Source organism: Diceros bicornis, chromosome 22, assembly GCF_020826845.1.
Source record: "Diceros bicornis minor isolate mBicDic1 chromosome 22, mDicBic1.mat.cur, whole genome shotgun sequence".
In the NCBI taxonomy this organism is placed as follows: domain Eukaryota; kingdom Metazoa; phylum Chordata; class Mammalia; order Perissodactyla; family Rhinocerotidae; genus Diceros; species Diceros bicornis.
The window spans coordinates 49960220-50104398 of record NC_080761.1 but is presented as its reverse complement, the minus strand read 5'-3'; positions in this window follow the sequence as shown (position 1 = coordinate 50104398).

The window sequence follows — 144179 nt, the reverse complement described above, 5'->3', positions numbered from 1 at the left end:
CCTTGAATTCTTGTATGATATGCTTTTGGATGGCTGCCTACTGTACTTAGAGAAATTGCTTAGTATTTAATCTGGTAATCAAGGTGCTTTTTAAGTTTTAACTCTGAAATCAAGGGTTCGTCTCAGTCACCCTTGGGATAGAGGTGTAATTATTTTGACGTTAGCTGACACGTCAGCAGCTGGCAGGTGGTGTGGAAGGCACCGTGAGTAACTCTGCGAGAAGTCCCACTTGTCCTTTTTAGTGTTAAATGTAAATAAAAACTCCCTAAGGAAAGCTTGGAAGAAAAAAAGAAAAAATAGCATAGCAACCCATATCCACTGAAAGTTTTAGACTCTTCTTATAGTTATATATCCAGTATTGTGAGAGTATGTTTTGGGTTTTTTTGGTATTAATTTTTGCCAAAATTCTACCTGGCTATTAATTCTGGGCCACTTATTTGTGTTCCAGAGTTATTGTTATTAAGATGAAACTGGAGGGAGGACTTTGTAGTTAAAGCAAGCTGTTATTTGAAGACATTCTGTCAGGAAACTATTCATTTCAATGAAAATGTAGGTGTTTTGCCTGTTATACTTTTTCTAGATGGGAATAATTTAGTTATAAATAAGTATTTTGAGGGCATTTTATTAATTTTCTTTCACTGGTACCTTTCTGGAGTTTTTCAATCAGACCCAGCTGTCCTTATATACATTCCACAATAAACAAGTAACCCATCCTTCAAAAACATTATGACTTCAATTTTTTTTTTTTTTTGGTGAGGAAGATCAGCCCTGAGCTAACATCTGTGCCAATCCTCCTCTTTTTGCTGAGGAAGACTGGCCCTGGCCTAACATCTGTGCCCATCTTCCTCTACTTTATATGGGACACTGCCACAGCATGGCCTGACAAGCGGTGCGCGCCCGGGATCTGAACCCAGGCCGCCAGCAGCGGAGTGCACGCACTTAACTGCTACGCCACGGGTCCGGCCCCTTATGACTGTAATTTTTTAAAATTTTATTTAATTTCTAAAAATATGAAGAATCAAAGAATTTTATTCTAAATGCTTATAAGTAGTTTCAGAAAACCCTGCATGACAAAGGCTGTTAGTCTGGTACCCTTAAAAGGAGAGCAAAAACCAAAACCAAAACCACAAACACATACACATATTTTCTATAGACATACCAAATTTTGAATTTTAAAGAGCTCTTAAATTGCCATACCTAAGCCGATATATGCCACAGATTGTTGGAAAACCTCATGGATTCAATTCCTCATTCATGGAGACTGCCGAAAGATATCTCAGTTGAGAACTGCTGTATATATTTCACCTTTCATAGCTACTAGTAAAACAAGAATTAATTTAGAGTTTCAAAAATATGGTCATGACCTGGCAATTTAGGATATTAGGCAATATTCAATCACATGGATCAAAAAGTTAATTTCCGGGTCTTTCAAACTTTAACCAAATTGAAAAAGCTGTAATCTTATGTTTTGTTATAAATTCATTGTGTGATAACCTCTCGCTATAAAAAAATTAGATATGTTCTTAAGGATCTCAAAAACCAGGGAGAGAATTAAATGATGATCTTTATTTTTATATAAGCAGTATAATTGAAGTGTAGATAAAACACTGTTGGAGTTTAAAGGATGGAGAGTTTAGTTGTGATTGAAGAAGTAAGAGAGGGAGAGGTCAAATAATTATTCAAAAATAAAATGTCAACTTTGAAGGATGGACCTGAATTGCAAGGTGCAGATGCCAGGGCTGAGAATTCTGGGAACTAGAACAGCATGACTATACACTTAAGTACTTGCAATTGCATATTATAGCTACTAACTCTTGATTTTGGCAAGATAAATTCTATGAGTTTGAGTAATATCTCCTTAATTTTCCAACATGAAGCTCAAATTATATAAGATTATGTAATCTCTTCTTTTTTTAAAAGTATACTTCCCTTTTAAAGACCTACTGACACCTCCAAACTAGTCTTTTTTTTTTTTTTTTCAGTTGTTCTAAGGACATTTAACGTGAGATCTACCTTCCTAACAAAATGGTGTAGCCAATATGAAGAACAGTATGGAGGTTCTTCAAAAAATTAAAAGTAGAACTACCATATGATCTAGCAGACCCATTTCTGGATATTCATCCAAGAGAACTGAAATCAGGCTCTTGAAGAGATAGTTCCCCCCTCCCTCCATGTTCGTTGCAGCATTGTTCACAATAGCCAAGATGTGGATACAACCTAAATGCCCATCGATGGATGAATGTATACAGAAAATGTAGCATGTATGTATATATATATACATACACACATAGTGGAATATTTTTCAGCCTTTAAAAAAAGGAGGAAATCTGGCCATATGCAACAGCATAGATGAACCTTGAAAACTAAATCATTTTTCTAGTTCTCTTTTATATTCTATACTAGGTATAGGCTACACAAAAATACTTTCTCTTATATGCCACATTCTTTCCACCAATACATTTTACTTTTTCACATTCAAAGTCTAGTTCAAATCATGGTTTAATATGCAACTTCTCCAAGAAAACTTTCTTAGCTCAACTCGTCCTATCTACTTTGCACCACCTCAGCTTGATTTATTTTATTTATTTAAAAAAAAATTTTAACATGATATCTCTGTATTACATACTTGCTTGTATGTTTTCATGGATGAACTCTCTCTAATTTATGGATCCCTTTGTTACCTTTAGAGTATAAAGTCTTCAAGGACAAGAACTGTTTATTCTTCTCTTTTGACCTCATTTGCCACATGCAGTGTTTCACAACTGTGAACACAGAAAAGAGGTTTATGATAAGCGTGAAATAGTAGTTAACGCCCATTTTCTCTTGATGCTATGGCAAACTGCTGTTTTGAAGCATTTATAATTTTGCTGCAGGTACTAAATGAAAGCAGGAAAACAATTCCTTGAAAACATCTTTTGGTGCTTTGAAATAAATTTGTAAAAGATCAAACAACCCAAAGCATATACAAACTCCAAAGAAACTTCTGGGCATAAAGAACATTTTAAAAAATGTGCCAATGCCTTCATTCACTTGGAAGGGACTCTGAAAAAGCAATTAACCGGTCGGAGGTGGTGTTTGAAAAGATGTTGCTAAGAACGATGTCGAAGAGCATATTGCCTATGTTTTCTTCTAGAAGTTTCATAGTTTCAGGTCTTACATTCAAGTCTTTAATCCATTTGGAGTTAATTTTTGTGTATGGTGTAAGGTAAGGATCTACTTTCATTTTTTTACATGTGGCTATCCAGTTTTCGCAACACCATTTGTTGAAGAGACTTTCTTTTCCCCATTGTATGTTCTTGGCATTTTTGTCAAAGATTAGCTGTCCATAGACGTGTGGGTTTATTTCTGGGCTTTTGATTCTATTCCATTGATCTGTGTGTCTGTTTTTGTGTCAGTACCATGCTGTTTTGGTTACTATAGCTTTGTAGTATATTTTGAAATCAGGGAGTGTGATACTCCTTGTGCACACCCTGCCCCGCTCAAGTCGGCTCAGTTGCCAAAAAGCAGAGAATCCAGTCACCAATCTATACTGGCCCACAAGTTGCCTGAGGGCTTGTTGTTGGGTGGGGCCAGTCTCTAGGGTGGGCTGCCTGCCCTGGCTGAGCTGGATTAAATTGGTGCTCTAGCGGGTGGAGCAGACCCTGGGCTAGCTGGCCTCAGGGAGAACTCCAATGGCGTCTGTGTCAGCACGCCCACACCAGGCCACAACAATGGCCGCCGCCAATGTCCCAGTCCCTGGAGAGGTCTCACCCCTTACCGAGATGCACTCAGGGCCTATTAGGTGAGTCTCTTGTCACCAAAGCACTGTGCACCTTTCTTTCTGGTGATTTTAGGATGCTTTCTGGAACGGGTGAGTTTGTGCGCGGGCCCTTTAAGAGCCAGTTTTAGTTTCTTTGTGAACCGGGTTTTCTGGGGGTCCTCCCCAGTGTTTTAGTAGCAGGCACAGTCAGATATTATGCCGCTGGTCTCGATTGTGCTGGGTCCACAAAATGCCCACAGCGGGGGCGCTCCCCGGCTCAGGGCCCCGCGCCTCCAGAGAGGCTGCGCACCTGTGCGCTGCTCCCGGCGGCCGTGAAGCTGGCGGCTTGTGAAGGCGGCGTTTTTCCTCTCCAGAAGGGAGTCTCTGCCTCTTCCCCCTCAGTTAGGATTGTCCGTTGTTGCAGGAGTTCCTCTCATCCAGTTTTCAGTTCTGTCTCAGGGGTAATTTTTCCATGAGTAGTTGTAAATTGGCTGTGTCCACGGGAGGAGGTGAGTTCCGAGTCTGCCTACGCCGCCATCTTGACTCCGCCCCGGCAATAGGTCATCTTAAGACTAATTATTTTGTCTCATTTTTCACATTTAATGCTTGATAAGTTGGTGAATGGAGACAGCCTCAAGATCCAGACTCGTAGCACCAGTGGCCCAGGTCGGAAAAGGTGTTAATTCCACATCAAGTTTGTCACTGTTCCAGGCAGGAGTTTGTTCAAATGAGAAGTGCCTTCCGTTGCTGGATGTTGACCAGGTGAAGAGAACCTCCAAAAGAGAGATGTAACACGCCATATGTGACTTCAAAAGAAACGAAAGACAACACATTTTGAATTTCAAAATATTAAATGATTTTTTAAACACACAGGATTTCTTCAAAGTTAGAGTTCTGAAAATGAATCATTAGCTTTGTATAGCAAAGAGTACTGGAATTTTGCTGACAGACAGTGCACTGCTCTCCTCCCCTGGGAGATGCTTATCATATTATGGCAGGGCCTTTATTATACGTGTAAATATGACATGATTACTCTCTATATTTCCAGAGCAGCAATGATCCTGTTGCCAGAAATTCTTGATGCTGGTGTTGAAGTGCTTTAGTATCATTTCCAGCCAGCACTGGTCTTGGTTGCTAGATGGATGAATGAAAGAGACCAGTGTGAGCCCCAGGTCCTCCATCCATAGAAAGGGATTTCATATTCCATAGTTAAGGTATTATAAGTAGATTCTTCAATTATTTATTCATGAGGACGCCAAAATATCAGTTCTATGGTTTTGTATTAGGTAGAACCATATGAAATTGCCATTTTTGTGGGTTGAAGATTGTCAAACATCAACAATTTCATATAGTTCAATGAAATGTTTGGTATGCTGTAGAGGAACATTATCTTTAAGATTTTCAAAGTCCATAGTCACACACATGTGCTTATTATGTGCCAATGCTGTCCTAAGCACCTTCCAAAGGTTTTCACATTTAATCATGCCAGCAATCCAGTTAATGATATTATTATTCCTGTTTTAAAGATGAACAAATTGAAACAAAAAGATGTCCAGTAATTCCAGGTCATACAGTCGGTGAAGGGTGAGCCAGAATCTAAACCCAGGCTGTCTGTGTCCAAAACACACTCAATGCTTTGCAATAGGACCTCTTATGTATTCTGTGTTATAAATATTCTTAAGTTACGAAACTATCTCCTGAGCTTCATGTAAGAAATTTGCGAGAAAAGCTTTCAGAACTGCTAATGTAGAAGTCCTAAAAATATACAAACAAAACACCTCTTAGGAAATTAATGATGTAGGTCCATAGAAAGTATGGACATGGGGAAATAGATGAGAACTGAGAATTGTAATTTTTTTGTGTTTTGTCTAGTCCTTGTCATAAGAACCAGCACAGTTTAATAAAAAGACATTTAGTATCCAACACTGTCCATCTGAGAACAAAGCAAGAGACACATGTTAAAAGGAGCTGTATGTCAGATATTACAACTTAATGATAGTAATCGGCTGGAACCACTAACTTCTCTCGCTGTGTATTTCCTTTTACCACTGATTCAAACTCTTCTCTAAACTGGGGCTTAATGCTAAAAAGTATAAAATTGTTATTGTCACAAGTATCAGTGGGAGAAAGTCAATTACTGTAACATTGCTGACAGCTTTGAGGGAAAAATATATCCACCACCTACCGTCTATTTAAAAACGATAAAAGAAGTATCTCATGTTGTGAAAAGTGATGCTCCTTCTACCTTATGTTGCTTCAAATAATACACACTCACATCCACAGCTGCTCACATACAGATGAACATATGTATACACTTTGTGGAGCTCCCCCATTCCCGCTCACTCCCCATAGGTTTCTCAAGGTTTTCTGGTTTATTCTTTCCATGTTTCTTTATGCATCAAACGAACAGATACATATTTGTTTCCTTATTTCTCTTTATGTCTTACCCAATAGGCAGCACACTATCAAAAATCTTTTGTACGTTCTCTTCTTTTTTTTTTTTCACTTAATAATATTATCTTGGAAAATACTCCATCTCAATTCATAGAGAGCTTCCTCATTCTCTTTTTCCAGCTCCATAGTACCCCAAGGTGTGAATGTATTGTAGTTTATTTAGTCACTCTCCTATTTTTGAGGATTTAGGTTGCTTAAATATTTCGCTGTTACAAACAATCTACTGTGAATAATCTCCTGCATATCTATTTTCAGAGGTATTTCTTCAGTAGAAGTTCCTAGAACTAGAATTTCAGGGTCAAAAGGTGAAGTACATATATTATTTTGTTAGATATTGCCAAATTCTCCTATAAAGTGATTGTACCAGGTTACAGTCCCACTAGCAGTGTAAGAGAGTGATAGGCCTTATTTTCACCAGAACTCTTAAAGCATTGCATCTCCTTTGTTTATGGCGTTTAAGCAGAGTGTTTTTACAATGAACTGTGTGTATTGTTATAGACTAATGAATTGCCAAGTATATAGACTCATAAAATAATTCCTTGAAAGAACAAATGAGTGGTCTTCTTTTCCAAAGTGTACACCTCTCCTACTTGCTTAGCTTTCCAACTTTCATGTCCTTCATTCATTTATTTTAATTCATAAACTATGTAACACATTTTATCATCCCCATATGTATTTTAGCAGTATTAACTCATTTAATTCTCAGGAAAATCCCATAAGGTAGGTAATATTATCCCAATTTTTAGGAGAGAAAACTGAGGAATAAACTTTTAAGTCACTTGTCCAAGTGCCCACTCCTAGTAAATGGAAATACAGGATTTGAACCCAGGCATCCGGAAACCAGTTTCTTTACCACTGCTTTTTCATTACAGACAAAGGAAATGCAGGGGCAATTGCTGGTAGATGAATTGGACAGAACTCAGGTTTCCTGTATTGTCCTGAGTAGCAGTGTGTTGTTCATCGTGCTGAGCAAAATTGCAATGAATATGGTACCTTCATACATCATTTCCAATCCGTCTTATATATATATATGAGATCCTGTATGTGTTACTTCAGATGATTCATTTCTGGTTTTCACTAAATAAATGTGTGTTTTAGCCTACCACAGAAGAAATAATAAAGGGAGGTTAATCTGTAAAAATATCAAATAGTGTTATCTGTCCAATTTTATGACTATCATGTAGTTTGCATAACCTGGAAACCCCTTGCATGAGAATCCTATTTCATGAGTGGCAGGCAGGCACTACTTACTAAGAATAAAATGCTTGTCTATAACCAGAATCAGCAAAACAAAAAAAAAGAAGAAATCTCAACACATACATGTTAGAACTGATTTAGAAGTTCGAATATTGCATGGAACCCAGCAGCTCTCAGCATTCAGAGGTCTAATTTAAAGTGATTTTTAGGGACTGACTCAAATAGTCTTAAAGTTTGGTCATCTAATCTAATCACGGACCCTGTTTGTAGTCTTCTAGATTCACAGAAGAGGAAATTGAGGTCCAGATAGCCAAGTTACTTTCCCAGGTTCTCACAAGTGATAAATGGGACAGAACCTAAGTTTCTTAGTTTCTGTGTCGGCACTTCTGCTACAACATTTGCTTAAATTTCCAGCCAACAGCTTCATTACTAGCTCTCTTTGTATTTGATAAACAGGGTTGAGAGAAATGATAATGTAAATTGGTACTCTTCTTCCATGGTTTCTACTTATGATCATGTTTGTTCAGTCTACTTTTTTGCTATCGATTTTTTTAAATTAAACTTTTTGGTTTGAGATCATTGTAGATTCACATGCAGATGAAAAATAAACACAGAGAGATTTGTGTATCCTTTACTCAGTTTTCCCCAATGTTAACATTTTGCAAAACTACAGTGAAATGTCACATCCAGGGTATTGACATTGATACAGTCGGGATACAGAACTTTACTTTACAAGGATCCCTCATGCTGCCCTTTTGCAGCCACATCCACCACCCTCCCTCGCCCGGCCCCCTGCCTGCAACCTTTGGTAGTGACAAATCTATTCTCCATTTCTGTAATTTTGTCATCTAAAAAAATGTTATATTAATGGAATAAGATAGTATGTAACCTTTTAGAATTGACTTCTTTTTCACTCAGCACAATTCCCTAATTCCATAATTATCCAAATTGTGTATCAGTATTTCATTCATTTTCATTACTGAGTGGTATTCCACAGTATGGGTGTAGCACATTTTTAATAATTAACCCATTGAAGGACAGATGTGGTGTTTCCATTTAGGGGCTATTATGAATAAAGATGATATGAACATTGATGTATAGATTTTTTTGTGAACATAAGTTATCATTTCTGGTTAAAATGGCAAAGTATGCAATTGATGGGTTGTCTGGTAATTGCATGTTTAGTTTTGTAAACTGTCTTCTGGAGTGGCTGCATAGACCAGCAATGTATGAGTGATCTAATTTTCTCATATCTTTTCCAGGATGGGGTGTTGTCATCATTTTTTTTAAATTTTAGCCATTCTGTTAGATCTATAGAGATATCTGACTGTGGTTTTAATTTGCATGGCACTAATGGTTAATAATGTTAAATATATCTTCATGTGTTTATTTGCCATTTTTATATCCTCTTTGGTGACATGTATGTTTATGTATTTTTCCCATTTTCTAAATGTATTTTTTAACTGTTGAATATTAAGAGTTCTTTACATATTCTAAATACTGGTCCTTTGTCAGATGTGTGATGTAAGAATATTTTCTCATAGTCCATAGCTTGTCTTTTCATAAGCTTTTGCAAAGCAAAAGTTTCTAATTTTGACGAGATCCAATTTATCAAGGTATCCGGTTATGTATTATGCTTTTAGTCAAGAACTCCTTAGCGATCCTACTTTCTGAAGAAGTTCTTTTATATTTTTGCTAGAAGTTTTGTAGTTTTTAGTTGTTTTGCATTTAAGTCCATGATCCATTTTCAGTTAATTTCTGTATAAGGTGTGAGGTTTAGGTTGAGTTCTATTTTCTTGACTATGGATGTCTAATTGCTCTGGCACCATTTGCTGGAAAGGTTATGTTTTTCCATTTGATTGCTTTTGCATCTTTGTCAAAAATTTGTTGGGTATATTTGTTTGGGTCTATTTCTGGCTTTTTTATTTTTTTCCATGGGTCTATGTGTGTATTCCTTTCCAATACCACACTGTCTTGATTATTGTAGATGTAAAGTAGGCCTTAATACTGGTAGAGTGATTTTTCACACTTTTTTCTTCTTCAATAATGTTTTAGCTATTCTAGCTAGCCTGAACCTTTCTATATAAACTTTAGAGTAAGATTTGTGTGTACAAAAAGCTGTACTGGGATTTTGATAGGAATTAATTAAACCTATAAGTCAATTTGGAGAGAATTATAATATTTAGTATGTTGAGAGTTTCAGTCCATGACTATGGTATGTCTCTTCATTTATTTATATCTTCTATTTCTATTGACTTTTGATGTATATACGTTTATCACTGCAAGTATGATGAAACACAATTGGTGTATCTAAGTTCTGACTTTGCTTAAAATGAGAATCTGTATTAATATGTGTTCCCTAATTAGTAGGTCAACTTCAAATTCTTTTATTATTTTGAAAATAATAACATATAATAAAAGTAAATTTAAATTAATTTCTATTTTGAAGGAAGAGCAAACTGATCTTAGAATGAATCAAAAGATATTTCAGAGAGCTGTCTTAGGGAACAAATTATTAACAGATTCAGTATCTATGTTAATGGACTCAGTGCATAGCAGTTCTGTGTCAGGTATAATTTTATATAACTTGAATTATAATCTATTATACTTGTATTATAATCTAAATCTATGGTTACACATATTTTCCTATTATTTGAAACTAATTGAAAAATAAACTTATCTCTGCTTCTTGGGAACTATTTTTTAGGACTTGTGATTTTACCAGAGCAAATTTGTAAATAAAATCCTAAATAAGTTAAATATGCCTTCTGCTGATTTTATGGCATTGTAGTAAACCAGCTAAAGCTATACTGATTTATCCTTTTTATGTTTTAAAACAACTTTCCCAAATGACATATGTTAGGCATTTTGGAAAATATGTAAGGCTTATTTATGTCTTGGTTTTTTTCCAAAGAAGCATCTGGAGGATTTCCCAACCATCACACCTCGAAAAGAACCTAAGTTCTGATATGAACATTGGGAGTACATACCTAAGTATTGATATATGAAAAGAAAATGCTATTATGCTGTAAATGGATTTTCTGGGATGTACCCCGTTTTACAAAGGAGATGGTTATTGCAAACCTATGAAATTTCTCTCAGTTAGCTGTTGGTGTAATATACTCACATCTACAGGATAATTTCAACTCATAATTTAATGAATATAAGGATAATAATAATTCAAAATTTATATTTTACCTTTATGCTACAAAAAGCTCATGGTAATTTTATCAATTCAGAAAGTTTTTTAGCCACTACTAAAATTCAGCAATCTCCGTAGATGCAATCACATGATAATATAATAGATAGCCAAGAAAATTATATAACAGCTTAGGAAGAGAACTGAAGAAAGAATATCATATCCAGTTGAAGCCATGACCAGAATTAGGTAACCAATACTGTAATTTTTAAAATTAGCGTTTTACAAAGATATGAATTTCAGAAATATTTCCATAGAAATATGGTTCCAAATTAAAACCTTAAAATGAAACTGTTGACCCTTTCTGTTTTGGAGTTGAAAAGAAGGGAGGAAAACATGAAAATCTGACCAAACAACAAAAAAAATGGCAGTGTAGATATCAGTTGAAATACTATTAGAGAACCTAAAATAATTGTGCTAAATAAGTAATTGTCAGTGCCCATCCACTTTTCACCATTCCACTCACCTGCTAGTCTCCATCTTGGACCAGTGGTGTGCACCTTAGCCAACTGCAGCCAGTCCAGAACTGGCCAGGTGTGCTGACATAACCAGGCCTGTTCCTGGAAATGGGTAGTGAACCTGAAAGTCCATGGAGTAGACTTAGAGTTAGAAAGACCAGGACAGCCATGGGCAAGGCAGAGTTATGAGGAAACAGAGGGTATAAATGATCAGAGAAAATGTAAGGTAGAAAGATAGGGAATGATTGGGTCCAACAGGAGAAGACAAGCCTCCATGCGAGGGAGGGAGATGGTGCTGTCTGAGTGCTGCCTCAGTTCCCAGGGAGCTTAGTGTTCTGCTGCACATAGACTTTCTGCAACCCCCTCTTTACATTAGTGACTCGTCACTGAAATGAAAGCACCCTAATTAATACAAGGGGACAATACAACAAGCACCCTGTTGAGTTTTGTTTTTTTCTCTGAGGAACATTACCTCGTTCTGCTCAGCAGGCTTATACATACACACAAAGACTGTATGTTTCCATTTCCCCTTATTGTAGATCCAAGACAAACTGGAATCAATTTAGACCCATACTCAAATTTAGGAATCTCTAAGATATGTATTCTGAGCAACAGTGGACTTTGGGTGTGCATACCAGTTCTGGTTGGTGCCACATTTATTGCACAAGCCCAACTTAAGATGTTTCAGACTCACAGAACCTGGCTTAATGCACCTGTATGAACTTGTACCAAATTGTACAGCTGGTTGGTCTCCTTGTTTAGATCAACCTGCCATGACAGTCTATAATACTTTCAATTAGCACTTACTAATGATTATTTAAGTAGTCACTGACAGATACCTGACTAATGTATACTTAGTTAAAAGCTAATGAGCAATGACAAGAAGGTTCCTGAACATTTCATAAAGCTGGTAGACAACATTTATATTCACTATTGAGCATTTCCTAAATTAAAGCATCTTAACATCTTCAATTTCCTCTTCCTTCAAAATAGAAATAGTTCACTTACCGTAACTCTATTTTCTGAGTGTTTTTTCAAATACCAAAAGAATTTGAATTTATAAATGACAATATACAAGTAAAAGATATTACCCACCCTCAAGATCAAATATAGGCTTTATATTTTTTCATGTGCTGCTTCTGATTAGTGAGCTTTGCTTAATTCTCTTGAGATGTCATCCTTAACCAGTTGCCGTGGACCATTTGTACTTATGCTGCTGAATTCTGATCAGTGTATACATTTTATTTTTTCTTTAAGTCAATGTAGATCAGCAAATTCTATTAGCTTTCATGTGGCAAGAAGTCTAGTGTGCTGCAAGGAAGAGGTAAGAAACACAGAACAATGGCATTCAGGACCAACAGAGATTGAATTTATCAATCATATGTAAACAGTTCCTTCAGTGTAAGCAAATATTTCCAATTAAACAGTGACAGTGCTGAAGACAACCGTAGGGATATGTGGATAAGTGTGAACACTGTAAAGGCATGTTGAGATAGTTACACCACAATAGTGATCATGTTATAATTGCTGCTGATTTTTTTTTATAGTTCTTCAGTGTCTAAGGCTTTCAATTAAACCATCAAAAATTATGTAATTAAAAAATATGCAGCAAATAGAACCAGTTTAAGAACTCAGACTTAGGATAGTTCCTTTAATAGATGAATGTTTTTCTTCATTGCACAAGATTAGTGAGAACCCACAAAGACACAGGAATCTGAAAACCATGTTAAGCTTTTTTTGTAAATTATCCCAACTAGGAATTCTTATAACATTAAATTTATAGCTCTAATTTCTATATATTTCTCCTAAATTACAGACTCCTAAATGATAGCAAGGCCAGTAACTAAACACAACATTATTAATAACAAACAACCTTTTTTTTACTCCTCAGGGTTTATAGTTTGTTTCTTATTTTATTTATAACTTGTGTAGGAGTTAATTGGATGGTTTTTGGTCAATGACAGACTTTGTTAAATGCAACTGCTAACACTTTTAAACTATATGACTTTAGACATATTATTTATCTTCTCTAGAATTCAAATTTTTATCAACAAAGTAGAATAGCATACTTAACTTGTCAAATTATTTTCAGGGCTATGTGAAAAAAAATTTAAGTGCTTGGCATAGTGCCTGGCACATGCTGTACATGCAAGGAAAAGTAGTTATTAATGTAAAGAGGAGAATTAACCTGAGGATCTTCAAAATGGCTCAGGTGAGGTTTGTTTCTGTGTTATAGCCACTCTTGAAAAATCAATTAGGGAAAAACAGAAGTGAGGCAAAAGGGAAAATTTATGAGAGGAATTCTTTTTACTTCCCATGTTGACTACAATGTAGTCATACTAACTGCTAAACTGATACTGAATTTATTTTCTATTTAATAAAAAAAATTATAAAGTAAAATTTAAGAGAAAAATAAATAAGGAAAATTAACAAATTGTATTGAAAGGGGTTGACAGATTAAGAAGTAGTACTAAGATTTTAGCTTTCAGTAATGCACATTGGTAAATTAGTCCAAACTTTCCAATGAGGAACGCTGGAAATATTGAACAAAATAGAAAATGAAAGTTTGAAGACATTAAAGAGCTTACAGTGCAGTGAAGAATTAAAGAGCCAGGATCTGAGAGAAGTAAAAAATTCAGAGATGATCCAAGAATCGGGGGCCATGTTTCCCCTGAGGAATTTGCTATTTTCAGAAGAGACTGCTGAGATGATGGATAGTTGAGCAGCAAATTTGATAGTCACTAAAAGTTACAAGGACAAAAGTGTTAGGCCAGGGCCTGTCAAAAGTGAGGGGGGGAAGTAAACTCGCTCAGTTGGTTGAGCCTAGATACAAGAATAGACCAGAAGTTAATTAACACTCCCAGGGACTGAAGCCCTGCCTTGGGGCATGTGGGTGGCCCAGGAAATATATAAATTTTTGAAAATGGATTAAGTTATTCCTGTTTAAAGGTATTTTAGAGTAACCATACAAAAATCCTCTCCGGATAAGGAGAATGTTGTCCTAAGCCTCAAATTATTTCTACAACATTTTTTCAACTAGAGTGCCTGGCACACAAGCAAACAGAACTAGGCACATAAGGAGACTATTCACCAGAACCAGCAGAAACTCTACAGAAACAGAATGATTTATTGTCTGGATATTGGAATGCTGAGATCTAGATGTTAAATAACCATGCTTACTATGTTATGGAGATAAAAGAAAACATTGAAATTTTTAGCAGAATCCTGAAAACTACCAAAAGAATGACACAACAGATCTGAAAAAGAACCAAATCAAAAATTTATAACTGAAAAGTAAAGTACATAATTGTTGAATTTCATAGCAGGTTAGACATAGCTGAAGACAGATTTGGTAAACTTGAAGGCATTTTGGAGGAAAACATACAGAGTAAAGCATGGAAAGACAAAAGGAAAGAAAAAAGAGAAAAGAGTAAAATACAGAGGATGCAGTGAGAACATGTGGCATATATGTAATTGGAGTCTTGGAAGAAGATGAGAGAGGCAATGGGGCAGAAGTAATATTTTAAGAAATAATGGCTGTCAAATTTATAAAACCGAAAGGTGACTAGTTTCATTAGTTATGAAGGAAATGCATACTGAAACCTCAATAAGAGTACTACACACATTCCAGAACGACTAACGTTTTAAAAGAGTGACAATGCAAAGTGTTAGCAAGGTTGAGGAAATAGAAAAGCTTCTGCATAATGAAGGTTGTGTAAATTTTACAGTCACTTTGTAATAATGTTTGGCATTATCAAAATTTAACAAACGCAGGGGCCGGCCCCGTGGCGTAGCGGTTAAGTGCACGCCCACCGCCACTGGCGGCAAAGGTTCGGATCCCTGGTGTGCACTGATGCACCGCTTGTCAAGCCATGCTGTGGCAGCATCCCACATAAAGTGGAGGAAGATGGGCACTGATGTTAGCTCAGGGCCAGTCTTCCTCAGCAAAAAGAGGAGGATTGGCATGGATGTCAGCTCAAGGCTGATCTTCCTCACACACACAAAAAAATTTAACAAATGCAATTCTGTTCATAAGAATATACCCAATAGAATGCATGTTCTCCAAAAGATGCATATAAGAATGTTCATAGGAGCATTATTTATTATAATCCAAACTAGGGAAAAAATATCCTTCAACAATAGAATGGATAAATGGTGCTATATTCATATAATGGAACACTGTACCAGAAAGAAAATGAATGAATGAAAGCCACACACAATACAAGGAGACATGTACAAGACTATAGCAGCATTCTTTATAATATTCAGAAACTAGAAATAAACAAAATGTCATCAACAGTAGAACAGATAATAATTTATGGAATATTCATACAAGGGTATACTATATATTAACAAATCATAGCTCTCTGTCACAAAATGGATGAATCTTTCCTATAGGGAAATAATAATTTTTCTATTAATATTTTCATAAGTTAATACTTATATAGTACTTTCTATAGACTATGTGCTCTTCTATATATTGTATATTTGTTATATTATTTAATTTTTCACAATAATCCTATCAAGTGAGTGTTTTTAAAATCCCTATTTTACATATGGGAAACTTAGGCATAGAGAGTTTAACTTGCTCATAGAGCTTTTTAATATAACCAAGAAAATAAGTTAAATGAACAGATTCCTACTTCTATTACCAATATGCAACCCATAAAACAGTAAATGAAATAGTTTAGTTCTTGGCTGAAATGGGCTGAAGTGCACTCCAACTGGACATTATTTTTAACTTTCTTATAACCCAGAAGCATATGTAGAATAAAAATGTACAACACTACTCAGGATATGAAGTGTGGCATCTTTGATCACTGTGAACTTTTGTTTGACAATCTCCAATAGTCTTGAAGAATTCTTGATCATACCCTCTGTTCCAGAAACTGGAATCTATTTTGTGAATATCTATTTTACACATAAGTGAACTATAATTAAGTCCTACCCAAACTGTGATTATCATGTAGCAATACACATAACATAAATTTATATAAGAAACTACTTATTAATAACATATTTAAAATTCAAATTAACAAAATTGCTAAATATTTAGCATTCGAAAATTCAGTTGACTCATAGTAAAACTATTGATCCAAAACTAAATTGATAAAGTGCCTAAGCATTAAGACCTTGTAGTTAGTGTGTTAAGAAAATAACTCCAAAAATAACTGCTATGAGTAGATAATTATCCACACATTTAAGGATAGCAACTTTAAAATTTGTGAGAATAGGCCAGTTACTTACACAGGGACAGAGAAAGCAAGAGAGTAAGCAGAGAGAAGGTGTAGAAGGAAGGTCATGGGAAGATGTTAATAAGGGAGAATTATTTAATATAAGTAAATAAAAGCAAAACAGTCATTTCAAGCCTAACACACATTGCTACAACAGATCCTTTTTGGTACTCATAAAAACCTTCATAATTCATTTTTAATTCATATATTTTGTTGTGTATACAATTAACAGTTTTATCCTTCTCAAATAAACCTTTATTGAATTTAAAGTTCACATGTGAAAAAACCAATATAGATTTTGTCATACTAAATGATGGATTGAAAGGTCAAATCAGTTTTTCAAAAGTCTGTCTCTGAAACTTTCTGTAGTAACATGGAACAAGATAAACATTTTCTTTTAAACAAAAAAGTCATTTTTTTGATCAGAGAGAGTGAGTGATAATGCTTAGAAATGGACTCATAATGAAGCTCATTGTCTTGCTTCCACTCCAGCAATATTTCTCTTTCAGGCTCTTCTATGCTGACTACAGATTGTGTTACTACATGCGGTATGTCCCCTGGCTAGCATTACAGCATTGCACTTTTCCAATTTCCAGTCTCTTTTTTTGTGTGTGAGGAAGATTAGCCCTGAGCTAACATCCGTTGCCAATCCTCCTCTTTTTTGCTGAGGAAGATAGGCCCTGGGCTTAAATCCGTGCCCATCTTCCTCTACTTTATATGGGATGCCGCCACAGCATGGCTTGATGAGCAGTATGTCTGTGCACGCCCGGGATCCGAACGTGTGAACCCCAGGCCACCGAAGCGGAGTGAGGGAACTTAACAGCTATGCCACTGGGCCGGCCCCTCCAGCCTCTTTTTAAAAAATGTCATCCCAAAGTCTTCATTTTAACCTCTAATACCTCTTTGGTAGTCCAGGTCTACATTGCTACAATGTTTCATTTGTATTTCCTCTTTGGATTCTCTGAAGACTCTCAGCTAGTTTTATACTTCTAAAATATTGTAAACCTGTCGTAAATTAATCCGTCCCAAATCTCATAGGAATCTTTGACTAAAAAAAAAATAATAATAAATGCTGAAAAACCCATTCAATTCTTACAATAACTTCTGTGCTATTTTTAAGGTTAATTCATTTAACTCTGAGCTTAATATAAAATGCTAAATGTGCGAATGCTTTGAACCAGATAATATCTGCTTTTCACCTCTTAGTGTCAATATTTATAAATTAACACTTATGGTTTTAATTTGGTCACTGAATCCACTTTCATTGTCTGCTGTAATTGTATGGAGAATATGTAACAAATATTTCTTAGCCTTCTAAAAGAGGCCAAGTATCCCCCACCATTCTGTGATGTTGGGATTCCATATCCCTTTCTTATTTGGCTTCCCAAATCTTCTCACTGAAAGCTTCCATACTTTCTTTGCCTCAGCTCCATAAAGATTTTTCAGTCATTTCAGCATTTTTCCTCCTTTTTATATATCCCCCACTTCCATGACATCTTACCTGCCTCTGTGTTTTCGTTCCTCTGAGGACAAATTGGAACTAAAATGCTCATGATTATTTGAGAATAGCTCAGTACAGCTTACAAGACCCTGTGAGTTTTCCTCTTCTTCCTATCCAGCCTCATTTATCAACTTGCTCTTTTTCCCATCCCTGCACCAGCCATACTGCGTGTTGTTTTTTTCCCAATGTACCTTGCTTGGTTTTGCCTCCAGGCTTTTTTGCATATTGACCCTTTTTTTTTTGTTTTCAATGAAGATCAGCCCCGAGCTAACATCCATGCTAATCTTTCTCTTTTTGCTGAGGAAGACCGGCTCTGAGCTAACATCTAGTGCCAATCCTCCTCCTTTTTTTTCCCCAAAGCCCCAGTAGACAGTTGTATGTCATAGTTGCACATCCTTCTAGTTGCTGTATGTGGGATGCCACCTCAGCATGGCTGGAGAAGCGGTGCGTCGGTGCGCGCCCAGGATCCGAACCCGGGCCACCAGTAGCGGAGCACGCTCACTTAACCACTAAGCCACCGGGCCGACCCTGCATACTGACCCTTTTACCTTGTTTTCCTCCTCTCTACTCTTCCGTCTCTGCCTGCCAAGATATCAGCTTAGCTGCTGCTATAGCCAGTAAAGCATATTTAACCAAGTTGAGTTGAAGAAATTAATTTTTCTTAATAGGATAATGTATCCTCTAGAGTTTTCAAGCCAGGAAGAATATTGTTAAACCAAATGAAAAGATATTGGGTATGTCAAGAGCTGAGTCACGTGTATTACCACTTCCATCTTAAACAAGATAAATGACCACAGTCTGTGTGACCTTCATCTCTTGGACCACGGTTTCTTCATCCTAAATCAGAGGTTTTGCTTATGAGTCCTCCGAGGGCCTTTCTAGTTCTAATAAGTGGTGATTTAGTAATTTTTAAAAAATATCAGACTATATATTTTCTACATATTTACATTTGATGTGTATTCTGTACAGCTTTTGTGGCTTTATTATTATCTAAAGGGGCTTTAATAATGCAGTGAACTTGAATATTTGGTTTCTCCACTTAAAAATGAAAATAGTAATGATCATAGTTACCATTTATTGAGGCCTATGATTCCAAACACTTTATATGTGTTATTTCAAATTGACTTTTGTTTGCCTTTTCTTTTTTTTTTTAAATTAAATCAATACTACCAGCTTTTATTTTTTATGCAGTTCACATTTTCCTTTTTTTTTTTTTTAATTTTTTGTTTATTGCAGTAACATTGGTTTATAACATTGTAAAAATTTCAGGTGTACATCATTGTACTTCTATTTCTGCATAGATTACATCATGTTCACCACCCAAATACTAATTACAACCCATCACCACACACATGTACCGAATTATCCCTTTCACCCTCCTCCCTCCCCACTTCCCCTCTGGTAACCACCAGTCCAATCTCTGTCCCTATGTGTTTGTTTATTGTTGTTATTATCTACTACTTAATGAAGGAAATCATGTGGTATTTGACCTTCTCCCTCTGACTTATTTCACTTTGCATTATACCCTCAATGTCCATCCATGATGTCACAAATGGCTGGATTTCATCGTTTCTTATGGCTGAGTAGTATTCCATTGTGTATATATACCACAGCTTCTTTATCCATTCTTCCCTTGATGGGCACTTAGGTTGCTTCCAAGTCTTGGCTATTGTGAATAACGCTGCAATGAACACAGGGGTGCATGTACCTTTACAAATTGGTGTTTTCAAGTTCTTTGGATAAATACCCAGCAGTGGGATGGCTGGATCATATGGTAGTTCTATCCTTGATTTTTTGAGGAATCTCCATACTGTTTTCCATAGTGGCTGCACCAGTTTGCACTCCCACCGGCAGTGGATGCGAGTTCCCTTCTCTCCACATCCTCTCCAACACATGTTGTTTTCTTTCTTGTTAATTATAGCCATTCTGACGGGCGTCAGGTGATATCTCATTGTAGTTTTGATTTGCATTTCCCTGATAGTTAATGATTTTGAACATCTTTTCATGTGTCTATTGGCCATCTGTATATCTTCTTTGGAGAAATGTCTGTTCAGGTCCTTTGCCCATTTTTTAATTGGGTTGGTAGTTTTTTTGTTGGTAAGATGCATGAGTTCTTTATATATTTTGGAGATTAAGCTCTTATCAGAAGTATGGTTTGCAAATATCTTCTCCCAATTGTTAGGTTGTCTTTTCGTTTTGTTGATAGTTTCCTTTGCTGTGCAGAAGCTTTTTAGTTTGATGTAGTCCCATTTGTTTATTTTTTCTATTGTTTCTCTTGCCCGGTCAGAAGTGGTGTTTGAGAAGATGTTGCTAAGACTGATGTCGAAGAGCGTACTGCCTATGTTTTCTTCTAGAAGTTTCATAGTTTCAGGTCTTACATTCAAGTCTTTAATCCATTTGGAGTTAATTTTTGTGTATGGTGTAAGGTAAGGGTCTACTTTCATTTTTTTGCATATGGCTATCCAGTTTTCCCAACACCATTTGTTGAAGAGACTGTCTTTTCCCCATTGTATGTTCTTGGCTCCTTTGTCAAAGATTAGCTGTCCATAGATGTGTGGGTTTATTTCTGGGCTTTCGATTCTATTCCATTGATCTGTGTGTCTGTTTTTGTGCCAGTACCATGCTGTTTTGGTTACTACAGCTTTGTAGTATATTTTGAAATCAGGGAGTGTGATACCTCCAGCTTTGTTCTTTTTTCTCAGGATTCCTTTAGCTATTCGGGGTCTTTTGTTGTTCCATACAAATTTTAGGATTCTTTGTTCTATTTCTGTGAAAAATGTTGTTAGAACTTTGATAGGGATTGCATTGAATCTATAGATGGCTTTAGGAAGTATGGACATCTTAACTATGTTAATTCTTCCAATCCAAGAGCACAGAATATCTTTCCATTTCTTTGTGTCTTCTTCAATTTCTTTCAGAAATGTTTTGTAGTTTTCGGTGTACAGATCTTTCACCTCTTTGGTTAAGTTTATTCCTAGGTATTTTATTCTTTTTGTTGCAATTGTAAATGGGATGGTATTCTTAATTTCTCTTTCTGCTACTTCGTTGTTAGTGTACAGAAATGCAACTGATTTTTGTATGTTGATTTTGTATCCTGCAACTTTACCATATTCGTTTATTACTTCTAAAAGTTTTCTGGTGGATTCTTTAGGGTTTTCTATATATAAAATCATGTCATCTGCAAATAGTGACAGTTTCACTTCTTCCTTTCCAATTTGGATCCCTTTTATTTCTTTCTCTTGCCTGATTGCTCTGGCTAGGACTTCCAGTACTATGTTAAATAGGAGTGGTGACAGTGGGCATCCTTGTCTGGTTCCTGTTCTTAGAGGGATGGCTTTCAGTTTTTCACCATTGAGGATGATATTAGCTGTGGGTTTCTCATATATGGTCTTTATTATGTTGAGGTACTTTCCTTCTATACCCATTTTATTCAGAGTTTTTATCATAAATGCATGCTGTATCTTGTCAAATGCTTTCTCTGCATCTATTGAGATGATCATGTGATTTTTATTCTTCATTTTATTCATGTGGTGTATTACGTTGATTGATTTGCGATTTAAACCATCCCTGCATCCCTGGAATAAATCCCACTTGATCATGGTGTATAATCTTTTTTTTTTTTTTTTTTTTTTTTTTTTTTTTTTGTGAGGAGATCGGCCCTGAGCTAACATCCGCCAATCCTCCTCTTTTTTTTTGCTGAGGAAGACGGCCCTGGGCTAACATCTGTGCCCATCTTCCTCCACTTTATATGGGACGCCGCCACAGCATGGCTTACCAAGCAGTGCGTCGGTGCGCGCCCGGGATCCGAACCAGCGAACCCCGGGCCGCCGCAGCGGAGCGCGCGCACTTAACCGCTTGCGCCACCGGGCCGGCCCCGGTGTATAATCTTTTTAACATATTGTTGTATGCAATTTGCTAGTATTTTATTGAGGATTTTTGCATCGATGTTCATCAGTGATATTGGCCTGTAATTTTCTTTTTTTTGTGTTGTCCTTGTCTGGTTTTGGTATCAGGGTAATGTCAGCTTCGTAGAATGAGTTAGGGAGCTTCCCCCCGTCCTCAATTTTTTGGAAGAGTTTGAGAAGGATAGGTATTAAGTCTTCTTTGAATGTTTGGTAGAATTCACCAGGGAAGCAGTCTGGTCCTGGACTTTTATTTTTGGGAAGGTTTGTGATTACTGTTTCGATCTCCTTACTGGTGATTGGTCTATTCAAATTCTCTACTTCTTCTTGATCCAGTTTTGGAAGGTTGTATGATTCTAAGAATGTATCCATTTCTTCCAGATTGGCGAATTGGTTGGCATATAGCTTTTCATAGTATTCTCTTATAATCTTTTGTATTTCTGAGGTGTCTGTTGTAACCTCTCCTCTTTCATTTTGTTTGCCTTTTCTAAAATAGGGATGATAAAGCGAAGTTCATGTTGAGTTCTTCTTCTATTTTAGAATAAGATCAGAGGCGTGTTCATTATATCACTGTCGGTAACTGTGGTGCTGAAGGCAGCAGACGTGAAGGATGAAGGACTTACCACAGGGTTGCTATAAACCGAGACCAATGTTGGGAGAAGGACGATATTCCTTCTGAATTTCCTCATCTCAGTAATGCTTGATAATGTTCTATTTTAATGATTAATGATCAAATGGATATCTTAAAATAGCCACTGATACATGCACTTGTATTTAGAGCAAAATATTGATCAGAGCAGTGGTGAAAGTAGTAGTCTCAGGCTTTTTATTTCTTTTTAATGGAATGAGGAAAATCCCTCTCTCTAAAAAAAGGAACAAACTAACAAAATCATGGCAGAGATGAATTTACACTTGGTGTCTTTAAGCTGTGGTTTGCAAACTCAAATGCTTTCAGTGGGCCAGGTTGCTTGCCCAAGGTCACATAATTGGTTAATGACGAAGCCTGCTCAAGCCTAGGGTATTCAAATATGGAGTTTCTAAAGTTAAATACATCGTGATATTTATGTCACATAATATAATGAATATCATACTATATTAAACACCCTTTTGGAATAAGGTAGGATTTAAATCCATGAAATATATATGTTTTTATAAGTATATTTATATAATATGTATGTTTATGTATATTTATTGATTTAAGAAGACGTTAAAGTCTTAAACAGTTTAGAGTCAATATGTATATTCCTTTATCTATCCATCCATCTATCCATCCATCCATTTATTTAACAAATATGAAATGATTATTATGTCTTTGATACTATGCAAAGTGGTAAATTTACAACATATATAATGAACTCAGGAAACCAGAATATTAAAGTAATAACATTTCTATTTTCTAACACTTCTCAGTGAGCAGGTATTTATTTATACTGGCACTTCACCCTCGCATCTTCATTAAGGAAGGTAGTACAGGTAGAATTATTTTTATTTTATCAATGAAGAAGAAATCATGGAATGGATTTAGAGACTTCATCCAAGTTTACAACTCAAGTTAGCACCAAGACCAGGAGTTAAACCCATATCTTTTGACTTAAATCTTAGTGATTCTTCTGAACAACAGTGTAATAAGAATGATGCTTACAACTATTAAAAAAATTATTTGAACTCCATCCATTTGTCAAATGGCAGTCACCAAAAATAATGGTCTTATAGTAAAGCAGGTTTACATAAATTACACATTTGAAAAACAACCAAAATCAGAAACTTTTTTGCATATTTTCCTGTTTCACATGAACGGGGTTGGAGTAACAATAAACGAAACATTCAGAGCTCCAGGGGGGCAAAGTTCTCTTTCAGCATGACCTCACATGAACCTTGGAAATGTGTGAAAGCATAATAAAGCATTGGAGTAAGTTGTTCACCCACATGAGACTGTAATTTTAAGTAAGAGCCAGAAAAGAATGCAATGGCAGGATAAGAAGCTGTGCCAATTTAACGGCAAGGCAAGGAAATAGCCTGAAAGAGTAGGATGAATGGTGTGTGAAGAAAGCATTCAAGTATGAGTCATGAATTAAGATTAGAGTTTTCTCCTCATCTATATGACATATTTTTAATCAAATCCATTCTACTCATCCCAAGGTTGGGTTAATTAGGCGAGGTTTAACATACTGGTCTTAAATCTCATGTTAAGTGCATGAGATAGTTCTAGAGGAGGGCTCTTTAGCAGAACTTTTTGAAATGATGGAAATGTTCTGCGTATGCCTTCTCCAATACAGTAGCCACAATCCACATGTGGTTATAAAGCACTTGTAAAGTGGTGGGTGTAACTAAGAAACTGAATACTTAATTTCATTTAATTATAATTGATTTAAATTTACACAGTCATGTGTGGCTAATGGCTACTTTTCCATTAGGTGCAGTTCCAGAGCCTTCAGCATCTCTTTCTAAACTGCGTGGGTCAAATGCTCATTTGATGTGATTTGGCTTGTACCACAGAATCTGAGGCTAGAACCATTCTTAGAGATGATCTAATCCAATGGCTTTCAGACTATATTGACAGTAACTCCCAGTAAGAAATTAAGTTAAATTGAAACATCATAAACATAGACGTAAAAATGCATACATTTACAAAAGCTTCATAAAGAAAACAATTACCTGGGCCAGCCCCAGTGGCCTAGTGGTTAAGTTCAGTGTGCTCCCGTTCAGCGGCCTGGGTTCAGTTCCTGGGCATGGACCTACACAACTCGTCTGTCAGTGGCCATGCTGTGGCGGCAGCTCACATACAAAAAGAGGATGATTGGCAACAGATGTTAGCTCAGGGTGAATCTTCCTCAGCAACCAAAAAAAAGAAAAAAAAAAAACTGTTACCTTTAGTATGTGAGTTGCACACTAATATTTTTATTCTATTCCATTCCATTTTAAAAAGTGGTGGTCTAAATTTCAAAACAGTTTGCTGTTTCCAATTACTTCATTTTTTAGGTGAAGGAACTGTGTTCCAGAAACACTGAATGAACCTCCAATTACACCAGGAAAGTCAGGCTGAAAACTGTTGTTCTGCTGCTGGCAGATCACCTTAAAAATAGACATTAGTTTCCCTTTGTCTTCAATTTAGAAGTGTATACTGGTAGCTGTAAATAAACCACTGAATATGCCTACTGTATTAAGCTTCTTCCTGTATGAAGCATATTTATGGATCAAATGCATTTTTTTATTTGGAAATATTCAGAAAGTATGAAGGTTTATGCACCACCCTACTCAAGTTTCCCTCTTGCTGTTTGCCCAGTAGAAGACTAAATAGGAAACTATAACTTTGATTGCTAATCTATGTTAGAACCCTTCAGACAGGAAACCATCCCAGGACCAAAAATTCATAGCACATCTGAGCTATTTGCCAAATGAGATCTTGATCCCCACCTAAAATCTGGGTTACCTTCAATTCAAAATTTTGCTACATGATTGATATAAGAATTAAAATTAAAAGAAATCACAGTCTTGGGGCCAGCCATGTTTCATAGTGGTTAAGTTCGCATGCTCTGTTTTGGCGGCCTGGGGTTCACGGGTTTGGATCCTGGGCGCAGACCTACACACTGCTCATCAAGCCATGCTGTGGTGGCGTCCTATATAGAGGAAGATGGGTATGGATGTTAGCCCAGGGCCAATATTCCTCAGCAAAAAGAAGAGGATTGGCTTTGGGTGTTAGTTCAGGGCTAATCTTCCTTACAAAAAAAAAAAAAAAGAAATCACATTCTTTTATTTAACTCAAAGACGCTGAATAAAGAATAAACATTATAAAACAAAGGTGCAATGGTTTATCACTTAGAGTTCATACTTATTGGAAGAGCTATTTTAGACCAACTAATGCAATTTTAAAAATTATATATCGTTTTTGTGTCAATATAAAAAAATATAAAAGAAATTGATTAGTTAAGGCGTTCCCAAAACTTCTTCAAGAAAGTTTGGGTCTGACATTTGTTAATTACATTTTGGTCTGACATTTGTTAAGTACATTTTCACTATGTCACAGATATAGATTAAAAAAATAAAACAATGCTCTATTGCTCTCCATGCTATCACATTCATTGAGATGCAGCGTATCATGAACGGGAGCCCATCTTACCTACTGGATTTTCTTCCCAGCTCCTGACACCTATTCTGTTGTTTTTGTTGTTGGTACCTTCTTGATCTTCTGAGGCAGTGTCAACGGAAGGTTTTCATATGACAACCAAGATTCATAGTCCTGCCTCAATTAATCTATAAATGGCTTGTTATTTAAAATGTGCAATGGTAGTCTTTGTCCAGTCATGACACCAGAAATAAGGAACAAGTTTGATCACACACAGACAGTGACAACCACCATGACTGCTAACTGGCTGATAGCAAAAGTGAGGGATCATCAATTTTAAGATGCATCTTGATTACGGGTATGTTAAAATGTTTTTTAAAATGCACATAGTAATAATGCTGCAGATAAGGTGCACCGATGATTGATAAATTTAGTGGGCAAAAGTTTAAGGGGAAACAGGAAATGTGCCTAGTCTCAAAGTGTCTCCTCAAAAGATATTTATTAATTACAGGGGAAAAGTCTTGACAGTATGGAAAGCTCACAGATACCACCCTAACCAAGTGAACAGTGTTAACATCACCATTTGTAAGACATAGCAACATCATGAACCCCTTGAGATGGACTGAGAAGGATCTAATCATGGGAAAACAGACAAATACAAATTGAGGGACATTCTACAAAATACTTGGGTGATAATCTTCAAAAGTGTCAAGATCATAAAAGACAAAGTAAGAGTGAGAAACTATCATAGGTGGGAGGAAACTAAGGAGAAAAAAACAATTAAATGTAATATTGGATCCTACATAGGATCATGGAACCAAAATAAGATATTAATAGAAAAACTGATGAAATTTGAATTAACTTTAGGGTAAGCTGAGTGAAGGGTGTATAGGAACTCTATTATTTTATTTAGACTCATTTCAATAAGTCTAAAATTAGCTTAAAGTTAAAAATAATAAAATTATGCATTATGGAATTTTAGGCCAATATTTCAACGTAGAGACATTTTAAATCATTCAGAATTTTTTCTATGATAATAATAATTTTCCTTAGAGAATGTCAAAAGTCTTTACAAACGTGCCACAATTTAAATCATATGTGACTATACTAGGCAGTCCTAAAATAGGGCTCAGATGAACTTTATATATTCTTTAGCACATATGAATTTATATCAGCATTTTATAAAACACCGAGCAATCTTTCACTTTTTTTCCTGACAGATAACACATTTAAAGCTTATATTCCTAACACTAGTCAATCCCAAGTTTTGACTTTTGTAAGTGGCTACATGTGATCATAGCAACTGGTGCAAAAACATTTCCTAAACCAGTCTACTGATTGTAAATACAGCCCAGAAGTTCTAGGAAATGTGCATAGAAAGTGTGCAGATCACTGTTTCAGGAAAAAAATCAGAGCTTGTTTTCAGTAGGACTTTTGCATCCATTCAGATGCTGCATAATCCAACACTATTTTATGTATTCAAAGTGACATAGTCTTGGAGAATAACTGAGGCAGAAACTTGTGTGAGGAAATGGGAGGATCTCACCCCTCACTCCAGTCCACCTCCTGGTGTGTGTACAAATAGATTAGGTGGTTTTCAGCATCCACTGGTTTTCTACATTTGTCTTTCAAAGTGCTGCATCCTGGTGTTTAATGTACTGAAGTAAATGAGCTCAAAGATGTTAGGCTGACAGTCTTCATGTTTACATCTATCACTGTTTTCCTCATCCTCAATCCAACAAGTAAGTAGCCATTCTAAGCATGACTAGTCAAATAATAGTGAGTTTTCTGAGGGTTATATATTGAATTCTATAATTGTAGGGCCAGAGATGATGAAGACCACAGAGTTCTCCGCTTGCCCACTTTAAAGGTTGATTTTGTCAATACTTTTTTGAGCATGTAATAATAATTAACATAATTGTGCTTACTGTGCATCAGCATCCGTCATTATGATGGTGCATTATTCAATTTAATCCCTATTAGGTAGATAGCATTATTATCACAATATTAGACATTATGAAACTTGAGCTTATAAACATTAAGCAATTTACCTAAGGTCACTCAGGCAGGTAGATTAGGAAATCTAATCTCAGAGCCCGTATTCTTAATCCCTGCGCCCCACTACAAGCAGGAGTTGAGCATTCAAAGATGGATAAAACAATCATCCAGCCTTTAAAGAGTTTAGACATGAAAGGTTAAATCCTCTTGTTTCTGCAGGACAAGTGTCAAGGAAGTAATGAAGACTGAGTGTTTTCAGTTAACCCTGAAATTAGCTAGAACCTTCGTTTCTTCCCAGGTCATGCTATAAACATCAGACCATGTATCTAGCTATTGCCGCATAACATACTACCCAAAATTCATCTTCAAATAATAAGCATTTATTATTGCCCAAGAATCCGTGGGTTTACTTGGGTAGTTCTGGTGTTCTGAACTAGGCTTGACTAATCTTGGCTAGCTCACCTATCTTTCTAACTTCTGCTAACAGCCATTCTGGGTGGCTTCCCTCGCATATCGGGCTATTGACTAGGCGACACTTGGGACAAAGGGGGTGACTGGCTCTCATGTCTCTAATTAATCATCCAGCAGGCTAGTCTGGCCTTGTTCACATGGTGAACAGGACTCTAAGAAAGAGTGCAAGACTGTTGAGACCGAGGTTCAGAACAGGTACATTATCATTTCTACCACATTTTATTAGACATGGCAAGTCTCAAGGCTAGCCTAGATTCAAGAGGGATAAATATACTCCATCTGTTGATGGGAGGAGCAGTAAAGTCACATTTCAAAGGAGATATGAATAATTGGGGATATATTTGTGGTCAGTTTCATAAACATACACATACACACAGGTACCCACCTGCATAATGTATCTGTCTTCTACATAGATAATTCTATGACATCATCACTTGAAACACTCCCTCAATAGCACAAATTTCGATCTCACATTTGTCTGTCCACACATATCCTAGATGTCTCTTACTTCTGAGAATCCACTAATACTAGTCCACCTTCTTGACACAGATGAAAGGATTCGATCTGTAGTTGTAACTTTTATGTGGGTAGCTAGAAGATAGGCTCTGAAAGATTGATTGATTTCTACCATAGTCTCAAATGTTCTTCAGTGTAGCAGGTTTGTGAGTTTGCTGAGAGCAAGAAGGTCTTTTTGGATGGCTGTGTTTATAATGCACTGCCCTCAATGGGGAGGGGTCACGCTTCTGGTAAGCCTTCTTTAGTATTAGAATGATTTACAATTCTGTTTAAGAAAAGCAATATGTAAAGTCATCTCTGCCTTACAGATTCAGAGATTTTAATATTATAGTTGAAAGCAATGCTTCATTGGATAATGGAACAGTATTCTTTTAATATTCTGATAAATCTAGACATCAACTTTCCAAGTCAATAAGTTGATCTGTTATTTACCTACTTTTTTTGTCTCCTTTCATTTCTCCTGTGTTATTTTTTGCATATTACATATAGTGTTATCATAACTAATTTTTTAATCCTCTTTCTAGATTTCACATTTTCTCCTTACAAACTAAACACTGATTTATAACACTGGTTGAAATATGACATAACATTTTTACCTTTATTGAGAAATCTCACTCCTTGAACATTAACATACTTGAAACATATTATTCTTGTTTTGTTGTTTTGTGGTTGTTATTTTGTTCAGTTTCGATATGTTCTTGCTAAATGGTGGAAAATATTCTAGCCATATCATCCAGATACATGACTGGTAATGACTTGGTTTATTTTGGATGAGTAATGTGTGATTTTACAGGAAACTAAGACCCAAAGTCTTTTCCATAGAGGTGGTTCGTGTAAGAATGGGTGCCTATCACAGCTGAGATGGATCAGATCAATGAGAATTATAATGAGATGTCTTAATAAAAGATTTTTTTCTGATTACTAAAGTATTACAAATTAATTATAGAAAAATTGAACATTAACAAGAATTAGAGTGAAAATAAATTCCAGAGATCCAACACTCAGAAATAATTCCTAATATTTTGGGACATTTCCTTCCAGTATTTTTGTATGATTTTTTAAATTGCATAGATGACATCATACTCTCTATAAATGTATATTCTGTTCATTCTACATATATATAGAATAAATATTTTTAAGCATAAATAGATTAAACACTAAGAAATCAAGGAATGAAAAATGATAAGTACATTGTGTTAAGATCATCATTAGAATGAAAATTTTCTAAAGATCATTTATTTAATGATTTACCAAAGGATCATTTATAGAAAGCCTAATTTTTAGGTATTGTACACACATGGAAATGTAATCCCTATCCTTAAGAAACTCAGGCTGGTACAATTACAATTTTCTGATAGAACAGTACTAATAGAAGTATCTTTAGTGTTCTGTGGGTGATACAGAGAAGAGAATATTGCCTGGGGAATCAGTTATTATTATACAATTGATGAGACTTAGAATCCTCCTTGTGATTTTGTGTATTATTTTTCTTTGACATTTAAACATACACGCATTTTAAACATGAGTCCTCACTGTAATACATAATATTTCATTAAAGATCCAGATATTTTCAAGTTTTAGTATTTGCAAAGGGAAGCTATATCATGCAGTGACCTGGAATTGCTTCCTCGCTGTGTTTATGAGATTCATGTCATTCTTATCTTGCTTCTTATCTCAGTAATCAGGGGTTTCCAATTTATTTCTTGTTTTCTATTTTCCTTTTTTCTCTCTTCTAGTAAGCTCAAACCTTACAAATGTTTGAAAAACAGATGCCGTCTGTGAAGAGAACATTTTCTCATCCGTTAGTGGAGATACTATGAATGGGCCATCAGGGAACTGTAATTGGTGTTCTTTTAATATAAGGACTCTCTTTCTTGGTGAACAATATGAGTCATTGTATGGCTTCAGTGAGATAGGAGGTCATCTATTTTGCCACCAGACAGGTTTAATACAACTAAAGGCAACAACAAAGTGGTAGAAATGAGATTTATGGTAAAGTCGAACTGCAGTCTTGCAGATTGAAACACACATTTCATCAAAGTGGATTTACAGTTAAGCAGACATCTCAGCAAATTCCCACAGCTGTAGTAGGAAAATGATCATAATGTGTATCTCAATGGATTAGGGGTTATGGCATTACATAGCAGACACATTTTAATAACACTGTTCCTTCCTCTCTTCCTCTGCCTCTCCCTCTCCCACTCTCATCAAGCACCAGATTGTTGAAGTAGATTTTCTAAAACTGAGCTTGTCTCTATGGATAATCTGCTTATTAAAATGATAATCAGCTATTAGTGAAAGGTATTTAAAGGTACATGGGGAAGACTATTGGCCCAACTATAGTCAAATTAGTGGTAACTTGAATGGGAAGTAAAGTCATTAGTTCTACATTTAGCTGTAATTAACATTCATACATTCAGCATTTATTTATTTATTTATTGTTGTTTAAAAGTCTTTTTTTTTTTGTGAGGAAGATCAGCCCTGAGCTAATATCCATGCCAATCCTCCTCTTTTTGCTGAGGAAAACTGGCCCTGAGCTAACATCTATTGCCAGTCCTCCTCCTTTTTTTTTCCCTTTTTCTCCTCAAAGCCCCAGTAGATAGTTGTATGTCATAGTTGCACATCCTTCTAGTTGTTGTATGTGGGACGCCGCCTCAGCATGGCTGGACAAGCAGTGTGTCAGTGCGCGCCCGGGATCCGAATCCAGGCTGCCAATAGCGGAGCTCGAGCACTTAACTGCTGAGCCACAGGGCTGGCCCCCTCAGCATTTATTTTGACAAACATTTATTGAGTACTTACTATGTACTCAAGTCTAGAAATGAAATGATGAATAAGACACAATCTTTTTCCTCAAAGTTTTATCCACCCAAGGTGCTGTGAATATAGGTAACTTATACTATGGTCATAATCCTATAATAGATAGATTACAAAATTCTAAGAAATCACGCGCGTCACTTGAAGATACTAAGGAGTTTGGCTTCCTGTAGACAATGATATTGCACTGAAAACTGATATAATTGGACTTGTGCTTTAGCAGAAAATTCTAACAGAGTGTGGAGGGCAGTGTAACGGGGTTTATTGATACAGGAATTAGGGAGACTGGTAGAGATTTTTGTTCCAATTGCAGCAGGGCAAGTGAGGGTTGTATTATTAGTGGGTAGAAGGAGGGTGTAAGTCTGTAACAGAACGGAGTATTTGTATTTCTCTGGACACATTAAGGTGCTAACGTTTAACAAAAGAAAAAGTAGTGCTTCATAGGGAAACATTAATTTTTGTTATACATATTATTTTATACCAAGGATATAGGCAGCTATCTTAATATATAGCTTCATACCTAAAGGTCTGATGTAATTTTTTAATCATGACCTTAGATCACAAAAATTTCAGGTACCACGTGGTATATATACACAGTGGAATACTACTCAGCCATAAGAAACGATGAAATCCAGCCATTTGTGACAACATGGATGGACATTGAGGGTATTATTCAAAGTGAAATAAGTCAGAGGGAGCAGGTCAAATACCGTATGATCTCCTTCATTAAGTAGTAGATAATAACAACAATAAACAAACACATAGAGACAGAGATTGGATTGGTGGTTACCAGAGGGGAAGGGGGTAGGGAGGAGGGTGAAAGGGATAATTTGGCACATGTGTGTGGTGATGGGTTGTAATTAGTATTTGGGTGGTGAACATGATGTAATCTATGCAGAAATAGAAGTATAATGATGTACACCTGAAATTTATACAATGTTAGAAACCAAAGTTACTGCAATAAACAAAAAATTAAAAAATAAGTAAATAAATAAATAAAGTATACTTAGAAGTTTAAAAAAGAAAAAAATAATTTCAGGTATTCCAAATTACTTGCCTTCAGGTTGAGAATTTGATTGTCAGATTTGTAGGCTTATGTGTTCTAGTGGAGTTTAGACTAAAAGCTATATAAATATTTCTTTTTCTTTTTTATTGCATAAAATGAATGCAGGTATTTATTGATTTGAATTTTTAGACTAAGACTTCTTTTTAACATTGAGATTAACATAAAAGTACCTTATAATTTCATACTATGTCAGGATAATTTTGTAACTATTAGATCTGTATTTTAGGTATATTAAAGATTAATTTCAATAAGATCATTTAAATAAACGAGTGGTAACTAAAGCAAATGAGTATAATATTCATTTATATTTATTGTGTAATTTCTAAAATGATAAGATAATTTTTAGGCAGATTCTGTTATTGCTATTGTTGAAAAATAAATTTAAAAAAAATAAAAGAATATACAGTATGTTGCTATCCTCAGGTTATTAGACATTTGTATTATACTTTATCATAAATGCCTTCTTTTCCTTCATTTTCCAAAATAAATTCCATATTCATTTGAAAAGAATTTATTTTGGAAAATGAAGAATGGATACTTTTTTGTATGTTGTCTGTTTTCAAACTTTCAAAGCTTAGATAATTTGATTAATCAGAATCTTTTCTTTCACCTTGGCCATACAGATGTGTCCAGGTCTGTTCTGGTCATGAGGCCACTCAGGCTGTTTTATGCTTAATTAGTGAGCCAACAAGTATTTCTTTGAATGCTATGTAGGCTGCATGGTTACAGTTACTAAAAATGATGTAGTCTATATAGAAATCAAAATATAATGATGTACACCTGAAATGTATATAATATTATAAACCAGTGTTACCTCAATAAAAAATAAAGAAAAAAGAAAAAAAGGAATTTTATGATAATTTGTCTATATTTTTTGGTTCAAAGAGAATAGTTTGACCTTGGTTCACTGACTGTTTGGGTTCACTTATTCAGAAATGTATGTTGTGTACCTACCAAGTACGAGGTAACATGCAAGATACTGGGAATATAAAGACGAATAAGACTGTCTTTAGAACCCACTGTTAGTAAGGCAGAATGTTCACAGAATAACAAGGCCCTTTGATAAGCGATGTTATATTGCAATGAAGAGAGTACTGTTTGACACCCAGAGAAGAGACTGAATAACTTTGTCTAGGAGGAGAACGTGTCTAATCGCTTGATTACTTTGATGTAGTAAAAAATCCACTACGATACTTATAAAAGGCCAGTGTATAATGAGTCAAGGTCCAGTTATGAGCATTGTTTCAGGAAATGATATCTGAAAACTCAAAGTCAGCATTTAAAAAAAAATCACTTTTTTACAAGTGTCTTGAATTGTGAGACCAACTATAAAAACCCACTCAGAATGAGTTCTGTATTGATTGAATTAATTGAATTTCAATCATGGTCTTGAAAGAAAATTGACCAACAGAAAGAATCTAATGAAAAGTCAGACCCCTCAGTTGTCCTAAAAAATCCAAAGAAAAGACATTGATTGGGAAATCATACTATGAACACTAACTATTCAGGACCAGGCCCCTCTTCTGCATGAGTGTGAAAGACGCCTGGCTGTAATCCTGTGGTAGGCAGAGAGACGAAACACTTTACTAGGGGCTAGCTGGTTTAATTATTGTCGTTGAGCAAGATACATGACCACTGGGCCTGGGTTTTTTTCCCTTATAAAATTGAAAATATTTTCAAGATACTTCCAACTCCAAAAATTTATTTTTCTCATTCTACAGAGGAGAAAATCAGGTTTCAGAATCTTTGTAGTGTGAGAAAAATGTGAAAGAAAATCAAATCTTCAGTAGCAAAATCACTGGTAATTTAACATAGCAGGACAGTATCCCAAGTTTTGAAAAAAAAACAAATAAATATAAACATAAATATTTTTTCCTTAACTGCTCTATCTTCACTGCCATATGCAACATTGATTTCACACTAATATTTGTTCCACTTCATGATAAACAAACTCTGTCTTCTGACAAAGGTATATATTATGTTAATCCGTTTAAAACTTTTATTTGAAATGTGCTCCATATTGAGACCAGGGAAATAGATAGTTTGGGAAATATTATTTAAAAACAAAGCAAGGAAGCAAACAAAAAAATTCATTTTTTTGATCTATAGTAAAAATCATCAAGTTACTATTTAAGGTCAGTTAGACTAATCTGTTGGGTAAGTAGTCTAATATTCCTCCCATTTTATAGATGAGGAAACGGAGGCACAGAGGCACTCAAATATTTGCAGTGATGGTTTCGTTGCTTCACTAATTATCTTGATTTTGCTTATGGATTTCTGTAATTATGAGTCTCAGGTGTCAGTTTTATCATCAATAATGTGAGTGAATTGGACTAGATCATATCTTAGGCCGTTACGTTTTTTTCTCCTGGGATTTACATAAACTATGCTTGCATATACAGCTCTAATGTAGCGTAGATTATTGAAAATATGTGAGAAGAAGGCAAATTTGGCTCAAACCCTTGGAGTTCTGTTCCCACTGCCACATTAGCTTCCGTCATCTCACGCTTAAATTATACTATCAGTCTTTTTTTCCTCCTCTTTCCCTCCCTTCCTCCCTCCCTTCTGTAATAATGCATCTGGAGTTTGATCTGAACACAGAAAAGCATTGTGCTGTTGTTGGATTAGAAAATCGTTCCAAATATTCTCTGTCCTTGTGCAGGATACAGTCTAGTAAAGGCCACAGCGAATAACTGCACATATGCCAGTGTTTGAACGAGAGCCTCTGAGATAACTTAATTGATGCTCTTTCAATTCACATAGCTAAGCTAATCTTCCTTCTAAAAAAATCACTTCCTTGCTCTCATGCCCCTGCCTAAAATCCTCATGCTCTTTGACTTTTCTTAAACTAAATTTCAATTCCTCTGCCTTACCTTAAAGCTTATATATTGCCTATTGCAACCCTATTTCCCATTTCCTCCCAACACGCCCTTTGCTCAAGTTGCCCAGTCTCCTCACTCCTCACTGGCTTCCTTAATTCCCATTGTCACACTCACCTCTGTGCCATTGCTCCTGTTGCTCTTCCTTTCTTTTCTTGTTGTTAAATTTTTTGTTTATTGCAGTAACATTGGTTTCTAACATTGTATAAATTTCAGGTGTACATCATTATACTTCTATTTCTGCATAGATTACATCATGTTCACCACCAAAATACTAATTACAACCCACCACCACACACATGTGCCTAATTATCCCTTTCACCCTCCTCCCTCCCCCCTTCCCCTCTGGTAACCACCAATCCAATCTCTGTCTCTATGTGTTTGTTTATTGTTGTTATTATCTACTACTTAATGAGGGAAATCATACGGTATTTGACCTTCTCCCTCTGTTCTTCCTTTCTCACTGAAAGATATGCCATTTCTTGTAGGTCCAGCTCTGTTCCTACTTTTCCGTAAAGTCTTCCATGACCAGAGTCTGCCTTCTGGCTTCCTGCAGCCAAGTACTGCTTCTAATGATGAATATTGTTTCCATGTGAATTGGCTTTCTCCCTTTCCCAACCCTTTAGAAACTTAAGAATAGGGCTCACCTATTAATAATCCCATGGTCTAGAGCTTTTTTTTTTCCTGCTAAGCCTATACTTACTATAAACTGACACAGTAAATAGAAAGGAATACTTTCTGTTGAAGTAGACCCACCTGATAATATAATCATTATTTCTGGGACTGGATTATGAAGTAAAAAGGATTGAGGTTGTCACATATGTTGTTGGTTAAAAAAGTAGCCCTATTTTTTACATTTACCTGTATCAGTACTGTCTGGCATATTTGTGTTTGACTTCTGCCTCCATAGTTCGGTCCATTAATTCCAGTGCCTGGATTCCCTACTACATTTCTTTGCAAGAGATATATACATGCCCACGAAGATGAGTGTCTAAATCATTTTGAGCATATGTTAGCCATTTCTGTATTTTACCTTAAGCACTCAGGTGTAAGTGGATTTTATTTTGGATCTCCCGTTAAACTGTGAATGCGAGCAATCAGCAAAACATATGGCCGTTAAACACACGCCTTCAGCCGTCATGTGCTACCTCTCCCTTAAGTTCATTCTTCCCTTTATATGCATTGCTGAATTTGCAACTTCTGTCTCAGGGATTTTTTATCATCCCGGCGAATCTGCTGAAAATATCCCCACTGAGCATTTTTGCTTAATTCCATAGCTTCTTTGATTAAATATGATTCAACATGTTTAGTATGGATTGAGCTCTTCTGATTCTTAAGATAAGGATTAGGAAGGAACCTGGTAATCAGTGCTTAGAAACGTGACTGTATCCCCCAAAGTTCTTTTTTTTTTGGTAGTGACCATTGTTTGCCTTAAGCCAGTGCCACTAACATTTCCCGAGCACTTATCATGGTCAAAGTATTGTGGCAGTCACCATGGAGTAATAGAGATGAGAATGACAATGTCTACTCCTCAATAAGCAGAGTAAGTGACAGACTTGGGCTGAACTACCCAATTTCACTAGACAAAATGTGATCACTTGGAGAGGAGACCATAAGAGGAAGTAATTTGTTCTGCTAAAGCATCCCTTGGTCACCTTTTCATCATGCCACCATGCACTAATGGGGAATATAAGTAACAGAAGTGTGCCATAAGGTTAACCAATAAACTCAAAACTGGAATGCCTACTCTCTCCTAAGAAATATAAACTCATGTATTTGCAGGTGTAACACATATCATACGTGTGGCTGCATCCCTTAAAGAACTGGGGTATTTCTCCCTTCACCACAAACACTGAAAAATATAGTTTGGAGTCCAAACCTTAACTTATTACTATATATCATTTCGATGGTAGTAAAACATGTGCCCTATTATATGTTGTGTTCTTCTTTAGTCCTGAAGCTTTCTTTACATTGCTTAAATGGAGCAGAGTATCAGGTTATTTTTTATTTAAAAAATCTGAATTAATGTGTGGAAAGACAGCACAATTGTTGAGATATAGCGAAATCCGTGGAATTTTTAAATGTATTTAATACTTTTCAGATCACTTTTATAGCTGACTTAGTCTAAATACAGTTAGTATCCGAGTTAAGATGACCAATGAAGATCAAGTATTTCAGGGAGTAACAGTTTAAAGAGCTTCTTCAAGTCTTTTTGCTCATACTAGTCCCACTTAAGTCTCTACATGGTCTCTGCAAATGTTGCTGCTAAGTTGTCCCTTGACTAGAGAGATGCTTTAAGAAACCCTTGATTACCCTTGCCTTATACAGTTGTTGCTGGAGATACCCTTTAGTACACCCCTCAGTCCTCTACGTAAGACCTCAAGCATTTCTTCAAATCTAAGTGAAGGAGGTGCTATTTAATATCTTTGGATGTTGACTGCCCTAGTTCATAATCTCATTTCAACCGCTTACTAGCTAAGGGACCTTGAGTAAATAATTAAGCTTCTCTGTTCTCTAGTCCTCAGTTACCTCATCTGTCAAATGGGGATAATAGTGACTACTTTCTGGAGTTATTGTGAGGATTAAATGAGCTAATGCATATAAGGTCTGCAAAACAGTGACTGGTATATAATAATATTCCATAATTATTATTATTATTATTATGACTACTGTCACTATGAAATGGCACACACTTCTTTGCATTCCTTGATAAACAGTACATTTCCCTGAAGAGCATTGACAATGATGTTTCTGTTTTGCTTTGACTCTAGAAAGCTGACAGTCAAATTATGAGACAACTTTAGTAACTTGAATGAGGTGAGGGTCTTACGTGTCTGTTCTTGAATTTCCCTCTCATTTAAACCTTCAGTGTACATGTGGATTTTCTCTGGCTCTCTTTTTATATATTTATTTATATAAAATTTTATCATATGTATAATGCAACTCAGATTCTTCAAATTAAGTAGTATGGTAAACAAGCAACATACAAAGAAATAAATAAGCAAGCTATTCAAATTGGTCCTGATTAATTTTTAAAACAATATATTTGAAAGCTAAAACAAAATGTACATGTTTTGAATGTCCAACCTTCTATTCTTAAATCTTATTTTACCACAAACTAAATAGAGAGTGAGGGCATAAGAAATGTTGAGAGAGGGGCTGAAGTATAGTGTCAACTGTTTGACTTAATTTTGTATTCCTGGAAGATTCAGGTCACGAAAGCTATATAACCAAACCACAGAAGAAAGCACAGAGACACTAGTAAGTGGCAGCCTCTAAAGAATGATGTCATATGTAGGAGGGCTAAATGGTTGAGTTTTTGGGCTATTCAGTTTTACTGGTCAATTGTTGCATCCATTTTAATATGAAACCAATTCTGTTAACATTTTATGCCATTTAAAAAATTAGATTTATGAAAAAATATATCCCTCAAAAATAAATTGGGAGACATTTATGAAGTGGCTGTAGGTGCTTTTTTTTGGCCTGAGAGTTTGGGTGAATGTAAAAATTTTGATATTTGTTAGCAGGTTATGAATCATAGGATTCATTACTAGTTGGTGAAAATCACTACACTTATTTTCTCTCTTGCTGAGAGTTTTACTTGAATAAAAGTATAAAATACTTTGTTGGTTTATATATTTTATTTCCATAGGGATCTAAGGTAGAGGGCTGAAAAAAAGCCACTGTAATTTCAAACATTTAGGCTTTCTTGGGAGAGCCTAGTTACCTGACTGAGGACTTCCTATGCCAGAACCAGAAACTCTGAAGTATAATATTTTAACAAGAATTACTGATATGCATAGGTTAGGCGTGGCACAATATTAAGGATCGGGGAGGTGCATATAGGAAGAGAATAAAGAGCTGGAATTTAGGAGAGCTGAACTGACTATTGTGTATTATAAAGGTAATATGGTGGCCATGCTTGGGAAGATGATGAGGGGGCTTGAGGAATTCTTTTGTGTGTATTAACATATGAAAGAATAAAAAATTCTAGATTAAGTGGAGAAATTTCAGAACTATGAGATTCTAATAAAGTAAATGGTAATTGGCACTTCCAATTGAGAATGGTGAACATAAGCTGGCACCTACCCTCAGAAGCCAGAAATCAGTATGAGACTGATTCAAATAGAGGAGGATTCCAGACCTTCTACAAGCATTAATCTATTTTTAAAAAATCTATAGTTTGTCCTGATGGAGAAAAATGTACTGTTGTTGGCATTGACTTTATATACACCAGCAGTCAACAAATTGTGGTCCATCAGCCAAATTTGGCCTGCCACCTGTTTTGTAAATAACATTTTGTTGAAACACAGCCACACTCATTCTTTACATATTGTCTATAGCTGCTTTTGTACTGCAATGACAGAGTTGAGTAGTTGCAATAAGGACCTTATGATATGCAAAGCTTCAAATATTTACTATCTGTCTGGCCCTCTATAGAAAAATAATTGCTGACTCTTGATATAGACAGCAATGCAGGAGGTATGTGTTAAATGTTCAAACACACATGCAGAATTTAATATTTTGGTAGACTTTTCAAGAATTATTAAGCCCAGTGGACTCCAAATTCTCTTGCTGATTCTTGTGGGTTGAGTGATATTACCAAAACAGACCAGAGAAGCATCCTTACTAGACAGTTGAGAAGTTGAGAAGTGTAGCAAGGGTGTAGTAGGGGGAGCAGTGAGGCACACTCGTTTTGTTTTTTTAAATAGTTGGTCTCCAGAACTTATTTATTTTGCAGAATTGAAACTGTGTACCATTTGACCAACACCTCCCCTTTTCCCCCACCCACTAGGCCCTGGCAATCACCACTCTACTCTCTCCTTTTATGTATTTGACTACTTTAGATTCCGCATGTAAGTGAGATCATGCATTATTTGCTTTCTGTGTTTGGCTTATTGCACTTAACATGATATTCTCCAAGTCTGTTCATGCTGTTGCAGATGGGAGGATTTCCTTCTTTTTTAAGGCGTAATAACATTCTAATATGTTTATATATCACATTTTCTTTATCCGTTTGTCTGTCAATGGACATTTAGGTTGTTTCCATATCTTGGCTACTGTGAATAATGCTGCAATGAACATCTGAGGGGAGCACATTCTTGAAAATGGTTTCCTTTTGTTTCTTTATGATAATTTGAGTCACAATGATTGTTAAGACTCTGATTAAAAGATGTTAGAGATATAAGGTGAAAGCAAGAAGTTAATCAGAGGGTCATGACGTTTGTTTTAGTTATTTTATTGAGGTCATATTAGCTTGTAACACTGTAAATTTCAGGTGTATGTTATTATACATCAGTTTCTGTATAGACTGCATTGTGTTCACCACTAATAGTCTAGTTTTTATCCATCATCATACATATGTGCCCCTTTACCCCTTTCACCCTCCCCTCACCTCCTAACCCTCTGGTAACCACTAATCTGTTCTCCTTATCCATGTGTTTGTTTCTCTTCCATATATGGGTGAAATCATGCAGTGTTTGTCTTTCTCTATCTGGCTTATTTAGCTTAGCGTAATACCCTCAAGGTCTATCCATGTTATCGCAAATGGCACAATTTTGCCTTTTTTATGGCTGGATGGTATTCCATTGTATATATATACGATATCTTCTTTATCCATTCATCCATTGGTGGGCACTTGGGTTGCTTCCATGTCTTGGCTATTGTGAATAAGGCTGTGATAAACGTATGGGTGCATAAATCTCTTTGAATTGTTGATTTCATGTTCTTTGGGTAAATACACAGTAGTGGGATACCTGGATCATATGGTATTTCTATTTTTAATTTTTTAATAAATCCCCATACTGTTTTCCATAGTGGCTGCACCAGTTTGCATTCCCACCAGCAGTGTATGAGGGTTTCCTTTTCTTCACATCCTCTCCAACATTTGTTATTTCTTGTCTTGTTAGTTATAGCCATTCTGGCAAGTGTAAGGTGATATCTCATTTAGCTTTGATTTGCATTTCCCTAATGATTAGCAATGTTGAACATCTTCTCATGTGCCTATTGGCCATCTGTATATCTTCTTTGGAAAGATGTCTATTCATATCCTGTCTCCCTTTTTTGATCGTGTTGTTTGTTTTTTTGTTGTAGAGTTGTATGAGTTCTTTATATATTTTGGAAATTAACCCCTTGTTAGATATACGGTTTGCAAATATTTTCTCCCAGTTGGTGGGTTGTCTTTTCAATTTGTTCATAGTTTCCTTTGCCTTGTAGAAGCTTTTTAGTCTGATGTAGTCCATTTGTTTATTTTTGGGTCATAACTTTTTTTTACATGCATACTACTCACCCATGGTACAGGGTCTGCTCCCTCCTTCCTCCTGAGAAGTACGACCACAGTACCAAATCTCCACTCCACCTCTCGTCAGCTCCCCTGATGTGAGAACATGACTGTCTTGATAGTTCCTGTTCTGTTATATCTAAGTGTTGTTGTGTAAATCAGATACACAATAGCATTTTATTAGCAACATTTGACCAGAATTTGGGTCGAGGCCATAATATTTATTAATTGGGTTTTGTGCGTCACTTATTCTTTTTTGCTCTTTGTTTCCTTGTGTAAAAGATGGCTGTAATAGTTAGGATTTTTTTTCCTCTGAATCACTTACTTTTCCTTCATAGTGTTATGAATAAGAAATGAGATGGTATGTGTAATAGTGTTTTGAAGAATATAAAGCACCATTCAAATACAAGTTGATATTACAGTATTTATTATTACTTTACAGCAATGACACCTAGGACTAGAGGAGTTCTAAGGTGCTAACCCAGAATATTCTAATGCAGTGATGTTATCTGATCCAGCCTGACCCAGTGACAGTTTGCTCTGGGGAGTCTTTGCGACAAGAAATATCAATTATTTATGTCCATTTTAGTGTGGCTTAGACATCAAATTTGAATTGCTCGTCAGACATGGTGGTAGTAAAGACTCATTCACATGGATTTAGCTGCACTGCATTTTCCTATGATCGTCTTTAAAGACGTGGAGGAAATAAGAAATGTAGACCACATAACATATGTGCTGCATAGCTCATAGTAGGTAGTCAAGTTTATGTAGGGAATGACTGGGGAAAAAAATAATGGATTTGTACTTACATGTGATTATAGAGAGAGGGGGAAATTGAAAGCAGAGAGAGGAAATGAAGAAAGAAGCAATGACAGAATGTTAAATCTCAGGAAGTCAAGTAAGCAATAAAGATTTTTGAGGAGACTATAAAGGAAAATTAGTAAGGGAATGAAGTGACTGATAAAGAATAAATATTAATATTAAGATGTCTAGATAGTTGAGAATGTATTAATCACTACATATAAAATTTGCCTTTCATAATATTTTCCTTAGTGAAAATATATTATGGACATCCATACAAGATGTTGAAATTTCTGTTCTCCCACTAGAAATATGATGAGATTTAATTTTTGTTTATTGATGAGATTTATTTAAACACAAGCCAATAATTTCTGCACTTCAATAAGGGTCTGATAAATATGTTAATTGAATCTGGGGCTGAGGCCCTTTTCATTTCATCAGCCACTGGACTACAAGTTAATTAGGAGTTTTTGTTGTGTTCCTACAATAAAAGCAAAGTTCTCATAGCATTATATGTCAGATACATCTAGCACTCAGGTGGCTATATTTGCATGTTTCCTAGTCTAAGGAATTGCACCATTGTTGAAAATCTTTTAGGGTTCTTTACATTACTGTCTTGGGATGCTCTGTGCTAATCTAGATCATTTTATAGCTATAGCAACTAAGGAGCTATAAAGTGAGCCACCAAGAAAAACTTATAATAAAATATTAAATTAGATGCTCCCCCTAAAGTATAAGCTACATCTGAAAAGTGGGTTGGGGACTTTGTTAGGTACGTGCATTTTCAGAGCTCACTGGGGTATTGTTTAGCACATTGGAGCAGTTCTTGCAAACTTCCCAAGAGGTCTGAAAAAGTGAATGAGTTTCTCAAAATGCCTGTTTTTTACTCTGGGGAACAATTGACATTAGAAGAATCTGGCTGAATAAATGGCTTCTCCCTCCCTGTGTATTAACAGAACAATTGCAGTCAATTTGGGATTTTCCCATTCCACCAACTAGAGTGGGGAGAAGTAATCTAAAACCTGTGTCTAAGTCTTCCCTTGCCAAAAGCTCTTTTAACTGTAGTCATCTTGGGATAGCTGAAATTAAAAACTTTTGGGAAGCAAGAAAATGAACTGTCTGGATGAAATGTAGAGATTTTATCCAGAACATAAAATCTTTCACTAATAGAAAAGACCTTTTGTGACATCCTAAAATTACAGATGGTTTCCAGAGGGTCAAGGTATAATATGGATAGATTTATTCACTCTTCCAAAGCAAACGTACAAAAGATAGCTTCAGGTGAATAAAATAAAAGTGGATATTTTGTTACAGTTCTTTCAAATAAAAAATTCCCAGTTACTAGATATATGTGAGATTGCATTAAAAAAAGAAAACTTTCATGAAGTTTGTTTTTGTTAAAGCTGATATTGAATTTCTCTATTTTTTATACTTAGGAAAGGTCCTAATTATGTCTTGGTTACTATGAATAGTAATGATAATGCTATAAATATTTAATTTTATTTACCATTTTTTTATTTAACAATGTTGCAATAATAATATCTTCTAACACGTTAAAAAGAATGACAGAGCTCAAGTGGAGATGTAAACTGGAGTGGTTAACAGTGCAAATTCTGGAATTGGTTCACCTGTGATGAAAATCTGGTTCACCATTTACTGTCTAGTTGAACTTCGGCAATTGTTTCAGTTCTTTAATTCTGTTTCCCTAAGTATGCATGATTATTTAAATAATATTTCTTAAGTTGTTTTGACCATTAAATTGAATGATGCAGCCAAAGTGCTTATCACAGTGTCTGACACATAATTAACACTGATAAAGTTGAACTAATATTGTCATTCCTACCATTATTTATTCTTGTCTTTCTTCCCTACAGATTTTCAGCACTGTTTACAAATTGTGCCATTGACATTTATGTTGGTTGAATTCATTGAAAAATAATTTCCTGTTTCTTAGCTAATGAATAGATGTTAACTAATGCCTTTATATGAAGAATTAGTTCATGAGATATGATGTTACTTACTCTTAAAAAATGTGGCAAATGAATGGTAAAATGCTAAGGGAAGTCAGCCTAATTTGTTCACAAAGTATGGACATAAAGTATGACTGTGTAGATGATGGATGATAATTTAAAGGTCTGGTCAGTGATCAATGGCCAAGGGGTCATGGCCAATTATTCAATTCATTTGTATTTTCAATGTTTTGTGAAATCGATAAAGCCTTGGTGATTTTTCTGTTGTTTTAGAGACACATTTGCTAGAATATTTCCGTGATCATTACTTCTTGAGTGATTTTGTTCTGTTTACCTTTCACAATTGTACGTATCTTGGGATAGACCTAGAGAAGACAAGATTCTTCTCACTGAGTTGAATTGAGTAAAGCTTGTCTCTTCTAATGACTAAGAGGGTGAAGGTAAGGATGCCAATTCATAGACCCTGGAGATAGTGATGAATGTGTCCCAGTAGGTGCCAGACGAAGGTATAAAGATGACACATGACTGGGACGACTGAAGAAGAAATCCATTCACCTACAAATGGTGCTTACATTCAGCTGCCTCTGGACATAAGGTGCTCTTTGGTTTGCATCCACTTATTGGGAAGCATTTAATTTTGCTTCTAATATTATATTTCATGTATATACAGTAATATAAATTTAGTGTACTTATATGGAAAACATAGTGATGACTTTGTACTTCAGAACTGCAGAACGTTCTAGATTAGAAAACCAATGTTTTAGTTGAGTTTTGAAACCAGTGTGAGTATTGTGAGGATAGATGCTGTTTCCATTTTACAGATGAAGTGATTAAGTCTTAGGTAGGTTACGTAATTTCCTTATTGCCACATAATTACTGAGTGGTAGAATTTGGGCACAAAATCGCAGACCCTTCCTCCTTTTGCATTACACCACTTATGACTTATAAAGCTAGTAGTTTCATTTGAATTTTTTGATCATGTAGATCACACTGTTCTTATTTTAAATAATTCAGTTTATTCTAAAAGAATAATGTTTACTTATGTATTTTGCTTCTATTGTCTGCATTTAGATACCAATTTCACCACTTAGCTGTGAGGATTTGCATAATTTAATCCCTCTGAGACTCTGTTTTGTTTTTCTCATCTGTAAAATGAAAATTCTCAGGATTCTTATTTAAAATGAGGACTCCTTGTTGGACCTCTTGAAATATGTATTCATATATATATATATATGATTTTTTTTGAGTAAGCTTACCAGATGATTCTTATGTACATACAATTTGGAGTTAACTGTATTTATCTCAACTTTAGCTTCATGCATTCTCTAGTGATATCCATTTTAAAGAAATCTAAATATATATGGCTTATAACTTAATTCACAGAAAAAATTCTCTAATTTTATATTGAGTAGTAATATTAGATTATATAATAAGTAAGAAAATTGTTGTGGATTTTAGTGAAAAATTTTGATATATTTTAGCTATTTTTGGAGCATAAAAATTTACCTGTTTCATTTTTTATATATCAGGAATATATGTGCATTTTAGAAAGTTTGTAATTTACAGAAAAGTAGACAAAATACAGGCTGTTGTGTTCGGGTACTCTTGTTGCTTCATTCCCTGCTTCTTCTCAGTCTCCTTTGCTAATTCATCCTCATCATGCAGACCTGTGAATGTTGGAGTGCTCAGGGCTTAGTCCTCAGAAGTCTTCTCTTCTCTCTCTCCAGATGATTTCATCAAGTCTTATTGGCTTTCAACTTACCTCTGAATACTGACAACTCTTAAATTTACATCTCCAGCCCTTAACTCTTAAGAAATTCTGGATTCTTATGTCTACCTGCATATTCTACTTGTTTACTTGGATTTCAAATAGAGCTTAAACTGAACATGCCCATAATCAAATTCCTGAACATTCTGTAGCTTCTCTTATCTCCTGCCATCCAGCTACTGAGATCAGAAACCTTAGGATTACCTCTGAATTCTGTCTTTCCCACCTCATTTCCACCCCATTAGCAAATCCCATTGTTCTGCCTTCAAAATGTGCCCAGAATCCTGCAGGCTCTTCTCAATACTGCGAGAGTGATGGTATTAAAACTCAAATCAGATCCTATTCCTCCTCCTATCAGAACCTTCTGTGGCTTCTCATATCTTTCACCATATACACAAAAGTCCTTAAGCTGTCCCTACAAAATATTCCCTGACTTCCTCTTATTACTCTCCTTGTTTACTTCATTCCAGACATCTTGGTCTTCTTGATGTTCATCTAAAACCTCAGCAAATTTCTGACTTAGGATGCTTGCATCACTGTTTCTAAGCCTAGAACATTTCTTATACCAACAACACTCACTTGAGTAGTCTGTTCATTTCCTTCAGTCTCTGTCCCAATATCATCATATCAGTGAGGTCTTCCCTGGTCATCATACCCCCATTCCCCATCCTCTGCACTCCCTTAACTTGCTATCCCTTTGTTCTCTCTCTCTCTCTTTCTATCACACACACACACACACACACACACACACACACACACAAACATGTCTGCACTTCCTTCCTTCTTCCTTCCCTCCCCTCCTCCTTCCTTCCCTCCCTCATTACTTTTTTCTTTCTATTTTTATCCACCAGAATGGAAACTTACATTAAAGCTGTGACATTTTGACAATTTTGTTGACTGCTGTATTTCTAGGTACTCGAACATACAAGATGCTTAGCAAATGTTTATTTAAAGAATGTAGAGGCACATCGTCTACATTTTGGTTCTTCCAGAAGCAGAATTAGAGTGCAAGTCGTTTATTTAGAAAGTGCATGGAACTGGAAGAGAGGTAGAGAATTGGTAGAAGGGAGGGATGACAGCCAGCTTCCACAGTGGTGACTGAAACTCAGTCCCGCTGGGACATGCTACAAAGTGCGTGGCTGTGATTTATCTACTTATAGCAAGAGCAGGCTGGAGAATTTACCCACCAGATTCTGGGAATATTGGTTGAGGGCTGCTCTCAGGGAGGTGTTAATTGTCCTGTATTTCTGGCCTGCCTCTCTTTCCTAGCCTTCCAAGGTTCCAGTAAAAACAGCTTTCAGGTATACAAACATAGATCCCCTGGAAATGAGGTGAGGGAGCACTGAAGTGTCTGATATGGTGTGAGTCGTGCCAGCATCTGCTACATATATTAAAACGCATCTTATTTTACAGGTATCGGAGGGTCCTTTAATTATCCAGGCCTATATTTTGCGAAATAAATATATAACAAAGTGCAGAGAACTCCAAAATGAAAATTCTTGTAGTCTAAAAGTTAATAACTGGGTGTACTGAATAAAGTATCTTATGAATGGAATTCAACAGATGGCCCCAACATCTCATTGGTGACTAGTAAAATTCCTCACATGTGACATAACTCGTAAGAAGTGTTCAGCATCAAGTACCTATCACTACAACTTTGTAGATCTTTCAAAACTTTTCTGCCATTACCTTTCACAAAGTCTTTTTAAATGATAAATCAGTTGAAGATTTTATCACTGCTAGTATCAAATTAATTGCATTGATGATGTTGCAAGCAAAATTAATTCTCCTAAGTTCAACATTCAGAAATCTCATGCTTAATAAGATCTCTTTTGGAGAGTTTAACCGATGCTGCTGTAGAGTTGCCAGTTGAAGTGCCATGAGCAGTAGAATTCAGCATTCATCTGTGGTGCCTGATGACCATCCCTACTTCCGTAGCGTTTCACAAAGCTCATACTGCTAATGCTGCATCGGAACAGCTGGTCCTCAACCTCTGTTTTATGGATGATATTTCTCATTCATTTATCTTGGCCTTTCCTATGTCTGACTTAGAGTCTCTGACTCATTTGATCATGTAAGGTGACACAACTCTACTCTGCTTATTGTTGAATATTTAGTCAGTAAGAACAGTTAAGAAAACCCACCTCTACTCAGTTAAGGTCCACTACTCTGTGCTTTTGCTGCAAGAGAGAAGAAAAAAAAAAAAACAGGAAATGTAACTGAAATGAACCAAAGATTACTTGTCCATTAATGGTCCAGAGGACATTCCTGAACCATGTGGCCAAAGGCATTATTTCCCTTTTACTAAGAATTTTTATGCATCACTGGTGAAGCATATCTGATGAGATACAGGTACTGGACTAATCCTCAAAGTTCTTCTTAAGGATCTGGATGCCAGACACTTAGGGACATTTTGGACTAAATCAAGAGATGGATAATTCGGTACAGGTGTGTGGTGATGGGTTGTAATTAGTATTTTGGTGGTGAACATGATGTAATCTATGCAGAAATAGAAGTACAATGATGTACACCTGAAATTTGTACAATGTCATAAACCAATGTTACTGCAATAAACAAAAAATTAAAAAAAAAAGAGATGTATAAATTATATGGCTCTTCACTGTAGATGAGTCTTTCTTTAGACTGAGAGTAAGAACAAGAATTGATATATATTAGTATTAGTTAGCATAGCAGTTGGAGCCCTGAATTGGCAATTTACTTTTTTTCCTGAAGGAAAAGAATGTGGGACAAGAAGCACGGCAAAGGTATTATCAAATAGCACCCCCTGTGTTTGAATGCCAAATAATGGAGATTCTGTCATTCTTGTTGATATATATGTCATAATTGCCTTATGAGCTACTCAATAAATCCACTAAATGTCTACTGAGTATTGACTATGTGCGAGGCACTATACTAGGCATTAAAAAGTATAAGATATATTAAAATAATAGCCCCTTTTGAATATAATAGCAATCATTTACTGATTGATAGTCTGGGCTGAAACACAGAAGGACAGAAACTAGGCTAAATTCAAATCTCCTAAAATTGTGCGTAGTTTCTATCAATCTACGTAGCTTCTGTAGTTTTCCCATAGTTTTTTTTTTTCATTTTTTAGTGTATGTATATATGTTTAAAGTAGTATTCTACAGTAGCTGATGTTTGGAACATAACCCTGATTTATTGTTAATTCTTTATAACTGAGCCTTTATAATATATCTATGCTAAGAAACTCTGTGGAGTAGGTGTTTTTTGCTGTATTCATATGTAGTGCTTTGACTCATGAAATCTTGTGAAAACAATGCATTTTATACTGACGATAAAATTGGGCACTTTGCATTTTGTGGTTTATATAATCCTTATCATGATGACTCTATGATATACACAAGCAAACACATAAATATTTATGTTTATGTCAATAAACTAATACTCACAGCTTATTGCAGGTGTATGAATAAGATCATACTAATTTTTACACTTACTGTGTGGCAGGTACTTTCAAAAGACTGTAGATATATTAACTCATTTAATGTTTACAACAGTCCTCCAAAGAATGTACTGTTATTAACCCCATCTTATAGATGAAGATAGTGAGCCACAAATAAGTTAATTAAGTTGCCCAACGAGACATGGAGCTGCAATTTGAATCCAAAGAAACTGACTCTTGAGTCAGTGTTCTTAATCATTGGGCTCTGTATATAGTATGTGTGTATTTGTGCGGTGTATGTGTGTGAATGTTTACTGTGCATCTGATGGTAAGATGGAAGACTAGAAACAGCATAGACTTGCTGTCATATAGACCTGAATTCATATTTCAGCTTTTTCTCTTGTTAGTTCTATAGCCCAGGAAAGTATTTGCATTCTCTGTGTGTCAGTGGATATAAACACATCTATCTGACAAAGTAAATAGAATTAAATAATACTGTGTGTGTGGTAGAATGTGCACAGCATGGTGTTGTGCTATATAATAGTCAATAAATGTCCTTTATTTTTCAGTACGCTGTCTAAATGTTGATTTACCAAAAAGTTCTTGAGGAGGGTGTTCATGGCAGGATTAATGAAGTTTTTAATTCTGGATTGGTAAATCAAGTCTGTCTTTTAAATATATGTATATTTCTTTTAAATACGTTTATATATACACACATAAAATACCGCGAATCACAAATATGTTATTGGATTACCTTTTATTTTTCTTTAGCTAAAATTATTTCTGTTAAAAATCAAGGATAAAGAATGAGAGAGAGAGAGAAATCACATTAAAAAGGTAAAATGAACATGTAATCACATAAAATGAAATTTTAAATGAAAGATGATAGATGTAAAATATATGCTTGGAATAATTTCTCTCTTTTGAGAGAAACTACTCAGTTAACTAAGTAATTTAATTAATACCTTAATTAAGTCTTTATGGGCAATCTTTATTTTAGTTAGTACTTTAGGGGTAATAAGTCAGGTTGGCTTTTCTCAGCTGATAAAATGAGGCATAAGAAGCTTGAGATGGAAGGGGAAGGGGAGATAGGAATGGAGCCAATTGAAACTTTGTAGATCATGAAATAGATACTTGGAACTACCAAGGAGATTGTTCCAAGGGGAAGTCTTCTAGGCAAATGATAAGGAATACAGTAAAATAAAACCTAGTGAGGGCGAGTTCTCCTTCAGATGACTGAGCATTCTTTTCCATATGTCCTGGCATTGACCTACACAGTGCATCACCAAGATTGACTTAGAGACTAGAGAACAACAAAGGCTTAGAGATTCTATGGAGCTGCTGCTCATAACCTCTCCTGCTTGGCTCTAGGTTAGATTCTGATGAAACCATAAAGTGATGACAGTAGTCAGAAATAGCCATGATAAATTCATTATTTTACTTTTTTTTAAGAACAAAACAGTATTGTTATCTTCCTACACACACACACACACACACACACACACACACACATAATATTAAGGGCTACCACGGTCGAATTTAAAAGAAGGTAGAGATGTAAGGACTGGATAGGCAATGAAGATACTGGAGGATTCTGTGGGATAGGAAGACCTCTCTTTGCGACAGAAAATGCAGTGGAGACTTTAATGACATTGTCTAGTATCTTCCCAGAAAGAGGAAAGAGAGGGAACATAACTCAAGCAATCGAAAAGGTGCAATAAGTACCAGTATAAAAGAGAAACATGAGTTATGCCAAGACAAACTATAGAAGGAATCCCAAGCCAATTCCAAGATTTAACACCTGCCTGGATAACCCTGGAAAGTTATAGGGCTAAATAGCGAAGGAAGTGGATGCTCCTTCTCAGAGCCAATGGAGAAAATAAATAAAATCCCACTACCACATGGTGGGGGAAATAGATTTGCTATTTGAGGTTGCCAAGGAAATCTTACTATTTATTTGCAGTCAGTTTATGTGTACTTAGTGCTTGATATATATGCAATAAGGTGTTTTTAGTTATATGATAATGATCCTTATCCTTAGGTCACATTCATGAATAATTGTGTGGATTGAGGTAATGCATATGATTAAAATCTACTTCATTTGAAAAGTTTATTTGACTGTCTTTGCTGTTACTTGACCAAACAGCCTCAGTAGCAAGGAAGTGAACTTGCTGATCATGTGAGATATTAAATCTTATGTTGAGGTCAGCTCCTACTGTAATTAAAAAGAAGATTCTCATTTTTATGATCTGCTCGTGAATGCAGTGAGCTGTATTTTTGTTTAAACCTTAAGAGTAGCACGTAGTTAAAAAATAATATAAAAATAGCTGCATAAACAAAATAGGCACATGCACTATCAAAAAATTATATTACGGCATGTTTAGCCATAGGAGGGAAAAGCTAGCTGTCACTATATTGGATTATAAAGAAGGAGTATGACTTTGGATACGATGATGAAGTAGACTTCACCATTATGAAGGCTGCAGCTGGATCTCATTTCCTGTATTAAAGTGGCTTGCAAAGCTTTTTGATTACAATCCAAAGTAATGTATTTCATATTGCAACCTACTACACATACATACACACATACTAAATCGAAAGTTTTATTGATCAATAATTACCCCTTACCCTTATACAGTCCTCTCTCAGTATCCAAGGGGTATTGGTTCCAGGAACCCCCCACGGATACCAAAGTCCATTGATGCTCAAGTCCCTTATATAAAATGGCAGGGCCATCATGCAATGAATACAATGGATTCTCTGCGTTCAATCTGGTTGAATCCATGGATGTGAAACCCACGAATACTGAAGGCTGTCAGTGTATGAAATGCTCTCTCTGTTTTTTTTTAATTGTGTTCTGCTCTAACCCATTCCAGTCCATTCCATGTTTTGAGAAATTCTGCAATTATTCTTTAAATTGCTTTCATAACCTATTACTGGTTCACACTACAACTTATAGTTTGCAATGCACTGCTCTACACATGCTCAAGAGACACGGAACATGACATGCACACTTGTGACTAGTCTTCAAGCTTAACACAGGCTGTTTGCACAGCAGGCACACAGAGGACAATCAATTATACATTTGAAAAGGGTGAAGGGAAATGTAACTAAGGGAAGAAGAAAAAGGAACAGGTTCTGTGGAGATTAATTTTTTAAAATCGGTGGGAAACAAAGGTAGCATATATACTTGAGAGGAATAAAAGCTGTGTGTGTGGATTCCTTCATATCTCTGATGAAGTTGCTCTTGCAGTAGGAGTCAGCATAGGGGTATTTTCAGAATGCAAGAATGCACACTAACTTCATGACTAGAGTTCCAAAGCTCTAATCTTTTCTAATTTCTAAGTAATTTTGTTTTCAGTAGGGATAAACTGTGTAAACTAATTAAATTCATTTGCTGAGGATAATTGGTGCTCAAATTTCATAAAGGTAGTTTAAAAATACATATCGTATACATAGTGTGTGTGTGTTCATTCTCCCGAAAATTCTTTCCTGAAAGATGTGAAATTGGAACTATATACATATACTTTGGGTATTTTTAATGCAGTGTGTAGTGAACTTACAATTACTATTGTCAGTTTTAAAAAAAAATATTCCCACAAAATTAATAGAAAATATAAGCACATAGATCAGTTGAAAACTGGGACCAGATTAACTCACAGCAAGAGGAGGTATGTCATGTTTATAGGGCTGCATGCAAGAACACTTATCATAATGCCTAAAACTTTGAGATTAGACATATACATGGGTGAGTAAGCAACTATCCTGAAAAAGAACAAAGACTCTTTGGAAAATTACCTCATTAATCATGCCCACATTAATGGAATTAGGCAAAATCATGCTGCTTTCTTTCAACATGTAGTTGAAATAAGCTGCCTATAAGAGGAATTTGGAGAAGAAGTTAGAGAGACGGGTGTGGTACACAGCATATGAGGCTCTTGGATGCCTGAATGGAAGCCAGAGAGAACCTGCACACACTTATACAGGAATGTATCAGAGGATTAGAATGTATCAGAGCAGTAAGAGGAAAGCTTCACATTTGCAAACTTTGGTGCAAATATTTTCCCTTGAGAACCCTTCTCTTTTTGAAATCTTTTTTTCTTTTGTAAGTTTGCTTGAAACTGTTTATAATGTACATCAAGGTGCATTTATCAATCAAAATTGCCCTCAGTTTTTTCCTAAGCATGCACACTCTTACTTCTTTGCTTATATTTGTAAGTTATTGTATCAAGTATTTATGAGTAGATTTTGGAGGTTTTAACAGGAATATGGGCTCCTTAGCAGATTTCCAATCCCAGAAACGATAGAGGTTGAAGGAAGCAGGGGAGAAACTCTTTTCATACATTGTGCCATTATTACAAGAATTTTGAAATAGTTATGTAATGAATAGTTTATTACTCAAAAATAATTATTGAACTTCTTCTCTATCTAATCTCTATACTAGATAAACAGATAAATAGAGAAAAATCAGATATTAGTTCTGTTATCCAAAAGAATCACAACCAGATGAGCAATTTCCAAGATATGCCACTATGTTTCTCTGTTGACTCCTTTGACAATTTACAAGCAACCACATCACCCCTGGAGGAGTGGCACCTACACGTCTGACAGAGCTAGACAAACAGAATCAGTCATGTGTTTGTCTCCAATCAGATAGAGTTATCATTGTGCTGACAGCAGATTCCTGGCTTTGTGTTTATTCCTGAGTAATGTGATTAAAATCTTATGTACACTGACAACGCAGTATATCATAATTAAGAATCTTGTTCAAATGTATAATTCTGTCTACGGTACCCTCAGGAATAAATGATCACTGAAATTCATGTAACTGCTGGAACAAAACTCTGTTAAGAACCATGGGAGTCTGTGTATATCATCATAACAAGCTCTGTGTCTGACTTCTGGTAGGATTGACTAGCATTTGTTTCATTTGATTTAAAACTGTTCTATAATAAAATTCAAATATTTCATAGACATCCTAAAATTGTAGAAGTGACAGAAAAATGTCATCTTCATTGAGTTTAAAGCTTGGCACATGTCTTCCCTAGACCTGTGCTATATAGGAATAAAATGGTAACCTGAGAATGAACGTAGTGGAGTTTAAGAATTCCCATTAAAAAAAAAGAAACAGTGATTCTGATGCATCAGTTTATGACTTGAAGGCCCCTAACTGCACTGAAGAGTTATGTAACCTCACGGTGCAAAGCCATGTTGAAGAACATCCATATCCAGTTTGTGCTGATTCTCTTTGCAGCGAGCTAGGAAACTAACAGCTGAAACTAAATTGTCAATGTAAATATTTCTGTGGAATTTTTCTTGTAACGGAATTGTTTCATTTCAAGAAGGATATTTTCATTTCCCCTCTTTGTGTTCTCTGAAAAAAAAAATGTTGCATTCAGATTAGACCAACATACTGGATTGTGTTTGGTGGCAGGGCAGTCTGGCTGTGCTGTCAGTCAAGTCAGTAAAGTCTGTTGTTAGCCCAATTACTAACAAGCTAATCAAGAATAAACTCCTAGTGTTAAAAAAGGGAAAAAATGAATTAAAGCAAACATAGCATTTGAGTCAGATCTCAACTCCACTCTTCTAATCTCACCAATTTTAAGCATAACACATATTTCCACCTTTCTTCCTTCCCATCCTCACATACTGTTTGCATGGCATGGCCATGAGAGGTAGAGTGTTTCAAATATAATGTCGCTTATGGTATTTGTGCTGTTACTCCTTCAATCCATGCCCGTAACAGACATGAGTAATAAATCACAGCATTCTTTGCTGTTGAGTAGGCCAACATCCTCAAAATAATGTCTGATGCTGCCTCTTCTGATTTTCCGTCCCTAGCTCTTAAGCCTGGGCTTTGGAAATAAGGAGGCCTGGATTCAAATCTCAGCTCTGCTACTCACTAGCTTCATGGTCTTGGGAAAGCTGTATAGCCTTTCTGATCTTTATTTTACTCTCCTAGAAAGTATGGTAATAACAGCTACTTCATAGGGTTGTTGGGAAAGGCAGAATGAGCTAAGATTTGTGAAGCATATAGTGCATAATGCATAATAAATGACAAATAAATGATAACATTTATTATTTAGGAGACCCTCTTATATATTACCAGGGCATTCAGTTCATTTCACTTCATGGTATTTAGCAAACTGTTTTATTTTCCTTGTCAATATCCCAGTAGCATTTAATACCCATGAGAACAGAGACCATATAATCCTGTTCTAGTATTTATCACAGTGCCTGACTAGTGCTTGATACAAAGTAATATTTATTGAACAACTGTCATGAGCCTACCACCATTCTTTCCCCAATATGGTTAACTGAATCCCCATTGTGAATCCCCATTATGAATCTCCAATATGATTTCCCCATTATGATTTAACTCTTTACTTCCAAACAAAATTTAGCAGGCATTTCAATGCATTGGTTGCAATAGTAATATAAAGTACTTTCAGATAATGAATTAGGCACATTCAAGATCTCTATTACCTAATTTGCAATCCTTGCCTGACTAAGGTGAGGGAATGCATTTTAGTAGATGGAAGCTTTTAAAAGAACATACATAGAATCTCCTTCACTTTTGATGGCTCAGTAAACTTAGATTTAAAATTGTCCTCTGTCTACTCGTAAAGGTCTTTATTTTGACCAATTTCCTTGCTTTGTTGTACCATAAGTTTTCTTCCATCCCAGAATTTTACATTTTATTGTAAGATACCAATAGGAGGTATCTTTGAATTATAGGATATAGATGAAAGTAAGACATGGTGGTCACAAATCCCTTCCTTCATACACCTTAGAATACCTGAATCAAGTTGGAATTCAGAATTAATACATTAATAAATATCAAGAGACAACAAAACAAGAAATATGATATATAGTTTAACTTAGAAAGTGTAGGTGTTTCACTTCTACTATAGCTGCCTTTCTCTGACCCTGGCCCAGAATCTATATTTCCTCTGCTCCAGGCTGCAAAAGGCAGTACAATGTCATAGGTGGTTTATCTAGCTCATAGCTTTTTTTCCATATGGCAAGGTCCATCTTACCACCTAGAAAAATGGTATGCTTCCTGGTGTGTAGTGGACCTGGTCTTCTTCCTCACATTTCTGAAATTCAATTACGGAGCTGAACATTCTCCACTATTGATACAATGAATGGCATCCTCAGCCCTCAGTGACACAATATGCCCTACATTCAGTATAATTGTGCTACTTACTATAGTCTGAATGTGTGCATCCTCCCCAAATTCCTATGTTGAAATCCTAACCCCAAAAATTATTGTATTAGTAGGTGAGCCTTTGGGAAGTGATTAGGTCATGAAGGTGGAGCCCTCATAAACAGGATTACTGCTCTTAAAAAGGAGGCTCTAATGCCCTATGATCCAGCCATCCCACTACTGGGAATCTATCTAACGAACCTGAAATCAACAATCCAAAGAGGCTTATGCACCCCTATGTTCATTGCAGCATTATTCACTATAGCCAAGAAGTGGAAGCAACCTAAGTGTCCCTTGACTGATGATTGGATCAAGAAATGTGGTATATATATACAATGGAATACTACTCAGCCATAAAAAATGACAAAATCATCCCATTTGCAACAACATGGATGGGCCTGGAGGATATTATGTTAAATGAAGTAAGCCAGAAAGAGAAAGACAAACACTGTAAGCTCTCACTCATATGTGGACTATAAACCAACACATGGACAGAGAAAACTGTATTGTGGTTACCAGGGGAAGTAGGGGTGGGGGGTGGGCACAAGGGGTGAAGGGAGACATATATATGATGATGGACAAACAAAAATGTACAACCCAAAATTTCACAATGTTAAAAACTATTAAAACATCAATTAAAAAAAAAAAATGAGGCTCTAGAGAAATCCCTAGCCTCCTTCTAACATATGAACACACCGCAGGCAAGTCTCGGCTATAAACCAGGAAGAGAGCCTTTGCCAAAATGCAGCCATGCTGGCACCTTGGTCTTGGACTTCCCGCCTCTGGAACTGTGAGAGTTGAATTTCTGGTGTGTATGAGCTACCCAGGCTGTGGTGTTTTGTTGTGGCAGCCTGAGTGGACTAATATCCTGGTTAAGGTAGTGCTATCTATTATAACAAAAATACTGACAATTTCAGTGACTTAACACAATAGAAACTACTTCTCATTCAGGTCATAATCTTAGATGGGTTTGGTCAGGGGGCCCTCCTCACACAGTCCTTAACATGTGGTCCAGGTCATCATGGACTTCTCCATGCCAACCAGCTAGCAAGTGGAGGATTTTATGGGCACACATCGTATCCACTCATATTCCATTGTGTAAAACACAGTCTTATGGTCACATATAATGGCTAGTGAAGCAGGAAATATAGTCACCATGTGCCTAGGAAGAAAAGGCAGTGTATTTTGATGAACATTTTGTAGTCTTTGCCACAATAACTAGACCTTAATACAAAGGACTAGAATTTAAATGTATGATCTATAGAATAAGAATTACACACACATGTTAACAGTGGATGAGTCCATAACAAAGACTCTAAAGGTTAAGTGGCTGCCTAAAATGATACAGCTAATTAGTGGAAGATTCTAAGAGATCAAGGCTGTAGTCTCCAGTCTACTACTCTTTCTAATATGTCATCTGGTAATAGAGGTGTATTTTGTTGCATTCAATCACTCCCAGAAGCAGTTCTGCAGTTAATGCATAGTGAATACATATAGTTTTATTTAGACTATTTTGCATACACTGTTTTCTCCTGATTCAATGCGAACATGGACACAGCTGAAACCTATTAGTTTAGTAAGAAGTCATTTAAACATCATTCATTTCATTTTTCTTTTATTTGTTGCTAGTAATTAAGATTGTGAGCATACTAGATGGGAAGTAAAGTTAATTTAATACATTTTCTAGCCTCCTTTGAAGGTACTGCTGGTAAATAAAGATACTTTAGTTATAGTATCCATTGCAGTGTCATTTAAGTGCCATTTATATTGACTGCACTGTGTAAATATGGTAAATATACTTAAAAAAAATTTTCATGACAACCTTGTATTAGGAATCCCTCTTTTTCATTTCTATTTTTTAACTGCTTTTTAAATTTTAGGTGAACTTTTCTGTTTTAATGACTAAAAAAAATAGTGTCATTCTTTTCATTTCTCATATCCTAGAAAGCATCCAAATGGTACAATAGTAATTTATGGCCTTTCAAGTTCCATGTGACCCAATTAAATCCCTGTGCCTTCAGATTCTAATAATTGTTATTTTTGTATTATGACTGCAGGGTTTTCAAGTATCACAAATGAGAGAGGTAAGAAAAAAGGTGATAGAATTAAATAGTAAAATATTTTTAAGTGAGAGAGGAATCAGTTTTAGCATTAATCCACTGTAGAACTTTTAGCATTTTGAGCAGAAATTTATGCCACCATGGGAAGTCTCCTATGTTCATGTTTCTTTTTCCTAAGCATTCTATGCCCTTACAAAAAATTCAAAAATCCCTAACTATTACCCAACTAGCCCATATTCTTCCCTATAGCTGAGCCAGGGGCTCAGAGATTTTGTATCATCTGCTAGAACATTTTGACGTTAGGCAGTATAAGGTTACTACTGACATAACTGAAAAATTCTTTGGATAAGAAAAATGAGAAGAGACAGAAGACGGGATTACGGTATGTGCGTGTGTGTGTGTGTACGAGTTTGCTTTTTACTTTCTTCTCAAAAGAGTTCTTACAGTTGTACTAAGGCAGAAGTGAATATGCCTGTTGGAGAAAACTCAAAGACTCTGATGGACTGAGGAGTAAGGTGTGAGTGTTAATGTACAGTTCTGTCTTATTTATCAGCATTATTAAGGAGCTGATGCCACAGTAATGAAAGCCACACTTTGAACACTCAGTTTTTTATTAGAGTGAATAAGAGTGAAGCCCTCATTTCATTTGTTCAGCAAACATTATTGAACTCTAACTATGAGACAAGTTTTGGACTAGGTCCTATATATATGATTCCTGCACTCACAGCTTATTATAGACTTAATCACGTTCTTTCACAAGCCATACTCATAATTTTGTAGTCATTCAGGTTTATTATTATTATGAGGATCAGTTATTATAGTTTTAGAAATATACTGATACTTGAACTTGTTAAAATTTTGTAGATATTTGTCTGTTCGCGAAATGGCCCCACAACTTTCCATTTTATACTTCTTTAGAATCTTTACTTCTCATCACTATCTCCTATATTCCTTCTGATCTGCTACCTTACTTTGTGTTAGTTTTAGTCCATTATATCACTCTTCTGAATTCCACAATGAACTTCTCAGTCTTGTTAATGCAAGGCAAAGCAATTTACTTACTCACTGGATTTTTATAGGGTTTTTCATATAATATAACAAAGGAGTCATTAAACATTTGATGCAAAGGGCCATATAGTAGATATTTTAGGCTTTTGGAGACATATAAGGTTTCTACTGCATAGTCTTTGTTTTTCTTTGCAACTCTTTAAAAATGCTGAAACTATTCCTAGCTTACCAGTAATAAAAATCTTGGCACACAAGTTGTATTGTCGACCCCTAGTTATAACCTATCAGATTAGCAGTATTTAAAGTTCAACTGATTGCTGAGTTCAGATGACTTCTCCTTTGTGCACCTCCAGTTACAAAATCCTAGCGAAAATTAGGAGAGAGAGAAACGTGGGCAAACAACCAAATGGATGGTCAGTCTCTAGCAAACCGAAGACTCATATCTGAACAAACCAATGGGCACCTATTTTAGCTAAAGTGTAATTGACTTATAGATTTTTCAATAGTGGTGAATGTGCCGATGACCTGTATATTATTAATGGTATCTATAAGTTAAAGTTTTCACTTTCAGAATTATTTTATTCCTAGATGTTAAAATACTCGGAATTCCATTGGATAAAACAACCTCCTTCCTTTGTTATATTTAGTAAAGTGGTAGCTACATGCAATCCTTTAAAATTACCCTATATTTTGGTATAATGAATGTAAGACATGATATGATACTTATTGTGAAGTCTTTATAAAAATAATCTCTAAGGGGTAGTAACTAAATTTTTGTTTTGTTATAACATTATACACTATCACAGAAATAACCATGATGCCTCATTTTGAAAATAAAACTTTTCAAAATTGGTTGAGCCTTTCACCTTGGGAAATGGATTTAACTACTTGGGTTCTTAGCTGGTTTTCATAATCAAGGCAATTCTCCATAGCACTTAGAATGCTAAATTTAGCTGTCAACTTCTGATCTTGACCTGCATTATAAAAGTTGTCCAAGTACACATAATACAAAACTTTTACCAAGAGCAGAAATGTCTAAACTCTCTTCCTGAGCATCTCCCTCCATTTCCTACCCTCAAAGGAATTTTTCCATTATTACTGAAAAACTTAAAGAATAATTTGCTTTAGTTTAATTGTCACATTTTTCCTTAGCTCAGCAGTTGTTAAACTTTACAATGGAGATGAATCACCTGGAGGACTTGATTAATATGTACATACCTAAGCTCTGCCCCTATCACACAGACACTGATTCAGTAGTTCTGGGACGATGCTCAGGAATTTGCACTTTTTAAAGTGTTTAATGCCATTTCTCACGCAGATAATGCATAGCACCATATTTTGAAAAAAAAAAACTTATAACCTATATAATGTCTAGATTCCTGATTTCTGAAATAAAATTAAACTTTATTTTCTCTATACTTCCATACCAACTTCTGTTTTTCGGCTGTGACACTTATGCCTGCCATTGAATGAAAGTGTGATCTTGAGGAAGGGAAAGTCACATCTGGGTTTTCAAATTTTGTTCCAATGCTCTTTGCAATATACCATGCTGCATTTCCCAGCACAAGTCATCCTTAGATGTTTATAAACTCCTTCTGGACATGGAGACTGCCTTATTAATCTTCGTATCTATTCCTGAAGCTCTGTGCTTAGCATTTAGTAGGAACTCAATAAACAAAGTGAAGTTCTTGAAAGCACCATTCAATGAAGTACTGTTTGGAGTGGCAGACGTGGTAGTGATGTCAGGAATCCCTACCTTCCAAATATGTTTGGATTCAATGCCATTTGAATTTCTGCAGTGACAGCCACGTGTCTGCCACTCCAAGTAGTTAGTGCTTTTTGAGTGGTATCAGGATGGCTTTGTCAAGACAGGAATACAGTGAGGCTTGCTTAGTGCTTTCATTTGAAGACTGTGTATAGGGGAATATACCATACCTTATAGCAGCAGAGAATTAAACAGGATGATATGGTTTTAAATAAAAACCAGTGAAATTTCATGAGTACATAAAAAAAAAAAAAACCTCTGTTGTCAAGCTGATAAACACTATATACTTTTGAACATGGTTTTAGAATCTCTCTAAAGAGAGAAAAATATCTTAAAGAGAAGAAAAATAAACTTGATTTTGTTTCAAATGATGTAGGTATTCCTGACTTAAACAGAAGTCTAATCCCAGACTCTGTCACTAGATGTGTGATCCTTGGTAAGTTATTTAACCTAACTGAATCCAAATTCCTCTTTTGCCAGAGATGGTCCTATATTGCTCTTAGAGTTCTTTGGAGGTTGATCTGAGCGATGCATATAAAAGCACAACACATTTGTGTATTGTTGTTTGGGAAGCTAGCCATTTTATCTCAGAATAATATCTATTTCAGTTTGGTCATTCGCTTGATGAGAAGCAATGTGTTGATTATGGCAGTAAAAGAAATATGGTTCCTAATGCCAGTGCCTCTGTGTTATCAGTAACGTCCAGGGCAGCACATCCTGTCTTGTCAAATTACAGGTTCTCCAGATTTACCCCTCCTTTCTGAATAATCACTTCACTCATGCAAACATATTTATTGAGCATCCTAGGTACTGAGGAGACAAGAGTGACCAAAATGGCAAAAAATACTCATTCTCATGGAGTTTACATTCTATTAGGAGAGGACTATACTGATAATAAAAAGGTAAATGAATAAAATATATAGTATGTCAGATGGTAATACATATGGTATAGAAAAACAAATCAGAGAATATGGATAAGGAGCTGGATGTCTAGAATTTTAAATGGGATGGAGTTGGAGGAGTTCACCGAGGAGGTAACCTTTGAGTGAGTAATGAAAGAAAGGAGGAAGAACTGGACCATATAGAGATAGAGGAAGAACATTCCAGGTAGAGGATAGCAAGTGCTGAGGCCCTGAGGTACATGTGTGCCTAGTGTTTTTGAGAATAGCAAAGAAACTAATGTGGCTGCAATGAAGTAAGCAAAGGGGACAATAGTAGGAGATTAACGTAATCTCCTCCAGAGAGGTCAGGGACGGTGGAATTGGGGACGGGTGTAGATTCTATAAGGCTTTGTAGGCCATTATAGAGACTTTGAGTCTGAATGAGATGAGAAGCATTGGGAGGTTTTGAGCAAAAGACTGATATCTTCTGATTTAAATTTTTAAAAAATGACTCTGGGAGATCAGTTAGAAGGTTCCTGCAATATTCCAGGTGAGAAATGATGGTAGCTTAAACTTCAGTGCTTGTGATGGAGAACTATCAAGATTCTGGATGTGTTTTGAAGGTAGATTCATGTAGTTTGGTGATAGATTGGATGTAGACTATGAAAGAAAACAGGTCATTGCTTTTTGCCTAAGGACTCAGAAAAAGGAGTTGCCCTTTTAAATTGGGAACAGCAGGTTGGGTTGGGAGGAGCAAAGATCAAGAGGTTTCTTTTGGTTCTGACTGGGTTATGATAAATATTATATTTCCATGTGAAGATATCAAAAAGGTGTTGGCCGTACAGTATAAAGCATTTAAAAATAAATATGGCTGATACACAAGGCACTAGTGTTTTGTCCTTACCCTATTTGGACCCCAGCATCATGTCATGTTTTCATTGACTTGACATTGAGCAGCTGGCTTTACATTTGAACACTGTCTTCATATACCATCAAATTTGACAGTCATTACCAGGAAGCAATATATTCTTTAAGTTAGAATGGGAGCATTACGTGCATTTTGTCCAACATACACATGTATTTATGGACAAATCCATAATGTGACCAAAATTATTATCATGTGCGTTGTTGTAACTGATGGATTTGCTGGGTTTTAAAAGTTGTTTTATAGAATCAATGTATACATTTTTTCATATTAGTAGCACACAGTCCCATATATGTGCTAAAATCAATATATATTGTTCGATTAACCTGCTAGATATTACAATACAAATCTATTGAAATATTCAAAGGCTCCTTTTATATACAGACATAGATACTGAAATATAAATATATATATAGATATATATAAAAATGTCCCCATATAGCCCTATATGAATGGCATATATTTGGATATGGCTGTATATTGAAGTGGACACTTTCGTTTTGCTAACCTAGTATGAGTTTTCTCTTGGGAAATGATCTCTCTTCACCTTTTCCACCAATCATATGGTTACCTTGGAAGTTGCAATGTGGTATACTAGAGAGATCTATGGGTGGGCATCTGCCTTTCACAATCCAATGGTCCTTAACTGACAGGAGGTTACTGAAGTTGATAAATAGAGGATAGTGTTTCCCCCGGAACTTTGCTTATAAGTTAAAAAGTAGAGAGCTACAGAAAGCATTATGTTTACAATATGGCTCAAAGAAGCAGACAAAAAAGAGAGATAGACACTAAGACAACCAGAACAGAAGGAAGAGAGAGAGGAGATTAAGAACAAAAAAGACAGACGTACAGAGTAGAAGACAAAATAACAGAGATTCCTGATAGTGTTGGAGTTGCTGATTTTTAGTGCCCAGCCTCACTTCTGCCTTTGGAGTCCAGTTACTCCCATATCCTTGATGTAAATATATCATTTGGTTAAACCAGTTTGTATGATTCTTGGAATCAAAATAATCCTAATCAATGTATGACTGAATGCTTGTGCAGACTAAAATGAGATATCAGTTCTTTATATTTTTAAAGAAAATACCCAATTTATTCAACACTTTCCTTTCAGAATGTCTATGTTGGGAAGCATTTTTTCCTAAGGTAAAATGGAAGAATAATTTTGTTTCATTTGTTATCTTGTTTGTGTTCTTTGTGTTCTAAGAATTAGTTGAAATCCCTGGCATTGATCAAAGAAGAAAAGCCTTGGGGAAAGAAAAATTGGTACTAATAAATTCCACTGTGGTACCCAACATTACCATTTTATTTCCTCCAAGTTTAAAAGCAAACAAAATACCCTCAACATTTATTGAGTACTTAATGTGTTCAAACACTGTACAAAGTGCTTATTCTACTTTAATCTCATTTTCCTGTCAATAATCTCCAAGGTGTTATTTCTATTTTATAGAAAGAGGAAACTGAGAATTAATTGGGTTTCTTCCCCCTAAGTCTCTCAACTGTTGACTGGAAAAGAGGTGCAGGACTCCAATAACCACCACAATATACCTTATCATGGGCACAGAAATTTCCAAGAAATTTTGTGGCATGAATATACAGTTGGTTAACTGTTAACACAGCCCCAAAGTACTATTTTCAATTACAATTGTACCCCTTCCACCCCAGGAAGATGAAAATTAATTTAGTCTGCCAAAACAGTTGATTTCACATTCATCTTAGTAATCCATTCCAATATTTGACAAGGCAATACATCCGACATTTAATGACCTTGGGCTTCAGGAAGCTTTGATATTATTCTTAATTCCCTAAAGAATTTTTTGTTTTGTTTTGTTTTCAGTTATGTATATAGTGGAAATGGAAAAGATTTGGTTACCATAGTCTAAATAACACCTTTTCACATCAATATGACATAAATGAAAATTACACATTCTGCCGTCCCTAACTGAATAAAATCAGTTTCTTCATTCTTCCAACCGTTCTGGTTTCCCAGCTTCGTGATCATGGAAATGGCTCCGCCTCCATCTGCTCCATGTCTCCATAGTTCCTGATAGTTGGGAAGCCAGAAGTCTTCAATTTCTAGACAGCTACATCATTATACTACTCTGCCAGAAATTCAGCCCCCAATGAACCTGGTGTCAGACTTCAGCTCAGCTCAATGTGCCACAAGCAAATTTTTGACACTAGAATATCAAGTCTTCAGAGTCAAGGTGTAGTTGGCCCAATTACATTCTGACTGGGACTAAACTCACTAATGTCCATCCATTGGGAAAAAGAATAGTGTCTTAAGATGCCATTTTACATATATATAGAGAGATGGATACTTACACACAAACTTATTTTAGTTAGAACTCTGATTTAGCCATATCTTAATGTTTAGAAACATGCATCAGGGCAATAGAGTAAAACTGTGCCCTAATACTATTATGTGATGTCCATGAAATTCAAGAGCATAGACTATAGGGCCCTATGATTACAAAATTAAAGAAAATCAATATTTTTCAATCAGTCTATGCTTTCAAAAAGCATAAATTAAATATAATGGACCTATACTGTACACACGTATCAGTATAGACCGTATACTGAACTGAGAAAGTCCCCAGTGATCATTAAGTGACTACTTCTGAAGCCCACTTTTTCTCCCTGAGACATAAGAACTTTGGCCTGTGTTGACTGAGGAGGGGACTGATGCAGGACAGGAACCAATGTCCAGTTGCATTATAGTCTAACCAAACTCCCCTTATCAAATTGTGTATTACATGGATTGCATTCTTGCTGGCCACACTCTTGCTAGGCGAGATATCCCAGGATTTTATGCGTATTTGTAAAATTCTTTTCTGTTCATTGCATCTGAGTCTTAGGAAGATTGGTAATTTTATCTAATAAATTATTGATATAAATTAAAGAACTCCTGATCAGCAAAAGAGGGCAAGTTGACCCATGTCAAGTTTTCGATGTTAGCATCTTTTTTTAATATTTATAAACACTAGGTGAAATGACACCATATCACTGTGGTTATTTTCCCCTAACAAAGTATAAATTGCTGCTAAGCCCTAACCCACATTTTCTGACTAATTCAAACCATCTGCCAGTGAGTCCATCAGATATTTTTATATTGTGGGTTAATGAGAATTGATGGACTGTTAACATTCCTTTCCTCCTCAGAACTTGAGAGTAAACACCAACTTCAGATGGGAGCCTTTTTAATTTTTTTAGCCATGCAGACCTCCATGGACTGCAACTTAGAAAATATTAGCGTCTCTGTGTATTGGCTTTTTTTTAGAGCTCAGCATTTTTATAACTTAACGCCAATATCTTATATAACTTATCTCCTATCAGTGATTTGAAATGGTTTCTCTATAGATAACGTAGTGGAGAAATTCAACGCGATGCTGCCTTTTTGTCACAAAATGTACTTTGAATTTCCGTCTGGTAAGAAGCTTCTAAAAATAGATACAATTTCCATTGCTTAGTACTTGAGAGTCTGTTGTTGTGCAATGTTGAGTGTGTTTACATTCCTGTGTGGTGGGCTGCTTATCTGTATCAATTGGCATGAACTTCCCCGAGTGCAGATTTTAGATCCAATTTTCTCCAGATCACAGTGCGAAATTGAATGAGCTAAATCTTCATTGCCTCTGATATGGTTTGGGAATAATGTTTACGTTACACATAAAAAGTAGAGCTGAGGTTGGCCGTTTAGGGTTCTAAATTGTAACTTTAAAAAAAAATGTATAGCTTAAGTACTCTCAAAGGCATTAAACAGGGACCCTTGCTTATGGGATACTGAGACAGCAGGCTTTTGACCTTTGATAATGTCTCAGTCCTACTATTTATCCTCTGATATATGCATTTGGACTTGTCAAAGGAAAATCAGAGCCTACAGATGATGGGAGAACAATGGAATATATTTCCTTGTTTGACAACAATTCTAAGAAGAATCTGGAAGAAATTCTATTGAAAAATTAACTCAGGCTGAGCCCAGTAAAAAACAGTCACCGAAACTGTTCCATAACTGATATGGTGAGTCCTGAAGACTTAGTTACTTAAGTGATTTATATATGATCAGAAAAATGGCATCAGTAATCTATAATTTCATGTCCCTGTTGCTGAGAGTAGATTATTAGCAAATTCATGGTAAATACTTTTGAAATTTCTAGGAAGCTTGCTGGCTCACATTATCAACTTGTGTGATTCTGTAGGACAATGGAGTTCCTAGAGTGACAGCTATAGCCAATCTAAGCAAAAACCTAATCCTGAAGTCCTTAAATGGAGGAAGAACTATTGAAGCCAATGAATGATAGAATATAATTCTGTGTAATGAAACCATAGGTTGTATATGAGCCCCATTGGATTGGATGCTGCAGATAATTTTAAATACCAGACCTGTCTCTACTTTTGTGTGTAGGAGGCAGTGCCATTTCATAACCATATGGCACGGAGCAAGTGGCACTGGGCACTGGCAAGTACCAGGCCTCAAGGCAGAATTTTTAAGGCCAGTAGCCCTTTCTTCTGAAATTAAAAATTTAGGTTATGCCACAGTCATCCTGGCAATTCCCTATTACTCCTGGATTTATTTTGCAATCAGTGTCTGAGTTATTACCTGGGCCTGAGGTTCAGAGATCAGTGGAAATTTCAGCCTTAAAATATAAATTAAATTAGAGTCTGTTACATTTATTGAGGGCATTACCTTTCCATTAGCTTAGAGGCTGTAGACTGGTTTTTTTCTCTACCACTCCTAGGATTTTCTTTCTTTCCTTTTGTTGTAAAGCACACGAGTGGCTGAGAAGCCAGCATCTTAGACCCATCATTCTTCAGCCTCAGACCTTTATCTTCCACCTTGATCTGACTCTTTTCTTTCATCCTTCCCCAGAAGTAAGAGAAGTCTTACTTTGTGCCTCTTGCTGCCCATGCCCACCCTCACAATCGTCCTTCAAGTTGATAGCATCTCTCTTTACAGTTGAGGGAACCTAAAGCCCCAATATTTCCAGTGACTTATTGAGGTTACCAGATCCTTTATAGCAAAGCAAGGAATACAACCCAAGAAATTCTGACTCCTAGTCCATTGCAAAAGGATTCCAAACCTGAGTCTGTTACTCACTATCTGTATAGCAATGGAAATGTCATATAATCCCAGAGTCACGGTTTTCCATTTGTAAAATAAAGATAAAAGTATCTAAGAACTTTGCAGATGAATGGCTAGGTATGAGATAATACAAATACACATAACAGGTCCTCAATAAAAAGTAATATTTTTTGTTCCAGTTGTTAGTGTTATTATGACCATATTGTATTTTGTCTTCTTTCAAGACTGAAATTTGCTTTTTCTTTTTTTTCCCCTAACTTCCTCCAAGACTTTTAGTGCACTTGTTTTAACCATCTGAAAAATCCTGGGAGTAATCTGACTGCTTTCCAAAATTGGGACTACAGGTAATTTTTTTTCTAAAAAATAAAAGTTTATATATGACAGGTAGGTTATATAAATCTGATTACTATTGCATTTCTAGTACATTATGAGATAACTATGTTTTTATATATTGATGCTGGAACCTAAGAACTTTGGTTTTGATAGGAAAAAATCTACTCATTCTACATGTCCAAATAAAATGACATGTTTTCACTTTGCAGATGAGTGCTTCATGAGCTAGATATTGCCATTAGCAAAGGTACTACCCCAGTATTCTCCTGTGAAATCCTGTAGTCTCTGTGGGCTTGAAATGCCTAGAATATTTTAAAGTTCTCAAGTGAAAGTTAAGTTTCAAAATGGCCAATGAAGGGGCCGGCCCCGTGGCGTAGCGTTTAAGTGCGTGCACTCCACTACTGGCGGTCCGGGTTCAGATCCCAAGCGTGCACTGACGCACTGCTTGTCAGGCCATGCTATGGAGGCATCCCATATAAAGTGGAGGAAGATGGGAGCAGATGTTATCCCAGGGCCAGTCTTCCTCAGCAAAAAGAGGAGGATTGGCATGGATGTTAGCTCACGGCTGATCGTCTTCACAAAAAAAAAAAAAAAAATGGCCAGTGAAGTGGCTTCCTTATCCTAGAAGCTCTTTCTTCACTTAGCTTCCCAGACTCCAGACTCTCCGGTGACCAGTCTCATTGGCCACTTCTTTTTAGTCTCCTTTTCTCCCTCTTCCTCATCTCTGGATCTCCTTACATTGATGTGCCCTCAGGCTTAGTACTAGGACCTCTTTCCTTGTCTTCTCTGCTTTTCACTTGCACCTCTTCCCTTCCCTCCTCTTCTCTTCTCACCTACACTGATTTCCTCAGTGAGCACATCACATCTTTTTGTAAGAAATCTCAAGTATATGCTGATGACTCACAAATACATATCTCTAGCTCAAAGTGTCCCTTGAACTCCAGATTTCTAAATTCAACTGCCTATTTAAATGCCAACTCATTGCATACAAACTTGAACTTCTAAGTTTCTAAAGAAAGAAAAGAAATGAAAAGAAAAAAATCCTGCTTTATATGCTGTCCACTTTATCTCATTTAATGGCAACTCCGCTCTTGGTTGCTCCAGGTCAAAATCCTCAGAATCATTCCTGAATCTTCTTTTTCCTTCATACTCACATCAATTCATTAGCAAATCCTTCTAGTTCTTGGAAAACCTATCCAAAAGCCATTTCTCACTGTTCCTAGGGCTACCAGCCTGGTCCTCACCTGTGTTATCACAGCACCTTGCTGACTGGCCTTGCTGCTTTCCACCTTTCCCTCTTTATAGTCTTTTCTCAATATAGGAGCCAGAGTAATCTTGTTATATCTTAAACCAGCTCAGAATCATCTAATGGCTTCCATTTCTCTCAGGTCAAAAGCCAAGACCTATGATATTCTATTACCTTTTAGACTTGAGCTTCTACTTTTATTCCTCTTGCTGACTCCACTTCAGCCTCAATTGCCTGCACTGAGGGTGCTGCCTGCCTCAGATCTTTACATTTCCTCTTATTTTTGCTTGCGATGTTTTCCTCGGGTATCTCACTTTCCTTTAAAGACTTTGCAAGAATGTTGACTTTTCAAGGAGGCATATACTGACCGCTCTATAAAATTGTGACTCTTCTCGTAGGACTTCCAATACGCCTCAATCTGCTCTGTTATTTTTACCATGGTGTTGGTCTTCTTTTAATGTGCAAATAATTTCCTACTATGTTGTGTTTATTATTATTTATTTATATTCCCCCACTAAAATGTGATCTCCATGAGGGCAGGTATTTTTGTCTTTCTCCATGGATGAATAAAATCCATATGTAACTCTTGATTGAATGAGAGAATGCGTGTGTCATATCCTTGTGCTGCCACATTCTCTTCTATTTCTGACTTGTGACAAGAGTCGCCTGTGTTCTCTTGGGAGGACGTGTCTACAGGAAAATGTTGTTAGCCACAGGCATACATCTTCATCACACTCTGTTCTGGTTTGATAATAATAAAGAGCTGACTGCCATGTCCAGTTTTATTTTTTTCAGCATATCATCAGCTTTACTAATATTGTGCTTTATAATTCAAAATTAATACAAGTACCAAAAAACATAAGGATAATGTATATATATTTTGAAAATGAAACTAGTTATATCGTCATAAGATCATGAAGCTTAATAACTAAAAAGGCCTTCTAAGATCTAATCTATTCCCTGAATTTATACTTGAATAGAGAGGTCTGATTCATCCAGAAGTCATATATTACCTGCCTATTATATGCTAAGACCTGCTGTGTCTTTGAAAATACAAAAATGAGTGTGACATTATTTTTACCTTCAAGAAGCGTCTAGTCTTGTAAGTAAAACAGATAGGTAAGCGTTAATTTCGTTGCAGTGGGATTTCCACTTTAAGAAGAAACACTTGAAGAAGCCTTACTTGAGAATTGGCCCTGGAAAAGTCACTTTGGACCAACTGTGCTTCTTCACATCCTAGTTCATTTTCACAGGATGAAAGGGGATCCAGGCTTTGTAACAAAGGAAGAGAAGAGGCAGCCCACCCACTCCGGTATTTGACGGGGAGTATCTTCATAGTCAACTTCTAGATCAAAAACTCAGCATGTCTGTTTTCTGTAACTCTAAAAGAGGTTTTGATTCAATTAACCATTTATCCATTGCATATCAACAGCAGTTCTGTAATATGTGGCATATCTGATAAATGTTGCAAATTCATTTCTAATTTTATAATATTCTTCTGATTTTATTAGTCTATTGTAATGTTTAGGTAAAAGTATGACTGAAAACACTATTTTGAGTTGTCAAAGTAGTACAAATGAGAGCTGAATCCAATGTTGAATTTGATGAATGTGATTTCATTAATACATGTATATTATTTGCGTAAAGCAAAGCAGTGTATACTTAAAATAATTGTAGAGTTTTGGTAAAGCTTCTTACTAAAACTTATTGGAAAATGATCAAGAAGTTGTGTAAGTCCTCTAATTTCTCTCTCTCTCAGCTACAGAGGTAAAAAAGAAGAAACAGATTGTATGCCACACATCTTACATTTTGAGTGATATGAAAACACCTGTTCCCTTCATGTCTATCAGAAATAAATCCTAACCATGTCTGACAGGACTATGTGCATGGGTTATAAGCTTTTTCTCTTAGGTCTCCACAGTCAACTCAGACTAATAGTCGATCTTGTTGCCAAGGGGAATAGAAGGTGATAAAGCATAACTGGGTGATGTAGGCGGCAAGAAGTTAGGAATTAAATAGTAATAATATGATCTGCCCCTGCAACGGACTCCTCTCTCTGAAGGAATAGGTGACTGCAATGGAGAGGAATGTCCCAGGGCACATTTGGTCATATTGTTCTCACATTTACTTCCAGAAACGAAACAAGGATTCTTTCCTTTGGCTTCAGTTTTCTCATTTTCTTCAGTCCCCTGGGAACTGGTTCTTGATGTAGTGGTGAATAGTTTCTATTCTCCAACACTGATTTTCCTTCCAATATTCTTTCAGTTAATTTCTTTAGGCTCTAATTCATGCCATTTTCCTAAGTTAAAAAATAATTATTTGGGAACTGTGTTGAGTATAAGAACTAGGCTAAGCCCTTTCAACTTAGAGTATGAAATTAGGGCACTGAATCCTCAGAATTGAACAAGGCAAGTTGGAACAGGACCAGGCTCTGAGGTGGTGGGGAGGGGAGTCATGGAATAGAAGATTTTCGTTGTAAGGTGGTTGGCATTGGCAAACGGTCCAGTTCCACAGCATGCAGGCTGTATAGCCATAGGCAAAATACTCTCTGAGCCTCAGTTTTCACCTTGTAAAATGGTAAAATCTTGAAGAATAATGTTGATAAGAAGCATTTGGCACATACTCAACTCTCAATATGTGTTAGTTCCTGTATTCCTTAAGGACAGGGGAGGACTCAGTGTAATGAATCAATAAATGGGTGTAGTTAAAAGTGTGCCCCCATCTAGATAAAGGCAAAAACAATATACTCTATTTCTTTTTCTTTCCATATCATTCTGCTTTTGACCCTTATTTTAAGAATTCTTCTTAACATTGAAAACAGTTCATCCTAAGGATTCCTCATTACCTTTATAGAATACATAAACTCTCTCATGAGAAGCAGTGTCGTATACTGGAAAACACACATACACACTCAATACTACAAGTCAAGATCCTTAGATTTTTTAACTCTAACTTTGTTACATACCAAGCAATTTAAGTTACCAATGCCTCAGTTCATTTATCAAATATGAATGATACTATGTACTTCCTACACTGACGATGTAGATTAATACATAATCAGCATGTGATGACTACTCCATGCTAAATGCGTAAATGCTTAAATGCTAGTTTTGTCTCCAGCCTTGCTTTATCTGGGGGAAAGAAATAATCTCCTCTGCCTACCTGACAAGATTGATGTGCAGATCACATTAGATAAATGTACAAAGCATTTGGAAAAGAATGCATCTAAAGAATAAGAACAGCACTACTAAATACTAAATATCATCATGTGATCCTCTAACCATTTGTTCATAGTCTTGCAAAGGCAAAGGAGCCTTGGTTCTTATGCTACTTCTCAACCTCTCTTATACTTTTTTCCTGAACCTTGCTTTCCACACTCTAGTCATGTTATTTGACCTCTTGATTTCACAGGATAAGGACATTCTGCAGAAGCTTGAGAGAAAATAGCCTTTCAATCTCAATTTTTATGTCAAGAAGTCTATAAGGCTTTACCAACCAACTTTCTCTGGCCAGACTTTGGAGAAGGTGCTGAAAGGGGTTTTCCATCTATCCAGAGATTACCTAAATCAATAGGTCTGTGGATTTGAGCTCCTATAGACACACAAGTGGGATAAAGCTGGAGTCATTCAAATTGGCTCTGGGAGCTTTCAAGTTTTACTTCACATTAACATCCTGTCTAAAGAAATTCATACTTAAACTTCCCCCATGTAACCCTTATAAAGACAAATTTAGGCCTGGGAATTACTCTGCCAAATGGATATATTTATTTATATTTATGTTTATTTTTTTCTTTTATGTAGTTATTTCTTATTTGATCAAGGGAGGGTGGTCATTACTCCTAGTTGGTATGGACATTTCATAAAGATTAAAGATGTTTTGAGGTTTATAAATCAAACAAGGGAGCCCAAGTGATTAAAAAAAAATGGTGTCTGCGTTGCTCTCATTAATTAATTCAATTAACCGTAGGTTTAGCAGAAAAACCTATTGTTTTGACCCTCATTGAGTAAGCCTTTTTCACTGTATACTTATAAATTTTCTTTCCTTAGGAAGGATAACATAGTAGTAATAATTAAGTCATCTCATTACAAAACTTGCAATGACACAGAATCGTTATTCTGGACATTAATCCTCAGTGTCCAGTGATTTAAATATGCAGGAGATTGGAATGAATGTTTCCTTATACTTAGATATACTTTGGAAATTGCTCTTCTTTTGACATTTTCTTGAAGTAAAATCCTGATATTACGTTGTTTCCTGGAAAAGGAAGAGGTCAAGAGAGGTTCATAGTCTCATTAATTGATTTGAATATTCTGATTTGAACACTCTGGTTTGAATAAAAATATTCAGATCACATTTTTATATAAATAATTTATTATTCACTTCACCTAACTGAGGCAAATAAATATTGTCAACTCTTGAATTTCTATATTAAATATTGATTTAATTAAATAATCATCCCCAAAAGAGAGATGATTTAGCTGTCTTCCACTTTATTTTTAAATTTTGTATTCTTGATTGTCTTAGTCCATTTGGGCTGCTATAACAAAATGCCATAAACTGGGTGGCTTATAAATAGCAGAAATTTACTTCTCACAGTTCTGGAGGCTGAGACATTCGAGATCATGGAGCTGGCAGATTTAGCGTCTGGTGAGAGCCCACTTCTTCACTGATGGCTGTCTTCTCAGTGTAACCTCATATGGTAAAAGGAGCTGGGGATTTCTGGGGGTCTTGTTTAAAGGGCACTAATCTCATTCATGAAGGCTTCACTCTCATAAGCTAATCACCTCCCAAAGTCCCCACCTCCTAATATCATCACCTTTGGGGTTAGTCTTTCAACATATGAATTTGGGGGGGCCACAAATGTTCAGACCAGAGCATTGGTCGTAAGTGGGAAGCACAGCGGAGATACCAGTGTTCGTGAGAAATAAAAGTCCCCAAACTGCATTGGAAATACTTTCTTCTTTCCAGTTGCTTCCTGCCCTATCCCAGACCACTCCATGTGCATAGTTATTAGCATCTCTACTCAATTTACCTCAAACTAAACTTATCTTTTTCTGTAAACTATTAAACCTACAGATTACACCGAAACCAAATCTCTCTTGTTTCTCTACTTTATTTCCTCCTATCCATCCCAATTTATACTCCTTTGGTTCAGACCCCCAGTATCTCTCTCATGGTCTGTTGTGAAATTATCCTAACTAGTTTTCCTGTCTCAACAATGATCTATTTAAAACAAGAATCTAACCATGTCAATCCTCGCTTAAAGCCCCTCAGTGGTTTCTCATTCCTATGGAACAAAGTCCAAGCTCCTTCGTAGAGCATACCAGGTTCCAAATGATCTTGCCCTGCCTATTTATCTTTCACATCTTTCTTATCTCAAACTAGATGAGAAACATAGAATTGCTTAGAGTTTTCATCATGATGCTTCTTGCCCCCATATTTTTGCTAAAACTCTCCCTCTGGGAAAGTCTCCCCATACCTTTTTCCTTGGTCAGCTGCTACCTAGACTTTAAGCCTAGGCTCACACACCACTGTAGGAAGCTTTCCTTGGCATATTTCCTCTGCCATTCACGGGTGCTGGGGGCTGGGTTAGGTGCCCCTTTCTGTTCTCCATTATTAACACAGTGCACTTCCATATAACTTCCGAACTGGATTGTATATGTCACTAATCTTCCTTCACTGCAAAAGCTCCTAGAAAGAATTTATTTACCTTCACATCTCTAACACCTGGAAGAGTATCTGCATAGAGTAAATGCTGAAGAAATGTGTTGACTGAATGAAAATAAGAATGTGAATGTTCCTAAGAAGCCTTCAAATGAGTTGTGGACCACATTGGATCATCAGTTACCTATGCTAATAGGTAGGATTTCTGTGTGGATTAGGACAATGGATGAGTAGCACCCACTTTGCTTTCCAATTTCAGATTTCTTCATATTCCCCATACTGGAGGCGTAGAAGCAGGTAAGGGGTGAGAACACCGGCCTTCGCCCCTCGCAGTCTTAAGAGCTTTAATTATCTGAAACATTACTTATGCATATTATAATAAATGTAAACCTTTCACATTCATAGCAAATGGAATAATTAGGATTTGTTGATACTTAGCTAGTGTTTGTTATGATCCTGACTCATTATTGAAAAGATTATAGTAATATAATGACAATAATAATCCGTTATAGTCTCGCTCAAGTCCTGTCTTCCAGGTCAATGTCATTATCAATATACAGGCATTTGTGAGTCATCCTTACGTCTAGGACAGTACCAGGAGTTCAAGTGTGTAAATTCCAGGAATAGGCCTGAGCATGGCCTGATGAGTGGGTGGGTAAATCTCTTTAAGGAAATTACATAGAGTGTGTTTAGGATTAAAGTAAGACAAGATATAAAGTAAGATAAGGAGAATGGGCCACATTAAGGAACGTTTAGAAGGCCTGGCAAACATTTAAAATGCTGTGTTGCTGGACACAACACAGAAATTCTTGTAATGAAATACTAACAGAAAAAAAAAATAGGAGAAGGACACAAAATTGTATGTCATGGATGGATAAATTTGTGATAAGCAAAATCTAGTAAAATGTTAATAGTGAAATTTAGTTATGGTATATGAGTGCTTACTGTAAAAATTCTTTAACTTTCCTCTATGCTTGAAACTTTTCATAGTAAAATATTTGAAAATTCGCATGTACATGATAATTTCAGCTATATACTAAGTACATATTGAAGGGGAGGAAGACTATCCTCTACCTACTCTGGGTCCTTTCTGGCTGGGCTACGAATTAAATTGACATGAGACCGAATAGCAGGAGAAAATCAAACAAAGTTTAATAGCATGTATACATGGGAGAAACCAGGGAAACTGAGTTTCTTGACAAATGGCAGAGGTTTTCACCTTAAAAAGCATATTCAGATAGACAAAGGAGGAGATTGGGGTAGTGGTTTGGGATTTCAGAGGGGAAGAAGACAATTCACATGGAGATGGAAATGCAAATATATATCAGACAACTCTTTACAGGGCCACCTATAGAGAATGTGGCTGGAGAGACAGAATTTTTGATAAGATGGGCTTGTTGGTGCCTTTCTTATTGCACCTATTTTACATTACACTACAGCTGTCATATGGTAGTGGCTCCTTCCTGGAACAGGCCTTCTGTGTTAAGTTCTTTAGGCAGTTTGAGAGGGGAAGGTCAAATGACCTTCAGATAAAATAATCAAGGTAAAGAGACATATTTTGAGGTGGCCAATTTTGATCTCCCACAATATGAAAGAAAAACTGGAAGGAAATGGCCTGAATGGGTATATGTGCTAAGAAAAAAAGTTAGGCATATTTAATGCCTTGGTTTTTATAATTTAAGAACATTTAGGAAGTAAAGGCAAAAAAGTTTAAACTAAGTTTGGTTTGGAAATAAGAAATTATTGATCAGAATATAGGAGAGTGAAGACTTGGACATTTGCATGTATGACTTTTGATAAATTGTTTAGTCTTAAATTCTCTAAACCATTTTAGTGAACGATGACTAACAATACTACCAACTTGTTGTGAGGATTGAATGGTTTCATACAGGTAAAGTACACAGGATAGGGCTTAGTACCTGGTAAATATTGGCAAATATTTTTAGGAAACTGACATTTTAGAAAATAGTTATTACACAAACAGCTCTCCCTCCATCCCTAGTATTGTGTTTGTTTCATAGATTGTACATTCTTTAATCCTGGGAACCAGATGAACCTTTTTTTTTTTTTTTTAATGAACTATATTTTTTTCTTAAAGCCTGTTAAGTATTTTGAAGTGTTTGGGAAAGAGACTCCGAAGTAGCATCAAAAGTTATGGTAGAGGGTTAGCAGCCCTAGGAGGAAGTCAGAAGTAGATTAGTTTCCACAGAGCACCCTTTGATCCTGCTGGTTTAGAGAACAAAGCAGACTTCTGTAACTGTTAGCCTATTAGCACTCCCTGGGGAGAAAACTTGATCAGGAATGAGACACTCTATGGAAAAGCAAAGAACAGAGAACGAGGCATCTCTCGAGGTTCAGTGGCTGATTTTTGTTCTGTCATTGATTTCTTCACCTTGTACAATGGTTAGACTCTGTGTAAATTCAGCACAGAGCTCTCCATGCTGTTGTTTATAGCTCCAACTTTCAGACTTTTCGTTACAGAAGGCTCATTTTCTCTTTCTGGGCTACATTTACACTGAGATGATAAATAGCCCCACTGAGGTGGAGGAGGTTCTAAGATTATCAATTGTGGTTTAAGTATGTAGCCTATCTTTTCCTTAGCCCAAAGGAAAGGACATGGATGATTCCTTTACTCCTTGTTAATAAACATGCAAAATACAATCATGGGCTATCTTTTATGGATGACTTTATAGGTATTCCCTGGCTATAAAATCCTGAACCTGATATATCCCAAATACAGAAATTGCCAGCCTGTGCCGCAGGCAGGGGTCTGCCTCAGAGTCCTTATTTGGCTGCTGGGAGCTAGAAAGCCAGGGCTGTCTGCCAGGATGAGAAAATGGGGAAGGGGAAGACAGACCTACATGCACTGTAGTGCTCAGATCCATTCTTGCCACAGACTGGACTCTTGCTGGGGACAGTGTGGTTGTTAGATTGTACTGCCATCTAGAGAATTGCCTGCCCCATTTATACCTAACCTGACAGTGTATAGTTGGGTTTGTACTCTTGGCAATATCAGAATGCTTCCTAACCAGTATATCTAAAAGAGCATAATCTTTCTCCATCATTTTCTGATTTCTTGGCTTTCCTTAAAGACAGGAAATGCTGCTTCTTCCATTTTTGTACACCTGGAGATTAGTGATTGACTGCATAATGGTCAATGACGGACCAACCACATATATGATGGTAGTCCCATAAGATTAGCACCATATAGCCTAGGTGTGTAGTAGCCTATACTGTCTAGGTTTGTGTATGTACTCTCTATGATGTTCACACAATGACAAAACCCCCTAATGATGCATTTCTCAGAATGTTATCCTTGTTGTTAAGGGACACATGACTGTATTACATCAAGATGTTGTGTGAATGAATAAATGAATGAATGAGGGGATTAATAAATCTGTTTCAACTATTATATCAATATATTCCAGAAATATGGGCTGTTCTGATAATTCAGCCACCATTATTTTACATAAAAATGTTTTTGGAATACTGAACTTAGAAGTCGTTTTCTTATAACCTATTTATAAGTTAGCTTTACCTATATATTTTTGGAAATAACATTTTTCCCAATTATAAATGTGATATATGCCTACAGCAAAAAAAATTTAGGTAACATAAAAATGTTTTTAAATGACAATTACACATTTTTCCTATACCCACAAATGACTGCAAGTTAGCATTTGAGATATTTCTATACTTTTTTCTTTACTTTTTCACACACACATTTTAAATAATATAATTTTCTAAGTTATAAATGTGCCATGATTCATTTTAACCAGTCCCCTATTGAGGAACATTTAGGTTGTTTCTAATAATTTATATCTTTTATAATTAAAAGTGAATATGATTTTAGTCAAATTTCTGCATATATTAGGGATAACTTCACTAAAGTAGAATTTCTATGTACCTTTTTGCTCTCAAAAGACTATTTCTGTTACTTTTTACTCTGAGTATTTAGAAAAACGTGATTCACTTATGCTGAATATCTTAATAACAGTATTAAAGATTTAAAATTCAATTGTTGCAAACACAAAATGTAGCACTGAAAGCATCCTAGGAGGAACATTTCTTTTATTATCTTTGAGGTGTACACCATATTTACCCACATAGTTAACAGCATCACATAATTGCAGCTTTTAGAGTTTGGTATATGTTAAAAGGCTAAACTCCAACAGCCAAAATGTCTTTCATGTTTCACTGTGTCTGGATGACATTTAAACTCTCTTCCAGCCTTTGAAAATTGCCATAAAGCAGTAGCTATTTGTAAATAAATAGTCACAGAACTCTGTTGCTAGTCAAAATTTAACAGAAATATATATATATATGAACTGTTAGTCTACTATTCCACTTTTGTCAAATTTTGAATAGCAACAGAGTTTTGTGACATATATATGTCACATGTATATTTATAGGCATAGAAAATGGCAAGATAAATATAATAGGCTGAATCTTGGGATTCATTGTTCAGCATGTGTGAGAAAGAGACAGACAGACAGGGAAAGGAGGGAAGGAGAGAGAAGGGAGAGAACATGAATATAATGATGAGGGAATTTAATTCCTTGTCTCTTGAGGCATTTTTGCCCCTTTGGTTCTCCCACCCAGATATCTCTTCTTCCCTTTCACAGTTGTCCCCCCTTGTCCGCTGGCGATATGTTCCAAGAGCCCCAGTGGATGCCTCAAACCGCAGATGGTACCAAACCCCATATATACTGTTTTCTCCCTTACATACATATCTGTGATAAAGTTTAATTTATAAATTAGGCACAGTAAGAGATTAATGACGATAATAATAGAATAATTATAACAATACACTGCAATTAAAGTTGCTGTAGATCTTGGCACCCTCAGCACATGATTTTTTTTCTTTCCTTATTAAGTTGAGAACTTTCACCTCTTCACTTAAAGGAAGCACTTTACAGCTGCTCTTTGGCATGTCCCAATCGCCAGCGTCATTACTCTTGCACTTTGGGGCCATTATTTTTATTTATTTTATTTTATTTATTTATTTTTTTTAATTTTTTGTTTATTGCAGTAACATTGGTTTGTAACATTGTAAAAAATTCAGGTGTACATCATTGTACTTCTATTTCTGCATAGATTACATCATGTTCACCACCCAAATACTAATTACAACCCATCACCACACACATGTGCCGAATTATCCCTTTCACCCTCCTCCCTCCCCTCTTCCCCTCTGGTAACCACAAATCTACTCTCTGTCCCTATGTGTTTGTTTATTGTTGTTATTATCTACTACTTAATGAGGGAAATCATACGGTATTTGACCTGCTCCCTCTGATTTATTTCACTTTGCATAATACCCTCAATGTCCATCCATGTTGTCACAAATGGCTGGATTTCATCGTTTCTTATGGCTGAGTAGTATTCCATTGTGTATATATACCACAGCTTCTTTATCCATTCATCCCTTAATGGGCACTTAAGTTGCTTCCAAGTCTTGGCTATTGTGAATAATGCTGCAATGAACACAGGGGTGCATGGATCTTTACGCATTGGTGTTTTCAGGTTCTTTGGATAAATACCCAGCAGTGGAATAGCTGGATCATATGGTAGTTCTGTCCTTGATTTTTTGAGGAATCTCCATACTGTTTTCCAAGGTGGCTGCACCAGTTTGCACTCCCACCAGCAGTGTATGAGAGTTCCCTGGGGCCATTATTAAATAAAATAAGAGTTACTTGAATACAACAGCTGCGATATCACGACAGTTGATCTGATAACAGAGACAGCTACTAAGTGGCTAATGGGTGGGTTGTGTATTCAGCATAGACCCCCAGGACAAAGGGATGATTCTGATCCTGGGCAGGGCAGATGGAGCGAGATAGGGTGAGATTTCATCATACTTCTCAGAACCATGCGCAATTTAAAATTTATGAATTGTTTATTTCTGGAATTTCCCATTTAATATTTCAGACTGAGATTGACAGCAGGTAACTGAAAGCATGGAAAGCAAAACCGTGGATCAGGGGGGACTGTGTTTTGTCCACATCTTCTGTTCTTTAATTTACTCCTATCCTTCTAGTCCCATCTGTTTGAATTATTCTAATGGTATCTACACCTCACCTCTGATTTTTATCTTTTTTACTTCAGCTCATTTCTTTCCCAGTTCTTTCTTTCATCCACCTTATTGGCCTCAAGTGACATTAAAATATGATAGCTTGCCAGAGGGAGATTTTATTTTCTTCTTCCTATCTTCTAATGTTGGGACCGTTTCTTGTTTTTCTCTCTGAGTACCATCCCAGTACCACCCCCCAGTCTCACTGGGTGGTTTTTCATTTCCACTCCAGTGATTTCCAAACCTATGCAACAAACCAACTCAGCAAACCTTGATGACTTGAAACTCCACCGAAGGTGATGAACATGAGTGCCAAGTAGGGTAGTGAGCAGCTACAAAAGCAGTGGGGCTTGGGGGTGGAAGCCATCAAGCTCTACCACCGAGTTCTCCAAGTAATTGTGTCAGACCTTGTCCCATGTGCCGTCCCTGCTCTTTCCCTTTGCTTATTCGCAGTTCTCATATTATCCTCTCATTCTTGGTTATCGTGAGCTGAGACTCTGAGATCTTGACATCCTCTTTGGTCTGGTTTTCCCTCACTTAGCATTAGTTGCTCTGGCCACCCTCTCTCTCTCAGTCTCTCTCCAGTCCCCTCTCTGCCCCTGCCCTCCACTCCCTTCCTGTCTCCTCTCTCATTTGCAGCACATCTCACAGCAGTTCAGCATCCCTGAGGATTAAAGGCGGTATAATGAGCAGGCCTCATTGTACTGCATGGCAAGGGAGATGTCAATTTCTGGAGGGCTGTATATCCTCTCAGATCCAGCCTGCTATTTTTAAAAACATTCTCCTCACACAGGGAGGCTGTTGGCGTTTTGCAAAAAGTGCCTGTACCTCTCTCTCCAGTACCTTAGGAGATTTTTCTAGGCTCCCCCTGCTGCTATTTGCAACCTACTTTGTTATCATTGTATCTCCTTTGCTCCTATTGTCTGACCTCATTTGTTGTCTTCTTGCCTGGATCTGGTGGATAGATGCTTTTTCATCATTACAGTTTGGTTCTTTATTGTAGGGTCACCATTAAACATTATCTTTAGATTTTTCACAACTCTACGTTCTACCCGCTGAGGTGAATCCTATCACGATGCTTAGACACAGTGGTGGCTCTCAGAACCCAACCCAAATTAGATGTGGAGAGTTCAGACAGATTCCATGACATGGGCCTTAATGTTTGGTCATTTTTTTTTGCTACTAGGATTGTGTTGCAGCAAAAAAATTAGCAATGGAACAGCATCATTAAGAATTCAGACTTTGGACTCAGACAAACCTAGATTTAATGATAATATCCACCACTTAAAAGCAGCGTGACTTTGAGAAAGTTTATGTAACTCCTCTGAGTTTGAGTTTTTCCACTAGTAAAATGGATATGATAGCAGCACCAACTTCGTAGGCTTATTCATACGCTTATAGCATTAAGGCGCTATAAGTAAAGAACTTAGTGCATCGTTTAGAACATAAAAAGTGCGTAATAAATGATCATTAGCATCTTTATTTCTTTTCAAATTGTTGAAATTTAGTTTGTAGTTGTAAGTGGAAATTCTAAGGCCAAGTGATCTATGAATGCATTTTCCACTAAATTCAGCTATAACTAAATGTTAAAATCTTTAAGTAAACTTTATTTTCCCAGATCCACCTCTTTTATGGTGATTCTGGTTTTCTTCACATAAAGTGATATAATCAATGAAAACAACAAAAATGTCAAGAAATGTTTCACGTCCTGAAAATAGAAGCCACTGTACTTGTATGAATTCAGAGTTTATGTGCTGCAAATTAGGGATATTGGGAGATCTATAAGTATGGCCTGTATTTCTGCTACCTGGAATTGTGAGGCCTCACCTGTAAAAGACAGACGATAGTCAAACAAGAATCATAAAGTTTAGGAGAATCTAGGGAATGCTGCTCTAAAAGGAGGAACATATCCATAAATTTTTTTTTTATTTCAGGCATGGCGTTTTCATTCTGGTTCTCCTCCAAGGTAGAGCTCGCTAGTTCTACCAAATTTCACTTACATGAGTTTGTATGTTGCAATTTTGCATTGCGCTGCATGGGAGATGGGTAGCTAGTTCCTGTGACTTTCCTTTTCTTTCTTGAACTTTCCAAAAGAAAGTTTCCCCTTGTGCTCATTGACCTAAAAATGAAGTGGTGGGAAGGAAATAATACCTCCCAGGGACTGCTTCACACACACAGCATTTTAACGTGATGCTTACTGCATCCGGAATCTGAATAATAGGCCATTCTCCATGGCCCTCAACCACTGGGCTCCTAAATTTGCTTACTCCCAACACCTGAGATACAGAGGGAGCAAGAGCTCTTTCAGGGGACAATTCCTTATGCTGCCACTTGGTCCTACCATATTAAACAGCTCCTCTGCTTGGAATTACAGAATCCTGGAGTCATAAGGGGTTTTAGAGAGCACCAAGTTCAGGATTCCTCAAACTGTGATTCCAAAGTAATTCTGTCATCCCAAGAAATGATAATGTGACAAAAAGGGGAGGAGATTCTGTGGTCAAAGAAGTTACTTAAACATTTTTTAAAATTTTTATTGTTGGATCCTTTTATAATCTTTAATGATTATAGATTCCTTTAATCTATAATGTTAAAGGAACTGTGAATCTCAAAAGTAAATGCATGCAGTATGTTACATTTTGCAAATTTCGCTACATAACTTGCTTTAGCATCTTCTGGTGCGCAAGCATTAGGCAGAATAGTTCAGGAAATACCATCGTGGCTCCACCACTTCGTTTTACAGATAAAGTAGCAGTGCCACTGTCAAGGCAAAAGCCTGTAACTTTAATAAAAATCAGGGTCCAGTTTGAAAAACTTTACCAGAATTGGCAGGAGCACACAGACAGCTCATCTTTCTGTTTGGCATCATAACAGCTGGCACTGGTAGCCCTTTATGCTCCCAGTGAATTTTCTCCCCTCTCTACCCAATGTTACATATAACTTCATACAGCCTGTGCTGTCTGCAGTGGGACCCAGTGCCAAGTCACCTTTTCTTTGCATAATGGAGAATAGCAGCCCAGAACTTCCATTTTCTTGTCAATGACTGGTTTGAGACCTAATCATATTCACCATTCGCCACATGCTCATCTCATTCAATGTGAACACTAATAGTGACACACTGATAGTGACACAGAGTCATTTCACTTTTTAACCTGTTGCTTTAATTGTTAGCTTACAGTGAATATAGCATTGTGTCTTTTCTTATGTTTCACAATAATGACTTGAAGATTTAGGAATTAGTTGTTTCTGGTTTTGTATTTAAACGCACAGTGGGTCTTTGCTGTGTGTTTAAAAATGTGGACATGTATAATGTATGGTAGAAAGGACCAGTGGCAGTTCAGATTAGAAAGAATTAATGCTTTGTCCATCTCAAACATAAGAAGTCATGCACTATTATGGTTAGATGGAAAATTATGTATTGAAGTCTCTTTCTGTTTATATAAACTGAGTTTCTCCAGGCCTTACTGACTGGAGTGTATAAGTGTAAAAGTAGAAGTATTGACAATATATCTCAAGCACCATGACTGTCTCTAAGCAGATGCAAAAACCTGTCTTCTTCAAATGCAGGGCATCCCTCACCACCTCTGTCAACAGTCAGTGTGGCTTCCAGGTCATGGCAGAAGAAAGGGTGAAACCCTTTATACTACACACAGGCACACATGCACACAGATTCACATTAAACCAACCTCTCATGAGAGAAAAAAAATCTTCTTAGGAAATGTGACTCTTTGAAAACTATGGCAAAGCAAAGATCTTTCTGTTTCCTTCCTTTGGCAATCTAATGCAATATAGACTCTCATTCTCTGTTTCCTCTTTCTGTCTCTCTCTCATTCTCTCTCTCCCTCGCTCATTGTGCATCTCTGACTCTGTTTCTCTATCTTTTTGTCTCTCTCCCTCCACACTTCCCTCCTTCCTGTAGTATATTTCTTTATCAGTCTATCTTCTTATCTCTGTTTCTTCTCTTCTGTCAGTCTTCATGTTCTGTCCCTTGCTCTGTCTCTGTCTTTCTCTGTCTCTCTGCCTCTTTTGCCTGTTCCCTCAGCTAACATAGAATTCCCGACATAGGTTGGGCAGGAGTCATCAGAGTTCCAGCTATGGAGTAAACAGTTGTCCTAACAAGCAACGATCATCAAGATTCCAGACAGGGGCAAGCCTGTTTCCTATGTCCCAGCTCCAGATTTTTTAATCTTCAGTTAAACCCATATAACTCACCATAGTGATGTCACTGGGGGTGGAGAGGGGCATCTCCACCCTGTCCTAAGGAGGGATTCTATACTCAAATCCTAGAAGTACTCCAACACTTCAGGTATTGTTTATGCCTCACTGTTTGATAAATGGTTCTCAAAATTTTGGCCCTTAGACCATGGAGTTCCCAAGATATTTTTAGAGGGTCTGCTGAGGGAAAACTATTTTTAAATTAAGACCAAGATATTATTTGCTTTTTCACTGCGTTGACAATTTCACTGATGGTGCAAAGGCAATGGTAGGTAAAACTATTGCAGTCTTAACACAATTCAAGGTGTTAACCCCAAACTGTTACAGGTAGTCATTGTGTTTTTTACCATCACGTATTTGAAATAAAAAAAGAAAATCCAGTTCACTTAACAATGTTCTTGATGAAGTAGTATAGATTATTATTTTTATAACATCTTCTGGATAAACATTTTTTTAATATTCTGTGTGATGAAATGTGTAATATACATTAAGCACTTTTGCTGAAAACTGAAGTGTGATGTTGTCTCAAGCAAAAGGACTTGTGGGATTCGTTGAGTTGCCAGCTGAACTAACCACTTTTTCATTTAACACCATTTTAATGTGAAAGTTTGACTGACAGTCCAATTAGAGTATTGAGACTTAGATATCTGGTGTATATTTCTCAAAAATAAACAAAGCAACTTTGTCACTTCAAGGAAAGCAACCATTTTGTATTTATATTTGTTGCCAATGATCAAACTTGAGCTTTCAAGTGAAAATTAAAGTTTTGAAAATCTTTTCTGTGCCACCACAAGCTTCATAGCTTCCCAATACTTAAAAAATTTTCTGATGAGATTAGTGGCGATATTAACAAATGTAATTTTTTTGGTATTGAACAATTAAATCTTTCAATAATATGAAGATGTGCATAATTGCACCGCTGACTTAGTACTCAGACACACTGTTCACATTACAGTTCTAGGGCTCACGAGATGTCTAAAATGTGTCATATAGTTTAACCTCAACTTCAATTCTCCATCCATAAAATGGATCTAACGTACTCCCTTTTCAGAAAGTTATGAATATTAAATGGAATAATATATGTAAAGATAATAACACATTGTAGGAACTCAATAAATGTTATCACTCTTTTTATTAATGTAAATAATTGTAATAACCATACCTGTTTCATAGGACTTTTTTGGAGGGTAAATAATAAAATAAAGGGAAAATATCTCGAAGAATGTTAGAGTCTTCATTCTCCTTCTTCTCCCCTTTCTCCATCCTCCCACTTCTAACCTGGAAATAAAATATACATTCTATAACAGAGTCCAGTTGGGAAAACAGAAACTACATCTCTTGTTTGAACAAAGAGGATGTAATATAAAGGATAGGTTCAACAGCTGTTGGAAAACTAGAAGAGGAAAAAGGGGCCCACGAGGTTGTACGGAGATTGTGGCCGCAGGAAGCAGCTCCACCCTTAGGGCTTAGAGGAATTAAAGGAAGAATTGGTGTTACTAGGAGCTTGAAAGAGGAATGCTGTAGTTCTGAGGTCCATACTTCTTGGAGGTGGTGCTATGCAGCTGGTGTTGGTATCTAAGGAGCTTGGTGCAGAGGCCTTAGGGAGCTCAACTCAAGAACTCTCAGGAGGGGGATGCAAGGAGCCCAGTGCTGGTACCTCTGAGAGGGCAGAAGGAGCTGGTTCTGGAAGGGCTTGAAAAATCTGTAGACAGACTGATTTCTGCTAACAGAGTAAAGGACGATTGTGAAGGCAATGCTGGCAGCAAATGAAGATGGATGGATAAGCCCCTTGCTCCCCTTCTCCTGCCCGCCCCCCGTCGCCAGCCTCTCTCCAGTGCCCCCTATGGCAGAACCTAACAGGAAGCCAGCTGGCAAAAGAGAAATGTGGTGTGTGCAGAGACCCAGCCTCCAAATCTCAATGCAGAATATAGAAGCTGGTTTTGGGGCTACGAAATGATAGCTTCAAAACTGACAAAATTCTTACCTCGCATCTATTGAGAGGGAAATTAGAGAGGCCTTCTTTGTTCAAAGTCTGTACCTGAAGCAAAGCTATCAAGAGGACTTGAGATGTCAATATTATTTGATTTACCCAGTGGACTCATTTTCAAATCTTGTTTTTGGGAAGAGAGACTCACTTGTGCCATTCAGTACAATTGTAATTACTATTTTTGCAGAATAGAAATCCAGGAAGCCACCAGGAGAGTGAACTAACAGAATTGTTCTAAAGTGACTAATTTAAAATTGATCACTGTGACATGCCTCCTTAAGCTTGAGATGTTTCACACAATCAGATTTTCAGTATCTTCATTAGTGTGATTTGCATACCCAAGATTTTATTTAATTTTTTGGTAGAAGAGTCTATTGTAATGCAACCAACATAGCTATTAAAGGGTGTAGACCTGGGCTGATGAATAAATGTGATTTCATTGTATTTTATGTGATTGCAGTCTAGTTTCTTGCAATAAATTTGACTTGTAAGGGATGTGTGTGTGTGTGTGTATGTGAGACAGAGAGAGAGAGAGAGAGAATGTCTAACAACCACTAAAATTTCTAAATTTTTGCAAGAGAGCATAATATCTGATGAACTTATGAATGACATTTCAGTTCAGCAAAATTGTCAAGGCTAGAATATACATATAAAGATACATTTTTCATAATAATTAAAGTGATCAAAGGCAATAAATATGTTTCAATGTCATATGATGGTTTTATTTCATGCATTTGTCTTATAGAAGGACATCCACAGGCATCTTAAAAAGGGAAAAGCTGTAACATTCAAATTATTTTTCTTTCTCTGGCAACTTGATTGCTCTCATACTTTCATCATTCATGTGCTATTACTGATATTTAGATCATTTAATTCAGTTTGATGTGGAAGTTGTCTTATACCCTAATTATTATTTTCTAGTATCTATTTAAGAGTACCCATTGACTTACAAAAATAAATAGAATGAAATTCATTATCTGAAAATGCAAGCAATAGTGTCGTCAGGGATGAGTACATCAGATGGGATTGTGAATCTGCAGCCTGGAAATACATATGCGAGTTTTTTTTCAGAATGAGAGCAAAAGCAGCCAGGCGGAAAATGACACGAGGAGTCCGAGATGAGCGCTGTTGGAAGGAGCTGAGATCTTTTCCCACGTTCCCAAGAGTTTTTGTTTCATTTCATTTAGGGAATCCGTTGGAGATGATTCCAAGATGCAGAACCCTTATACATGAGGTATCCCAAAGGAAGTTGGAGCATCCGCGTTGAAACTGCTTCTTGTTGTGGTAAGATGAAATGATTCTTAACATATTGACCTTTGGAGAATGTGATGAGAAATGTGTGTGTGTGTGTGTGTGTGTGTGTGTGTGTGTGTGTATAAATAAAAATTATGAAGGTTTGTAACCCAATACATAAATCTGAGATTCAAAAACAACTCTTTTTTATTCTTTTGCAATGATTATTTTCCGGTTCCTTAAGAGGAATGGGGCACAATAGGGAATTCAAATTTGTTATTATTAATTTCCTACTATGTGTATGTGCATTATTTATGTTAGTCAGTAAGTCAACACAACAGCCTCAGGAGGTAGGTATTGTTACCCTCACAGTACAGATGTAGAAAATGGAAGTTCAAAGAAATTAAAGCCTTGTCCAAGATCATGTAGCTCGTAAATGGCACAAGAGTGATTTGATTCTATGCTCCACTTTTTCTGCTGCCATGCTACCTCTAGCATCTGTGATATACGAGCAGACAAAGAATTAATCTCGGCCGAGGGCAAGACCCTCAAGTTGTAAACTGTCATTTAGAAAAGAGTCGTAATCGCCTTTCCTCAGATAGAAAATCAAAATGAAGGAATTTTCTTTATATTTTCACTACTCTTGAAAAGAGAAAGATTTCTGTAAGTCATTGACTGGTTACATAGATGATGGTGTTTCAAAGAAATTGAAAGTCTGAGAAAAACTGACATAGGAAAATGTGTGCTCTAATTTTCCCATTCACATTTGCTGTAAAATGAAAATCTGTAGTTGGCTTCCTCCATACCCTGTCATGGCTGACAACATAGTTTAATGAAACTAGTTCCAATCCCCCCTTTATGGCTGACTGGTATAGGACTCAAGAAACTTGAATCTCATTTCCGTTTTCTGTTACTTGTGCCACCAGGTTGTTGCAAGTTTCCATTGAAATAAGAGATAATACCTAGAGAGCACCTACAATTCTGCCTGGTACACAGTAGATATTCAATAAATAGGAACCATATCAAAGACCTTATAATGTAACAGCTATTAAAATATGTCATTTTTCTGTTGAAGGTCTATCCATGAAAATTTTTAATTAAATAAATGTTTATGTAAAAGATTCTCTCCATTCAACATTATGTAAAGTTAGGCTCGAATATATTTTATTTAGATACAAGACATTTGTCTGGGACAATTACTGATTGAAACCTTTAGAATTCCAGTACACTTTAGGGGCATTAGTTTATAAATAGCGGAACACAGGTTCTAGGGACTCAGCAGTACCATTGGATTTAGTTGATCTAGCTATCCTACCTGAAAATCTTCAAACAAATCTTCCCAGTAATTGCAAACAAGATACCCACTCTGTCCTTGTGAGTCAGATTTGCTTGGGTTATTCACCTTGGGTGTCTATAAAGCATTCTCTCAGCGGCCTTTGCACTTACGGAGTCTTACTTCTATGTTGGTAATAATCAGCAACATTTCTGTGGGAGCAGATACCACACTGCAGTTGAAGATTACATTTTAACTTTCTATGTTGTGAAATGGAAAAAAAAGCTGAACTTTCAATGTGAGATTCTGAGAATAAACTTTCAATCATCCTCGAGTTCCAATGTGAGTTTTCACTTTTTTATGGTGGAGTAAAAGCCTGTAAGATTAATGAATGCAATGAAGATATTAAACTAGAATCTCCAACGTAAAGAGACAAAGCCTCCCCCCAGAGCATTGTGGGAAGGAATCTAGGCCATTCTTTACTGAAGCTATTTTCAATTAGTTTACATTCTGCAAACACCTGCAAAATTGTCCATATCCCTCCTCTGCTGTGTGTTACTTCTCAATTCAAGAGTTTTGCATTTGGACAGAAGCTCCTAAACAAACAATCCCGAGTTTCCACTTTACATCCAGCTTGAGATTGAGTTAAAAAGTTGTTGTTCTTAGGGATAGAATTTTCTTTGCTTAGGCCCTTGTTTCTCTTTGCTTTTTCTTGTAATAACCCTATATTTGCTTCATGTTTTACTAACTCTAAGATAGTGATCAAGTTACTTAACCTCTGTTAATCTCAGTATTCTCATCGTAATATGAAGATCCTAACAGTTCCATTGCAGACATTTTAAGGATTACAAAGAAATGTGTAAATCATCTACTGCTTGGAACATCGTTGATAATTTTAAATGGTAGCTATATATCTGGATTTGCTAGTAGGTTTGATAACATGTGAATCCCTCAAATATTCATCAAGAATTCCTTTGAATCTTCCAGAATAAGGACAAAATTGGTTCAGAAGATTGGGATGACTCACGAAGCAGGGGAGGGTTGTTAAAGGAAGCCTCAATTTGGACAGAAGTGCCTAACCAGGAAAATAAGTATTTTATTCATGAATTATCAGGCCAAGGAAAACAGACCTTTCCCTCAGATTTGTTCGTATTACCTGTATGGTATTGTGCCTTTATTATGAGCTTTTCCTTTTTTCTTTTTATTTAATTTAATTTATTTATTTTTCCCCCAAAGCTCCAGTAGATAGTTGTATGTCATAGCTGCACATCCTTCTAGTTGCTGTATGTGGGACGCGGCCTCAGCATGGCCGGAGAAGCGGTGCATCGGTGCGCGCCCAGGATCCGAACCCGGGCCGCCAGTAGCAGAGTGCAGGCACTTAACCGCTAGGCCACGGGGCCGGTCCCTATTATGAGCTTTTTCATATTCGTAACTCTAGGCCAATAGTTGTCAAGCTCTAAAGCGTTCACAATAACCTGGAGAGCTTATTAAAGATATAGGGTACAGGACGCTATTCTTGGGATCTCACTTCCATAGGACAGGTTGGGATTGAGTCCCAAGAATCCACATTTTAAACATGATTATTTAGAACAAGCGCAATTCTGGTAAATACAACTAACTGGGGCTTAATATTTTTCTTCCTTGAAGCTTTAAGTTTTGCACAATCTAATTCTAGAGATTTATTGTTATAGGTCAAATTGAACAACTTCATTCAGTAACCATTAAGACAGATAACTAAGAAACTGATAAGCTTCCATAACGATTCTCTACATTTATTTGGCAATAGAGTAACTTTGCAAAGATTTTGGTTCCATCAACATATAAGAAGTTGATAAAACACATAAGTAAGAAAAAAAACTCGTGTCCCAGTTAATAGCAATAAGAGTTCTGATTTGGCTAATGTTTATTGAAAACCCTCTAATAACCAGTTGCTTTCATAGGCATTAGTTTATCAAATGTTCGTTCTAGCCCTTCTCAGTATCTCATATCCCTAGTCTACAGATTAATAAAAATAGATTTTACAGAAGTTACTGGATCATCAAGTTATGAGGTTAAGAAATGATAGGGCCAGGACTCAATCTTGGCACCAAATCAGTGTGCAACTGTTACATCTGCTTCCTAATCCTTGGATAATTCAATTTTCCAGTCAGGAAAGGTTTGGTTTTATGGCAGCCAACAGCGTAAGCACATACGGGAACAATCAGCCTATATTTGTTTTGTTTAAGCTCCTGAACACTTAATTCACCATCACCTGCTGAGTTAGACTTTGAAAGGCATCAGTAGAGTAAGCCTATTTCATCTGCTTTGTGAAACTACTCAGAAAGAAATTTTCTAAACAAATGTCTCAATATCTTCTGCAGATTCTTACTGGTTTCCGCAAGTGTGCTGGTTGATCATCAGCAATTTGGCTAGTCTCCTTTGTATCTAGGTTTGGCTATGTGTCTAAGTCTTAGCGAATAAGATGTGAGCTACAATTATGTGTGCCACGTCCAGGTCGTGTCCTTAATCATGTACGTGCTTCTCCTTCTTCCTCTAGTAACTTGGAAAATGGATGTGGGATGGGATGTCCTGCTGAGCCATCTTGCATCATGCAGACAAGAACAACTGTCTGAAGGGAGCAGAACAGCAGCATAGACGGAACCTGGCTTCCTGGCTTAATTTATAGAGCGAAACAGTCCAGGACTGCTTCTCCGCTGAATGTTATGTGACAGATAAATAAGTTTCACTTGTTTAGACATTGACATTAAGCCGTTATATATGGCAGAATATATACCCTAACGAATTAATTCATTCTTCCGTAAATGTGTTACCCATGAACGCCTGGCACACTGTGACTCCTTGGGGAAGTCCATCTTAGCCTGAACAGAAGCACAGGCCTTTAAATAGAGAACACCATGGGAGTTACCTAGATTGTGTGTCTAGACTTTGAAGCATCTCACCTCACCCATCTTACTTCTTAGAATGTTCTCCTGACCACTTTCCTCTAGCTCTGTTTTCCTTTCACTCCATCCTCTGCCAGTTACTTTTTTCAGCTCTCCTTGCTACTGCATTTATCTTTCATGCATTTACAGTGTGAAGACGGCAAATATGAGACAATAGGAATAATGAACCCTGAGATGAACTTCAGAGTCTGGCCCTGGTTAAAGACATTTAAAGTGAACTTGAAAAAAAAAAAAAAAAAACACATCAGGCTATCCAAAGAACACTTATCTACAGACTACATTAAGTGGGCTTCTTGAACTTCTGTTACCTAGATAACAGTGTCCAAATCTACACAATCTATAAGATTTTCTTCATTGTTCCTTGCCTTTCACCCAATCCCTCACCTGGTCTATCCTCATTTTGCTTACAGGACAAAGCTAAATTTTATTTTTTTCACATTTATTGATCTTTAAAGATCTTGAATCTTGATTTTAGAGAAGACTTTAAATTTATAGTTATTTCCATCATAGCCAAAGAATGCCTTGGTGTCATATGGATACGGTGTTCTCCTAGCTGCTTAATATAGTCCTGAGTTATTATTTAGCTGTAGTTCTGCTACAGAGCATGCTCGCTACCAAATGACTGGTTTTATTATTACATTGGCACTCTGGGACCCAGCCTGAGGTCCCCTGGCTCTTTATATTGCCCTGTAATACCATGGTTTATGCACCTTCTGATTAGCAGAGTGCGTGCTTAGCATGTACCTTAAGATATCTCCTGATTGGGTGGCTACTACAATAGCAGTATTTCATCATTCTATGTCACTCCCTTGATGCTTCTTCTATCTCTGAGCATACTTTCTGGCCCTTTCACCTCAATGGTCTACACACAGTGTCTCATTTAATTCCCCCAAACCGCTAAGTGTAATGACTGCACTTTAGTCACTGACTCGGCAAACATTTACACAGCATTCCTTTTGTGCCAGACATTGCTTGAGGCAATGGAGAGGAAGACATCAATAAACCCTCCAGTTGCTCCCTGTCTAATAGGAAAGATAAATAAGTTTTAAAAATCCCACGTTTTAAGTATAATAGTGCAAAACTTAAATCGTAGGGGCAGGGAGCAGAGGAGAAAAGCACTGTTTTACTGGAGGGGGAAGAAGGGCTAAGATCAGGAAATGTTTCACGGAAATTCTACTTCAGTTGAATGTGGAAAGATGAACAGACAGGCTCAGGAAGATTAAGTGATTTTTCCATAATATCATAGCTAGTTAATGCAAAGGATGGACAGGGATTCATACCCAGGAACTTTTGATGTCACAGCCCATGCAATCAGCAATTCTTGCTGCAGAGTTCTTTGGTTCTTGGCTATTTCTGTACTTGAATGCTATTCACAAGTTGGTACCTCTCCTTGTCCCCCCATCACTTATTCCACTTGCTTCTCAGTTATAGTTACACGTTAACTTAGTAGTGGACATGGTATACAAATTCAGATGTGTTTCAAGGAAACAACTTTCAAATCTTCAGCTCCCATATGTACTCTTTTCTAAAAGTGATCCAAATGAGATTCCACTGATGGTCTGCCAGTTCTGCTTTCCCACCTCCCCTTTCACAATTGCTCCTTTTTCACTTTACAAAATAGTCATGCTTCTCACTCTGGTCCTTACTTCCCAGAGTATGCCATCCTGGGGGTAAAAACTTCAGTGATGATCAACAAAGGGAAGATTCAAGAATGAAATGTAGTTCCCAGAGGGAGGGAGTGCACCTTATTTCATTCAGATGGAAAACTTACAACAATGCTACTTACTTAATCTGCCTGGTGTCTGCCACTTCATCAGTTTCTATTCATCGACTCCTCCCTTCTTTTTTATAAGATGGAAGCTTCAAATATCTCTATACCCAAGGTTTTAAAGAACATATGTTTAAAGCATATATAAAGTATATAATAAGACAGAAATTATATGCTTTGGAACTATACAAACATATACTAAAATTGTTTATGATGTCAATTTTAAAAAGATGTGGGAGTATGTATATATATATATATGTGTGTGTGTGTTTTTCAAAAATATTTCAAAGGAAAATATATTTGCAGACCTCCTCCCAAGTGCTCTTGTTTCTCTAGGAAGCTGCTGAGGGAGGCTAGGGGGATGTATATCCCTAGGTCTCCATCATTCCCAAGGCTCCCTACCTCCAAGCATTTTCAGGCTTATTCTTGAGATTGTTGGATATTTGCCTTTTGGATAGCTCAAACATTAGTGTCAACTCTTCGAAGATAAATATCACCCAGATATTTTGCAATGCTATCATTTTCTAGTTAATTTGACCACCATTTTTTTCATTGAAGAAATTACTAGAAAATATATAGGCCATTAACTTTTTCTGAGTTAAAAAAAAATGATGCATATGATAGGTTTCAGGATATAATATTATATGAACGAGTAAATGAGTGAAAGATTTATCCTAATGTAGAAAGCAAAAGAAGAGTTTTAGATATTTCTTGAGAACATGAGAGCAATTATACTATTATATGTTTAAGCATTTGTCTAGTTTTGAAGATTTATATTCTGATCTAGTGAGCTTACTTTATCTTGCTTGGGCTTATCACACAGTACTAGATAATTTAATTGCACAGTATCGTTACCATGTAAGTGCCAAGGAGGCACTTGTGGTGTTATTATATGTTGCTCCAAGCTATATCACACAATCACTGAGAAAGGAAAAAGAATAAAGCTTGTTTCTTCTCAATCTTGAAGAAAGACAGTAAAATTGTGATTGCAGCATAATTAAATCTGCATATCTAGCTACTAATAAATGACCTGCGGTCCTGGAATTCAAAAGAAGTGTCAGGCCTCTCAGCCTTGTCTGGCGCTGGTCACAATCTCTAAGCTTTTTTATAGCTTTTGCGGCAAATGACTAGCTTGAGAATTTTCAAGAGAATTTTACCACTTTATATCCCATATTAAACTCCATTATTGAATCAACTTATTTTCCTTCAACTTTATTTTTTTTCTTTCTTTCTCTTTCATTTTAATTTTTCTTTCTTTCTTTCTTTTTGTGTGTGTGGTTGTGTGTGTGGGGGGAGGGAGAGTGGTGGCGATTTGGGGTGAAGAGGTAAATATGAGTGTTCCTTTTAAGATGCATTAGTCAATTTTCTTCTTTTCAGGGGCATTTAAAGCAGAAAGTGCATAAATAAAATTAATTGCATAATTCTCTAGACATCTGTCAAAATCTTGACATGCTCAGTCCCTATAATTGGCATTGTATATTCAAAGTAAGTCTTGCAAACAGCAGGAGCACAGGCTGCGTGAGAACTGCCTGTTAAGCAGGGGCTATCTGCTGTAATGGAGGGTCTGTCAGCAGTCCTTCAGAGCTATAGCAGCCACTAGCCAGAGTGGCACAAACCTGCCTTCCCTATTCTCATTTCTTACACATATACACATGCAAAGTTTTAGGGCCTGTTTTATGATTTCATAGCCACTGCAATCTTGTCAAATGTCTTGACATATAACCAAAGTAAAACAACTATGGTAGTTAAGATAATATTAGCTTCTATAACAAACAAACCCCAAGATGTGTAATAGCTTAAGCACAATAGAATTTTATTTCTTAGTCATTTAAACTCAAAAATAAGGTGGTTGATACATGATCAACTCATTCAAATAGAGATTCAAAGATCTGGGCTCCTTCCATCTTGTGGCTTGCTATTTTCAACATTTGTCTTCCAAGAGCACCCTGATTAGTTTCATTTAGCTGGTAGAAGGGAAAAAGGCATAGAGAAAACATGTGGGGGTTTTTGTGGGCCAGGCTCAGAAGTGGTGTCCCACACTTTCACTCATGTTCCATTGGCTAGAACTTACCATTGCAATGGAGGCAGGGACATATAGCTGACCTGTGTGTCCAGGAAGGAAAAAACACAGCTAACCTGTCTCTGCACAGCAACATGTAAGATTTTGAAGCTGCAGTCACTAATAATTGTATATAGAGAAAGAAGATGACCAAAGGTGGAGGCAGACAAGGAAATGGAGAAATTGTCAAATGTGTAATAGTGCTTCATAAATGATTTTTATAATTGTATTGATCGTCTCATGCAGAGTGAAAAGTGCTGATTTGTTTTGCACTTCTTGACAAGTTAAACACAGCCACAAACAATGCTGGGCCCCACCGATAGAGAGAGCTTAATTCTGGCAAAGACTGAAAGAGAAGTCGGTCCATTTATTCTGCTTCTTTTCCAGACTAGGTTGTAGAAGACTACAGGTCTTAATAAAGGTGAACACTACCTTTTCGCTCAGAGGGAATTCAGGAGGGTGGGGATAGAAATGCACTGCAGCCATTCATTCATTTAGCCCACATACATTTATTCACTACCTTAGATATACTTGGTACTATACTTAGCCTTGAAGATAGAGAAATTAATAAGATAGAACCTCTGCTCTCAAGACCTTACATGTGGGTGGGAGAAGCAAGCCTGTAAACTAATAACTAATGATATTATCACAATTACAATTCTATGAAGGCATAGTTGGGGGAGTGATTACCTCTGCGTAGAGAAATCAGGGAAGACCACAGAGAAGAGATGCCATTTAATAACTGGGGCTGGAAGTATGAGTCTTTTCAGGTCCATGAGAGACTTTTAGGGAGCATTACACCCATGGTCAAATATATTAAAAAACCTGGCAGCCTAGGGGAATGAAAGAACGTGGCATAAGCAGAAATGGGAAGTTCTTTTGCAAGTCTGGAAAACAGAAAATTTATAATAGGATGTAGGAGTCTGGGGAAACCAGCTTGTGAACAATGACTCCAACCTCAAGAGTGGATGGAATAGTGAGTGTTTAAGTGAGATCCTAGCAGAGGAAATGTTACCGAACCAAGTGGGCTTGCCTCCTGGTGAGTTAAATAAGACTCTACACCAGTGGAAGTTGTCTCACAAAGTAAAGTGTATTTGCAGCAAATAGGAGGCCATGAGGAATCATTTCCAAAGTCATGACATCCCTGAACAAAGGGAAAGAGGAAATTTTCTTTGGTTAGGGGATGAATATTCAAAAGGTAGAGAAGGTACACTGCAGATTATGGTAATGAGGCTTAATCTCCTCTTGAAGAGATCTTCGCATTATAAGTAAGGCAAGGTCATGGGTGCAGCTCTTGTAGGGAGGCTTGGTTAGCTTCAGGGTGGCTACTGGTTGTCTGCTTAACATAACAACAGTTAAATGCTTCTGAACCCAACCTTGAATGTGTTGGGGCAATAGTTGGTGACAGAAAGAGTGAATGATCTCCCTGTGTGTCACTTCTTCACTGTCTGCACTCTTAGAGTCCTCACTAGCCTTCTAACTGCAGACCCTAAGGCACTCCTCCTCACTCACCCCCGCGGTCATTCTATCTGCACCATATGTGTTCCCGGGGAACTATAAAAGGGATTTAGCTACACAGGTAGAAGTTGCTGAAATGAGATAAGTGCAGGAGAGTAATGAAAAAAAGCCAAGTTTATTGACTTTAAATATAAGTTGCTCTTACATAGATATGACAAAGCAGTGTCCTGCTATTGAACGGTCCCTACTTGGTTCAATTTCTGCCTGAGAGCTCTTGTTTCTTGACATTATATATTCCAGGAATACAGGATAGGCAAAGTCATGGAGATGTGAAATAGTATAACGTGTGTTATAGTCCATAGTATATACTATTTATAGTAAAAGGTGAGAGGAGAGAGATGAATTGCACGAGGAATAGTTAAGCAAAAAGGAGGCAGAACGAGGGGTCGGCCCGGTGGTGCAAACAGTTAAGTGCTCGCGCTCTGGTGTGGTGGCCCAGGTTTTGCCGGTTTGGATCCCAGCGCGCACAGACGCACCGCTTGTCAAGCCATGCTGTGGCGGCCTCCCATATAAAGTAGAGGAAGATGGGCATGGATGTTAGCCCAGGACCAGTCTTCCTCAGCAAAAAGAGGAGGATTGGCAGATGTTAGCTCAGGGCTGATCTTCCTCACAAAATAAAATAAATAAATAAATAAATAACTTAAAAAAAAAAAAAAAAGGAGGCAGAACTAAAAGATTTGGAAAATTCTCAGCTTATCCAAATCACAAAAAATGAGAAAGTGTGTTTGGGAGAGAACACTGAGGGTGTAGCTGGACAGTCTTCATGAAGAGATTATCCATAGATTTTAATCAGCCATCTCAGCAGAAGTCAAGAATAGAGATGGGATTATATCAGCATAGACACTGACCGCCAATTTGGACTAAAGGGGACAGGGACAATAGAATAAATGAAGGCTGTCAGACTTCTGGGATTCTACAGGACAAGGCAATAGAGGTATCCACTATCCAGCTGTGGACATGCCTTATCTTTTAAGAAAAGGGAAGAATGACCCTGAGAGTGTTTCAGAGATCAGCCCAGGGCCTCAGGGACAAGACTGCCACCCAGGGTCAAAGGATTAGGGCCTCCCGCCAGGTCCAAAGGGTTGAGACCTCTGGCCCAGTAGGACTGAAAGGTTGGGCTGCTACTCAGATGGACCTGGAGGGGAGAGCATAAAGCCAAAGAGGATTATTTTCAGGCCTTAAAATCCAATGGAATTTGCCTTGCTGGGTTTTGGTCTTTCTTGGAACCCCTCGCCCTTTTCTTCTCTCTGATGTGTCCCTTGTAGAGTGGTAATGTCTATCCTATGTCTGTTCCACCACTGTACTTTCGAAGCACATAACTGGTCTGTTTTCACAGGTTCACAGCTGGTGAGTTTTGCCTCAGGATGAATCATACCTAGAATCTCACCCATCCCTGATATAGATGATATTTAGATGAGACTTTGGCCTTGGAGTTGATGCTTGGATGAGCTAAGATTTGGGGGAGCTACTGGGGTGGGGTGAATGTATTTTGCGTGCCAGAAGGACATGAATTTGGGGGGGCCAGAGGGCACAGTGTTATGAACTGAACACATTCCCTTAGAATCCATAATTTGAAGCTCTAACCCTCAATGTGACTGTATGTGCAGATGGACTATTTAAGGAGGTAATTATGGTTAATTGAAGTCATAGGATAGGGTTCTAATCCAGTAGGACTGGTGTTCTTAATAAAAGAGGAAGAGACACCAGCAGTGTCTCTTCACAAAGGAAAGGCTATGTGAGGACATAGGGAGAAGGTGCCAGTCTGCAAGCTAGGAAGAGAGCTTTCATAAGAAACCTGACCTGCCAGAACCTTGATCTTGGACTTTTAGCTTCCTGAACTGTGAGAAAATAAATTTCTGTTGTTTAAGTCACCCGATCTGTGGTATTTTGTTATGACAGCCCTAGCTGACTAACAAAATGCGTTCAAATGTGACTGACCAGTTATATAATAATAATAATAATGTTTACCAATAATAATGATCAGGTAATATATCAAGCCCCCTATATAGATTATCTCATTAATACCCTCAAAAATCCTTGGTGATGGTTATTATTATCACCATTTTACAGATCAAGAGATTCAGGTCAAACAGGAAAATCACTGCATCTCCCAGCAGTAGAGAACTCATTATTATTCCACTACGGAATGGTTCCATGTGACCGTCTGCAAAGAGCTTCACTTCCCTGAGCTTCAGTTTCATTGTTCATTAAGTGATGATGATATGTGTGCTGCCCTCTTCATAGGGTTATTCAAATGTGTAGAGGAGGAAGAACTATTCCTCTACCCTCTAGGTTCTTCTCGTTGGTCTAATAATTAAATTGGCATCAGACAGAATAACAGGAGAAAATCAAACAAATTTAATAATATATATACACAGGAGAAACCTGAGAAAACTGAGTAATTCACCAAAATGGCCGAAGCCACCACTTTAAATGCTATCTTATTTAAAGACAAAAGAGGATTTGGCGGTAGTGGTTTGAAACTTCAAATAAGAGGAAGGCAATTCACATGGAGAGGGAAAAGCAAATGTTTGATCAACAAATGTTTGCTATGCAATGCAGAGACAATGGGACATGGAGAGCACTTTGATCAAATGGGCCTTGCTAGGTTTCTCCTGTCTACCACACCTAGTTCATTTTACACTATAGTGATCTATGGTGATAGCTCCTTCCTGGAATAGGCCTTCTATCTTAAATTCTTTTAGGCAGTTAGAGGGAAGGTCAAAGTTCCTTCCTGAGTCTTTTGTTCTTAAAAATAATCAAAAGACACATTTTGGGGCAGCAAATTCTGATCTCTCACCCATGGTTTAAATAAAATGAGTTAAGCAAATCCATTATATGCACTCTAGTCATGAATATCTTTATCAGCATCGCTATCATATTTTGGCGACATTCTATTTCCACTCAAATCACTGACTTTTCACAAAACTCTTCTGAAGACATCACAACACCATTGTCAAAGTATCTTCCTTTAGAATTCTCATATTTGGTTTTTGTTCTGACTACTGACTGGTCATTAGAAAAAGGATTTAAAGATAAGGCTGTCTTTAATGACACTCATTTTTTTCACATGGTGGAAGATTGGTTTCCTAATGATTTTATTGAATTTACACCAGAAGGATATTAATAGAAATCTTGTGAAAACTTACTTGTATTGACTATTTAAAGGGACTGAACCATTAAAGAAATTTATAGGTCTTACTATTAATTTTACTCATGTTGAGTTCCATGCCTTTTTTCCCCCTAGTTATCTGTCTTTATAGAACAAAACACTTGTTTTGTCTGATATGAGTCTACTTTTGTAGCTTTTAATTGGCTACTAGAACATAGTACTTTTTTTGTTGTTTCCCTGACAAAGTCCAGCTGCCCCTCTTTTCCTACGTAATAATAGTTGTGTTTTTTTTTTTTTGTACATCAGGTTGAACTTTATTTCAGCAGAAAATTTTCTAACTAGAGTCAAAGATTTCAATTTCTGGCAAACAACTGAATTGTAAAGTAATCAGACAAGCTTAACAATAAGAAATAACTTTCAAAGATGTTAAAATAATAATGCAGATTAAAAAAAACGTACATTGTAATTAACCCATTTACGCCTCCAGAACATGTATTCATTTGCAAACTTGGTTTAGATACAGGTGCTGATTGGTTTTTACCAATAAATGTGAATAAACTCTTCGCTATGCATATTTTGATCCCCATCACTATGCATATGAAAAAATTAAGAATTTAAGTATTCCCATTTTTATGCAACTACAAAAAAGGATTTCAAGTCTTTGTATGCACCAAGGTTTATCATATTATGTTATTTAACTTTTATATTGCTCTTTCTCTATTGTCCCAATCTGAATCTTTTTCTGTGTTTTAACCATAGGAGAGCTACAAAATGGAATAAGAAAAAAAATTAGGTCATATAACAGAGTACTGCACCAAGAGCCCTTTTTAGCACAGAATGGTTTGACAGGTCCAAGTTTGAGATACCTATTAAGGGTAAAAAAAAAGGGGGGGCATGCTGTTATCTAATTTGAATGTCCTCATAATGGTAAAGCTATTGGGTCCTGTGAAAAATTAAAATCTTTTATCATGTATGATGTGTTAATCTCTTCCTTAATGTCAGTTGCTGAAAATATTTCCCAGGAATTTGTAGGTCACACACATACATATCCTCTTTTGTATTTTTTTGCATCTAATCTTGAAAAAAAGATATTTTTAAAACAAAAACTAAAGACCAGTATTGAAAAGTATTGCTCTCTTGGATTTTTGACACAGTTTCTTGTAAAGAAATATTATAAAGCAATGGTATACATTATTCTTTAGCAAAATCAAAACCAGTATCAATCCTCAGATCTCAGAAAACAGAGTATATTTCACTTTAAATGGACAGCATTGTTATCATGATGGATTTATTCAGCAGACAATAGCTCCATTACCAAGGCAATCTGAATTAATCTGAAATTGAATCACCCCTTGCACAAACATGGGGAAATTGAAGCAATTTTAGATTGAGACATATAAATACCATGCTGTAAACTTTAAATTGAATTCAAAATAAATTGAACTCTTTATTGTCTTACTTTTATTGTTTTACCTTTTAATCTCTCTCTTTGTTGCAAAGAGCAAAGTTATAAGAGGTTTTTTAAACCTATGGAAGTGTATACTGGAATACCAAATATAAATATCTGTAATAAAAGATATCTGAATTTTTTGGCAATGGAAAGCATTTCCTTCTCCTTTTACACAGAAAGTTTCATTTTTATCATACTCAGCATGAAATTGTTTACAGCTTGTGACAGAATGGAAAAGGTGTAAGGCCTTGACATCAAAGTTATTAGTCAACCTGTCAGTCAAAGTCAATTAAACATGCACAAAAGTAGACATTTATCTGATGGACCCTCCTAGCTCACATTAGTCATTTAGAGACTCTTTTTAAGAGACTCATTAGCTAGTCTATTTGCAAATGACTGCCACTGTCTGGGCACACTGCCCTCAGGTTCTGTTTTGCTGAAGGATAGTGTTCTCTTGAGAGACAGCCACGTTGATCAGCATAAAGCAATGTAATAGGAGTTGAAAGTCATGTGTGGGCCAAAAATGATTCAAAGAGAAATGAAACATGTTTCAATACCAAAGCCCAGCTACTTATTAAAAGATTTGGCATTTTCAGATGGCTAAATGTATTTTTCTCCCCAAATCTTTACATTGGCCAGGAAGAACTGTTACCCTCCTGTCAGTCCTCCTCTATCCGTCTCCCCCAAATATTTCTACATCCTCACAAAATCTTTGGTGACTGACTGTGGACCTACTCTCTATCCTCATGAGATTTCTGTCTGTGTAGCATACACTATTTTATCTTCTCCTGCTACTATCTCGCTGATTCTTGAAACCAGAAGGAATAAATTTAACACCAAGAAATATATTTAGAAATGGCTATCGATGGGTTAGTAAAGAGTTCTTTTGCAATTATATGAGGAGGCTAGAGACTCAGGTCTAAAGTCTTTTAAACCTTGAAAAGGAGTTTGGGCTTAAACTGAGGACTTTGGGGAACCCAGTGAAGCAGCGGGGTGGCATGTTGAGAATTACCTTTTAGGAAGATCCCTTTGGCGGCAGTATGGAGACTAGATTGGAAAGAGGTAACTAAAGGCAAGTAAACTGTGTAGCAGAATCTTGTAGGGCCGGCCCCGTGGCTTAGCGGTTAAGTGCGCGTGCTCCGCTACTGGCCGCCCGGGTTCAGATCCTGGGCGCTCACCAACGCACCGTTTCTCCGGCCATGCTGAGGCCACGTCCCACATACAGCAACTAGAAGGATGTGCAGCTGTGACATACAACTATCTACTGGGGCTTTGGGGAGAAACATAAATAAATAAAAATTATTAAAAAAAAATCTTGTAGTTATATATGAGAGAAGTAATTAGGGTCTAAACTAAAGCAGTAGCAATGAAAATGGAGAGTAAGTAATAGCATTGAGACATATCCGGGTGGTAATTTCATAAAACTTTGTAACAAGATGTTGGGCAGGAGGGAGAGGTCGGAGGCTAGAATGAGTCCCTGGTTCTTGACCGAGATTAGGATGATGTAGGAGGAACACAGGCTTAGTTGAAGAAAGGTTACATTTGAGGGGCTTGTTAGACAACTAGAGGAAATATTCTGGAACTCAGGATGTTCTGAATAGAGGTAAAGATCTGAAAGTAACTGTCATTGGATTCTCTGAGTATTAAATGAGATAACGTCTGTAAGATGCTTAGCACGGTGTCTTGAAAACAGTAAGTGCTCAATAAATGGTAGCTATTGCTCCTGGTGATGGAATGGAGAATGTGGATATTTGGATTAATCTAGGATGGAAGTTTGTCTCTAGGACTGAATCAGATGGACAAAGGATAGAGAGAGAAAGAGTTGAGGCTGTAGGAAAGGTTGGTTAAAATGATGGGCCCTGGAACCTGTGCTACATGAAACTGAAGGAACAAAAGCTGCTTTCTTGCAGGAAAAATGTGTGCATGTTCGTAAATATATCTTGAATATGATACGTTCTTGCTTCACGAAAATTTATCGTATTACCAGTTCCTTCTTCAGCCTTTTACTTTCTTAAGCACCTATTAGGTATATATTTGCCTCATTTGTCAGTATTGCCTAAACATAAAAACATCTTGCATTTGCAATCATTGACAATACTGTACTTGCTAATTAGTTATATTCCAGCCTTATGGTTCTTCAACCTAACCTTGGAGCCAAACAATTAGAAAAGCAATTTTATCTGTGCCATGCCTTGGACAAGAGTCTTCATTTTTCTTCACTTCACCATACGAACTATGCGGCCGCTGACAAAATAGGAGGTAGTTAAGCAGAGACACGTGAAGTGCAGCCTCAGACCACAGCAGTACACCTTTATTAGAAAGAGGTCATGCCCACTGGCCTCTCCTTGTATTGCAAGTCGGGGGGATGGTAAGGAGAAACTCAGTAGTAGATAAAATGGATTGTACCTGCCCAAATGGAGGCAGAAATGCTCACGGAGGTGTTGTAAAACAAGCTTCTAAACAGCAGAGAGACACTGAGCTCTCTGCAGGGAAATGAAAAAGAACTGCAAATTAAGCATGGCATGGTTATTCACTGTTTTATATTAGTGTCTCTAACTCCTATAAATGCTGTTTAGGGTTTTCACATGTTCAAAACTGTCATTTAATTTGGAATGATGTCCTTACATATTTGAGAGGCATTTTGAAAACTTACTGAAAAGGATCTGACATCCATACCATAGTGTATACATCTGGGGACATGGTGGCTGTTTATTTGCCATTGCAAGCTTAATCTAAATCACCAATTTATCAGGAAAAATGAAATTCCAGGAGTTTTTTTTTTCCTCCTCAATGTTATTAAACAATCTGAGTTCTGCCCGAAGAGGGAATGGCTCATGTGGAAAATATTTAATTGCCTGCGTTCATATGACAGAAGTGTTCTAAATCTAGAACAACATATAATGAAAAGCAGTGGAGTAATAGTGCCAAGAAACCTCTTCTCACAGGTGATTGGTTAAACCCCAAAGACTGTCTGAAAGAGACTGGGCTGGTGGTCAGAGGGAGTGAAGCCTGGTCTAAATCTGCAGTTAATTAGGAATTTAATATCCCTCCTCCGTTCCAGGCTTCCCTCCCTCCCTTCTCCCCCACACCCTCTTCTTCACTCTTCCCCTCCTTCCCTTCCTTCCTTCCTGAATCATTTCTAAAGTGTCTGCTATGTACCAGCATCATGTTAGCTACTGAGATACAAAGATAAGAGATACCTCTTCTGCCTTGAAAGAGGGTTGAGGAGGCTTGGGTGGGGGTCGGATCAGATGATTCATGTCCCTTGCAGTTTTGATATTCCATGATTGTCTCCTGTTCAAAATCTTATCACACAGTCAATGTCACTCTTTTATTTTATTACTTGGAGAAAATGAATCTCAAATGCAAGGTCACATAGCTGGCTTGCAAGAGTCCTTAATATACTCAATAAATAGTGACTGAACACTACTGTGTGTCAAGCATTGTGCTGGGGGACCACTGTAGAAATAGCACTGAGTGAAATGGGAGCATAGAGGAGGGCCATTCATTCTTCTCCTAGGACTATGCGAGAAGTGAGAGTTTCAGGAAAGTTAAGTCAAACACTTAAGGAGGAGCCTGCAGAGATGACTGGCAGGAGAAGGAGTAGCCTTGGGGCATAAGAGGTAAGTGAAAGACTTTCCCCTCGAAGAATAGCCTGTGCTCTGGGTATGCAAATTGTGTTTGTCAGCCTGGCAGTCATGGAGCATCCCTGCAGCAAAGGGGCTGCAGAACAACAAAGGGGCAGAGACAGAACAGATGACCTTGAAGTTGATGCAGAGAAGAAGTCATGAAGAGCCATTCAAGGGAGTTTGGGCTTTATCTTGAGGACAAGGAAGGGTTTTAACTTGTATGATCAGATTTGCATTTAGAATAATAATTAAAAAATAACTATCTTATGAGAAAGGTGTGAACAGAATGGGGTGGAGATCAGACGTGTATGAATTAGTTCCTTCCAAGAAAGATAACCTTATGTTTTAGGTATGAATCCTAGTCTTAATCTCAGGGGTGCTAAAATTTACTTTTTATAGCTCATGTAATTTGTAGCCTGAATTTGTATTTCCACAGGCTGGAAAAATATTAACTTAAGCCACTGGTAGAGTTGGAATCATCCCCAGCTCTGCAGTGCTGTGGTGATCCAATGATCCCCAGATTTACACTGTGCCGTGGTGTCACAGGGGAAAGAAATGTGGACAGTGGTCATCTGCTTATGCACATATTGAAATATCCATAGTTTCTTCCACATAGTTTCTGCAAGTTCAGCAGTTAGACTTGGGGACAGGCTATTTGCTGAGGCCCTGTGTCGAGAGCCTGCAGTGCCTTGGCCGTTCTTCTGCACAGCTGCCACACCTGAGGACCCTGTGCTCAGGATATGGAGTCCTTTTACCAACCCTCTCATCTCTTCAGCCAGCCCAGTTGAAACACTTAAGCCCTAAGCCCCAGGCTAACTTTTTCTTCCTTCATGTTTCTTCCACTCTGCTTTGTCTGATCCTCGTCTCTCCTTCCTCTCATCAGCAAACACTTTCAATTCTCCTAAGCATTCAGCCTTTTGAAAAACAAAAGCTAGGAAGAACTGAACTGGGCTTGGCTTTCCCAGGTAGCAAGTACCTCCCCTGAGAAAATAAGATGCAGAGCAGGGCCGGCCTCATGGTTTAGCGGTTAAGTGTGCGCGCTCCGCTGCTGGCGGCCCGGGTCCGGATACCGGGCACGCACCGATGCACCGCTTCTCCGGCCATGCTGAGGCCACGTCCCACATACAGCAACTAGAAGGATGTGCAACTAACTATGACATACAACTATCTACTGGGGCTTTGGGGGAAAAATAAATAAATAAATATAATCATAAAAAAAAGAAAAAAAAGATGCAGAGCACACAACCCACAGGACCAGGACCAGGCTAAATGTAAAGTCAGGGAAACCTGGGAAGAAGATCACAAACAAAACAAATATCTCAGAATATCATCTGGCTTCACCTGCTTTACACACTGTTTCCTCCCTTGCTTTCTGAACTGTTTCCGGTGAGTTTCTCACTCTACAAACAGCCTCCACATTCAATGATCTTATTCTATGGATTTTTCCTGTGTGCAGGCGACTGCGCTGGCCTATTCATTTGCTGCTTTGATTCTCTGATCTTCACTACCCCCGACAAGCTACCTCCTAGAGCCCCCTCCCCAGTATTGCAGATGCTCCCTTGAGCATGCGTACAGGGCTGGTTGCACTGCTTAGAACTCGCTGCCCAGAACTCGCTGCCCTCCAAGGCCGTTCTTAGTTTCCCTATCTAAGTGAGGGGGTTGTACTATGTCATATCAAAAGTACTCTGTAGTTTAAAAAGATATTAGGATTCTAGGACTCTCTTTTTACTTATTTCCCTACTGCCACTGGAAACCCTGTTTTCCTACCCTCTGTTTTTCACATCCTGGCCGGTGCAGAAATCTGGCGAATGTGAGTCTCCATTCTCACACCTTCATTTGACAGAGAGATGTTCTCAGTGTCTGCGTGGGAGCCTCTAAAACTATGTGGTGGGAAATTCTATGGGAATTTGCTGCTATATTTCAGCTGCTTTATGAACCAAATAGTCCTTTGCAACTGACCTGAAACTTAGCTACGACATGGTTTCCAATGGAGAAGTGAGTCTGTGTTCTGAATAACCACACCGCAAATTTCTTACTCAAGTCTAGACTGCTCATACTTAAGATTCTCTGAACAGCTCTGCAGATTTAGTAGTGATCCTACCTGTGTTCACTGCCAGGAATGAGAAGTAGATTATGTTTGCAGTTGCTGAATATGTTTCTTCCTTTTCCTTTTTTCAGTAGAGTGTCCAGTAAGTCAATCTACTTTACAGTTTACAGTGGAGCATTACTTTTTGAGAGCAAGATACCAAGATCCACAAAAAAGTTTCACACCCTTTGATTTAGTGATCTCATTTCTAAAAGTCTATCCTAAGAAAGTAATCTCAATGTAGACAAAGCTATATTTATCAAGATTTTTATTAAAGCATGTCTATCAAAACAACAAAGGACTATAATTTAGTTAACTATTTCCCAAAATTGAATAATAGGGTAGTGGTCAAGTAAAATATGGTTCTTTACTTAATGAAATATTATGAAATCCTAACAATGATGCTTTAGAAGACAGCGATACCATGCAAGGTCTGAAGTTGTATTCAAGATATGATACACTTCAATTTTAACTTTAAAAAGTTCAAAAAAAGTTCAAAAAAAGTTGATGAGTTATTTAAGATAATGAGATTATTAGTATTTTCCTTCTAAATTTTTCAAATATTTCAGTGTTGTATTTATAATTAAATAAAATAAATAAATGTTAAAAATATTATAATCAAGTAATATTCACAATATGTAGAAATAACTGAACTGAATTCTCTGATTAGAGAGCACTAGAATCATTTGTGGATTGCCACATAGACAGAAGTAACACAAAAATGTTCAATCTTATTGTGATGTGAGGCTTGCTATCATTGCTAAAGTAAAATAGTGAATCAATAAACAAACATAAATTAATAAGTCACTAAGGCTATGGTTTTATAAGTTTTGTCATTGGTTAAAAAAAGGGAGTGATGGGGCCAGCCCCGTGGTATAGTGGTTTAGTTTAGTGGCCCAGGTGTGGACCTGCACCACTCGTCAGCCATGTTGTGGCACTGACCCACATGTAAAGTGGTGGAGGAAGATTGGCACAGACATTGGCTCAGGGCTAATCTTCCTCAAGGCAGAAAAAAAAAAAAGAGAGAGGAAGATTGGCAACAGATGTTAGCTCAGGGCTAATCTTCCTTAGCAAGAAAAAAAAGAAAAGAAAAGAAAAAAATGAAAAGGATTATAACAGATTAATATTAAGATTTTAGTACTGATTATTATTACTAGTAATACTATTATTATTTAGAAATGATATAACAACTGAATAGGTGCAGGGATAGGTGTATTTTTCTTTTAGACAAATAATAAAATAATATTAATAACAATTTAAAATTAGCAGAAATAGTTATAACAGAACGTATTCAGTGGGTATATTACCTTTCCTTGTGTATGCGAGGGTGTCTGTGGGTGTGTGTACCCTTGGAGATGTCTTATAAGAGTTAGTTGGGGCCGGCCTCGTGGCTTAGCGGTTAAGTGCGTGCGCTCCTCTGCTGGCGGCCCGGGATTCGGATCCCGGGCGCGCACTGATGCACAGCTTGTCCCGCCATGCCGAGGCCGCGTCCCACATACAGCAACTAGAAGAAGGTGTAGCTATGACATTCAACTATCTATTGGGGCTTTGGGGGAAAAATATACAAATAAATAAAAAATTTAAAAAAAAAAGTCAACTCAGTTCTTAAAAAAAAAAAAAGAGTTAGTTGTATGTAAGGGCTTTGATATAATAAGGCTTCAATGAAGTCCTGTAAGGCAGCAAATATTTTTTTTTAAGTCAGAAACTTAAAATGCATTTACTCAAATTACAGTTCTGTGGCTTATGAGCTCAGAAATCTTGGGTAAGTCACTGTACCTGCGTGAGCCTCAAGTCCCTGGAAACTTGGAGTGAAGACACCTTACTCTGTGTTGCAAGTTCTGGGTGAGATAATGAGTAATTCTTGGCACACAGTAGGTGTTTAATAAATAGTTGTTAACTGATTTGTTGAAACGACAGCAGAGCAGATTTGTTAAGAGCACAGATGCTGGAGCTGAACTGCTTGGCTCTGAGACCCAACTCTGCCACTTATGAGCCCTGTGGCCTTAGGCAAATGACCTAACATCAGTGTACCTCAGTCTCCTCATCTGTAAAATGGGGATGATAATCAGAGCACTGGCCTCATAGAGTTATCAAATGAAATGAATGAATAAACACATATAAAATGCCTATGGCAGTTTCTAGCACTAAGCAACCACTCAGCAGGTGTTAGTTCTTATAAATATTCCATAGATGAGATAAGGGTAAAGGGAACTAATACTTATCCAGTATATTACACATGAACTGTTGTCTTAAATCTGCTATTTATATTACCTCATACAATCCTTGCAGCGATCCTAAGGGGTAAGGATTTCACTCCCTTTTTTTCAGATCAGGAAACAGATTCAGAGAAGAAAAATCTCTCCAGTACACTAAAGCACCTGTCTCAATTGTTTAAATGCTTCTCTCTCCCTTTTCTCTCATTATTTGTAGAGAATAGATACTATATGGATTAATTGATTTACTTTACTGTGTTTTCTCTGTCTGTTTCATGATAGGGGCTAGAGTTAATTGGTAGAATCTCTGGTCTTATGCCCTTGTCTGATCTGTGTTTGCAATGCCCAAACACCTGTGAGCCCACAGAGAAGGCATAGAAGGAAACGGTAATTTATTAATGGCAAATCAAATCTCTCTAGAATATTTCACCTGCTCAAAATGCAAAATGAAATCATTTAAAGAATTTGTCCCTTTATCTTTTTGGGCACTATGTGCCAGGCTCAGTGCTTGTGCTGAAGATACAAGGTGAGCCAAAAGGACATGATCTCTCCTTCAAGAAATTTATGGTCCATTTTGAGAGACAGATGTTTAAAAAACTAAACAGAAAATAAATATAGACGTTCAAGCTGTGATATGTGCTGTAATAAGAAAAAAAGTGCAATAGAAAAAATATCTGTCTTGACAGAGGATAGCACAAGTTTGGTAGGCAGTGAAGGAAGGCTTCTCAGTGGAGATGACATTTATTTGAAACCTGAGGGATGAGGGGAAGGCAGCCCTGAGAAGGCAGGCTGGGAATATAAATGAAAGAGGTGTCTCTGTTGCCTGGACAATTAGAATAACAGAAATACAGTTCACTGGAGTTATATTTTGGCTGAGATTGGAGAAGGTGAAAATCACATGTAATCTAAATTACTCTTAGAAATTGGTTAAATAGCCCATGAAATAGAATATATACATATAGTTATGCCCAGTAATTCTTGTGCATATTAAGAATAGATATAGAGCCAGCCCTGATGGCCTAGTGGTTAAAGTTCAGCACTCTCACCGCTTTGGTGGCCCAGGTTCGTTTCCTGGTCATGGAGCCACACCACCCGTCTGTCAGTTGCCATGCTGTGGCAGTGGCTTACATAGAAGTACTAGAAGGATTTATAACTAGCCCCAGTGCTTTGGGGAGGGAACAAAAAAGAGGAAGATTAGCAACAGATGTTAGCTCAGGGGAATCTTTCCCTGCAAAAAAAAAGAATAGATGTAAATGCAGGTGAACCATCATCATTCAAACCATCATGCCTTTAAGATAAATAACAAATCCCTATATCTCTGTGTCAGGGGTGAATAATTCTAAACTTTTCTATTTTGCTTACAGGGCTTACTCCACTCTGTTTTAAGATTGTCTTAGAACAATGGCTGTTAAATGCTAATGTGATGAAACTTCACTGTAGTTCTGACCTGTGAACCAAATGGCTTCTTTTAAGGATGCCCAACTAGGTGGCTGGACACTGCAAGGTCCTCCTCATTTCACTGCCCTTTTAGGCTCCCCATTTCTGTTCAGGTATAAGGCTACTTCACACAGGTATTTTCTCCGGAGTCAAGCTCTCCATCCGACATAAGTGGAGTGCTTGGAAGTGAGGGCGTTTTGTGTTCTTTAGCTGTATTTGAGACAAGCCACCAAATCTTCTGTGAATTACCCTAATCTCTTTGTTTTCTAAAACAGACTTTAGAAAAATTGTCCTTACAAAGTTCAGGGATCCCAAGACCACTGTCAGTTTTGATAATTCTCTAGAAGGACTCACAGAAATCATTAAAAACTATAGTACTTATAATTATGGTTCATTACAGCAAAAAGTTAAAAATTAAAATCAGCCAAGGGAAGAGACACATGGGGCAGTGTCCAGGAGGGGTCCAAATGTGGAGCGCCCGGTATCCTTTCCCAGTGGAGTCATGGACAGGACTAGGTTTTCCAGCAATGATGTGTGACAACATGCAGGGAGCGTTGCCAACCAGGGAAGCTCACTTGGGCCTTGGTGTCCAGAGTTTTTATTGAGGCTTTGTCATGTGGACATGGTTGACTGCCTTCAAGGCTGACTTTTAGTCTCCAGCCCCCCCAGATGCCACATGTCCAAAGCTCCCACCATAAATCACACCATTAAACTCTCCTATCGGGCCCAAGGCCCCTAAGTAAACAAAGACACTCTTCTCAGGAAGGAAATTCTAAGCAGTCACCTCTCAGGAGCCGAGGGCAAAGGCAAGATCTCTCTCTGGATAAAGTTAATTCTTTATTATACAATCCTGTTCCAATATTTCAGACACTTAAAACATTTATATATACAGCAAAGTTATAATAAAGTTGCGTGACATAATCTTGATAAAAGAGGGGGGTGCATAACATATGTTGATAGTCATTCTCTTTCCAAGCATGTATGGAAATGTAGGAATGTAGGACATTCCTAACTGATAGAATTGCCTGTCATACTGCACTGTAAAGAGCTGTTTCTGTTCTCTGACAGGAAGAATAATCATCTGGACGGAGCAGTTAGCTTGTGTGAAGGGCAGAGGTGAGCAAAAGTTTGTTTGAGGAACTAAAAGACAGCAAGGATGGTGAGAGCATGGCACACAGGTGAGAGTGGCCCCGAGGCTAACAAGGGTCATGAAAGGATGTGCTAACGTGTTTACATTATATTCAAAGTGCGGTGTGACTCCCTTGGCGGGTTTTGGGAAGCGACATGATCTGATTTACATTTGAAAATAATCTACTCTGTGCTTCTTTAAAAACAAACTTTTCTAGGCTGAGTATGATCTTTTGAATCTGTGATGGTGCCTACCTCTCTTTCTCCAACTCTTTCACTTTTTATTTCCTGTAGAGAGCTGGCTTATTTGAGCTTGCCAGGGTCAATGATTATTTATTCGTCTTCACTTTCAAATACTGTTTGGTCACTTACTGGTTAATAATTGACCCATTTTAGAGAATAGCTCTGCGGCCTTCTTGTTCTGCCCAGAAGTTGTCTGATTGCTTTTATAGCTGGACTGGGTTTCTCCCCCTGGTACCTCCTTCATTAGTAATTGTTAGTTGAAAGCTCCTGAGTGGGGAGCTTCATTCTTGTGCGGCCTCTATTCAGTTGTCCCCTGAGTGGCCTATTCCGGTCCTGCTGTATGCCAAGCAATTCACTTCTTTTTTTCCTTCCAGGATTCACTCTTGTAATATGCCAAACCAACTCCCAAACGGATGTCTCTTTTTCAGATGCTAGGCAAAGTATTTTTGGCTGATCAGTTTTTTAGTGGCCCACAGGGGCTAAAAGGTTTTCTTCTCTTATTTATTTTTAAAGCTTCTAAACATAAATTTGTTCCGTGAGAGAATCTAGATTAGTAATCAAGAAAGTAATGCTACTCCAAAAACAAACCAGCCATCAAAAACTTGGGTTTAAGAGCCACTAGTGAGATTGTGAGAAGTTAGATCTTTCTGGGAACGCGCTGACTTGAGCGCTCATTAAGAGCCAGCGTCTCCAGGGAGCTCTGCTGCTAACTTTGCAAAACTAGTTAAGAGAATGTGATTGCCATCATATAACAATTTATTAGATAAAGGATACAGTGGTAGACGCACTTGCAAAGTGTCCAGTCATGAAATCAACATGAAAATCTCCTTAAATGAATAAATATTGGCCATTGTTGTCCATATGTAAAGCTGTGGAAAGAATCACCAAGTCATTGGTGATTTTCTTAGAGACCGTGATTATAGATAGAGATATTTAATTCCTTGGGATTTAAGTAGCCCACCAGGCATGAACCTGTATATTAGTTTCCTATGGTTGCTTTAGCAAATTACCACAAACTTTTTGGCTTAAAATAACACATATTTATTCTCTTAAAGTTCTGGAAGTTAGAAGTCCAAAATCAGTTTAACTGGGCTGAAATCAGGGTGCCAGCAGGATGGAACTTCCCCAAGAGGCATCAGAGGAGAATTCATTTCCTTTCCTTTGTCAGTTTCCAGAGCTGCGTTCCTTGCATTCCTCGACTCTTGGTCCCCTCCTCCCTCTTCAAAGCCACCCAGAAGTTTAGGAACTTCAGTCCTTACATTGTCTTCTTCTTCTGTGGTCAGATTTCCCTCTGCCTCCCACTTATAAGGACTGCTGTAATTACATTTAGGGTCTACCTGACTGGTCCCAAATAATCTCCTCATCTCAAGATCCTTAATCACATCTGCAAAGTCCTTTTACCCTATAAGGTAATATATTCACAGTTTCTAAGAATTAAGACCTGGATATCTTTAAGAGCCATTATTCAGCCTACCACAACCTGTAAACAGCAAAGAGTCTTTGCCTTATGTGTGTCACAGGATAGTGTCACTTAATTAAGACAAAGTGTGTGAAGGATTTTATAGACTTTAAATATATACCAATAAATACTCATTTGTTTATTCATTCATTTATCTATTCATTTTGATCCCATATGGTGTTTTAACCTCTGGGGTTACCTTGAAAATAAATAACAGAAAGATAATTTTAATTTAGCCCTGATTTACAATAAGATTATTAAGTAGCTTAATTGTGTCCTGTGGTTAACTGCTCTATTTACTCACAGTGGGCATCCATTGAACAAGAGAATATTTTCGCTTTCTTAAAGAACATTACTGAATCTTGCCATCTAAGAGTTCAGATGTCCCTTTGCCTCATTCATAAAATAAACTCCACCCTTGGCAGAGAAGCCAGACTTCTGAATTTATCAATGAGGGCAGAAGCAGGGGTGCTTTCATCTATTAGGATTCTTTCCGTTACAGGTGACAGAAAACACAGTTTGCACTAGTTTGAACAAAACAAAATAGGACCGTACCTGCTCAGGTAATTGAAATGTCTCCCATGTAGGACTGGCTTATCAGCGAAGGTCGAAGCAGGAAACAGATGGAGCACTCAAGTTGGGTAATTTGAGCAGTTATTAAAGGGAATAGGTACAAAGTTGTGGGCAGGGTAGAAGGAAACCACAAGAGGTAGCGGGGTCGCCCAGGGAATGTAAATGGAGCGCTGTTACTAAGCCTCGGGATGGGAGAGAGGTAGAGAGCAGTTAGAGGGACCTGGACACAGATCCACGCGGCGAGGATCACCTGACAGGAGCTGAGATTTTAGCCAAAGTACACAGCAAACCTGTTTCAAAACCTCAAGGGACACAGCAAACCTGTTACAACACCTCAGGATAATTAAATAGCCCTACTTTACTCTCCTCCTCTCTTCCATCTCCTGCTCCAGTTTGCAATTGTTGAAACTGACCTGTAGCCAGAGGCAAGGAAGCTCCTTGATACAGTGCTTACAAATGCAGTCCCCCAGTCCATGCACTGGGCAAGATGGAAAAGACTGGGCAGTGGATATGGAAGGGTGAGTGGAGGGTTTTAGCACACTGGCTTAAGACACAGCTGATTTTAGGATCTCAAGGTTAGCTTCTCTCTCTTCCTTCCTCCTTTCCTCCTCTGTCTCTTGGCTCTGTTTCCTTCTTCTGCTGTCTGTCCAGACTCAGACAGACATTCCTCCTCATTCTACTAAGGTAGTTGCAGCAGGTCCCATCTTATAACTGCAAATCCCCAGAAAAGAATCTCTCTCTCTCTAATCAAATAGTCTCTGCAAACTCTGCGATCATCTTATTGGTGTGATGGGATGACCTGCCTGTCTTTCAATCAGTCATAGTGCCTAAGAGATTACAAGGCTTTAACTGTCTCTGCCAGACTCCTCAGGGCCTCTGAGCAGGGGTGGAATCAGCTACATGGGACTATGTGACATGAGAGAGGGATAGAGGGATTGACAAATGATGATCTCACACTTATAAGTGTAATGTCAATGGATGCTGGATGGTCAGGGTTTTATTTTTTTCCAGTGATTAGAAACATCCATGTCCGAAACTGCTTATTAAAGGATTAACGTTTTAATCTCTTTATGACCAAGATAAGGTACTGTTTTTAGGTACACTCGCAAGTTGTCTCTCAATGTTTTTCTTTTCCCACATGTACCATAAAAGTGCTTTTGCTATCATATTATATTCCATTTTTTTATTGCTTACACCTTTTTCAATGAATATTTAATACTTAAAATGCACACATTCATGTACAGTTTTACATTGTCTATAACAGTGTTCACATGTAATCTCCATGACTTTCTTACGACGTAGATGGTTTGTTTATACTTTACAGATTTGGAAATGTTCCCTAAAAAGAGATTAAGTGACTTACTAACAGCTGTTAAGAACTTGACCAGGGATTTAAACTGAGGGTTCTTTGATCCTAGACTAATATATATGTGGAAACAATTTAAGATTTAGTTATTTAGATTCTAGTATTTGTGTGTGTGTGCGTGCGCGCACGCACACGTGTAGATGATATAGCAAAGACCTCGTGGCTTGAACATTTATAATATCATAAGGACTAACATTCTGGTTGGCAAAATATCTTCCCTACTGACCCATTACTATATATGAAATTTCCAAAGCATTCTTTAGTAGGAAGTTCTTTGAGGATGTTCTGTAGATATGTACATTGGAGTACAAGTGAAAAATCATAGACCTGGAAAGGGTAATGACATTTTGCAGCCGCCACATTTTTATTGACCAATTTATTGGACTGATTATTTCCTAATAAAAAATGAAATCCTAAGGGAATGTGACATAGGCACAGATTTTTATGAAAGAAAGATGCAAGGGAAAGTGAGAAAAAAGACATCTCCCAGTTCTAAAGTGTAAATCCAGATATATTAACAGCAAATTTGAATTTCTAAGCTTAAAAAATATAATAGATTATACCAGCTCTCTGTAAATATGGAGCTATCTTATGAAATCAAATTCTTTATTGATACCAGACTTCATCAGATGCTTTAAGAAAACATATTCTGACCTTTATTGGTGGTTTCCTGCAACTCAGCCTGTGTGGATCTGCTTTAAAATGCTCATGCCTTTGAGGAATTCCATTTCTGAGAATCTATTTGAAAAGAATCATCTTAAATGGGGAAATATATATATATATATATATAATACTGACAGTGTGATTATTAGTCATAATGCTTTTTATAATAGGAAAAATTGGAAATGTTCAAAACAAAAGACAGGTTAATATATTACATTGCAACAATTTGTTGTCATAGTATTTTTACTGATCTCTTATAAAACATGGGAATATACTTCAATTTAAATTAAATGAGGAAAGCATAATAAAACTTACATTGCAGTCCTATTATAACTATAAATATACATTTAGCAAAAGAAGCCTAAAAGGATATAACATATAATGTTAGCAGTGATTGTATCGGGGTGCTGGAACTATAGATTTTGTCCCCTTCTTGTCTTCATTTTTAGAATTGTCTGTAATGTGCTTTTACCGCTTTTATAAAGAAAACAGATAATAGTAATACACTAGAAAAAATAACCTTCTTTGTCCTTGTATATTCAAATAATCTTTTGCAGAGTACTACTGAATAAAGGAATTCCCATGTCCCCTCCAGCTTTGTGTCTGTTGTCTAGAAATGATTTCTGATTGTGTTTGGTTTGTGTAAGTGATACATGGCCTGGCTGTTTTAAGATTGACTGTAGACCCTTATGTGTTACTGTCCCAGGACTTCGTCACGAATTGGTGTTACTCATTCACAATAAGTCACAGCAGATTGCATGTCATGTTGTATATTGCGCTGCTTGGGAAAAACTGTCAGTGGAAAGGGATTCTGTAATGATGGTGCCTCGGATCCGCATGCAGGCTGACTGACTACTGAGGCAGAAAGTATAGTAAATGATAAGAAATGTGTCCCATGATTGTCGTCATCATTATCGTACAGATTCATGGCTGAACCCTCAAGCATGGCTGCAGGAGAGGTTAAATGGGAGTAAACTCATTAGGCACGTCAGCTTCACTTCATTAGTAATGGGAAGTAGTTCAGCCAGTGCACACACACGTCGGTCATTTTCTGTGGCTCATATATTCTTAGCGTTAGGAAGATAAATATCCTCCAGATGCCTGAGGGGAATGTAAGGTAAGCAATATAGGAATGTCTATCTTGAGGTATTAGTTAAGTAATTTTTACGTATTTTTCACAGATTGAGGCTAGAGCCTCTGTAGTTGAGCATATTAGAAGGCAGTTTATCCCTGGGGTTACTCTAAATAGATCTTTGGGCATATTTTCTCCTTGGCTTAGTCTCTCAATGGGTTTCCTTGAATTCAGATAGCCAGCTCATAGGATTTTGCTTTGTGAGTTTTTAAAAAAATTGACCTTGTGTTGTAGTTTTGTTGTTGGTGGTGGTTAAATCCTAGTTTTTTTTTTTTTTTTTCCCCTGACTGATAGCAAGATATACATGGAGATGGGGAATGGAGAAAATATGCAGGTGCAAGGGCAAAAAGAGAGTTAAAATGTTACTCTGTGTAAGTTGAAATATGCTTTTTCAGGTGTATTGACTCTGATGTCACTATTTTATATGCATTTTAGTCTAAATTTCAAGTCAATATCTGAAAAATGGAGGTAGTTTATTATCACTAAATGTACATATACATATATGTGTGTATATATTCATATGTATATTATGTATACTTTTTCCTATATGATTTGTTTTTTTGATTAAGTCCTCAAAGTCTTCTCATTTGTTATTTGCTTTTGTTGGGAGAGAGGGAGAATCTCCCTCTGCCCTTTTCCTTAAGGTTCTTATGGCTGGCCAAATAATTAACAAGACAGGTTAGCAGGAGAAGATAATACCGAGTTTAATAACATGTATACATGGGAGAAACTCAGAAATGAGCAACTCGTCCCTCTGTCTAAGCTGCTTGCTTAAGTATTGTAGCTAAAGGCGAGGAACATGTTGGGGGTGGGTAGTGGTCTGGGACTTCAGAGGGCAGGAAGACAATTCTTTTCAGGGTCATCTATAGATAATGTAGTCAGGGAGAGACGGAGTTTTTGATAAAAGAGGCTTGGTGCCTTTCCTATTGTAACCTCTATCCTACATTATCTTTATAGCCATCATGATAGAAGATCTGTTCCAGGAAGGAGCCACCATGTCAAATTCTTTAGGCAGTTAGTGGGGAAGGTCAAATGTCCCTCAGAGAAAACAATCAAGGTAAAGAGATGTATTTCAGGGTGGCCAAATCTTGATCTCCCACATTTTATATACATTTTATTTTAATGATTGGAGAGTTTTTAAAGACTATAAATATTAGAGTGACTCTGAAAGATATTAAGTCTTATTTGAATCGTAGGAATATCTCCTGTGATATTCTTGGGAGGTGCCGATTAAGCATCTACCTCCATATTCCAGGTAACAAGAAACTCACTATACTAGGGGGCCGGTAGTCCACTGTGGAATACTCTACCAAAGGGATAATATCATCTCTTACATACACGGGTCATAGTTTTATTGTACAAAACACTATTAAATAGTAACTTCTTTTTTTAATGAGAACCTTTCAAGTACCATGACAGGTATTTTGTCTGTCCAAATACTATTTCTTGAGTTAAAAAGTCCTCTTCTACCTCCCTCCCCCAACATGTGACATGTTTCTAGTCCCTCAGGGCTGTTTTATGAATGGATTCACCGTGGTTGGTCAGTATATTCCCTAAAATATTGCATGTAGACATGAACACAATTTTCCAGAAGAGATCTCTCAGGTGCCCAGTAAAAAGGAATGATTATTTGATTATTTTTCGTGAGTACAATACTTCTTTACTACAGCCAAATTTTGTACATTTTTTGTAACTAGATCATGCCATTAACTCATAGAGATTGTAATCAGATTTTTTTTAATAGAACTTGCTGGTAGGGCAAGTGTACCAGTTTGAAATTGTATTCAACCTCTATGGATGAGATCTGAAAATAGAGTGACTAAAACACAACAGAAATTTATTTTTCTCCTAAGTTGTAGAAGAATGGAATTAGGCAGCCTTGGGTTAGTATGTCATGGAGACTCAATGATGTCATCAGGGATATAGGCTCCTTCTAGCTTTGTGTTCTCAATCTTTAACACAGGTCTTCCACTCTATCATCACAAGATAGCTTCTTGTCTCTAGATAGTGTCATCATCTGGTCTATGCTTATCTTAGTGATCTATTTCCTCTCCCTTTGAACAGAACCATTTCAGTTTATCCTATACATTTATACTATTTGTTTGTATACAAAAATACATTTAAACCATGAAAATTGATGTTCAAGGGTTAAAAACATTGGATTATTGTTAATGTTTTCTGCTTTTTTGTTCACGCATGTTTTAACGATCTATTCTCTTCCTGCATGCTATATCACAGGAAAGTCAGCTTTCTCTTGGGAACTGAGAGTAGCACAAATTGTGACTTCTAATTTTTTTCTATTAGAATTACTTGAATCAATGAAGGTGATATAACAGTATTCAAAAGTACGATCCAAAGACTGTAACTATCATATGTCTACATACCATTGTAAACAAAAAATCATGTTTTGTTCAAAGCACATGCTTTTATTTGGGAGAATCTTCTTTATAAAGAAAATGTACTCACTATATTACTTTATTTGATTATGAAACCTTTCAATGTTCTTGTGATATTATTATTTTTGTGAAAGTAATGATATCTGTCCTGCTTATTTTCTCTTTCGACACTTATCAAAACTAATTATAATTTAGTTCTCTATTTTGCTTCATTCTCATAAGTGTTGTTTCTGACCTTGCCTAGTCTCACTAGACTGAAAATATTGAGAGTAGACATATGTTCTTGGCATGTCTAATGGAATAGCTATTTCTGGCCTCTGCTATTATTGGATTATATTTATTGATTGATGAAGTTTCAAGTTCAATAGCAAACTTAATTAGGTTTCTATTCTTATCTAGCTAAATTACTCACGTATATGCTTTTCCAAAGACTCAGCCAGACTGAGGCCAACAGCATGAGGACCATCACTGAGGTCTCAGAGGAAAAAGATAATTTCACGTGGTTATGGAGGAGGCAGAAGATGGAGACAGCATGGTATTATGAATGAGCCTTTTTGCCCTACTGCCTTATGCCGTATATTCCAGGGAAAAGTGCAACTAAAAAAGAAATAGAAAATAAACTTTACCTAGTTCATATAAGACATATAAACTGCATGACAACTCTATGAGGGAGGTTCTGTTAGCTCTGATTCAGCTCAAAGAGCTTAAGTAATTTAACTGCATTTACACATATATGAGAGAATATGTGCAATAAAATCTGCATCTATGTGAAGCCTACGGGAGGAAAGATGAAATGAGTATATATGTAGACAATCAGTATTAGTACATTTTGGAGCCTCTGATGGTTATTTGCTAAAGGCATCAAAGTATACCCTTATGTTATAATTGTTTAGTTACAGGGTAATTCAGAATAAGACCTCCCAAACTGCATTTCATGGGACATCTGTATCCCTTTAGGTAATAATAGGTATTCCATGGCATTAAAAAAAAATACTGTAGTCAAATTCAAGGAAACACTACGTATTATATCTGTTCTTAATGTCAGGACATATGTCTAGTAGTATGACCCTTTGAGCCGCAAACACAGATCTAGATGGAATATTCCAGATTACATTGACCTCATGTTGCCAAGTTGGATAATATGAGGTCTAAAGTATGAACAGCACTAACCTAGCTCTATGGAGTACATTCTGAATAATGCACACATTAGAAACAGAAAATCATTTTCTCTTTTTGTGGTATTTAACAATTTGCTCCCAGATTATACCATTTCCATTGTGCATTTTATATTGCATGGTGAATGTTGGGGAAGTGTTATTTGAAATGCTTGTTCTTAGAGATCCCCTTCTAGCTTTTCCTCTTGAGCTCCTGAAATGTGATTTACTATGTGCTCGTGAATGCTGAGTGTCTTGTTTACCTAGACATTATTACATGAAGGTTATGGTTTGGATCTTCTAAAGCAGACATACAGCAAAATTATATGCATGCTATTTCTTTAAGAGTGAATATGGGGCCCGCCCCGTGGCTTAGCGGTTAAGTGCGCGCGCTCCACTGCTGGCGCCCCGGGTTCGTATCCCGGGCACGCACCGACGCATTGCTTCTCTGGCCATGCTGAGGCTGCGTCCCACATACAGCAACTAGAAGGATGTGCAACTATGACATACAACTATCTACTGGGGCTTTGGGGCAAAAATAAATAAATAAAATTAAAATAAAAGAGTGAATATGTAATAAGCATTATAAAACAATAAGTAACTTCAAATTATATTGAGAAACGGGTAAGTTTAATATTGGAGGAAATATAGCATGGAAGAACCTGACACATCTACAACTCATATTAGATCCAATACATGGGGTGCCCAATATGCTTTCCCAATTCTAATTAAAGTTGTCTTTACACCATCTATCCATTGGAAATTTAAAATGCACATTAACACTTTTAAGGGTCTGTATCCTTCGATAAAGATGCGTATATAGTATAGTATAAAATAGAATACTCTAAACTTATTTGACCCAAACCCTTTATCCTAGAAAACATAATCAACATCTCATAGGACAGTACTCATTTCATTAAATGCAATTTGAGTAACATAGAATATGTAAATTATTATGTTGATACCATAGTATGCTTGCTCACCTAAAGATATTTTATTGCGTTCAAATCCACCTATATGAAAAAAAAGGAGAAATTATTTGCTTAATGCTATAGGAATTTAGCTTATCAGATAGAGGAAACAGTACCCCCAAACAAACTGAAGATATTTTATCAGGCAAGAGGTGGGAGGGAAGAGAGTTTGATAAAGGAAGAGTACAAATTCACTGTATGTTCTTTAGACAACCACCCAGGCTGTGTTATGTACCTTTGCAGTCACTCAGGCTTTTGTCTTGGTTTTCTCATCAGCATCCTAAAGTACATACTGTATGTGTGAGATCTATGTCAAGGGAGAAGAAAAAGAGGTCATTATGCTCTGGAAAATACAGGAGATAAAGTCTTTAGTGATTGAACTCTGCAAGTATGTATTCGTTTCAAATACTGCAATGTAACCATTTTCTTAGATTCATGATTTAAGAGTTCCCAGTCCAAACTGAGCAGGCACACACATGCTCACACACACAGAAGCGTTATCCTACTCGAGAGAATTTTAAGTGCTCACCTTGAGATGACCTTTCTTCTTCGATGCTGCCTAAAACCATGATCTCTTCGTATAATAGGGCAATAACCCCTTATTTCCTTTAGTTTTTCTCAAGCTGGTCCCAAAGAAGTTGGCAAATGAGGATTTTAATATGTAATGAACAAATTAATATTAATTTTTTGGTCTGTCCTTTGTACAGTTCATAAATTTTATAAAAGCATTTCTTGTTGCCCCTCTCTCCCTAAAATATTATCTAATAAAACACCCCAAACAGTCCCATTCCTCTGTGGAGCACCACATTCTTCCTTTAAATTGAATGTAAACAAAAAACACTTCTGTAATTCGTTTTGTGTGTGTGTGTGTGTGTGTGTCTATCTGTCCATGAAAGAATAAGTATTGAATCAAGCAGAATTTCTATGGAAATCATAAATGGTTTGGCTTGACTTGCATTATAAATGAACTCCTGTCCTAATGAGATGCCTTGTCAGGGAATTTGCTTGACGTGTATTGATAACAAGCTTGAGTTTTAAGATGTTGGCTTTTTTCTAACTTGTTTACAGAAAAAAAGAGGATGTGGTGGGATAGGATATGCACCTGGCAGGTGTCATAAACTTAAATCTAATTGTAATCGTCAAGCTTTTTAAAATTAAAATTTCAAGGAGTGAAAGTTAATGTGAAATGTGTTCTCAGCCTTTCAAGCACGCGGGGCTCAGGTTCGGTCTATGTTGGTGTGCAAATTGAGCGTGAGTGTGTTCCCTCTGCCATTTCACATCACTGCAATTCATGGCCCTGTTTTGTATTCACTCAAAAGTTTGCTGCAAAGGCAAATACTATGCCAGGATGTCTTAACAAAATATTGATCTTTTTAAGCTCAATGGAAATAGAAAAATCATTTATAAGCTAAAGATTATGATGATTATCTGCTCAGCCAGTTGAGTAAATAATCATCCCATTTTGTTTTAATTCACTTCTTTTGGTTTTGGATATTTTCACCTATAGGTTTCTATCCACCAGATGATAAAGGCCATTTGTTGTGTTAATTATTATATTCCCAGAATCTTACATTTTATTCCCACCATATTTGTTCATTGCATGTAATTAGTGCCCAACAAATAATTGTTGAATAAGTGTATTTTATTTATTTACATATCTGTCTATGTATCTATCTATCTGTTGTATGTACTCTGCCATCTCTTATCATTGTAAACCTACAGTTATGAATATTAGAATGCACATGGAATATTTCAAACTATTATACTACTCTCCAGTACAATGAAGGATGCCAAATTTGGAGAACTAAATCAAAATGGGAATGGTCATGAAGTTTAACATTTCAATAAACCTAGTGGAAACCTTCCTTTTGCCCTGGTCTTCCTTCACAGAACAGATAATCCATGATTTGACTAAAATAAGAAGTTCTATTTCCCTGCATATGCCCTTATACAAATAAACATTTGGATGAATAAGATAATTTATACTGATTATTATGTTATATACATTATTAAAATAAAAACATTTTTATAATGATAATAGAAAGATTACTACCAAATTAGGAAAGTGTGTTTGAAATTGTCTGCCCTAAAATGTGAGTTATGTTATGAACATATAATTCACTTTGGAAGTCCCTGGAAGCTATCTCAGAGAAAGATTTTTGTTGTTTAGATTGGCTGAAATTAAGTGTGAATTTTTACCAAATATAGAAGATATGTGTATTGGTCAGGATAGATTAATACAGGTTAGTTATTTTGCAAAAATAAGCATCCTTAAAATTTCAGACTCTGAGACAACAAAAGTTCGTCCCTTGTTCACATACATGTTCACTGTGGATTGCCTGCGGGCCTCACAGTGCCTGATCAGTGTAGCTACTCAGCAACCCAGGCTGGCAAGGCAGCCCCCATATAGAATGTTGCTGGTCTCTGTGCCAGAGGGAAATGAACGATCTGAAGGGTCTGGCATCAGCAGTTAAGTGGCAAACCTGACTTATGCTCACAATTCACTAGATTCTATCAAACCTCAAGAAAACCAGGAGGTGATATCTTATCACAAACCCGAAGTCAGGGAGTGGGAAATAGTTTTTATCACTGTATATTTGAGATAATCTCCCATAAAACATACACTACATGGTCTATACATGGGATATATTTAAGGAGCACCTTAGATAGGTTGCCATTTTGTAGATTCGCTAAAACTGAGGTATAAGGAGAAGTCCCAGTGATTACTAATGAGGACACATGGCATGTGAATTAAGATGCCATGCAAGGAGAAAATAAATAATGTTCAGAGTATGAGGCTTGAATCATATCCACATGGGCTAATGCTATAGTTTGCATACATTGATCTTCACTGTAGCTGTTTCTCATATGGGCAACTCTAATGTCCTCCAAAGTGAGCAGCTAAAGGAAATTAATTATTCAATAATGACTGATGATTCTCCATGATAATACAGAGGTGTTGCCTACTAGAAGAAAAAGAAGATACCACAGCTTAACAGGCATGGAGAAATAGAATATATAAATGCCTAGAGGTGTACAGGCTGGTTATTTTGCAGGAAATAAAGGAATCTTTCACTGGGAACAAAACCACTGAAAAAAAGAAAAGTATGGAAATGCATAGGTTTTCCATAGAACTGAGGAGTACTGGAAGGCCGGTCATTTGACTAGGTGGTCTTTCGCTGTCACTTCCAGCTTTTGCATTTTCTGCTTTGGAAACTTCTAGCCATATTGAGAAATTAATGCAATTATAATGATCTGGGGTCAGAAGAGCATGAGTAAGGTCATCTTATCTTATGTGATGCTCAGGGTAGACCAAGCCATGTCACCTGGCTGATGACAGTTTGTCTTATATAGGGAAAGTCTCAGAAAAGGAGTTCTAATAACTTTTCTTCATATACCAACATACTTTAATCAGTGTATCTTCATATATTTAATTAGTATATCCTCAATCTAGAAAAATCTTCAGAAAAAAATATGTTACTAATGACTCTTAAGGCTGTGGCTGAGTAAGATGAAACCAAACATGTCTGATATATATAATACGACTTTTGAAGTCATTAACATGAGAGAATCACTTGATTACTATCAAGGAAAGACTGTTGGACCGGATGAATAGACCATACATCTCTACCTGTATGGTATTAATTATGTTTGTTTAGAGAGTCTATATTTTTATACTGTACCTTTCAATATTTTGAATGGCTCTAACTATTTAATGACTTTTAGAATATTCATTCATATTCAATTCAACAGAGTCGAATATTCTTTAGGAGTTTGGAACACCATCTGAAATCACTTGTTACATGCTTACTGTATATTAAATTGGATGAGGTTGAGGAACTTTTATATTATTGCTGTTTGATATAAGAAATGATGAATAATGTATCAAGGAGACTTTCATAGTTATAATTCCCTGTTATTTTCAGACCAGGGCAACCGTACTTGTATTCATAATCCCTCTCTTTCTAGATGTTAGTATGAAAAATGGATATTAATCAAAGATATTAATATGATTCAGACTATAGAAAAAAATTTTCATATGTGCTGTAGTGAAAATATCTAAACATGTATCAATGAATGTCAAATGTGTTTCTTTAAAGAAAGAAAAGAGTGATAATATGCTCACCAAACTGGATTGGATAAGGTTGAGGCACTTTGGTTTCATTTATGGGAAAATAAAAATCTCTAAAATACGATTAGATGATGGGTAATGCATATATGAAGAATACACAGAATTTTAAAATTTGTTTAAGTAATCCAACATAATGTGAAATGTGTAATCATTGAAATTGTTGCCTCATAAGCTTTACCTCTTTACATTCTACCCCTTAACTCTTTTTACTTCCTTTGTTTACATGATCTACACAGACTCTCTTCCCTCTCTTGCTCTGTTAAATCTCTTCTCCCACTACAATTTCCAGTTCCCTCTGGCTAAGTGGTTGGGAGCAGGAAAAATAAAAGCAATTTCTCCCATGTGATTGGATGTTAGAGACACCAGTTCTTCTCTTTGCTTTATATTTTACCCCTGTCCTTTTTCTCTATTTCTGTTATGTTGTTTCTATATTTACTTTCCCATGTATATGACTGATATCTTTAGGTGAGTGAAAGGTACGCCTTTTCTAGAATATAGTGTTTCTTGTTACTAATTTACTTCAGCTTATCTAAAGGGATATATCCACATATCACATGATCTACATGCATTTATTCATTAACATAACCATTAAAACGTAGTCATGTTCAGGGCTGGCCCAGTGGCATAGTGGTTAAGTTCGCACTCTCTACTTCAGTGGCCCGAGGTTCAAGGGTTCGGAACCCAGGCACGAACCTATACACCGCTCATCAAGCCATGCTGTGGTGGTGTCCCTACAAAATAGAGGAAGATGGGCACTGATGTTAGCTCAGGGAAAATCTTCCTCACCAAAAAAAAAAAAAAAAAAAAGTAGTCATGTTTACAGGTAAATTAAAAAAAATTGCTGAGCATTTGTATGTGAAAACTATTGATAATGTGCTAAGCATGGTGGGTAACATAAAGATAATCAAAATCCATTTTATGCCCCAAGAGATCACCATTTAATGAAAGAGATAAGTGTATATATTATTTACTTTGTTTTAAAAATGTTAAAATACTATATAATCATTGGTTGAAGCCACTCAAAATAATGGTGCAAAATACTATTGTAGTATAAGGAAGAGAAGGAGTATTAGTTTTCCTTTTAGTTAACTTAGCATTACAGAGGAGGTAATTCAATTATTGGCAAGGCTTTGTGCAAATTAATATTTAGCTTTGCTCAAGAATATTTGTGCTGTATAGAACTGACTTGCTTCTCCTTGTTTTATTTCTATTAATTGTTTCCATATTATTTCACTGCCTTTCAGTTGATTATTGCTTTCACCGAATAATTTGGCACACAGCATGCTCTCTGAGTTTTAAAACAAAATAAAGCAACTGCACTCATTTTTCTCTCTTGAATAGTGATGTCACTCTTGAATGTTTCATCTTGGTGACTCAGAGTTTCAAATTTGTTTGAAGTTGTAACCCTCTTGAGCAACTTCCAATTCCTTGCTATTGATTGGGATCTCCTGAGGTGATGCAATTGCTCATAGTAAAGGAAAAAGTTGGCAGGAAATGAGAGTGAATTAACTTTATGAGACTGAATTCAGCAGATGCCAGTACATTCAGGAGCCTTGATACTGAAGGCCAAGACGTTGACATACGTTTATAGTTATCCTTAATTTTGTTCTGAAATCAAGAGTCAGTGGAGCATGATAGTTTAAATACTCCATTTGTTCTTTGCAAATGTAGGCAATAGGCAATCACACACTTAACACTCAGTAATCACTATATCATATTTTTTTTTAAGAAGAACATATTACCAGTGTGCTCAGTAGAAATCAAGGAAAACTGATTATCTGCATTATAGAATTACTTTACATTCATTTCATCATTGTAAGGATAGAATAGTAACTTCAGAGACAACTGTGTTGATTTACTTAAGCTAGAATAAGCATTACTACATAAAATGCTAGATGAACCCTGGGTGTGCTACGATATAAATGATATGTGCAAGCAACATTCGTCTTCATTAAAATAAGTGACATATTTGCTTGTCTTGGTATGAAAAGATTACTACATACAAGACATATCAGGCAGAACAGAGTGGCGTAATCAGGTATATTGTTTTTGCAAAGACAAAATAAAATCATAGATAGATACATGACTTAAGAAGAAGAATTACCTGGGAAGATGCACATAATCTAAACAATTCCAGATATAAGTTATTTGTTTGTTTGTTATTCTTGTTCCAACTGCTTTTCCAAAGGACTTAAGTTAGATTATCATCTCAAGTATCTATGTACCATAAGATGATTAAAGAAGAAAACATACAAAATAAGAAGGGAGGAAGAAATATTCAAAGACATAGACATATATTTTCTGAGATTTAGCAAGAAGTGTGGTTTTGAATTTCTTTGTAGCCAAGACTAAAAAGGAACACTGATAAATGAAATTATTCTTTCTATTATGAAAATAATTAAGATGCCAGGTTTTACAGAACAAACTTCAACTGAAAATAGCTTCTCTTGTAGATCCTGGTATAGTAGATTCTGAATATTAACTGGCCATTTTCTTTCTTTCTTTTTTTTTTTTTTGTGAGGAAGATCAGCCCTGAGGTAACATCCATGCTAATCCTCCTCTTTTTGCTGAGGAAGACCGGCTCTGAGCTAACATCTATTGCCAATCCTCCTCCTTTTTTTTTCCCCCCAAAGCCCCAGTAGATAGTTGTATGTCATAGCTGCACATCCTTCTAGTTGCTGTATGTGGGAGGAGGCCTCAGCATGGCCGGAGAAGCGGTGCGTAGGTGCGCGCCCGGGATCTGAACCTGGGCCGCCAGTAGTGGAGCTCGAGCACTTAACCGCTAAGCCACAGGGCCGGCCCCAAACTGGCCAATTTCAATCATTGTTTTCTTTTAGTAGTCTCCATGTTTCAAATACACATATAGTATTTTATGAATTTACATTCATAGTAATTTTTTTAACTTGTCTGAATAAACTTTTCCATAGATGAATTGTTAAATTTTGACTCATTTGACCATAAGTGACTTTCTGAATTTTTATTATGGGAATGGAAAGAGGCGAGATAGTCAACCAGCATGATATTTCTGTTTGTTTTCTCCCACACCACTTTTTACTTGAGAGAGCAATATTGAGGAAATAATCAGTCTTATAAAATTTGATGTTCTTTTCACAACGGCTCATTTCCACTACCATAAAGTGAAATTGACTTTCAGGAGAAGAGAAAGAGGTCACCAGATATTGCTCCACATTATCTATAGACCTTCCTGAGCACACTTAGTTATGGACCAATCTGCACATAACAGACCATGCCTTTGATTATAATCTCTTTGATATGGCAGTCCCACCACCTTCAGAAGTGTTCTCTGTGTGTGTGTGTGTGTGTGTGTGTGTGTAGTCTCTCATGATTGGAAATGTAATAGTTTCTGTAAAATGCTAATATGGAATAGATTAATAAGTTGGAAAGCAGCGTTTAAGTCAGAACAATATCTAAATGTATTTTGTGGTAAGTAATGCTAAGGAAACCCATTTCTCTCAGCCTTGTTATAGATTTTTTCTCTCTCTCTTGAATAAATCCATCTTATCTTAAGTGTTCATTTATCTCCTACATGTAGATGCTTCCCATATTACTCAAACTCATTCCCAGATATCTAAGGCCACTTTAATTTAGAATTTCTGCAGTCATCTCAAATGCAATGTCTTCCAAAAATATTTCCTTTTCCATTAGTCTGTGTCAACCATTTCTTCATTTTTCTGGTCACCGTCTTGGGAAAATTCTCACACATCTTTGCTTCTTCATTTTCTGTGTATTCATATGCAATTTGTCATTAAGTTTGGCCACTTCTAATTTCAGAATGCCTTTCATATTATCCTTGCTGCCTTACTCAGTTGGGCTAATATTACCTGTGCTAGTACAATGGCCATAGCTTCTTAACTGACCTCTTCTTCTCCTGTGGTCCTACCCTCATGTATCCTGTGTACTTCTTCCAAAGTGATCTCATTAAATACTACTTTTATCATCTCACCAACATTCAGGAATTTTCCATTTGCTCCCCATTGTCTGCCAGGTCATTCATGATAACAATAGGTTATCCAGACTTATCTTCCTCTCCTTCTCAGCAGCAAGCTGCTACTCCTGTTGATAATTTTCCTTACCACCTGCACACACACACACGCACACGCACACACACAAAGACTCTTTTCTATTCTACTTTCCACTTATGCTACTGTCTACTATCTGAATAGCTTTTGCTACCCTTGCTATGCTTAGCCACACTCCTTCTCAAAGGCACAAATCAAATTCCATCTCTTTCTTCAATTTCCCCTTGACTGTATCATTTAATGTTGATCTTCCCCTTTCCTCAGTTTCTATGGTTTTGTCTCACCTCATATGGACATTCAATCATGCATACTATCTTTATAGGATCTATAGATAACAGAAAATCGAGAGCGCCATAGGGACAGCAATGTCCTAGAAATGGAAATCATGAAAAATGATGTCTGCTGATATTAACCTCAATAAAATAGTTACTCATCAAGCTTTCTTAGCTTTAGCACATGCTGTGTCAGTGCTTACAGAATTTGATGTTGGTCTGGTCTGTGTTAGTTCCCAAAGGTGGGTCAGGTAAAAATAAACAAAGAAAAATATAAACAAAAAATAAATAAATAAATAAACAAAAAAAGTTAGAACTTTTTCTATTGACGAGGACCACATACCTTACAAAAATCAGAAAGTCAGAGAATTTTGTGTCTTATATTGTTTTGCATTTTGTGTATATCGTATTTCCCAGTGGGAAAACTGCTTTAGGCTTGAGGACCTATTTTATACCTCTTTTGCATCCCTTCATATTTATGATGCTCAGTTCTTTAGTGGAATAAAATTAATAGACTCACCATAACTAGAAGTTATAGGATTTCATTGTAAATTTCTTTTTAAATTCTCTGGTAGATGCAATATGAAGCTGGTAACTTTTATGCATGGATTGTACTGATTATGCACTCTCTCTGCATTTGTCATTATTTGACCATCTAGCAGGCAATACAGTAGTCCCTGCTTATCCACGATTTTGCTTTCCGCCGTTTCAGTTACCTGTGGTCAACCCTGGTCCCAAAATATTAAATGGAAAATTCCATAAGCAAACAATTCATCAGTTTTAAATTGTGCACCATTCTGAGTAGTGTGATGAAATCTCACACCATCCTGCCCAGGATGTGAATCATCCCTTTGTCCAGCGTATCCACGCTGTACGTGCTACCCGCCGGATAGTCACTTAGTAGCTGTCTAGGTTATCCCATTGACTGTTACGGTATCGCAATGCTCGTGTTCAACTCACCCTTATTTTACTTAATGGCCCCAGAGCACAACAGTAGTGGATGCTGGCAATTCGGATACGCCAAAGAGGAGCTGTACTCAACTTAATAAGGAAAGAAAAAAAATCATATGCTGAGGTTGCTAAGATCTATGGTAATTTTTATTACAGTATATAGTTATAATTGTTCTATTTTACTATTAGTTATTGTTGTTAATCTCTTACTGTGTGTAATTTAAAAATGAAACTTTATCATAGGTATGTATGTATAGGAGGAAACACAGTATTTATAGGGTTCGGTGTTTTCTGCGGTTTCAGGCATCTACTGCCGGTTGCAGAGCATTTCCCTTGCAGATGAGGGGGAACTACTGTATACATTTGTTGCACACTTACTGTGTGCCTAAGCCTATTTCACTTAATACTCATTGCCAGTTTAACTAGTTCTGAGAGGAGCTTAGAAGCAAGAATTTCTACTGAATCTACATTAATAAAAGATTTCAGAGAGGAAATTTAAAAGTAGGAATTTTTATATTAATTTTGTAATATGGTAGTGTTTCATGAAGTTAAAAACCAAAACTTTATTTGGAGAAAAAATGGCTCTCATTCCTTTAAATATTATCCTTATTATCAAATTTAGCATTTTCTGACATAAAGAAGAAAGGAGTGCATTAATTATGATTTAATCAATATTCCCATTTTAAACTGGTAGATAGAGAAAATAAAGTCTGGCTGAAAGGTAACCTCAACATTAACCATGAACCTCTACCGTGGGTAGAGGCTGTGATATTTTATAGGTTTCCTCATTCTTTAACATTTTTATGAACTGTAAAATTTAAATTCTGAGTGTCAGTGCATTATTCATTAAAACACCTCGTGCTGTTCTTCATTATTTTGGTTTTTTGCAGACTTGTTCATGTTACTGAATATCTTATCTGGAAATCACGTTATGTTCCCAATTATTTTGGATGATAACTGCTATAAGAAGTTTTACAAACTATTTTTTTCACACAGTGATTTGCTCTATTGTCTCATCAATCAAGTTTGATGAATTAAGAATTATTCGAGTAGTTTCTCAATCATTACAAGATAATTCTATTCCTGTGAAAGGTAATTTTAAAAGTCAGACACCTTAGGGCAGTGCAAAGATACATAAACTCTTAGAAATGTAAATTTCAAAGAGTTCTTAGAGGTCATTTGTTTCACTCTCTCCCTTATGGAAACAATCGTTTCTTTACTATAACTCACAGAGTCATTTTTTCTCTTCTGAATATTTCTAATGATGAGGAAATAATTTCTTAGAAAGACAATACTTGCTAACATCGGACCTAATTATTAGAAAAGTTTGTTTTTGTGCAACAAAACCTAAATCAAATTCCAAAAAATTATATCCTTTATGGGAAACATTTAACAATTTTTTATATAAGAATCATAGGAGAAAGTTTACAAAAATGCCATGCATGGGAAATACTAATGAAAAGAGTTAACATTTTGAGTATTTATTATTTACTAGTATTATTCTAAAAGCTTTATACATATTACCTAATTAATCCTCATAGCCCCTGTGAGGTAGAGACAATTACTATTTCTGTTTTACGGAAGAAGTTAGGCATAGAGAGTTATTATAGCCAGTAGAAAGCACTAGAGCCAGAATTCAAAGCCGGGTATCCGGGCTCTAGAACACACTCTCTTAACTAGCTCTTAAGTAGGCAAAAAACATGCAGCTGAGCAGGGAAAGAGAGCTCAGAATTAGGAAAGAGCTTTCCGTTGCCTCAATCTAGAAATGGGACACATCACTTCCTCCCAGCTTTCATTGGCCAGAACGCATCACAAAGTCCCAGTGAGGGGGCTAGGAAGTATAGATTTCTGTGTGAATAGAAAGGAAAAATGTCAAACACAAGATTTGGTGTATGCCTAGCATTGTCTCTGTCATGTCCTCAGTGGAGCATTCCTCAAATACTCAAACCCACCTTTCTATCTGCTGTCTCCAATCTCCTTCAGCCTCTACATTTTAATCTAGACTACATCCAGTTATTAATGGAGATGTTTCATTGCACGTTGATAGCTTGGTGTACGTTAAGTACAGCCACGTGCGCGTAACGAATGACGTTTGGTCAATGACAGACTTCATGTAGGACAGTGGTTCCATAAGATTAGCATCATATAGCCTAGGTGAGTAGTAGCCTATACCATTTAGGTTTGTGTAAGTACACTCTATGATGTTTGCGCAGCGACGAAATCACCTAATGACGCATTTCTCAGAACGTATCCCCGTTGTTAAGTGATGCATGAATGTATGTGTGAGAGTTTAGTACTAGCTACAGACCAAACTGTGTCGTAACACATTAATCTTTGAGATAAAAAGATGGAACCAGCCAACACCCTTTTCTCCCAATGTCTTCCTCTTTCCCATGGAAACATTTTATTTTGGGACCTCCTCACCACCCACTAATACCTTCAAAAGTTAATTGGATTGTAAGCTGCTAATGAATTCAAAAGATGTCTCAGGGACACTTAACATGAATGATTTGAAGTTTTCAGGCGCTTCTCATCTATAAAGCCATCTTTGCTTTCTGAAATCCTTTTGTGTGCTGCCTTAGCTATGTCACAGAAAAGAGAAGAGGATTTGTTTCTGCAGATTATATGTATTTGTATCTGTAAAGAGTAAGATATAGGGCAAAATAACGGCATTGCTCAAATCTCTAAGTTATTTTATATAATTATCATATTAATAAGATATTGGTATCATCATTTTTATTTTTTAATATTATTTTATTTATTTTTGTGAGGAAGATTGGCCCTGAGCTAACATCTGCCAATCCTCTTCTTTTTGCTGAGGAAGACTGGCCCTGGGCTAACATCCGTGTCCATCCTCCTCCACTTTATATGGGACGCCGCCACAGCATGGCTTGCCAAGCGGTGCGTCAGTGCGCGCCTGAGATCCGAACCAGTGAACCCCGGGCTGCCACAGCGGAGCGCGCGCACTTAACTACTTGCACCACTGGGCCAGCCCCTAGTATCATCATTTTTAAATATGAGCAAACTGAAACTCAGAAAAGTTCAGCTGAGATTCAGATCTAAGTCTTTCTGACTACAACACCAGTGTAGATTTTACTAAACCACATGGTTTTCTAACTAAAGGTTCTATAATTCACTTTTTACCTCATTCTTGTTTTTTACAGCACTTGAGTACAAAGAGCTAAATTTTCACTTTTGTACAGAAATAACAATGCAGGTTTATAAGCAACTTGTTACATAATTGTATGCCAACATTCTCATTATGGTATTTCTTGCTTGTATTCTAGCTGACATCTTGTGCGTAAATAGTTACATCTGTCTTGGCTCGGAAATAGTGATACATATGATAAAATTCATAACAGATCTTGGAAAATATTCTCATTTAATACAGTGACAGCAAAACATGAACTAAAATAAAGTCACACATAGCATAAGGGTACAAATTAGCAAGCAACTCAAATTTAATTTTACCTTTGGAATTGGATATAAAAAATATTCTAAATTGCACTGATTTTATAAACGGCTAACGTAAATATCAACAAATTGACCTGGAATGTTCACTTCCTTTTGCTTTTAGATCACACTCTTCTGTAATTCCTCTGCTTCTCTGCTGAGTGTCTTCTTTTCCTTTGTTTCTTAAATGGTAGTGCCCTTTAAAATTCATTCTTGGGCTCTCTTCTTTTTGTCATTGTGAACACTTAATGTCATTAACTACTATGCATTTTGTTAGCACTTTATGCTGATAATTTCCAAATCTTTATCTCTAGTTTAGATCTTTGCTAAAACGGGGATAAATGTACTTGGGCACCTCTATAATATTTAAATGTAAACGAACAACAGTCATCTCAAATTCTTCGTGCCCAACAGCTGAACTCAGTGTTTTTATTCTCAAATCTGTTCAATGTTCTTTGCCCCATATCTAAGTAAAAAGATTATAATTCACCCCGTTATTAGAGTAAGAGACCTGGATGTCACCCTTGGTTCTCCTTCCTATACCATCTAAATAATGCTAGGTTCTGTCAGTTCTGACTGCCCAATAATGTCTATCACATCTTCACTTCTCTTTCAAACCCCATTGCCATTTGACCATCAGAATTTCTCTAGAATTATTGCAATTGCCTCCTGACTGGTACTTGCCCTGCCAAACTGTAAATAATTGTATACAGTTATGATAAGGAAAGACTGGTACAGATGCATCAATAGAAAAGTAGATCAATTCAAGAAACTAGAAGATCAAGGAAGAGATTCATATATATACAGACGTATAGAAATTATATTAGAATCTCTCTCTGTCATATCAATAAATGAATTATTTACTTCCTAATAAAATATAAAATGGAAGAAAATATAGCAGTCTATTTACAACAGACTGCTACATAGGGTAAGAAAGTTCCTATTAAGCAAGAAATGAAACTCAGAGTCATGAAAGCAATGATTAATAGATATAACTACATAAGCATTAAAATATCTATAGTGAAAGACAGCACAAATAAAGTTAAATTTAAGCATAAAGGTAGAAGCAAATATTTGTAACATGTAAATTAGATTGTTATTATCCATGATAAAGATATAAATAGATCCTAAAAAATCAATATAAAGGCAACCAAAAATGATAACAGAATTGACAAAAGGTATGAATAACTTATTTATTGAAAAAAAACACAATTGAAAGAAATATGAAATATGCTAATGTATGTCCAGTTTTATTCTTCCTTAGAAAAAAAGTAACTAAAAACAATAAGATACTATTTTTCTCCCACCAAATTTTTAAAGATTAAAAAAGTGATAATACCATGTTGTTGAAGGCACAACGACGTGATCACTGATATTCTCTGCTGATGGAAGTACAAATTACCTTTCCGGTGGACAATTTGTTGGTTTCTAGCAATTTAGAAAAAAAAAAATTGCATACTACTTTTCCAAGAAATAATCAGACAATACACAAAAGAATTACTCAGAGAGATGTTAATTGTAGCTTTGTAATATGGAAAAAGGACAAAGCAAAACTCGACATTGATAGGAGTATGGCTAACAATTAGAGTGCACCTATGTGATGGAATATTACCTAGCTACTGAAAACAGATACAATGTCATGACATGAAAAGATGACCATCACGTGTTGAGAATTGTCTAATTTGCAAGACTCGATGGAGAGTATGACCCCTGTTCACATAGAAAAAACAAAAAAAAACTCATACTAGTAGGAAACATTCTGGAAATTAACATTAAACTAATAAGAACGCTTACTCCCAAGAAAGCTATTGGATTGGGTACACATGGGAAGCTATAAAGAGAGACTTTCACATTTCATGTTGTAAACTTCCTATTTAACTTTGTATAATTACAAAATATCTGAATTTTTATATAACAAGCATGTATAACTTCTTAAAAATTCAAAGACCAGTAGAAAGTGCATATAATATTTTGGAACATTTCTTGTAATCATTATCAACGCAGTCACTGCTTGAATACAATCAAAGCTGAAAACACTTAAATTCTCTGAAAAAAATAACTAGGATTTTTATCATGAGATACTTGAATAGGGATGAATTTTATTCTGAAAGTGTAGTATTAATTAAATTAAGTTGTAACTATCTCTGTCATTGTAGCACTAGCATAACATTCTTTCTCTAAATTAAAACTAATTCAAAACTCTTTAAGGAATGCTATTGGATAACAATATTTAATATGGTTATTATGACTCAGCAGAGAACCTTAAGTATCAGACAAATTGAAAGTTACAAAAGTTATTATAGCTTTTTCTTATGCCAAGTAGTAAAGACTCTTGAGTTTGTTTAATTGTTTTAAATGTGTATATCAAGAGAAACTGTCTTTTTAATTATATCATTGTTTTTCTTTAGATTTTAAGTTGCTTTTGATTTTAAGATGTATATATGGTTTTTGTTCATTTATAAGAAATGGATTTTTAGTAGAAATATATGACAATACTTGGTCAAAAATATTCTTTTTGTTATGTTCAGCTACAGGAATAGGCAAGAAAAATAAGTACAATAGCATTGGTGAACATTTTTACCAGTTATGAACTTAGTGTCAAACTAAATATCTTCAAAAGCATGAATGAATAAATAAATGCATATTTTATCCTGACCTTCACAGATTTTGTCCAAAGTCTATGGGCATAATCCTAATCACTCTGGAAAGTAAGGAAAAAAGGACCTAGAACTTGACCTCTTAGAGCTCAGTCCTCTGTAATAACTGTTTTCCAATTTCCCACAATTACAATCAGAAGCCTTGATAAGTGTGCTGTTAGATTCTAGCATGGAAGATACATTTTGAAAATCAGATTTATCTCAACCTATCTCAACCCCTCAGTGCTCTTTCCTGTACATGGTAATTCAATGAGGTAAAAAATTCTGTAAACAAAGAATCACTTTGTTATTCCATGAACTTTGTTTTTTCAAAGATTAGACACTGGAATAAGGATGGAAAATGTTTGTCAACAAAACCATAGTAACATGCATAAGGTAGTAGCAACAAAAGAGAAAAATTATCTTACCATTGAAAAAATTAAAAAATGACAACTTCACAACCTCTAAGTGTCTTATAGCTTTTATTTAGTCTAAATTCCCAGTCCAGAAGATGTTGCACTGTGCTTAAGAAATATTTGTATTTCTTACTCTGTCTTTTTCTGACCATTTTCCTCATTGTGACCTCATAAATTGCATGAGTATTCTCTAGATAATTTTGTTCCGTATTGCTGATAAGTAGCAGAAAGGTTAATTGTCAAAGAGCTGTAATAATGTCAAGGCATCATTTCTTTTAATAGGACATACATGGAATGTGTATAATTTTTCATCATCTTAAATAACTTTTCAAGTAATTTGGAAGCAATTCTCTAGGGATAGAAACCATAGTCAACCCAAAGGTACAAGAGTTCTTTGTAATGGTAATATTATTAGTCAATTTTCATGACTGTAATGAGTCAGGTGTTAATTTCACTGATACTCTTGAGATTCTTCTTCTCTGTCAATTCCTTTCTAGCTTCAAGTTTGTAGCATTAATGCCTGAAGTCAGTAGCAGAACTGTAGAATCCAATTTGTTCTCTCTCTCTCATTTCTTACCCTCAATAATGATAATGATGTTAATAAGAATGACAGAAGCACTATGAGATAGGCGCTGTTGGTATTCTCATTTTCAGATGAGCAAATTGAAGCTCAGAGAGATTAAATATTGTGCCCATACAAACATCCAGTACGTGCTGCTTCAAGGACTCATATATGAGTCTCTAACTGTAGAACCCTACACCCTTATGTACTATGATATACTGCTAGATTATTACTCTAACATTTCCCCCTCTGTTTCTTGGTTTACAACATCTACCTCTATTTAATGTTTCTCCTTGTTCATCTCTGCATGTATGAATCTGTGACATGCATTTGACACAAAGAACCTACATTTTATCATTAATTAAGCCTTCAATGCAAACATTTTAAGGGAAGGGATATATAAACCATATATATTTGGCCACCTAGTCTAAAACTTTGAAAACAGTTCAATAAATGTCCTCTGATTTAGTGACTTTTTATTTATTTAAAATATAAATTTCATATACTATTCAATATCACAATTGATTTTCTTAGCTGCTGAAGAGTTTACAGGTGTGGAAACTAAAGGAAAACATAGGATGGTGCCTCTGCCTCATAGATGCTTACTCCTTGGATGAAGAATGAGATCTACTCTTATTTGCTATTGCAAGTATTCTTGAATTTTAATTTGGAATTTTAATTGAAGAATTTAATTAAGCCTCTGCATAAAGCATTTAACAGACTGACTCTTACAAGGCCATACAGGTGCAAAATAAATGGAATCTGTTTACGTGCTGTGCCCAGCATGAGTGCATGAGTTTTTACCAGCTGTGAACTTTTTTAGTTTGAAGAGTCATTGGAGACTCTGTGTGTGTGTGTGTGTCTGTATGTGTGTGGGCATGTTTGTTTATATGCACGCTTTTTTATAGGGAGAGGGGTTCTGGAATATTTATTTTCCCTTTCCAAACAAACCAAGAGAGAATGAATGTTCTTCAGCTTGCAAGTTCCAGAAAAACTACAAAGATTGAAACCTGGTCCTGAACAAATGCCCCACCTTCTTGGTCAAGAACTGGGCCTATCTTGTAATATTAGAGCTCGAGTCTAAGATTTGATGGGGAAATTAAAGCCTGGAAAAAATTTCAGTGTTAGAAGCCAATAAAAAAGGAGATCAATCATTTACTTCCATGTGAGAAAAGTAACTTATGTGTTAGCTGGTAGAAAAAAACACCAGTAATCAATTATATGTTTAAACTTTACAGTGATTGCTGAATCCAAGGTGTTTTTTTCCTGGAAAAAGACAAATTCAATGGCATTACATCTTATGTATAAATGCTTCCATTCTGTTTCCAGTTCTTATCTTTTAATCAGACATTTATATCTAGATTAGAAGTAAAAGTGAAATGGCCCAAATTATCATTTTACAAATAAGAAAACCAAAGCCATAAAAGGTTAAATGGTTTGACCATGGAAATATTGCTAGATTTTAGCTGCATTAGGACTAGAATTCAGATCTCTTAATCCTCATTCCTAGGTTTTTCCCATTGCTCCATGAACTCTAAACTTGACAGTCATTACAAACGAAGTTTTAAACACCACTGCCTTTCTTTTGGCATTGGAGACCGAGGCTTTGACTCAAGCATGGTTGAAAATGAACTGGACTAATGTTCAATAGAATTTCCATAACGGTAAGAAATTATCCACTACTATGTCCCCAGTCACAAGAGCAGTGTCTAGTATAGGAGATGCTCAATTAATATTTGTTGAATAGATGAATAAAAGTGACCAGTGACCATGATGTCCACCACACTGTTTGGAAAGAATCACAAGCACCAGCCAAGCTGCTGAGGACACTCCAGGGAATAACAGATTACTGCAGTCACTTGAAGTAGAGGAAATATAAGCATTTGCTTACCTGCCAAGGGTACCTGCTTAAAATAAGTTTGTGTGCATTTGCAGGAACTTGTGAGTCTCCTATTGAAAATGAACAGGAGACTGATGAGTTCCTGGAAACACCCACAAATCTTCCTACTCATTTCTACTGCTTTGCAATGGACAGCGTGCTATGACTGGTGCTTACCACTGTTCTCAGTGCCTCCAGGTTTTGAGTATAAGTTTAAGCTCTAAGCAAAAAAGGTAATCTTAGAAATGTAAAGTAGTTCACCTAGGCGAGGGTCAACTCATCAATTTATCATGGATGCCAGTAGGTTTGCTTGATCAGCTCCTTAGGTGCTGAATCCAGCCAGGGGGATGCATGTCTTCTAGACTAAGTTCTAATAATATCTTTGTAAATTGAGCAGACAGTTTATGAGTCATTTTAAATGATACCTTCTTTAGTTTTATAAGACTTAAATTACTCAATAAAATGAATTCCAGTGCTTAGGCGAAAGAGAATATATAGACCTTGTAGGAAAAGAAAAAAATGAAAAATTATGTTTACATATTATATTAGTATTCCCCTCAACTTTTTTTCTGGTTTTATTTAATCAAGATTTTGTTAACTCCATAAACGTTGAGATTGTTTTCCTGAGAAAATATTTCCTCTGTTTGTGTTCATGTGTAACATCAAATTGTGTAATTTTTTATATTTCGGTATTGTTTAATGGACTATATTTGGCATCAACATTTATAGCATGGATCCGTTCTTAAACTTTTTAAAGAAGCCTTTCATGAAACCACACAAAATTGATCCTTTTCTTTATAGTCTGTTTATGGTATTTTTTAAGAAGGGTGACAAACTGAAATCTTTTCAGTGGAAGTGTCAAGGAAAGGTATGAAGTTAATAATGTCCATACTACATTAGGAAGTAGTAGATACTGTAATTAACGTAGCCATAGATAAGACTTTGAAATTAAGTTAGAAAACAAATCCTATCTAAGGGTTAGATTTCAGTTAAATATTCTATAATAATGAGTGGTCAAGTTCCTCCCAGTGTCTTTCTAATTTTGTCTTCAAAAGGTTCAATACAATTCCTTACATTTAAGCTCAAACCACAAACTTTTTCCTTTTTCAGATAGAAGTATTGTCAATCACAGGTCATTAGATCTTTTTCCAGCTTCATGATCTGATACTATAGTTCTCAGCCTTTTTTTTTGTTTCCCCCACATCTATACCCATGAGATGATTGTTCCCATGAGATCACACTGTTGACTGTGGCTTAGATAAAATAATATGTGGGTTAAGTTCTCTTCTGAGTAGGTTGGCTATGACGTGTACTCTAAAAAGCTTATCATATCAGAATGTAGCAAGGTGGCATAAGTGTCACCTGGAATATGCTCTTGTTTTAAAAGCAAATCTTCCACTAACATCGTTCTTTAATATTAGTAATAAATTACTGGCCTCTCCAACATAGTATCAGGTACCTAGTGATCGAGAACCACTTTGCTGGGACACAGAGTGTATCCTAACACCAACAGTTTCCTTAGATCAGTGACAAGTTATGACAAACTACTGCCTTAATCCAAGGAGCTCATCTGACCCTTGCCTTTAATAACGAGAGAGAACAAATTTTCACCCTCTTTTCCCAGACACAGATCAATAACATGAAACTTATATGTCAGTTAACTTCAACTCAGCAGACATCTATTGAGCACCTACTTTCAGCTGCTCTGCCAGATTCTGGGATAGAAATTGACAAGGAGAGTGTCTGTAAAACTCTGTGTACGTTATTGTTATGACATTACATGTACGTGGATCTGCCTCACTCAGGGTAAATCGTACATTAGGCTTTCTTCTTGTCTGCCCTGCACTACCTTACT